At 43.8% G+C, this 144,179-nt stretch overlaps 1 protein-coding gene and 1 long non-coding RNA gene across 4 annotated transcripts; one reads left to right on the top strand and one right to left on the bottom strand.

Annotated features, from left to right (window-relative positions):
- Positions 1 to 40,477: 40,477 nt before the first annotated feature.
- Positions 40,478 to 105,575, bottom strand: LOC130360699 (uncharacterized). Of its 3 annotated transcripts, none has more exons than XR_008890767.1 (3): positions 105,313 to 105,575; positions 84,163 to 84,296; positions 40,478 to 41,066 (listed from the first exon to the last, which is right to left on the bottom strand). It is a non-coding gene; the product is annotated as an uncharacterized LOC130360699 (long non-coding RNA). The 3 variants fall into 3 exon arrangements; XR_008890768.1 differs by having other exon boundaries at positions 105,397 to 105,575; XR_008890769.1 differs by lacking the exon at positions 40,478 to 41,066 and adding an exon at positions 77,674 to 78,205.
- Positions 105,576 to 134,331: 28,756 nt separating this feature from the next.
- TENT5A (terminal nucleotidyltransferase 5A) lies at positions 134,332 to 143,495 on the top strand. Its single transcript, XM_056565958.1, has 2 exons — positions 134,332 to 135,167; positions 139,020 to 143,495. The coding sequence occupies exons 1-2, from the start codon at positions 134,754 to 134,756 to the stop codon at positions 139,797 to 139,799; spliced, it is 1,194 nt and encodes a 397-aa protein (XP_056421933.1). The 5' UTR covers positions 134,332 to 134,753; the 3' UTR covers positions 139,800 to 143,495.
- The last annotated feature ends 684 nt before the right edge of the window (positions 143,496 to 144,179 follow it).

The following is a 144,179-nucleotide window of genomic DNA, read 5'->3' as shown; positions in this document are numbered from 1 at the left end:
ACATGAGCTTGAATTTTGGGAATTAAAAGGGGTTATCTAGAAAAAGAAAAACAGAGCTGATTTCTTCCAAACAATGCCCCGTCTATTGTACGAGGTATTGCGGCTTAGTTCCATTGAAGTGAATGGTGGCAAGTTATTATACCATACACAACCTGAGGACAGATGTGGTGGTGTTTTTGAAATACATTAGCTCTGTTTTTCTATTCCTGGATAACCCCCTTAAATTTATAGTTAAAAAAGCTTGCATCTCCACTCAAAATACTCAGAATCTTAGAGCTATTACTAACATTATTTGTACATATTAACCTTTACTCCTTACTGATGATAAACTGAAGCAAATTCTGAGAGCAGTTTGTGAATTCATATCCAGAAAAGCTAACGCTCTAGGTAACAAATTATCTCCAAATATTGTGGACAAATGCTGCACATATTGGTTGCACACCCTGGGTTCATACATGTGCAGTAAAGAGAGATGCTGCTCACGCAAATATATAACTAAGGCACATGTCTTTACATTAGTTTATTCAGACAAGGTTTATGTCATAGTCATTTACAAACTGATGTGACACATATTGTTTTGTGATTTATTTGCAAATAACAATATGTTGGAAGTTCTATAAAAAGTTTTGATATTAATAATCCTTAATACGCAAATCACCTAGGCAACTAGAGTCTCTAGGCATTTTGTTCATATACAATCAGGGAATGCTGACTCCTTATTACACCTTAGACTAAGGTCTTAACTTACCCCTCCCCATAGAGAAAACATGAAGATTTGGTTGGTCCAATGTTTGTTCAGCTGAACGTTATTAAACGTATATGGTCACAATTAGAATTATTGCAATAAAAAAGGTTACGAAACAATTAAGGAGAGGAGACTGATGTAGTACAATAAGAAATAGGGAAGTATTTTGACTCCTTGTATTGGACACAAGGTTTCCAATTTTTAAACTGAATTTCCGCACATTTATTGAAAATGTGTTTCTGTCTCTTGCTTTGTAATCTCACATATACTGCTGTTGCCATACATTTACCATACATACTATGTTCACCTGCCATCGGTCGACAAACTAGGTTATGCCACAAAAAGGTGCCTAAGGACAGCAGAAAATACTGTTGATTAGCATTTGTGGCCAAAACCTCTAGCGTTGGGCCAGCTTTACTGTAATCCTATCTTTTTTCCAAACATCAAGAGAACATCTCAGCACTGCTCCTTTGCCTCAGTAAGATGCTTATTGGAGTTATGCAGTTAATAAACACTCCTCTGTCCACAGTCCCAGATCCAGATAGAGGCTCAAAGTGCTACTATGTTATTAATGATAATGATAAATAAATCAGAGTAGAAGATAAAAGAACGGAGCACTGACCAGTCAATCTTCATATGAAGGACATCTTTATTCCACTTTTGGAGACAGCATACAGGGGTGTGAAGAGGTGCATCGGGGAGGGGGGGGTCTGTGTGTGCTTTGAAAAATAGACTGTATTGTGCTAACTGCGCTTCGTCAGGCTCCTACCTGGGGGGCCTGACGAAGCACAGTAAGTGGTATACAGTCTGTTGCCCGAAGCACTCTCACTGTTGCATCTGTTCGCTCCCCTGTATGCTGTGTCCGAAAGTGGAATATAGATGTCCTTCTTATGAAGATTGACTGGTCAGTGTTTTGTTCTTTTTTCTTTTACTGTGATATAACTATCTTTTTTCCCACCTAATTTTATGATCTAACAGGGAAAGACTTTATCTTCCTCTTTGTATTAAGCGAGAGGAGTGGCGGCTACCTTAGCTTCTATGTTTTCTATGTTCTATGTAAGCAAAAGGCTCATCAGGGCACCAAAGTGGGAATAATAAAAGTACAGGCAACTTATAAATTAAATAATAAATAACAGCTCTCTACTTCTCTTTTTGGCACTAAGCACCCACTAACTTGTGGTTATTTTTCATTTTCAAGTTACCGGTAGGCCATTTTCTAAAATATAGTCTTCAGTTAGCTTTAATGCATAGCAAATGTAAAAGTTACGTTTTTGTACAGTCATACGGCTCTGTGAGACTCAGAAATGCAGAACACAAATAAACATACACCTCATGTATTCATTTGTGACCTTTAGACTAAGTTCCCACTTTTTTTTTACACCTAAAAAATACCAGCAAAATGCCAGCAAAACTGCCACAGCTTTTTCTTGAGTTTTGGCAGTTTTTCTGGTGTTTTTTCAGGTGAGTGGAAACAGCCAATTTTAGCCCCTTGTGGCAGTACCACTCCATGGGTCGGATGCTGAGCGCCTGGTCATCAGAGTGTAAGGAGCTGTGGAATGATGTATAGGATCTCTACTCACCTCCCAAGGCCTTATAGTATACAGGGGTGCATAGTCTACATGTGTATACTATACAGGAACTGGGAATCCTGTCACGAGACTGACAGGACACCCTGCTCCTATAGCCCCATTGGGCGGTATACAGTATGTACAGCTATCTATAGATAGCAGTATATAATGTATACTGAAGAGGAGATCCACTTACCTCCCTCGCTCCCTGTCCCTGCCAGGTCTGAGTAGCTCTGCCTCCTAGTGATGACGTCAACAGGGGGGGAGCTACAGACAGGAGGCACAGGAGGTGGCGCTACAGAGAGGAGTGGTAAGTGTGAGGCTCTGTTCACATTGTTTGTTTTGTATAATGTAAACAGTCCCTTCTGCCAGTGTTTTCCCAGTGAGGGAGACTCCAGGCGTTGCTAAACTACAATTTACAGCATGCCCAGACAGCAAAAGGCTGTCTGGGTATGCTGGGAGTTGAAATTTAGCAATTTTTTGTGTTTCTTTTTTCTTCTCGTTTCAGATACGTGTATGCAGAATATTACTGCGGATTCAGTGGACTACCGCGGATAAGCTGGATTTTTTTTCCGTTTAAGAAAATGGTTAACGAGGGCTAGAGGGGAGTGTTTTTTAAACAAAATAATTTTTCCAATGTGTTGTGTTTTTTTGTTTTTTTTATAGAATTTTCAGGCTTAGTAGTGGAAGCCGTCTTATTGATGGAATCCGTTACTAAGCCAGGGCTCAGCATTAGCACCAAATACTGCTAGCCCTGACCCCCAAATATTACCCCAGTACCCACCACCACATGGGGTACCGTAAAGAGCCGGTACCAACAGGCCTGGAGCATCAAAAATGGAGCTCCTGGGCCTAGGTGGTAACAGGCTGGCGTTATTTAGGCTGGGGAGGGCCAGTAACAATGTTCCTCGCCCACCCTGGCAACGTCAGGCTGCTGCTTTGTTGGTATCTAGGGGAACCCTATGCATTTTATTTATTTATGAAAGTACAGGCATAGGGTTCCCCCTATTTTTATTCTCAGCAAGATACCAACGAAGCAGCAACAGCCTGACAATACCTGGGTGGGCGAGGACCATTGTTACTAGCCCTCCTCAGCCTAAATAACGCCAGCCTGTTACCGTCTAGGCCCAGAAGCACCATTTTTGACGCTCTGGGCATGTTGGTACCAGCTCTTCCCGGTACCCCTGTGGCGGTGGGTACTGGGGTAATAATTGGGGGTTAGTGGTAGCTGTTTTTGGGGCTAATGCTAAGCCCGGCTTAGTAATGGACTCCATCAATAAGACGGCTTCCACTACTAAGCCTGAAAATTTTATTTAAAAAGAAAAACATGACACATTGGAAAAACTATTTTGCTTAACAATGGGTTAGGACATTGCACCCATAGTGCAATGTCTACCCAAACAGAGAGCCTCCAATTGTTGCAAAACTAAAACTCCCAGCATGCCCAGTTTAGTTTAGCAACAGCTGGAGTCTCCCTCTCTGGGAAGACACTGGCAGAAGGGTCTGTTCACATTATACAAAACGTACAATGTGAACAGAGCCTCACACTTACCACTCTGCCTGCCGTATGTAGCTCCACCCCTAATGACATCATTACTAGGGGCGGAGCAGCACTGACTCAGCAGTGACAGAAGGGAGGGAGGTAAGTGGACCTCTTTTTCTGTATACACTGTATACAGCTATCTACAGTCACGGCCGTAACTGTTGGCACCCTTAAAATTTTTCAATAAAATTATGTATTTCTCACAGAAAAGGATTGCCGTAACACATGTTTTGCTATACACATGTTTATTCCCTTTTGTGTGTATTGGAACTAAACCAAAAAAGGGAGGAAAAAAAAGCTAATTGGACATAATGTCACACCAAACTCCATAAATGGGCTGGACAAAATTATTGGCACCCTTAACTTAATATTTGGTTGCACACCCTGAAGGCAGTCACTGAAGGCAGTCACTTCCTATAACCATCAATAAGCTTCTTACAACTCTCAGCCGGATTGTTGAACCACTCTTCCTTTGCAAACTGCTCCAGGTCTCTCTTATTGGAAGGGCGCCAATAATGCTCCAGGCCTCTCTCATTGGAAGATCTCTCCACAGGTGTTCAATGGGATTTACATCTGGACTCATTGCTGCCACTTCAGAACTCTCCAGCACTTTGTTGCCATCCATTTCTGGGTGCTTTTTGAAGTATGTTTGGGGTCATTGTCCTGCTGGAAGACCCAAGATCTCAGACTCAAACCTAGCTTTCTGACACTGTGCTGTACAGTGCGAGCCAAAATTCATTGGTAATCCTCAGATTTCAAGATGCCTTGCACACATTCAAGGCACCCAGTGCCAGAGGCAGCAAAACAACCCCAAGACATCATTGAACCTCCACCATATTTCACTGTAGGTACTGTGTTCTTTTCTTTGTAGGCCTCATTCCATTTTCGGTAAACAGTAGAATGATGTGCTTTACCAAAAAGCTCTATCTTGATCTCATCTGTCTACAAGACGTTTTCCTAGAAGGATTTTGTCTTACTCAAGTTGATTTTGGCAAAATGTAGTCTTGCTTTTTAATGTCTCCATGTCCGCAGTGGGGTCCTCCTGGGTCCCCTGCCATTGAGTTTAATTTCATTTAAATGTCAACAGATTGTTTAGGCTGACACTGATGCTCCCTGAGCCTGCAGGACAGCTTGAATATCTTTGGAACTTGTTTGGGGCTGCTTATCCACCATCCGGACTATCCTGCATTGACACCTTTCATAAATTTTTCTCTTCTCTCCACGCCCAAGGAGACTAGCTACAGTGCCATGGGTTGCAAACTTCTTGATAATGGACAAAGGCAAATATAGATCTCTGGAGATGGACTTGTAACCTTGAGATTGTTAATATTTTTTTCACAATTTTGGTTCTCAAGTCCTCTGACAGTTGTCTTCTCCTCTTTCTGTTTTCCATGCTTAGTGTGGCACACACAGACACACAGTGAACTTCTCTCCTTTTTATCTGCTTTCAGATTTTTATATTGTCCCAGGTGAGTTTACAGGAACATCACATGCTTGAAACAATCTTATTTTTCCACAATTTTGAAAGGGTGCCAATTATTTCCAGCCCATTTTTGGAGTTTGTGTGACATTATGTCCAATTAGCTTTTTTTCTTCTTTTTTTTTTTGGTTTAGTTCCAATACACACAAAGGGAATAAACGTGTGTATAGCAAAACATGTGTTACTGCAATCCTTTTCTAGAAACATTTCAGGGGTGTGCACATTTACGGCCATGACTGTATAGATAGCTGTATATAGTGTACTGTATACCGCCCAAAGGGTTAACCTACACTGTCCAGCAGTGTAAGTTAACTATTTCCTTGCTGGGCTGGGGCATAGCGCACAGCTCAGCAGGGGGTTAAGTGAGCCAGTAATGTGTATACTGTATACACATTGCAGGCTCACTGTAAGTTCTTGCTGGGCAGTAGATATACAACGTATATCTACTGCTCAGCATAAGCTGTTCTCCCGGCTCTGTAGCCGTGGCACAGCTGAACTCCCAATCTATGCAGGGACATTTTCCAGCACTGCATGCTGCGTTGGAAAATGCTGTATGGCTGAGGAGGGAAGTAGGCATGCTATGCATCACTCCTGCTCTCTGAGGCTGCTGAAACTATGGCATTTTTGCTTAAAAACACCAGTCTCAGCTTTGCTGCCATTTGGAAAAACTGACAGATTGCAGAAAAACGCCAGGGTCAGGGAAAAAAATGCCAAACCCAAAAACACAAAGTGGGTTTGGTGTTTTGCATTTCCTCACTCCCTGCTAACATCTGGGTGCAGTGTTTTTCCCATGGAAAAATGCCATGTGGCTGTTTGGGCGTTTTTTGGGGCAAAACGCCCCCAAAAAAACAAGTGGAAACAGCCTTAAGCAAGGTTTCCACACAGATGTTTTCTGGCGTTTTTTGGGAAAACTGCAGTTTTTCAACCAAAGTCAGAAGTGGATCCAGTAGGAAGGAGATGTATAAATATTTCCTTTATATTTCCTATTCCTTTTGAATACACCTCTGACTTTGGCTCAAAAACTTCAGTGACATTTCTTCAAAAAACGCCAGAAATAAACCTGTGTGGAAACCTAGCCTTATGCAGTTTTATTAACAGTGACACCTTATGAATTTGTAATTTAATTGAGTTATATGACCTCCACTGTATACAGCAAAAATACATAAATATATTCCCAGGGCTGTAATAACTACAGTTTGATATACCAAGCTATGTTCCCGTTATTCCAAGCTACGTTTTTGAAGCAATAATCCCAGTACATAAAAAGAAAAATATAAATTCAGTTCCAACAATATGCCTCAGCCTACAAATAATCAGAATTATTTTGTTTTGTTCATTCATTCATTCATTCATTAATCTATAAATACAACTTAAAGGTTCTGTCTATTAATTTTTTTCAATATATCCACATGTAAAACTATCCTAAATTGCCTGGGGGTCTGTTTGCCTACACTTGATTACCAGCCAAAAGTAATGCAATTGATTCAAGTGAATGGCCAACAGTGTGGAAGGTCGCTTATCCAAGTCAACAAGACAGCTTTTTGTCATACACCATGGCAATATTTCTTTGTAGGCACTGCAGTAAATAAAGGACAACCTTCATATTCAACAAATTCAGGCTGGTGGTTACCGGATGGCTGTGGATCACTTTGGTTTGCAAAACCTTTTTTCTGGAACATGGAAATGTTAACTAGTGCCACCATCTAGTGCCTTCCTGTTAAAGTCTTCTTATCTAATCATTGAGGAAAACAATGCTATGTTCCTATGACTCTATACAGAACTGACCCATAATAGTCTGTTGGTTGGCATTGTATTAGGGAACCATACAACACAGATCTGTTCTGCGGCAAAATATAGTCAAGCCAAAGGAAACAGTCACCATTTCATGAATATATATATATATATATATATATATATATATATATATATATATATATATATATATATATATATATATTTACGATGAATCAGTTCTACTTACACCTTATAAGAATTAGCTATGGTAGAGAAAAAGCAAATGTAGAAAATGTGAACAACGCAAGCCAACAGCAAAAATGCCATTCCCTAATGTCATCTGCCTATTTTAAAGTGAATGTATGACCTAGATTTGTAACCTGATTAGCTACTGAAACATGTTTTTTTCTAATATGTTTCTATTTTCTGATTGTAAATTTATTTTTATTTTGTACATTATTATAAAAGAAGCCATCTTGCTTGAGCTGTTACCAGCATTTGGATATATGCTTTATAGAAAGCTCCATGGACAAACACAATGTTGTGGAGAAGACCCAATTCACTTGTATGGAGGGCACTGCTGAAAAGTGATCTGTAGAGAAAAGGAAGGGCCTCTTGTTGCATTGGAGTTAAGTGTAAATTTAGGTGAAAAAAGTATGTGTGGCCATCACGCCCCCTCCCATGGACATGCATTAAGGGGGCATGGCATGGCATCACCAGGATGCATGGTGTGTTAAGGCCCAGGTAACCAGATGTCAGATGTTGGGAAGAGGTTAAAGATATGGTCATCATTTCAATGGAAAGAACACATTTTACTGTGCGTGAAAATAACTTAAGGAATTTATATAAGGGCTATTTCCAATCACAAATGTCAAAGCACAACTGGAAGCTAGCAAAAGGTTCAATAGCATGCCAGAAATGACTATTGTTATATGTGATAATAGTGCTAGGTAAATACGGCAAATGTTGGCCAAACCACGTTTTGTACCACATGTCTTCAATAAAATAGTAATAATACTGGCAAATTATTACCTCTTATCACAGAATAAACCTGATGTCTGGCTCTGCCTGTTTAGAAAGGGCGTTAAGCAAACTAAATAGCAAAAGGTTACTTTTCTTGTCAGACACAGTTATTCCATTGTATTCCATGAATGAAGGATTTTAAATTGATTATTAGCAATATTAAACCACGTCACAATAAATTATCACAGAGAAAAGTAAATGTTAAATATTGGGCCATAATTATATGAACAGTAGATATGGGGGGGGGGGGGGGGCAACAATTCTGGAGGCATATGTACTATAGTTATAGAGAATTTGGCAACCATTTCAATTATGTTTTCCTTGTGCCTGATACAGTGGGGCTGATTTCTGGGCTTCAGCTATTCTGAATTGTGATAGATCTCCTGTTATCTTATACACTGGAGTCACCTTTCACTGTACTGCTGTCTGTGATGATAAGGAGGACACTGCTGGAAAGTGATCTGTAAAGAACAGGAAGTTCAGCTTAGGCCCCTTTCACACTGCAGTTGCTCCCCATCAAGAACGGCCGTTAAAGTCTCTCTTTTTGTGTGACTTTAACGGCTAATCTCGTGATGGGGCACAACGAGCAACAAGGGGTCCTGATGGCTCCCATTTACCATTATGGAGGCCGCCAGGGAGCCATCAGGACCCCTTGTTGCTCGTTGTGCCCCATTACGAGATTAGCGTTAAAGTCACACAAAAGCAGAGACTTTAACGCCGCCCGTTCTCTCGATGGGGCCAGCCTAACTGCAGTGTGAAAGGAGGCCTTATTATTAGGCTTCAATGTACTATAGAGACAAAAAGACAAGAGGAGCACGATCCTAGTGAAATACCATTAAAAATTCAGGCAATGTTGGCGATAATATTATGCTCACCGGAATGTGTTATGCTTAGAGCATAACATCTATAACAGCTCATCAGATAACGGGTCAGCAGCCTTGGAGCACCCTATCCTCCAGGGGAGTCGGCAGACAGAGATAAAACATGGTAGCAAAAAAAAAAAAAAAGAAGGAATTTCTCCAAAAATAAAAGGTTTTCTTTATTTCATTAAGGTAGATATATAAGATTAAAAAGCACTTTCAATGCGTTTCTAGCTCGGACCGAGCTCTTTATCAACACGTGCATCTTGCACGTGCACGTCTTGATAAAGAGCTCGGTCCGAGCTAGAAACGCGTTGAAAGTGCGTTATTATTAGGTTTAGTGGCCAGACTCAAAACTGCAAGATTTCAGGAGTATCTGATGACACATTCCCTTTAAGGTAGGGTCACACACAACGTATCCACAGCGTATTTGATGCTGTGGATGCGCTGACGGAAGTCACAGAGCGAGTGCAATAATAGATCCTACACCTGTCTGGTTTAATACATTAACTAGCCTCAAGTGTAATCTGGGTTCTGTTTAGGAACGCTGTTTCCAAATGCATCTAGAATCTCACTGCTTATTAACCCCTTTCCTAACTCTTCCTCCTCACCTTCTAAGGCCCATAACTTTTCTATTTTTTCACTGAAAAAGTTGTATTAGGGCTTATTTTTTGTGGGGCAAGTTGTAGTTTTCTTTGCACACTTTATTTTATCATATATTGTATTATGAAGCCAGTTCTTTGTAATTATTTGCAAAATGGGAAAAAAATGGAATTGTGCAAATTCCTGGGGCAATATTTTTTTCAGAGATCACAATATGGTAAAGCTAACATGCTTACCGTATATACTCGAGTATAAGCCGAGTTTTTCAGCACGATTTTTCGTGCTGAAAACACCCCCCTCGGCTTATACTCGAGTGAACTCCCCCACCCGCAGTGGTCTTCAACCTGCGGACTTCCAGAGGTTTCAAAACTACAACTCCCAGCAAGCCAGGGCAGCCATTGGCTGTCCGGGCTTGCTGGGAGTTGTAGTTTTGAAACCTCCGGAGGTCCGCAGGTTGAAGACCACTGCGGCCTTCAACATCATCCAGCCCCCTCTCACCCCCTTTAGTTCTGAGTACTCACCTCCGCTCGGCGCTGGTCCGGTCCTGCAGGGCTGTCCGGTGAGGAGGTCGTCCGGTGGGATAGTGGTTCCGGGCTGCTATCTTCACCGGGGAGGCCTCTTCTAAGCGCTTCGGGCCCGGCCTCAGAATAGTCACGTTGCCTTGACAACGACGCAGATGCGTCGTTGTCAAGGCAACGGCTCTATTCCGGGCCGGAAGCGCGGAGAAGAGGCGCCCCCGGTGAAGATAGCAGCCCGGACCACCTCCTCACCGGACCACCTCCTTACCGGACAGCCCTGCAGGACCGGACCAGCGCTGAGCGGAGGTGAGTACTCAGAACTAAAGGGGGTGAGAGGGGGCTGGATGATGTTGAAGGCCGCAGTGGTCTTCAACCTGCGGACCTCCGGAGGTTTCAAAACTACAACTCCCAGCAAGCCCGGACAGCCGATGGCTGCCCGGGCTTGCTGGGAGTTGTAGTTTTGAAACCTCTGGAGGTCCGCATGTTGAAGGCCGCAGTGGTCTTCAACCTGCGGACCTCCGGAGGTTTCAAAACTACAACTCCCAGCAAGCCCGGACAGCCGATGGCTGCCCGGGCTTGCTGGGAGTTGTAGTTTTGAAACCTCTGGAGGTCCGCAGGTTGAAGACCACTGAGGGCGAATGATGAGAAGAGGATGATGAAGGGGGGGGGTGTGGGGATGATGAAGGGGGGTGGGGATGATGAAGGGGGGGGGTGGGATGATTACAAGGGGATGATGAAGGGGGGATGTGTGGGATGATAAGGGGATGTGTGGGATGATGACAAGGGGATGATGAAGGGGGGATGTGTGGGATGATGACAAGGGGATGATGAAGGGGGGATGTGTGGGATAAGGGGATGTGTGGGATGATGACAAGGGGATGATGAAGGAGGGATGTGTGGGATAAGGGGATGTGTGGGATGATGACAAGGGGATGATGAAGGGGGGATGTGTGGGATGATGACAAGGGGATGATGAAGGGGGGATGTGTGGGATGATAAGGGGATGTGTGGGATGATGACAAGGGGATGATGAAGGGGGGATGTGTGGGATGATAAGGGGATGTGTGGGATGATGACAAGGGGATGATGAAGGGGGGATGTGTGGGATGATGACAAGGGGATGATGAAGGGGGGATGTGTGGGATAAGGGGATGTGTGGGATGATGACAAGGGGATGATGAAGGGGGGATGTGTGGGATAAGGGGATGTGTGGGATGATGACAAGGGGATGATGAAGGGGGGATGTGTGGGATGATGACAAGGGGATGATGAAGGGGGGATGTGTGGGATGATGACAAGGGGATGATGAAGGGGGGATGTGTGGGATGATAAGGGGATGTGTGGGATGATGACAAGGGGATGTGTGGGATGATGACAAGGGGATGATGAGGATGTTAATGACGGGTCTGGATGATGACAGGGGGGGATGAGGTATTTCCCACCCTAGGCTTATACTCGAGTCAATAACTTTTCCTGGGATTTTGGGTTGAAATTAGGGGTCTCGGCTTATACTCGGGTCGGCTTATACTCGAGTATATACGGTAATTAATTTAATGACTCAGTACCATTCCATTTATACCAATTTTTCATTTTTTTTTGCACCATGAGCTCAAGTATTTTTTGTTTTGACAATTTTTTAAATCAATATTTTGGATGTAATATGACCAAAAATCAACAAATTTGGCATCTGGATTTTCTTTGCATTTACACAGTATAGTGTGCAACAACACAGTGCTGTCTCTCTGAGAGTTGAGGAGAAGGAAGTGTGTTGCAAAGTGATTGTATCATCTGCGCTCCAGCCAGACACGCTGGCCGTGAACGTTCTCTTGTCACGTCCCCGCTACTGGCCGGGCTTGGATACGCATCGCGGGATGCGCCCGCATGGGAATCCCAGCCCGTCACTCACCTCCCCGGTCTTCCTGTCTTTGCAGACCTGGCGTGCATGCCCCCGCCTCCTAGAGCGTGCGCGCCGGAGTTCTTACATTTAAATGGCCAGTACTCATTTAATTAAGTGTCTACATCTGAACCCTGTCTTTAAGTACTTGCTCCTCCCTTGTATCCCTGATGGATCTTTGTTGCCTTGTGCCCTAGTGAAAGCATACTGTGTTTCTGATATCCGTGTTCCTTATCCTTATTCCGTTACCTGACCCTGCACCTGTGCCACCTGTCCAGATCTACTGCTACATTGACCTCGTCTTGCCTGTTTCCTTTTGTGCCACGCCACATCCCAGCAACCTGTGTGGATGAGTCGTGCCAGGAGTAGCGACCTGGGTGCTGCCTGCCGCAGCAAGACCATCCTGCTTTTCGTCAGGCTCTGGTGAAAACCAGTGACACCTTAGACTCCGCTCCCTGGCACAGCTCACGTCTTCATCCACACAGGCCCAGAGGATACACCACCTGCCGTGACCCTAACAGTGATGTGTAGTCTACACCCAGCAAAGTATAAATGACAGTCCTTATGTGTGCTAACAACTACTGGACTTCCTGCCTGTAGGAAAAGCTGAGAGAAACAGGGTATGTGCTCACCAAAGATTACACTTGTACATTACAAACTTATATAATTTTAGCATGTGCAGCTATATGCCTGGAGTTCTCCTTTAAAGGGGTACTCCGGTGAAAACTCTTTTTTTTTAATCAACTGGTGCCAGAAAGTTAAACAGATTTCTAAATTACTTATATTAAAAAATCTTAATCCTTACAGTGTTTATCAACTGCTGTATGCTGCACAGGAAGTTCTTTTCTCTTCAAATTTATTTTCAGTCTGACCACAGTGCTCTCTGCTGACACTCTTTTTTTATTATAAAAGTACAAAACTTTACAAAACATAAAACAAGTTCATTTCACTGTAACAAAATTAACAAAACTGAACATAAAAACAAACTATCCGTCTCAAAATAACAACTTAAACCTTCCTAACCGGCCAGCCCAGATAAACCAAAAATAAATGAATAAATAAATCATTACCTACTATAGTCCAACACACACACACACACACATACCTAATGAACATAAATAAAGCTTTCCACGCTGGGATCAAAAACTAAAAATATCCAAACTAGGAAACATAACCACACTGCTCCTCCCCCCAATAACAAAACAAAAATATGGCTAGCTGCCGTAACAAAAATAATCCAACTTGGATAACAAAATATACACATATATATGTGTATATATATATATATATGTATATATATATATATATATGTATGTATATATATATATATATATATATATATATATATATATATATACAAATACACTTTTTTTTTTTTCCTTTTTTTTTCTTTTTTTTTTCTATACATATATATATATATATATATATATATATATATATATACATACATACATACATACATACATATACACACACACACACACACACACATATATATATGTATACACATACACATACATACACATATACACATACATACACATATACATACACACACACACATATATATACATATATATATATATATATATATATATATATATATATATATATACACACACACACCCTTTTTTTTTTTTTTTATATGTTTTTTTTTAACCTCCCCTACCCCCACCACACACACACATACATATACCCACAAACAAAAACTAATCCACACTGGGACACAAACATAAATATAGTGTACTCTTAACACTATACTATAATAACTGAAAACTGGTCCGACTGCCTTTCTCTCCCAAATAATTATGACATTGTACAAATAAAAAAAAAAAAAAATAAATGTAAAATAAAATAAAAAATATTACAAAAAAAAAAAAAATAAGGTGTATACATAAAACTATAGAGATTATACATAACAAACAACTCAATAACACAGAAAAACAACCTATACTAAACTATCCCATCACCCACCACCCCCTCTGGACATGGGTCAGAGTCCATAGGTCACAGTTTTTGTCCACAACTGACCCATACCATACCCCCAAAATAGTACCCACTGCAACAGTCCAGTCCTGGGTACAGACCACCACCACCCCCCGAAAAACCCCCACCCAACCTAAAATACACCCCTACCCACCTAATGTAAACAGAACAATATATATACAAAACAATATTTACATACTCTACAACAAGCAATATTAACAGTACAATACACCAAAACCACAAGGCTCAAGTTTGGTTGCCTGCAAGCCCTTTACAATCTTTTCCATAGAAAACAAAACAAAAGGCTAAGGTGACATGCATAGCCCCCCACCAGGAAGAAGGATGGCAATCCTGATAAAATTAAATTTAAATTCCTCTCCCTATCAACCTCTAACCCTATCACTATCCCTTCATGAAACTGTATATATCTTAGGGTGAGTATAGGGTCACTATCCCTGGCCAAAATAAGGTACTTCACCTTAAGGGCCTAGTACCTAGGGCACATCAAAAGAAAAACCTCTCCATAGGAGAGAAGCCCTACTGGTACCAAGACTGCCATACTCCAAAGACCTGATCTTCCCAATGTCATCGGTGATATTCCTACAGACCTCCACCTCGGAGAGGATTTTCTGTTGGGTCGACACTAAACACCGTGCACTCCACGTGTAGTACCTAACCACTAAGCTAACTAAGAATAAAGTGCCCCGGTCTCGGCCACCCAGGGACCTGAATGCCCCATAAGCCCACTCCGGATAGGTAAGGCCGGCAAGTTGACTCCAGCCGATGGAAGCGCCCACCCGGTTGTAAACCCCTATATTAAAAGGACAATGAAGCAGGAAGTGGTCCATGCTTTCCAGCGTGTCCCCGCACTCTTCTCGGGGACATCCCCGGTCATCAGAGTTCCTACACTTCAGGTTGTCCCTTACATATAGCTTTCCCTGAAAGCAGCGCCAGGCCAAGTCCCAAAACTTCTGGGGGATCCTTTTCATGTTCAAAAGATACAACCCCACCCTCAGATCCCGACCTGGGCAGTCCCTGAGCGCCAGAGGCTTCTGAAAGTGGGTCAACAGAACCCGTTTGTCAAGGAACTGCCTTGACTGGGTCCTGATCTCCCACACTCCCAGACCCCACCGACGTATCGCCTTCAGAGTCGGGGTAGCGTAAGCCGGAAGATATCCATGGGGCGTACGGAGGTCCTTCACTTGCCCTCCTGTCTCCCATTCCTGGAAGAAAGGCCGAAACCATTCCCTGCAGGAGAGTACCCACGGAGGAGCCCTCTCTGAACAGAGGTTTGCGATGTTGGCTTTCAAGAAGGTGTTCGTAAAGAACACCACAGGGTTTACCATAGATAAACCCCCTAGTCTCCTCGTGCGGTACGTAACCTCCCTCTTGACTAGGTTCATCCTGTTCCCCCATAACAGTTGGAAAAACAGGCTGTAGATCCTAGTATAGTAAGCCTCTGGCAAGATACATACGCTGCCCAGATAGATAAACAAGGGGAGCAGGTACGATTTGATCAGGTGTACCCTTTCCCTGAGGGTCATAGACCAACCCTTCCACTGGTTCACCTTCTGAGTGGCATCCTGGAGCTTACCATCCCAGTTTTTGGTGGGATAATCATCCTGGCCGAATGTGATGCCTAAGACTTTTGCTGATTCTTGGGGCCCTGGAAGGGTGTCCGGGAGATCAAACGTGGGATCCCCCCCTCCCAGCCAGAGACTCTCACACTTATCCCGGTTGATCTTAGACCCGGATGCCTCCGAGTAGCGTTCCACCTCCGACATCACCACATCGACCTCCTCTCTCGAGGAGACGAAAATAGTGACATCATCAGCGTACGCCACCACTCTCTGGGTGACATCCAGCTCCGCCAGACTCATCCCGACTCCCGCCAACGGCCCACAATCTACCCTCCGGACGAAGGGATCGATTGCGAACACGTATAAAAGCGGGCTCAAAGGACAACCCTGACGGACTCCGGACCCCACCTCAAAAGAGCGGCCAGACCACCCGTTCACAAGCGGGAAACTCTCTGCCCCTGCATACAAGATCTTAAGCCAATTAACAAAAGTAGTTGGTAAGCCATATCTCAGGAGGACGGACCAGAGGTACTCGTGGTTCACCCGATCAAATGCTTTGGCCTGATCCAAGGACAGCAAGTACCCCTTCCAGAGACCTGCACTACTCCGCTCCACTGCCTCCCTGACACTAAGGACAGCACTTAAGGTGCTTCGGCCTGGAACAGAGCAGTGCTGAGCCTCCGAAAGGAGCCGGGGTGCAAACTTCACCAGCCGATTAAACAATATCTTGGCCAGAAGCTTCCTGTCCGTATTGAGAAGAGCTATGGGCCTCCAATTCTCAACACGGCTAGGATCTTTACCCTTTGACAGAAGAATCAGGGCTGACCTCCTCATTGACTTCGGCAGAGTGCCCGAGGAGAGACACTCATTAAATACCTCAGTCAAGAGGGGAGCTAAAGACTCCTTAAAGGTCCTGTACCACTCAGATGTTAAGCCATCCGGGCCTGGCGACTTCTTGGGGGCGAGCCCCTCGATCGCCAGTCTCACTTCCTCTTCCCCTATTTCTTCTGCCAAAACATCAAGAGAGGGGTCTACCCCTGGCTCAGGAATGGTTTCAGTCAGGAAAACCGACATCCTGTCTCGATCTAGATCCTTCCTCCCCAAGAGGTGCGAGTAGAAGGATCTGACGACCTCCGGCCGCCATACAGGGTGATTAAATTAGACGGCCACACCCTTTACTTTTTCTTTCCCTTCTTTTTAGCCCCCTCATCCCCCGAAGAAGATGAGAGGGCAGGACCACTCTTAGTTCTTTTTTTTTTATTCAGTTTTGTCCATTTGATCCCCATCTACGTCCGGCCCCGGTCTAGCCCTGCCCTCCAAGGAAGGAGCCTCAATAGGACAGGGCCCAGTTCCCCCTGGAGGCTCCTTCTTCCTAGGCACCTGGCCCTCACCCTCCCCCTTCAAGGAGGGGGAGGAGATGGTATCGAGGACGAGGTACCGGTTTGACAGGTCAATCAGAGGGGGGGCAATCAGGCTTCCGTTTTGGACCTGGCCCGTAGTACAGGGAACAGAGGGCTCTGACCTCTTCTTTCTCCCTTTTCTTTTGCCCTTGTCTTTCTTTTTAGGCCTCTCTCCACTCTCCTCATCCACACTTTCATAGTGGGAGGAATCGGAAGTGTCGGCCATATTGCCCTCCTCTTTGCGCAGCATCCTGACCTCCTCATCCAGCACGTCCTCCTCCTGGGCTTCAGCGGTTACAGGGCCAGCTTCAGGAGCAGGGGCCGGAGCTACCCCCGCCACCTGGGCACTCTCCAGCTCCCTACTCCTCCTCCGATTTTCCTCCCGTCTTAGTTTGGCGGGGCCCTTTTTCCTCCTCACTAGCCCTGTTGCGCCCCCATCCCTGCCCGTGCCCTCCCCAGCCGAGGCAACTTCACAGCTCTCCTCAGCCGGAGCGGCCGCTGCACGGGCGAAGGCGCTAGGACAACGGCTGAAAGGGTGCCCGAGGACACCACACAGGTGGCACCGGATCTGCCTACAGGATGCGGCCAGATGACCCACCCCACCACACAAAGCGCAGACCTGCACAGTACAGGCTGCGCTAAAGTGGGTGGGGCTGCCACACCTGTGACAGACCTTAGGCTGCCCCTGGTAGAAGACCTGGATCCTATCACGTCCAAGGAAGGCGGCTGACGGAATGTGGGCAACTGTACTCCCTGAACGCTTGAGTTTGACGGAAAACGTCCAGGCCCCGGACCAGATCCCGTGCTCATCAAAGTTTTTCTTGGGCATGTCCGTCACATCCCCATACCGTCCGAGCCAGGTCATGATGTCATAACAAGAAAGCGACTCGTTACGGGTCAAAATGGTCACTTTCTTGACAGAGTTCTGACGGGAAATCGCCTTTACGGCGAAATCCCGCCAGCCGGGCTCGTTCTTCGCCACTTCGTAGTTCGACCAGAAGAGTTCAAGACCCTCCGGCCGAACGAAACTGACGTCAAACTCAGACGAACCATAGGGGTGAATCAGGGCAAAGATGTCGCTCGCCCTGAATTCCATCTGAAGGAGGAGCTCAACCACTTTTGCGCGAGGTGGGCACGCATCCTCCCCCCTCCAAATCAGACGGACCACATTCCTACGGTTATTGTCCTGCCCGGATGTCGGGAGGGACCAGACCACCTCCCCATTCCTCTCTCGAAAAGCCCCCAAACCGTGCCTCTCTATCCAGAAAGACAGGTCGACCTCACCCCTTCCCTCTACCTGGATCGACCTGTCACCCCTGCGTAGAGCCTCCAGGAGGCGCTGTTGCAAGAGGCCTCCAGAGCCGGACGGAGACGGGGACCCCCCTGAACCCCCGGCAGCGACATTGGCATAGCTCCTAGGAGCAGTCACTACCGGGGGGGCAGCCGGACCAGACCCAGAACCAAACCCAGAACCACTAATAACACCATTCACACCACTCCTCTCATCATCTTTCTTCCCATTCATATCACTACTACTCCCACCATCATTCACTCCACTGACTCTCCCACATACACTCCTCTCATCCACAACACTTCCACACTCAGCATTCTCACATCCAGCACTCTTATCCTGACTAACATTTTCTGGGCTGGCTGGGACTTGTAGTGTTGCAGGTTTTATTACACTCTTTTTTTCTGGCTTAGCTGCCGGGGTCGATGCTGATAGTTCCTGCTCCATAGCTGAAGTCACTTCCGGAGTCTGGGGCTGCCCCTCCGGGCGCACCCCAGCTCCTCCCACAGTGCCAGCACCTACTTTTCCCAACCACACGGGTTCTGTGGATGATGCCGGCGCCCGGACACTCCCCCCCCCCTCACAGAGGAGTGCCCCGCAGCGCCCACAGAATACACAGTACTCGGAGGACCGCCCCCCGAGCACACAGACCTACCACTCTCCTCCACCGGCACCCGGACACTCCCCCCCCCTCACAGGGGAGTGCCCCGCAGTGCCAGTAATGCCCATAGCACTCGGGGAACCGCCCCCCGAGCACACGGCAGCATAGCTTGCCTCGCCACTGCCCACCATCAGCCCATCCTGCCCCTCCCTACCGGCAAGATGGGTGGGCTTCACATCTATTGCGCCCTCTGCCTTTTCTGACGCCATGCTGTACCCCCCATGCTGGCTCCGTTCCACCACAGAAACGGGGTCTGGCAGTCTGGGGGGCCCAGCAGCCTGAACCAGCTTTGCAGCTGGCCCAGACTGCTGGAAGGGAACAAACACATATTGTACTGTTTCCTGAATCTTTTGTTTCTTAGCTTTTCGCTTCACCACCACATCCTCACACTGATCTTCTCCAAAGGTAAAATTCTGGAGGTGGGCTGGGGACTCCTGCATTATGATCGCCCTCAACAATCCCCCAGCCTCACTTTCCACATCCTCCTCACTATCGCTTGCTGGTAGTGCCACCTGTGCTGGCTCAATGTAGCTGTCCTGTGTTTTGGTGTCATAGGGAGTAGCCACAGGAACAGCATCCATCTCCACAACTTGTGCACTTTCTTCCACCTTCTCCTCCTCCTTTACAGCTTCACCACCTTCCTCGCTATCTTCACCGCCACTACTCTCCCCAACATCCACCTCCACCTTACCTGGGGATTTCGTGGCGGCAAACCGGCTGTCGTTCTCAAGCTTTTCCTTAAAGAGACCGCTCCCCTCCAAGATCTCTGCTCTCCTCTCCTCCAGCTGCACAATCTCAGCTTTCAGTGCTGCGATCTTTTTCCTTAACTCTGGCCTGTTCTTTTTTGGTGCAGTGTTCACCAGATTCTGAGCGCCTCGCAGATCTTCTCTGGCCAACTTCAGATCCTTGCCGCACCGATCATACTCAGCAAACCTCGCGGCCAGGCGGGAGCAGTAGTTGGCACTGGACTCCTTGGGCCCTCGCTCTACCCACAACTCCACACTTCTCCTCCTCTCCTTTTGTCCACCAGATCTCTGGCTGGTACCTGTTGCCGGGGGAGCAGAGCCTGCATTGCTGCAGACTCTGCCAGATCTTCTACCCCGGGCCGGAATGGCTGTTGCTGTTTGCTCTCCACCCCCCGCCAGCCTTGAAGAACGGGAGGTGGAGGCCAGGGACGCCATGCAGGGAGGCTCTCCCGAGGAGGCTGCCACACTCCTGGGGAGGCTGATGAAACACCTGCTCTGGTCTGCTGGAAGTCTCTGGAGCACACAAAGAGACACACCCGAATGAGCTGCACACCAAACTGCTCAGGACTACAGGAAGTGCTCTCTGCTGACACCTCTGTCTATGTCAGGAACTGTCCAGAGCAGGAGCAAATCCCAATAGCAAATCTATCCTGCTTTGGACAGTTCTTGACATGGACAGTGGTGTCAGGAGAGAGCACTGTGATCAGGCAGAAAAGAGATTCAAAAAGAAAATAACTTCCTGTGGAGCATACAGCAGCTGATAAGAACTGGAAGGATTAAGATTTTTTTTATAGAGGTAATTTACAAATCCGTTTAACTTACTGACACCAGTTGATTAAAAAAAAAAAATTTTCCACCGGAGTACTCCTTTAACGTTTAAATGCCCCTATCACTATTGATTTTGGCGTTTAAACAGTATAATGACGGAAATCTGAGTGATCTTTGATGTTCATCATAACCAGCATATGTCAGGCATCTGCTGGTTATGGCGTGGACCCGAATCCCCAACCCACGCTGCATTCCCTTTAATACAATGGCCTAAACTCCAAGACAATTAACACAGTATATTTACTCTATTGAATAAAACAATTATTAATTCTTATATGCTAATTGGAAACTAACTGCTAGATTAAAAGGGATTTAAAGGGAGTGTCCACTATAGGCATGCTTTTTTTGTAAGAATAATATACAAATCATGTAGAGCCATGGTGCTGGGGAAACCAGGTATTAAAGGGGTACTCCGGTGGAAAACTTTTTTTTTTTTTTTTAAATTAACTGGTGCCAGAAAGTTAAACAGATTTGTAAATTACTTCAATTAAAAAATCTTAATACTTCCAGTACTTATTAACTGCTGAATACTACAGTGGAAATTCTTTACTTTTTGGAACACAGAACTCTCTGCTGACATCATGACCACAGTGCTCTCTGCTGACATCTCTGTCCATTTTAAGAACTGTCCAGAGTAGGAGAAAATCCCCATAGCAAACATATGCTGTTCTGGTCAGTTCCTAAAATGGACAGTGATGTCAGTAGAGAGCACTGTGGTCATGATGTCAGCAGGGAGCACTGTGTTCCAAAAAGAAAAGAATTTCCTCTGTAGTATTCAGCAGCTAATAAATACTGGAAGGATTAAGATTTTTTTAATAGAAGTAATTTACAAATCTGTTTAACTTTCTGGCACCAGTTGATTTAAAAAAAATACCCCTTTAATTATAAATATTTATAAAGGTAATTTCATTTGGCTGGAGTACTCCTTTAATGTTTAAATGCCCCTATCGCTATTGATTGTGGCGTTTAAACAGTACAATGACAGAAATTGGAGCTATCTTTGATGTTCATCATAACCGGCATATGTCATGTATTTGCTGGTTATGACGTGGACCCGACTTCCGAACCCAAGCCATATTCAGAAGCTTAGAAATGCGCCTATAACCAACGCCATTGTTATGTTTTGCAACAATTTGGTTAGATTAAAGGGGTTGTCCACTAAAAGGTAATTTTAGGACATGGAAGACAGTAATGGACATGTTGCAGACCTCTATGCCTGGCCTGAATAAGCAGATATAACCACTGCGGACAATCCTTTTCAGATAGCTAAACTCACCAATACTGTTTTCATCCAAAAGCTGGTTTATTCTGTACATCAAACAACAGGAATACAGCAGCATTAATGGATTTCAGTATTATGCGGTCAAAAGATGATGCTTTCTTTAGCTTAGCATGTGTGGTAGCTTGGGGGGTGTAGGGAATGGGGAGTGTAGCTGTGCAGGTAATAAAGGGTGTTTGTTAACCCTTTCTATTCATGACGCCAGGGTGAGGGCTCCTCAATAAAGCTTTTCCTACCGCCGCCCTTCCCAGGAACGATAGGGAGGTAGATGATGCTGAGTCTAAGTAGATCGTAATAAGGGATTGTCCACAACCGGAAAGCTTCTGTAAACAGTGTTAACTTTACTGAAGATTTTCTGTACACTTCAACAACATAACAGTCTCTCATAAAGACAGCTTCCTTTTGGAGATTGACAATGGTTGGGACTTTAGCTTTAAGAGTCTCTAGACTATTGTGCTGCTTCACTTGATTTGGAGAATTCGTTGCGGTCCAGTAGTCAGGCTAGTATTAGCAGGAATTAGTATAAGACTCACGATTTTTGGTTCTGCTGAGGCTGTAGGTTTTGAAGCCTAGCGTGTCGTTGAAAGTTGCGTAGCACACCTTCCTGTTAGTCCGGCATCCACGGGAGCAGCAACCCAAGAGAGCGATAATTGGATGCAGCTCCCTTACATGGGCAGGGGCTGGACTAAAGCTAATTGGTCCATACGGATGTATATCACCATTACAGAGATTTGTGGGTAACACGTGACCCAAGAACCTCCTAAGGTCCTGCAACATACCATAGAGGTTACTAGCTTGGTCACATGACCGAAGGTCCTGCGACGCTGAACAAGGTAAGTACTATACATTCCTATACATTACTATACAATTATCGATACAATTACTAATATATAAATTTATGAACAGGAAAGTTAGAATTAAGGAGAAGCGACTAGGGGTTGTCCCACCTGAGGAACCCTACCTGAATGTAGTTACTCTGACTTTGGGGAACTCTACACTAGGTACTGGATGCAAAACGGTACCGGGACACCAGAATACATGGCAGCCATGATACAGGAAGTGATGCACTAAGCAGGGGTGTGGTTACATACAAAGGAAATGAGTCATAGCTTTCAGGAGAGAGAAACATGTGCATTACCAAAAAAGGCCACGAGGTGGCAGCAAATAACTAACCATAGAAAAATCCATAGGAAATGGATCAAATAATAAACTATGTAAATTCCATCTACAATAATGAGAATATTAACTGTGTAACAGCATAAGCGCAGTCACAGGACAAGTGATGCATTACACAGTTCCCATTAAAATCAATAAGCGGTTCATGGACAGCTATTGGTCTGGTTGTTAGATGGAGGTTTTTTTTTTTTTAACCAGAAACCCCTGTGTATGTTAAAGGGGAACTCCAGTGGAAACAAGTGGAAAACTAATGTTTTCAAATCAACTGGTGCCAGACAGTTAAACTGATTTGTAAATGACTTCTATTAAAAAAATCTAAACCCTTCCTGTACTTAACAGCTGCTGGATACTACAGAGAAGCAGCTCTTTCCAGTTTGACAACAGTGCTCTCTGCTGACACCTGTCCGTGTCAGGAACTGTCCAGATTAGAAGCATATATACCCATATAAATCCTCTCCTGCTTTGGACAGAGGTGTCAGCAGTAGTGTTGCTCGCGAATATTCGCAATTCAAATTTTATTTGTGAATATCGCATATTCGCGAATATAGCACTATATATTCTACATTACATTTTTTTCTTTCACAGGACACATTACAGTGATCATCCCTCTCTGCTTCCAGCTTGTGTGGTCTATAGAAGGCTCTAATACTACTGTGTGAGACCGCCGGGCGAATATTCGCATATGCGAATATTCGCGAATATTGATTCCTCCCTTCTGCTGCTTCTATCAAGTTACACTGGCATACTTGCTATAAAGTTCATAAATTTTCACATATGCAAATTTTCACATATGCGCATTTTCGCATATGCGAAAAAAGGCAAATATTATGAATATGCGAATTTAGCAAATATATGACGAATATTCGTCCAGATATTCGGGAAATATCGCAAATTCGAATATGGCCTTTGCCGCTCAACACTAGTCAGCAGAGAGCAGGCTGGAAAGGACTTCACACATTTCTCTGTAGTACATCTGTAGTATACAGAAGCTGATAAGTGCTGGAAGGGTTAAGATTTTTAAATAGAAGTCATTTACAGCTGATTTAAAAAAAAATTTCCCCACTAGAGTTCCCCTTTAATTCTGTTAGAATTCAGTAAACTCTTGCTGTCCGAGAATTGATTATTAATGCACCGACTAGCCGAACATCTGTTCCGACGTTTTCATGAGCTGAAAGGCTAGATATTATGTAACCCTAGCACTAAGTCACTGAATATACTCCATAAACTTCTGCATCCACAGTTTCTCTGGGCAGCGACAGATTTTGCCACTTATTTTCTCAAACATAAATTTTCAACATTTTAGACAATAAGTTCAACGTGAAGATGAAAGGAAGAAAATGGGAGCAATTATTCACCAAGGCCAAGTCCTATTTTACTGCTTCACTTCCTCATATCTTATCAGTAAACAATTCTATTAAAGACCACGCATGTCTGAAACGGGAAATAATAAGCACAGGGTGACATTTTACTACACATAATACTTTCTGGGATCATAGATAACTGCGACATTTACCTGCACTTAGTTGCAGAGGGGGTACGAACTCCTCCATGAATCTTTCCCAAAAGCTCTTACTCTGGTATCAAGACATTGATTAGACAGTTAAATCCTACTCCTGGGTCTTAAAGATTTTTTTTCTGAAGACCGGAGGAGCACATTCTTTTTATCTCTGCATGTTAAAAGCATTTTCAAGAATGAACTTTCCCCTTGTATGTCATTTAGGAAATAGTGCTTTTTTTTTTTTTAATTGTGTATTCTGCTGTGTATTCTTTTGCTCTCAATCAAACTCACTTGACCATTGGTGTCCAAACTGTGGACTTTAAGTTGTTGCAAAAGTACAACTCCCAGCATGCCCGGACAGCCGTTGGCTGTCCGGGCATGCTGGGAGTTGTACTTTTGCAACATCTGGAGGTCCATGGTTTGGAGACCACTGTGCTAGACAGATAGACATATTATTCTTTTTCACTCCTCTGTCAGAAAGGAGCACCTGATCGAGGCACATTTATGCTGAAATGATGGTCTCTCCACTGCCGTGTTATGACCTTCAGAGGCTTTGAAATCGCATGTAACCAACGTCATTGTTATGTTTTGCAACGATCTGTCAGTGCATGCTGGGAGTTGTAGTTTTGCAACAGCTGGAGGCACTCAGGTCGGGAAACACTAAGTTAGAAAACAGACAGTGTTTCCCAACCAGTGTGCCTCCAGTTGTTGCAAAGCTACAGCTCCCGGCATGCCCGGACAGCCGAAGAGCATGTTGGGAGTTGTAGTTATGCAACATCTTGAGGAGAACAGTTAAAAGACCACTGTGTAGTGGTTTCCAAACTGTGGCCCTCCAGATCTGGCAAAACGTCAACTCCAAGCATGCCCAGACTGCCCAGGCATGCTGGGAGTTGCAGTTTGGCAACATCTGAAGGGCCAGATGTTACAGAACTACAACGCCCAGCAGGCCTGACTGTCTAGGCTTACTTTGAATTGAAGTTTTGCAACATCTGTAGGGCCACAATTTGGACACCACTGTACAGTCGTCTCCAAACTGTGCCCCTCCAGATGTTGCAGAACTACAACTCCCAGCATGCCAAGACTGTCCAGGCATGCTGGGAGTTGTAGTTCTGCAACATCTGAAGGGCCAGATGTTACAGGACTACAACTCCCAGCATACCTGGACTGTCTGGGCATGCTGGGAGTTGTAGTTTTGAAACTCCTAGAAGGCAACAGTGAAGATCACTTTACAGCGATCTTCACTGTTGCCTCCGTCTCCACCGCCGCTTGCTGCCTCTGGTCCTTTCACTCCGCATCCGCGGCAGGTAATCCCCACACTACACGTGTCCCCTCAGTCACCGCTGCCACTGACATCTTTCCCTGCTGCCATCTTCCTTGCTTCCCCCCCATGCTCTGCCCGGACGGCATCTCAACTTTTATCCCCCCGCCCTGCCATTGGCCAGTCAGTCTTGACATACCAATCGCAGGGGATACGAGGAGGTGACCCCTATCCTTCAGTGTGACTGTTGCTGTCTCTGACAGCAGCGATCACCCCTATTTTCTGGGTGATTGGGTCACCAGAGACCCGATCAGCCTGGAAAATCCGTGATTTGCCAGTCAGAATTGACCGGCAAATCACGGCGATCGCTATAGCACTATATTTCGCATATTTAGGCGATGTCCTTGGATGGCTGCTGATAGATATCAGCAGTCATCCCATTCTGATCACCGCCTCTTGCGCGGCGGTGAACGGAAACACCAAGGGTGTACAGGTACACCCTTGGTCCTTAAGTACCAGGGAGCAACAGGATAAAGGAGTCAATTAAAAGTACATTTTTAGGTTGTTTTTCTTCAGTGATAGCCTTATGACATTCCCTACTTTTTCTCCCCTACTATCACTATGTTCCCTCCACTCTCATTTAGAAGTGCCCCCCTATGCTCTTTGCATTTTTGACATTAAGAGATTGGTTGGTGACATGACTGGACCACTGTGTAAATAAAGCACTTTCTGTCTTTTGCCTCAACCCCTTTCCTCATAGATAGTAAGCTCATGTGAGCAGGAACTTCACTGTCTTGTTTGAATAATTACTGTATTTTTTTTTTTATGGACCATGGTTTCTCCCCCCCAAAAAATTGTTGTTCCGCAATAAAAACTCTGAATGTACAGAAGTACAGATCCCAGTAATAAGCAACACTTCTCTCCCTGGACCTAAAATCTGAAAATGCAAAGACAACAAGGTCTGAACAAGACCTTGGGGACTATGACCTAGATCCAAATTTCCATTCTATTTCCAGTTATAACACTTTTTTTTTCTGCATTCCTCTTTACTATCATGTTTTGTATGTAACACTGCTGTTCTTGTTCATACATACAACACATACAACAACTGTCACATGTGCACAGTGTGAACCTGCTTTCATCTGTGAAGAGCACAGGGCGCCAGTGGCGAATTTGCCAATCTTGGTGTTCTCTGGCAAATGCCAAACGTCCTGCATGGTGTTGGGCTGTAAGCACAACCCCCACCTGTGGACATCGGGCCCTCATACCACCCTCATGGAGTCTGTTTCTGACCATTTAAGTGGACACATACACATTTGTGGCCTGCTGGAGGTCATTTTGCAGGGCTTTGGCAGTGCTCCTCCTGCTCCTCCATGCGGAGGTAGCGGTCCTGCTGCTGGGTTGTTGCCCTCCTATGGCCTCCTCCACGTCTCCTTACGTACTGGCCTGTCTCCTGGTAGCACCTCCATGCTCTGGACACCAAGCTGACAGACACAGCAAACCTTCTTGCCCAAACAAGTAACTTGTGTGGGTTGTAGACCCCGTCTCATGCTACCACTAGAGTAAAAGCACCGCCAGCATTCCAAAGGGACCAAAACATCAGCCAGAAAGCATAGGAACTGATAAGTGGTCTATGGTCACCACCTGCAGAACCACTCCTTTATTCAGGTTGTCTTGCTAATTGCCTATAATTTCCACCTGTTGTCTGTTCCATTTGCACAACAGCATGTGAAATTTATTGTCAATCAGTGTGGCTTTCTGAGTGGACAATGTGATTTCACAGAAGTGTGATTGACTTGAAGTTACATTGTGTTGTTTAAGTGTTCCCTTTATTTTTTTGAGCAGTGTATTATTAGAACCATGTCCTGTGGTCCGATGAGATCAAGATAAACGTATTTGGTTTAGATGTTTTCAAGAATGTGTATGGGGGCAACCAGGTGATGAGTTCAAAGACAAGTGTGTCTTGCCTACAGTCAAGCATGGCGGTGGGAGTGTCATGGTCTGGGGCTGCATGTCACTGGGGAGCTACAGTTCATAGAGGGAACTATGAATGCCAACATGTACTGTGACATCCTAAAGCAGAGCATGATGCCCTACCTTCGGAGACTGTGCCACAGGACAGTATTCCAACAACTCTCAAACTCACATCCAAGAAGCCCCCTGCCTTGCTAAAGAAGCTGATGTCTCCAGACCTAACATCTATTGAGCATTTCAGGGCATAATCCAATGAAAGGTGGGGGGCATAAGGCCTCTAACATCCACCAGCTCTGTGATGTCATCATTGAGGAGTGGAAGAGGACTTCAGTGGCAACCTGTGAAGCTCTGGTGAACTCCATGTCCAAGAGGCTTAAGGCAGTGCTGGAAAATAATGGTGGCCGCACAAAATATTAACACATTGGATCCAATGTGCTTGGGATGTACTCATTTTTGTTGCCAAAGTTTAGACATTATTGACTGTGTATTGAGTTATTTTGTGGGGAAACAACATAAAACATTGTTATACAGGCTGTGTACTCACTACTTTACATTGTAGCAGTGGGTGATTTTTTCAGTGTTGTCACAGGAAAAGATAGAATATTAGAATAGAATACTTGCACATCCCCAGGCTGCGTTACTTTTAGGAATGCACAGACTCCATCCATGATGGGAGTTGTAGTCCAGGGGTTGAGGTGCAGATCGCAGCAGGTAATTCTCCAGAGACCCACTGCAATCCGCATTTATTAAGTTAACAAGCCGGCAGCACATGCGACTCTACTGTGCTCCCTGCTGGCTCCTGTATCCAGCTGTCATCATTCATAATCCCCGCCGAGGGGAGCTCTGATTGGTGAATAGCTACTCACCAATCAGAGCTCCGGTCTCTCGCAGGCAGGGATTATGAATTATGACAGCGTATACAGTATTCCCTGTCTGGAGCCGGAGGGGAGCACAGTGGAGCCGCATGTGCCGCCGTTTTGTTAACTTGATAAATGCGGATTGCATTGGGTCTCAGTAGAATGACCTGCTGTGATCTGCACCTCAGCCCCTAAACTATAACTCCCATCATGGACAGAGTATTTCCATGATGGGAGTAGTAGTAACTGTCCAAAAAGTGTCCCACAGCCGGGGGATGTGCAAGTGCCATTCCTCAGCGCTGCACTACTACTACTACTCCCATCATGGGACAGACTCTGTCCCATGATGGGAGTAGTAGTCCAAATGCAGAGGGACAGATCGAAAGGGGGTCTTACTCCTGAGACCCCCTGTGACCTTTACTGCTCCGCCCCCTTGTGATGACATCATTAGGGGGTGGAGCTACACAGTCCAGGCCTGCCTGTTCTCATAATGCGTTTTGCATAATTTGAACAGAGCCTTTCTGGCAGTGTGTTCCCAAACAGGGAGACTACAGCTGTTGCTTAACTACAGCTCCCATGATGGGAGTTATAATTTAGCAACAATTGGAGGAACGCTGCATTATGTGCGCTCTCCCTAGGGGAGAGAGCAAAAAATGGACCAACCCATATTTTTTGTTTTTCTTTTCTTCTCATTTCAGATACATGAATGTGGCGGATTATGTCAGATTCAGTGGACTGCGACGATGACCAGTATTTTTTTAATTTCAATAAAATGGTTAACGAGGGTTGTGGGGGAGTGTTTTTTTTTTATAAAAACTTTTTTTCAATGTGCCGTGTTTTTTTAAATAAATTTTCAGGCTTAGTAGTGGAAGCCGTCTTGTAGATAGAATCCATTACTAAGCCGGGGCTTAGCGTTAGCCCCCAAATCAGCTAAAAACCACAGGGGTGTCGGGAAGAGCTGGTACCAACTGGCCCGAAGTGTCAAAAATGTCACTCCTGGGCATAGGCGGTAACAGGCTGGTGTTATTTAGGCTGGGGAGGGCAAGTAACAATGGTCCTTGCCCACCCTGGTAGCGTTAGGCTGTTGCAGCTTGGTTGGTATCTGGCTGATGCTGAAAATAGGGGGAATCCTATAAATAAAAAATGTGTGTGGTGCCCCCTATTTTCAGCATCAGCCAGATACCAACCAAGCAGCAACAGCCTGACGTTACCAGGGTGAGCGAGGACCATTGTAACTGGCCCTCCCCAGCCTAAATAACCCCATCCTGTTACCACCTAGGCCCAGGAGCGCCATTCTTGACGCTCCAGGCTTGTTGGTACTGGTTCTTCGGGAACCCCTGTGGCGGTGGGTAACAGGGTAATAATTGGAGGTTAGAGCTAACTGATTTGGGGGTAACGCTAAGCCCCGGTTTAGTAATGGATTCTGTTTACAAGACGGCTTCCACTACTAAGCCTGAAAATCTAATTATTAAAAACATAGTGCTCTCTGCTGACATCATGACCACAATGCTCTCTGCTGACACCTCTGTCCATTTTAGAAACTGTCCAGAGCAGCATATGTTTTCTATGGGGATTTTCTCCTTCTCTGTACAGTTCTTAAAATGGACAGAGGTGTCAGCAGAGAGCACTGTGGTCATGATGTCAGCAGAAAGCTCTGTGTTCCAAAAAGAAAATAATTTCCTCTGTAGTATTCAGCAGCTAATAAGTACTGGAAGGATTAAGATTTTTTAATTTAAACTTTTTATTTTATTTTTTGCAGAAATCCATGCACACACTTTTTTTGATATATGGAACCGATTTTCTGGTGTAGAAATTGTGGTAACAAACATGTCACAGGGGAACTTACCCTTAAAGGGTATTCCACCCCTAGATATGTTATCCCTTATCCAAAGGATAGGGGATAACATGTCTGATCGTGGGGGGGGGGGGGGGGGGGTGTGTGCCAGTGGCCGGGCCCGCGGATCTCCTGGGGCCTGGGGCGTCCGTGATCGTGACACCACGCCATGACTCCTCTATTCCTATGTATTTGAGGGGTGTGACGGCTGGTAGGGGATTGGGGATTACATGTCTAGGGGCAGAGTACTCCTTTAAAGCATTTATTCTTAAAGGCAGAAGAAAAATTTGGTCAGTTCTCCCAAAATTATTGCTACAATAGCAGCTTGTGCAGAATTCCCTTAAAGTGTACCTGTCGTATAATGTAGATTTGTCATATACATTGGTTAACAAAAGTGTATATTTTTATCCCTGCAGCTACTGCCTGTGTGTCTCTGTAAAGAGACCAAATACAGGAAGTGTGGGTGGACAAGCAGGGCTCTGTGCAGTGAGGACAAGCAGGGCTCTGTGCAATGAGGACAAGCAGGGCTCCGTGTACTGAGGACAAGCAGGGCTCTACACTGAGGACAAGTGGGCTCTGTACACTGAGGACAAGGTGGGCTCTGTACATTGAGGACAAGCAGGGCTCTGTAAAGTGAGGACAAGCAGGGCTCTGTACACTGAGGACAAGCAGGGTTCTGTACACTGAGGACAAGCAGGGCTCTGTGCAGTGAGGACAAGCAGGGCTCCTTACACTGAGGACAAGCAGGGCTCTGTACACTGAGGACAAGCAGGGCTCTGTGCAGTGAGGACAAGCAGGGCTCTGTACACTGAGGACAAGCAGGGCTCTGTACACTGAGGACAAGTAGGGCTCTGTGCAATGAGGACAAGCAGGGCTCCATGTACTGAGGACAAACAGGGCTCTACACTGAGGACAAGTGGGCTCTGTATACTGAGGACAAGAAGGGCTCTGTACACTGAGGACAAGCAGGGCTCTGTACATTGAGGACAAGCAGGGCTCTGTGCAGTGAGGACAAGCAGGGCTCTGTGCAATGAGGACAAGCAGGGCTCCGTGTTCTGAGGACAAGCAGGGCTCTACACTGAGGACAAGTGGGCTCTGTACACTGAGGACAAGAAGGGCTCTGTACACTGAGGACAAAAAGGGCACTGTACATTGATGACAAGCAGGGCTCTGTAAAGTGAGGACAAGCAGGGCTCTGTACACTGAGGACAAGCAGGGCTCTGTACACTGAGGACAAGCAGGGCTCTGTGCAGTGAGGACAAGTAGGGCTCTGTACACTGAGGACAAGCAGGGCTCTGTACACTGAGGACAAGCAGGGCTCTGTACACTGAGGACAAGCAGGGCTCCATACCCTTAGGACAAGCAGGACTCTCTGCAGTGAGGACAAGCAGGGCTCTGTACACCGAGGACAAGCAGGGCTCTATACACTGAGGACAAGCAGGGATCTGTACACTGAGGACAAGCAGGGCTCTGTACACTGAGGACAAGAAGGGCTCTGTACACTGAGGACAAGCAGGGCTCTGTACACTGAGGACAAGCAGGGCTCTGTGCAATGAGGACAAGCAGGGCTCTGTACACAGAGGACAAGCAGGGCTCTGTACACTGAGGACAAGCAGGGCTCTGTACACTGAGGACAAGCAGGGCTCTTTACACTGAGGACAAGAAGGGCTCTGTACACTGAGGACAAGCAGGGCTCTGTACACTGAGGACAAGCAGGGCTCTGTGCAGTGAGGACAAGCAGGGCTCTGTACACTGAGGACAAGCAGGGCTTTGTACACTGAGGACAAGCAGGGCTCTGTACACTGAGGACAAGCTGACCCTGGCTCACACAGAAGGATTATTGACAAGCCAGGAGCCTGGACAGAGCCCTGCTTGTCCCGCCCACACTTCCTGTATTTGGTCTCCGCACAGAGAGACACAGGCAATAATTGCAGGAACAGCATTTTTTCACCCAAAAAGATACTTTTTTTTTACATGTTTACATATCCATCTTTTAATCAATGTATATTACAAATACGCATAAAATGGTATTATCTACATAATAGAAAAAGTTTTGGCAAACAACAGGTACACTTTCAATTTATGTGTACTTATGTACTCAGATTACTCATATAATATAATGAGAAATATCATGAGAAAATGACATATTGTTTAAATCAACTTTTATTATTAAACATATAGTTTTAAGAATTTTTGTGATTTTTTTTTCAAATTTTCCCTTTTGCTATATATAATTAATAAAATAAGCCTGAAATCTTGCAGTTTTCAGTCTGGCCATAGGCCTATAAGTAAACTAAGACTTCCTGTTCTGTCCGTGATGAAAGAGGGAGGCCACTGGAAAGTGATCAGTACAGAATCACAATGAAAGGTGACGCCAGTATATAGATGAGACAATAGTAGCTCAGCCTTTCCTTCCCTATAGAATAACCTCTACATAGGTCTAAAGGTCACAGAGGATGCTTACAGACGTGCCCCATACAAGAATAGAGTCTATGTCCATGTTGCTTGTTGTAAAGCATATCACTAAATGCTGTTAAAGACATCCCAGGCAAGATGGCAGCCCCTATAATAATGTACTAAAAATAAAATGAAAAAAGTCAAGAATTTGTTTCAGTATCTGGTTTTCATAAGGAAAAAATCTAGACTACACATTCAAGTTAGTTTAAGATGTTGTTGGAGTCATGTTAAGGAGCCAATGTCTTAGGATGCATTTCTTTATTACTAGTATTGCATGGTATATGCCTTTTGAGGTCATTTTTCTGACTAAAGGGGTTAATGATAAAAAAAGAAAAACTATGGAGTTAGGACAATGTCATGACCCCATGCATCCCTTAAAGATTTCAACTTCTCTCCACGTGTTTTGTTTTTGTTGGGAAATGTCTAAAAGCCATAAAAAAAGATCAGCTTTGGATAATGTGCATTTTGGGCAATTTTACAAATAGTGCACCAGAGTGTCTTTGTTTGAAAGATTGAAGACATAGGTGGCCTCATGCAAAATACAGATATGCATCTCTCTCCCCAATGTTCATAAGTGTTTGTCTGAGTAACTATAAACCTGTCCAACCCGAATCTTACAATTCATCACTTTTATGAAGACTGCCCCAGTGCTTGAAAAGAATGTTTTGCTACATGTTCTTGTGAGTATTCTTTAAGTGCACTGCATACGTTAGATAGTGAGTCATATCTCTTCTTTATTAATAATAAAAAGACGCCCTCCAAATCCAGCAGAGTAATACAAGCGCTGAGACCGGGATAAAAGCAAGGATTCTTTACTCCCACAATGCAATGCGTTTCGCGGAAGTTCCGCTTCTTCAGGCATCATGCCTGAAGTAGCGGAACTTCCGCAAAAGGCGTTGCATTGTGGGAATAAAGAATCCTTGCTTTTATCCTGGTCTCAGCGCTTGTATTACTCTGCTGGATTTGGAGGGCGTCTTTTTATTACTTGTATTTTCTTGACGTGGAGTGGCTGCAGAGACCTCATACCATTACGCTGTAATCCATGGTTGTACTTGGAAGGAGTGCAACCGCCTCTGGTAAGCGCAAATTCATACCTTGCGTTTTTGATCCTGCCCAAAGATATCACACTACGGAGCGCATCCTGTTGTCTTTTTATCTTCATATCTCTTCTTTGACACCATTCATTAGTCAGAACTACTTGTAAATCTGGGATAATTGTAGTATTGTTGAGAGTCTATTTGACTTGTTTAATATTCAATTCTGTACACACTTTGTGGGAGATTTATCAAAACCGGTTTAGAGAAAAGTTGACAGGTGCCCATAGCAACCAATCAGATCACTTCTTTTATTTTTTGAGAAGGGCCTCTAAAAAAAATTCTCATTTCCTTAGTTGAAGAAGAAATCCATAGGTCATGTATTTATTGTCTTCCAATAAGTTTAAGGGGAGATTTATCTAAACCTGCCCAGAGGAAAAGTTGCTGAGTAGCCCATAGCAATCAATCAGATCACTTCTTTCATTTTTGAAAAGGCCTGTGAAAAATTAAAGAAGCAATCCGATTGGTTGCTATGGGCAACTAAGCAACTTTTGCTCTGGACAAATTGATAAATCTCCCCCATAGTGTATCAGTATGCTTAGTTTTACACCATGTGGTAGGTCTCTATATTTTGTGAGAAGTATTGAGGCACAAAGTCAAAGTTGAGTTTTTTCTGCAACTGGTGCTGTGGTGGTTGTCACAGTGCAGCATCACACTAGGTTTAAAATAAGGACCCTATAGAGGTGACCATATAATGGAACATGGTCTTCTACATTTTGATCAAAGTAGTTTATTAACCTCAGGTTCATATGACAAAAAAAATTATAATATTATCCTACTGTATACATAGAAATAGATCACTACTTGATGTGTGTAGCATGTTTTTTTCCCTCGCTCCTTTTAGAGACAAATTGTATTGCAGCATAATCATAGTAACACAACAAACAAGATTTTGTTTTATATACTGTAATAGTTTTCTTAAAAGTATTGATTTTGTTATTTTATATTAATCGAAGGAAAAAACACGTATCTTTAATCATTTCTGGACCATACCAATTTCTCTTCTTAAAGAGTACCTGTCACCAAACTAAACTTTTAATATATTGTTCCTTATGTAATTATACGACACTTTGCTATTTACTTGCTGTCAAAATTCTCAACCTTTCTATGTTTTTAATGTGCGTGCGAGGCATGGTGAGGCACAGCTCTCGCAGGCTTTAGTGATGTGACACCTGCTGGGGAACGCCAACTTTCTTCTGCCAGGAGCTCACACAATGTGAGCAAGGGGAAAGGTATGATACAGAGCTTTTTAAAGCTCAGAATTTTTTTTTAAGGGCAGGAGGTGTGTTAGGAGTAGTTAGGGAATATCATCTAAGTTAGATTAGAAAATATGATTTGATGACTTTGCAAGGTGTTTCGGGAACATACTTGCAGAGTCAATTATGGAAAAACTGAATGTTAAACATTGGAAGTACTTAAATAAGTGGAGATTTTTCAAGTGAAACTACTGTCGACAGGATGGGAACTAAATTATTGATAGTTAACCACTTAAAGACACAGTGCATCTTGTCCTAAAATACACAGTCAGTTTTATTTTTGCATTTTGTTTTTTTCCTCCTCGCCTTATAAGAGCCATAACTCTTTTTTATTTTCACCCAAAGTCCAATATGAGGGCTTGTATGACCAATTGTACTTTTTAATAACAGCAATCATTTTACCATAAAATATATGGCAAAATCAAAAAAATATTATTTGCCTAGGGAAATTTAAAAGAAAACCCACAGTTTTGCAATGGTTTTGTTTTCTCGTTGTACACTCAAGGGTAAAAATGACTTGTTTTCTTTATTTTGTGGTTCAATACAATTAAAATGATACCCATGTTTACATGTTTTTCTATTATTGTACTGCTTTTAACCTCATAAGGACGCAGGGCGTATCTGTAGGCCCTGCGCCCGCTCCCGGTATAAAACCGGGTCGGCCCTGGTGGCTAATATTAGCCAGGACCCTTGGCTAATAGTGTGCGGCACCAATGGTTGTTCCATGCGCTATTAACCCTTTAGACGCGGCGTTCAAAGTTGATTGCTGCTTCTAAAATGAAAGTAAAAGCTCAGTCAGGCTGATCGGGACATCACAGTGAAATCGCAATGTCCCGATCAGCTAGAACGCGAGCGGAGGTCCCCTCACCTGCCTCCGTCGCGTCCGATCGGCGATTGATTGCTCCAAGCCTGAAATCCAGGCTAGAACAATCGACCACCGATTACACTGATCTTTGTTCTGTCAATGCACGGCAATGATCTGTGTATGAGATCGGTATGTGCAGTGAAATAGCCACTAGGGGGTCTATAACACTGCAAAAAAAGCTAAAGGGGTATTCAGGGCAAAAACATTTTATCCCCTATCCAAAGTATAGGGGATAAGATGTCTGATCACGGGGGGCCCGCTGCTGGGACCCCCCGCATTCTCCCTGCAGCACCTGCATTCTATGCGGGAGCTGCGTCTCCAGTTTCGGAAACCTTCAAGTTTCCGGGACTGGGGACGTGATGTCACGCCATGCCCCCTCCATTCATGTCTATGGGAAGGGGCGTGATGGCCGTCACGCCCCCTCCCATAGAGATGGCCGTCATGCCCCCTCCCATAGACATGAATGGAGGGGGCATGGCGTGACGTCACGTCCCCAGTCCCGGAAACCCGGAGGTTTTCGAAACATGAGACGCTGCTCCCGCAAAGAATGCGGGTGCTGCAGGGAGATCGCGGGGGTCCCAGCGGTGGGCCCCCCGTGATCAGACATCTTATCCCCTATCCAAAGGATAGGGGATAAAAATTTTTGCCCAGAATACCCCTTTAATAAAGATCTAACACCTTCCCAAATAAAAGTAAGAATCCCCCCCCCATTTTCCCATTTAAAAAAACTACTGTGTAAATAAAAATAAACATATGTGGTATCGCCGCGTGCGTAAATGTCCAAACTATAAAAATATATCATTAATTAAACGGCGTACATGCAAACCGCCCGGTACGTGGAAAAAGAAAAAAGTTATAGGGGTCAGAAGATGACAATTTTAAACGTATACATTTTCCTGCATGTAGTTATAATTTTTTCCAGAAGTGTGACAAAATCAAACCTATATAAGTAGGGTATCATTTTAACCGTATGGACCTACAGAATAATGATAAGGTCTAATTTTTACCGAAAAATGTACTGTGTAGAAACGGAAGCCCCGAAAAGTTACAAAATTGCATTTTTTCTTCAATTTTGTCGCACAATGAATTTTTCCGCTTCGCCGTGGAATTTTAGGTGCAAAATTATAAGTGTTATGATTTTTAGAAGGTGATGAGAAAAAAATGAAAATGCAAAAATGGAAAAAACATGCGTCCTCAAGGGGGTTAAAAAAAGTTCAACTTTTTTTTATTTTATTTTATTTTTTTTACCAATTAAGTATGTTTAAAATTTCCCTAATCGATCCCCTATAAGTTTCTAATTTTTCATTATATGCTGCTGTATGAGGGCTAATTGTTTGCACTGTAATTAGTTTGTTTTTGTTTTTTTGCACCATTTTTGCTTATTTGTGGCTTTATAATCACTTTTTATGAATTTTCTTTGGAATGTGATGTGACCAAAAAGCAGCGATTTTCAAAAAAAAATATTTTCTTACATTTAAGCCATTCACCTTATGGCATCATTAACATTATATTTTGACAATTTGAACATTAATTAAACACAAATACAATATATGTATATTAATTCATTATTTAACACTTTTTGGGGTAAAATAGGAAAAAGGGGCAATTAATTTATCATTCATCATTCATTTTACACTTTTTATGTTCCCAAAGGGGACTATTTATAGCAATCATTAGAATGCTAATGCTGTTAAGTGTTATGCATAGACAATGATCAGTATTACTGGTGATCTACTTCTTTGGTTTGCTAGAAGGCCAGAGGCATGCAAGGAGACCTCTGTCTGCCATGTTGTCAGATCTGAACCCAGCAAAACACGGCATCTGAGGGGTTAATGGCAGGCATCAGCACGATTGCTAATGTCAGCCATTACTGGCAGATCCCTGGCTGCAGACAGCAGCTGGGACTTGCCATGTAGAAGCAACGCAGCTCCGGTGCTCGCTTCATGTACAGGACGTAAATGTACATCAGTGCATCAGGAAGAATATTTACATCCACTGTTGTTATGGGGTTAAAAAGTTTGTGCTTTAAAATTATTACCATTTCTTCATTTAGCATAACATCATTCAGTTTATTTACTTTGGCACTGATGTCTCAATTTAATGGAATTCACAATGATAAGGCCAATGTGATGCTTACCCGTAAAGGGGTACTCCCGTGGAAAACTTTTTCTTTTAAATCATCTGGTGACAGAAAGTGAAACAGATTTGTAAATTACTTCTATTAAAAAATCGTAATCTTCCCAGTACTTATTAGCTGCTGAATACTACAGAGGAAATGGTTTTCTTTTTGGAACACAGAGCTCTCTGCTGACATCATGACCATAGTGCTCTCTGCTGACATCTCTGTCCATTTTAAGAACTGTCCAGAGTAGGAGAAAATCCCCATAGCAAACATATGCTGCTCAGTTCCTAAAGTGGACAGAGATGTCAGCAGAGAGCACTGTGGTCATGATGTCAGCAGAGAGCTCTGTGTTCCAAAAAGAAAACCATTTCCTCTGTAGTATACAGGCCCTAAAAAGTACTGGAAAGATTACAATTTTTTAATAGAAGTAATTAAAAAATCTGTTTAACTTTCTGGCACCAGTTGATTTTAAAAAATAAGTTTTCCACGGGAGTACCCCTTTAAAGTAAAACTAGGTTTTTATAATACTATGGCCACATTTTACTTATTTTACAATGTATGAACCCAGCCATTAATTCAGCCAATAATTAATTGTAGCCGAGTATCGATAAACCAAAATAAATACAGAGTCATGAAATATTTGCAGAAAAGTGATGTGAAATGAGGGGTTTTCTGCAGGCAATGCCAAGTATAATTCTATATAAGATAACAGGAAAGTTTGCACATTTATAATGTAATGACAAATAATCATAACAGAAGATGCCTGTCAAAATGAATTCCAGAAGTTGTAATAATGCACATTATCATTTCACCGCTGTGAACAGAAGGCATCGAGAACAGCTGCCATCATCCAAAACAACAGATGACAGTCGCGGTGCATGAGGAATATGTAATTTCGAAGACAGTTATGACACCTATTTGCTGTTTCTGATACTTTTTAGTGCTTAAAAAAGGTTGCAATTTTTTTTATACATTTGTTGGACATAATGGCAAACATGTCTTATAACCTATAATACATACCGTATTTTTCGCCCTATAGGAGGCACCGGCATATAAGACGCACCCAATTTTAAAGGTGCAAAATCTAGAAAAAAAAGATTCTGCACCCAACAATGATCTTCAACCTGCGGACCTCCAGATGTTGCAAAACTACAACTCCCAGCATGCCCGGACAGCCGTTGACTGTCCGGGGATGCTGGGAGTTGTAGTTTTGCAACATCTGGAGGTCCCCAGGTTGAAGACCACTAGTATAGGAGGTAGTACTCACCTGTCCCCGCCGCTCTGGACCCGTCACCGCTGCCCTGGATGTCGCTCCATTGCTGTCGCCGCGTCCCCGGGGTGTCTCCGACGCTCCGGACGTCTTCTTCCCCGGGATCCACGCTCTCCGTCGCCGTCATCACGTCGCTGTCATCACGTCGCTGTCATCACGTCGCTATGCACGCCGCTCCTATTGGATGACGGGACGGCGTGTGTGACGATGTGATGACGTCGAAGGAGAGCGCCGGCCATGCAGGGGATCGCGGCACGGAGCAGACACAGAGGAGGCAGGTAAGATCCCTCCCGGTGTCCTGTAAGCTGTTCGGGATACCGCGATTTCACCGCGGCGGTCCTGAACAGCCCGACTGAGCAGCCGGGTTAGGCTGGGTCCACACTACGTTTTGTCCCATACGGGAGCGCATACGGCAGGAGGGAGCTAAAACCTCGCGCTCCCGTATGTGACCGTATGCGCTCCCGTATGTCATTCACTTCAATGAGCCGACCGGAGTGAAACGTTCGGTCCGGTCGGCTCATTTTTGCGCCGTATGCGCTTTTACAACCGGACCTAAAACCGTGGTTGACCACGGTTTTAGGTCCGGTTGTAAAAGCGCATACGGCGCAAAAATGAGCCGACCGGACCGAACGTTTCACTCCGGTCGGCTCATTGAAGTGAATGACATACGGGAGCGCATACGGTCACATACGGGAGCGCGAGGTTTTAGCTCCCTCCTGCCGTATGCGCTCCCGTATGGGACAAAACGTAGTGTGGACCCAGCCTTAGTGTAACTTTGGCTTCAGACGCGGCGGTCAGCTTTGATTGCCGCGTCTGAAGGGTTAATACAGGGCATCAACGCGATCGGTGATGTCCTGTATTAGCCGCGGGTCCCGGCCATTGATGGCCACAGGGACCGACCCTATAGGTGAGTGTATTCGCCATATAAGACGCACCAACCTTTCCCCCCCAGTTTTGGGGAAGAAAAAGTGCGTCTTATACGGCGTAAAATACTGTATATATATATATATATATATATATATATATATATATATATATATATATATATATTTATATTTAAAATCTTCCATGCAAACATTTAGGGCAATCCAATAAATTGTGTCTACTTTTTAAATGCACATAGAATATCTTTTCAGATAGAAAGACAGTAGTAGTTAATTTTCCCTACTGAACACATACTAGTTAAAGCTCTTCTGTGCTTTGTAGTTGCTAATCCTCCTAGTATATAATTTTAAAGAAAACCTGGTTTTAGTTACATCACACTTGCCTAAAATAAGCTTTAAGTATCATTCCTCTGATTTCTCTGCTTTCTCTGAACTTTTTGTCATGGGAAAGAGTAATCATGTCGTCCACACAAAGTATAGAAGAAGTAACATAATTGGATTTAAACACAGACTTTGAAGGGTTTGAGGAACAAAACAACATTATGTTAGGTCAAAGGAACATAATACTTTATGAAACTTGAACTTGTGGCATTGTCTATCCTGAACAAAGTGAGATGGAAGTGGCTGAATCACTGTCGCTGCAATTCTCATAACCCCAGTCTAGATGGACTGTAGACTCCGTGATGTGATACTTATTCTTGTCTCCAGACAATCTGTAAATCACAGTCTTCAACGTGCAGACTAGAAAATATTTTGGCCCAGTTGCTCTGCAGAGTCCTAAACTGCACAAAATAAAAACAATGGTTTCAATAAAAAGTATGTTATAAAAAACAAAATCAATGGGGGACGTATTCAAAAACGACTCTAATTTCTGTTCCACCAATATCAATCGCAACATTTTTTCTTGTGCTTCTTTGAAAAAAAATGAGTTAGTTTCCTCGCCAAAATTGGCCGAATTAGGTGCCAAATTGTAAATATCAGAAAATTCTGGTGGGAACCAGCTAATCTCACATAATATTCCATAATTACACTACTAGTGCCCAGACAAGTGATAACTGTGTAGATGAAACATATCTGAAGGCAAAGGCACGAGGAAAATGGATACATATATCAGTATTGATAAAGGGGTTAATGGCGGACATCAGCGTGATCACTGATGTCCAGCATTACCCGCAGTCTATGAATTGAGTGCAGCACCATTGCTCTGTCCATAGTTTGTAAACATGTTGCCATGTACGTCGCTGTGCGGCAATTACCAGGACACAGAGAATTACATGAATGTTAAATGTGAGTGATGGTGCAATGACTACAACCAATAATACAACCTAGCCTGCAATTTTAATTGAAACAACCATTCTGTTGCAACCCTATAAAGAAAAAAGTAGTCTAGGTCAGAGCTTAACCTGTTAACAACAAAAGACGTGTATTGACATCCTTGCGCCGCGCCATACCAGTTCCTGTACTGATTCCTGTAGCTGAGGGCTTCCGTTAATAGCCAACATGCGGCCGGCTATTAATCCTTTAGATTGCCGCTGTCAAAGCTGACAGCAGCATCTAAAGGGACATTTAAACAGTCCGTGGTGGTCCAGTGGGATGGATCTTCCACAGCTCGATCGCGGGGGAATGATCCACTGGTGAGGTAGCCGGAGAGCTTACCTCTCCTCCTGTGCTTCTGTGGCTCTGTAATTGATAGAGCCTTGCAGGACCAGGCTTTATCAATTGAGCACAGAGCACACAGATCAATGTTATAGTGGTCAGAAAATGGCAATTAAAAAAAAGGTTTTCTAAAAAGTTTCGAATTTTTTAAATGAGTAATATTCTCTCTGAAAATGGAGTGTGTGCTACAGATGAAAAGTGCTCAATTAATTTCTATAGGAGACCCGGAGAGACCTGAGTGCTTTACTCGGGCATCTCCAGCACTCCCTTAGAAATCAATGGAGCATTTTTTTTTCTCGTCAGACTACCCCTTTAAGATGTTTCTAAACAAAAATAAACAGTGTTTCCTGAACCAGCACCACCATTGTCCAAAGGTTGTGTCTAGAATTGCATTCACATACGAAACACATATTTCTATATGAATTAAATCTATAAGAAGGTAGGCAAGGTAGGTTTGACTATAGAGGCAGGATATGGCAGGTATGAACTTTATGTTATGTAAAGAATAGTTGTCACAATTCAGGTTTTACATATTGTTGCTATTACAGCAAAATTGTTATTAAAATGTAAGATATTTGTAATAGCTATTGGTGATATCAATAAACATATTAGCACATTGGTGGGACCAGTGCAAAATACTTCATAACTAATGTGTGATTTTATTACCACATGACCTATACGGGAAAGGTGGGGGTGTGACATCTTAGTGACATCTTGACAGGTCTTCCGTGATGCCTGCCAATAAGGTAATGGGAGCATAAGACAAATATTGTTGCTGGGAGAAAATGACATGCAGTCTTAACCCCTTAACGACACAGCCCTTTTTCACCTTAAGGACTGAGCTCTTTTTCGCAATTCTGACCACCGTCGCTTTATGAATTAATAACGCTAAAACGCTTTTACCAAATATTCTGATTCTGAGATTGTTTTTTCGTGACATATTCTACTTTATTTTGGTGGTAAATTTTCGGCGCTACTTGCATCCTTTTTTGGTGAAAAATCCCAAAATGTCATGAAAATTTTGAAAATGTAGCATTTTTCTAACTTTGAAGCTCTCTACTGGTAAGGAAAATGGATATTCACAATACATTTTATTTTTATTCACAAATACAATATGTCCACTTTATGTTGCCACCATAAAATGGACATATTTTTGCTTTTTGAAAAAATTAGAGGGCTTCAAAGTAGAGCAGCAATTTTCAAAAAATTCATGAAAATTGCTAAATCTGAAAGGACAGATGTTACTGAACTACAACTCCCAGTATGCCTGGGCAGTCCAGGCATGCTGAGAGTTGTAGTTTGGCAACATCTGGAGGGCTACCGTTTGGGCACCACTGTAACAGTGGTCTCCAAACTGTGACCCTCCAGATGTAGCAAAACTACAACTCCCAGCATGCCCAGACAGTCTTTGGCTGTCTGGGCATGCTGGCAGTTGCAGTTTGGCCTTCCTAGTGGTTGCCACAGTAAAGATCATTTTACTTTCACTTTCAATCCCCTCCCCCCCCCAACCGACGATTCCCTACCCGAGCCAGGATCCAGCAGTCTCCAGCGAAGATCCCGGGTCCCCAGGCATCTTTACCTGCAGGTACGGCCTCCATCTTCTTCCCATGATCCCCTCGACATCCAGGGCGGGCAGAATGGGGGGTTGCCATGGCAACCCCCTGTCCTGCGCTGCCATTGGTCAGAACTCCGTTCTGCTAATGGCAGGGGATAGGAGGAGATCGCAGCTCTGCTCTGACCTCACTCCTATCCCTTAGGCTGATCGGGGCTGTCACTGAAAACTCGGATCAGCCCTATTTTCCGGGTGATCGGGTCACCAGAAACCCGATCAGCCCGGAATTGGTTAAAATCGCATGTCTGAATTGACATGCAATTTTCTCCGATCGCCGACATGGGGGGGGGGGCTCTCAGGACCCCCCCTGGGCGATGTGCCGGGATGCCTGCTGAATGAGTTCAGCAGGCATCCCGATCTGGTCCCCAACCGGCTAGCGGCGGGGACCAGAATTCCCACGGGCGTATCCATACGCCCTCAGTCCTTAAGTCCTTGTGTCCTGAACAGGTTAAGACGTGTGTCACTTACAAAGAATGTAGAAATGTCGAATGAGTAGTCGTAGCCTAGAAAACACACATTTTCCTTATCCTGCTGCTTTTTTAGGATAGATGACCTGACTGGCCGTAACGGTTTTTTGTGTGGATCTCACTGGCCTGGGACATAGTGACCTTGTACTGTACATTATGTTTTTCTTTCTTCCAAGTATAATATGTTCTTTCCTTGCATATGTAATCTCTGAATAAAACACTGCTATTTATGCTCTTATGTCATTATGACTAATATTCTGTGAAAATACAAACAGATCAAATGTTAATTTTTGGTCATAATCTGGAGAAGTGCTACATAAAGGACAATTAAAAGGACAAGTAAAAGGACAATTATTTCCATCGATAACACAGTGTTATGAACAATGTGTCCAAGCTTTCTGACATGCCTTTGTGATTTGAATATTCTTGTATATTAATATTTCCCTGTAATCCCAGGAAAATAAAGAGGTGCATGTTAACATAAAGAGCTAACCATAATATGGATCTTTATATTGTGTTTTTAGTTTAAATAATACCAATAAATAATCCATTCATTTAGCTTTACATTAGCTTCTTAGTATTTCTTTCTAGTGCTTTTTTGTTATATACAGTTTTGTATACCCTGGATAGAAATGTAATTTTAAATGGTTACTACAACAAACTTTGTTCAAGCAAACTTGCAATTCACTTTATTAGAGAAAATGCCTCTTTCTCCACTCATCAGGCTCACTTCCTCCCCTACTTCTACTAAACTCATTATTCACTCTACTTAAATTTCACCTTTAAAGGGGTATTCAAGGCAAAAACATCTTATCCCCTATCGAAAGGATGGGACCCCTGTGATCTCCCTGCAGCAGCCCGCATTCTATGCATAGCTGCGTCTGAAGTTTCGGAAACCTCCGGGTTTCCGAGACGGGGATGTGACGTCACGTCAAGCCCCCTCCATTCATTTCTATTGGAGGGGGCATTGCGGCCATTACACCACCTCCCATAGAAATGAATGGAGGGGGTGTGGCATGATGTCACGTCCCCGTCTCTGAAGCCCGGAGGGTTCCGAAACTTCAGACGCAGCTACGCATTGAATGCAGGCTGCTGCAGGGAGATTGCAATCAGACATCTTATACCCTATACTTTCGATAGGGGATAAGATGTTTTTGCCCGGAATACCCCTTTAAAGGCAAGATGGACTATCACCCCACAGAGAGATCAAAATACATACTGTGCTGCCCATCGAGACCATAGACAGGGGAAAGGGAGTTAGCTGCAGAGTATAACAGAGGCAGAGAGAAAAAGACACACAGCCACAGAAAGGTCTATTAAGTGACCTTGAGCTGGTTAGTGGAGATAAGCTTCCATGCACTGCACACCCATACACTGCACACACATAAAAGGAGATTCTGCTCCTCTATATCTCTACAGTGCACCTTTGAAAGTGGCAGAAGCATAATGGACTTTATACAGCAGTATTGAGCAGTTTAAGCTGTACATCCAGCTGTCAAGATTCGGCTCGCTGGATGTGGATCCTCTGTGTCGGCGAGGGATTGGCGTGGACCGTGTCGGTGGACTGGTTCTAAGATGCTACTGGTATTCACCAGAGCCCGCCGCAAAGCGGGACGGTCTTGCTGCTGCGGTAGCAACCAGGTCGTATCCACCGGCAACGGCTCAACCTCGCTGACTGCAGAGAAGGCGTGGGACAGAAGGACTAGGCAGAGGCAAGGTCAGACGTAGCAGAAGGTTGGGGCAGGCGGCAAGGTTCGTAGTCAAATGGAATAGCAGAAGGTCTGGAACACAGGCTTTGGACAACACTAAACGCTTTCCCTGGCACAAGGCAACAAGATCCGGCAGGGAAGTGCAGGGGAAGTGAGGTAATATAGCCAGGGAGCAGGTGGAAGCTAATTAGGCTGATTGGGCCAGGCACCAATCATTGGTGCACTGGCCCTTTAAATGTCAGAGAGCTGGCGCGCGCGCGCGCCCTAAGGAGCGGAGCCGCGCGCGCCAGGACATGACAGCCGGGGGCCGGGACAGGTGAGTGACTTGGGATGCGATTCGCGAGCGGGCGCGTCCCTCTATGCGAATCGCATCCCCGCCGGCAGTGTCAGTGCAGCGCTCCCGGTCAGCGGGTCTGACTGGGGCACTGCAGAGAGAGAAACGCCGCTAGCGCTCCGGGGAGGAGCAGGGACCCGGAGCGCTCGGCGTAACAGTACCCCCCCCCTAGGTCTCCCCCTTTTTTTGTCCGGCAATTGCTTCACGTGGGATGAGGACACTGGGAGCGATTGTAGGGTTTCCTCATCAAATGCAGGCAGTTCAGCAGGAGTGGGAATGGGGAGGGAGGGCAGAGGGTGAAGCTTGGCACGGGGCAGAGTGTTACCAGGACAGGGGCTATGAGGAGGCTTTGGGGAGACCAGGTGTAGGAGGAGGCACCGAGGCTTGCCTGATTTCTTGCGGCAAGCAGGGCCCCAATTCTTGATCTCACCGGTGATCCAGTCAAGGGTGGGAGAATGATGCTGGAGCCATGGCAGACCAAGGAGGACTTCCTATGAACGCCACCTTAGACCGTTCTGTGGGAAATTGGTCCGACAACATCTCCATATGTAGGGAACATTGAGACAGAAAGCCACGGCAGAGTCTAGAGTCCCCATCAAATTTGTCCAGCAGGGACAAGCGGAGGCTAGGAGCGGCCAGTCGCTGCGGAGGAGGTGCAGGAGCTGGCGGAAGAGATGGTTGCTGTTGTAGTAGTGGCAGAAGTTGCTGTAACGTGGCGGTCAACTGCGACAGCTGCTGTCCTTGTTGGGAAATCTGCTGCGATTGCTGAGCGACCACCGTGGACAGGTCAGCGAGACTCGGCAGCGGCACCTCAGCAGGATCCATGGCCGGATCTACTGTCACGATCCGGCTCGTTGGATGTGGATACTCTGTGTCAGTGAGGGATTGGCGTGGACCGTGTCGGTGGACCGGTTCTAAGATGCTACTGGTATTTACCAGAGCCCGCCGCAAAGCGAGATGGTCTTGCTGCGGTGGTAGCAACCAGGTCGTATCCACCGGCAACGGCTCAACCTCGCTGACTGCTGAGAAGGCGTGGGACAGAAGGACTAGGCAGAGGCAAGGTCAGACGTAGCAGTAGGTCGGGGCAGGCGGCAAGGTTCATAGTCAAATGGAATAGCAGAAGGTCTGGAACACAGGCTTTGGACAACACTAAACGCTTTCACTGGCACAAGGCAACAAGATCCGGCAGGGAAGTGCAGGGGAAGTGAGGTAATATAGCCAGGGAGCAGGTGGAAGCTAATTAGGCTGATTGGGCCAGGCACCAATCATTGGTGCACTGGCCCTTTAAATCTTAGAGAGCTGGCGCGCGTGCGCCCTAAGGAGCGGAGCCGCGAGCGCCAGGACATGACAGCCGGGGGCCGGGACAGGTGAGTGACTTGGAATGCGATTCGCGAGCGGGCGCGTCCCGCTATGCGAATCGCATCCCCGCCGGCAGTGTCAGTGCAGCGCTCCCGGTCAGCGGGTCTGCCGGGGCGCTGCAGAGAGAGAAATGCCGCGAGCGCTCCGGGGAGGAGCAGGGACCCGGAGCGCTCGGCGTAACACCAGCCTTACAGAAAGAGTTGAAGGGCTATTCTAGCTTCATCAAAAATTTGCCCATGGTCAGGCATCCCTGGCGGATCAGCTCCAGTGACATCTCTGTACACTGTGAACTAGACGCTGTAGCCAGTCACTGGTTGGATGCGCTTCCTGTAACATTTGACTGCTGATGCTAGAACAGATCTGCTGGAAAATAAGGAAGCAGTGGCAGTGATGTAATCATATCAACAGCTGGGGAGAAACATGGCGGCAGGAAGTGAATTAAGCTCTGCCCCCCTCCAACCTCGGGAGCCACGCCAGGTGAGCCCAGCGAGAGCCGGACTACAGGAGAGAGATTACCCCCTTAGGATCTTTACCCCATGATGCAAGCCCAGACACAGTGAGCCCTGAGCAGCAGACCCCTGAGAAGTAACCCTGAACCTCAGCACTCACCTTGCCGGGTGGGAGAGGAGGTGGAGAGGACGGGAGAGTCTCGCTGAGCAGTCTAGGTCAGGTGCAGGCAGAGTGCACTTCCGGAGATGGCGAGTGCTTCCCTGTCCCTGTGAAGGCATCTGAAGTGGGAAGATCCTGGAGTGCAGAGAGAGGAGGGATGTGACACGCAGTACAGAGATCTGGAGGTCACGTGGGGGCCATAAAGGGAACGCCAGCGTGCATGGACAGCACAGACAGCACGCACAGATAGCCGGAGCCGGCCGTGGAGGAGAGCAGGGGTGAACAGCAAACTCTCTACAGCAATAATTACTCCCACCGTGGTGACAGCACGGTAGAGAGGAGAAGCGGTGACCTGGGGGACAACAACCTACAAGATGAGTGAGACCGCTCTTTGCTTGTGGTATTAAAGCTTACCCGTACCCGTCTTTTTTTATATATTACTCAGTACCTAATCCTGACATGTGCATCTAATTTTTATATGTCTAGCATCTTTATTTTTTTTATTACACTAAATTTAATTTAGCTCACTAGTCTGAATTCCTCTCAAAGTTAGGGGGCGTGGCCTCAGTGTGCAGGTCTCCGCCCCCTCCCTCAGCATTAAGGCCATTCAGCCGTAATGATTGTAATTCGTAAATCCAGCGGAGCTTGCAGCGCTTCAATAGAGCGTTGTGGTCTCCACCTTTTTAAGAACAGGGACATGATCGATTAACACAAAGCGTAAGTCTCGCTCAGTTTGGCCTTTCTCAGCAAAATGACTGGATACGGGTAAATCCATCCGCTTTTTGTGGATGGTGTACTTATGCTGATTTTAACGGGTACAGAAGTTCAGAGTTGTCTCACCTACATAAAGTAATATTTATACACTGCTCAAAAAAATAAAGGGAACACTTAAACACCACAATGTAACTCCAAGTCAATCACACTTCTGTGAAATCACACTGTCCACTCAGGAAGCTACACTGATTGACAATTAATTTCACATGCTGTTGTGCAAATGGAACAGACCACAGGTGGAAATTATAGGCAATCAGTAAGATACCCCCAATAAAGTAGTGGTTCTGCCGGTGGTGACCACAGACCCCTTCTCAGTTCCTATGCTTCCTGGCTGATGTTTTGGTCATTTTTGAATGCTGGCGGTGCTTTCACTCTAGTGGTGGCATGAGACGGAGTCTACAACCCACACAAGTGGCTCAGGTAGTGCAGCTCATCCAGGATGGCACATCAATGCGAGCTGTGGCAAGAAGGTTTGCTGTGTCTGTGAGCATAGTGTTCAGAGCATGGAGGCACTACCATGAGACAGGCCAGTACATCAGGAGATGTGGAGGAGGCATAGGAGGGCAACAACCCAGCAGCAGGACCGCTACCTCCGCCTTTTTGCAAGGAGGAACAGGAGGAGCACAGCCAGAGCCCTGCAAAATGACCTCCAGCAGGCCACAAATGTGCATGTGTCCACTCAAACGGGCAGAGACAGACTGAATGAGGGTGGTATGAGGGCCCGACGTCCACAGGTGGGGGTTTTGCTTACAGCCCAACACCATGCAAGACATTTGGCATTTTGCCAGAGAACACCAATATTGTCAAATTCGCCACTGGCGCCCTGTGCTCTTCACCGATGAAAGCAGGTTCACACTGTGCACATGTGACAGATGTGATAGAGTCTGGAAACGCTGTGGAGAACGTTCTGCTGCCTGCAACATTCTCCAGCATGACCAGTTTGGCGGTTGATCAGTAATGGTGTAGGGTGGCACTTCTTTGGAGGGCCCCACAGCCTTCCATGTACTTGCCAGAGGTAGCCTGACTGCCATTAGGTACCGAGATGAGATCCTCAGACCCCTTGTGAGACCATATGCTGGTGCGGTTGGCCCTGGGTTCCTCCTAATGCAAGATAATGCTAGACCTCATGTGGCTGAAGTGTGTCAGCAGTTCCTGCAAGAAGAAGGCATTGATGCTATGGACTGGCTCGCCCGTTCCCTAGACATGAATCCGTTTGAGCACATCTTGTGCATCATGTCTCGCTCCATCCACCAATGCCACGTTGCACCACAGACTGTTCAGCCAACTCAGGCGCATGCCCAGGCGTTGTAGGGAGGTCATACGGGCACATTGAGGCCACACACACTACTGAGTCTCATTTTGACTTGTTTTACATTACATCAAAGTTGGATCAGTCTGTAGTGTGGTTTTCAACTTTGACTTTGAGTGTGACTCCATATCCAGACCTCCATGGGTTGATAAATTTGATTTCCATTGATAATTTTTGTGTGATTTTGTTGTCAGCACATTCAACTATGTAAAGACGAAAGTATGTCATATGATTAGTTCATTCATTCAGATCTAGATGTGTTATCTTATTGTTCCCTTTATTTTTTTGAGCAGTGTATATATATATATATATATATATATATATATATATATATATATATATATAGATTAGTTAGGAGTAGCCTTATTAGTCCAGTGATGCAAAAAGCAAAATCATCGGTAGTTGCAGTATCTTGTAATATCTTTTTTATTGGACTAACAAGATTTTGTAGAGACAAGCTTTCGGGATTCCTCCCTTTATCAAGTCTTAAGCATTTCTCAGAGAAATGCTTACGACTTGATAAAGGGAGTAATCCCGAAAGCTTGTCTCTACAAAATCTTGTAAGTCCAATAAAAAAGGTATTACAAGATACTGCAACTGCCGATGATTTTGCTATATATATATATATATATATATATATATATATATATATATAGATGTGTCCATTTCTTATGTTTCTAATATAAATGCATTCTATAGGTAAAAGCAATAATACACTCTGGCATTGGGTCTATTTTATTACAAGCATAAAGATCATGAAGAAAAAGAAAAGATATCTGTATGTCAGAAAGGCTAAGTGTTGGAATTAGTAAGGTCTAGATGTCACAGATAGTTAAGCTGACCTACAATGGACATCTGACATTTTGGTAACTTGTCTCAAGGGCTTGTATGTCTGAATGTAAAACGGAATAGTTCTCAACCATATGTTCGACCAGCAGGAGTAACTGTAAGATGCTACATGAATGACGGAGTTATTTATTACAAGAAGACTTACTGAAGTGCTCTTATGTTTTGTTACATTTATTTTTAGTACAAGCACAGAATGTGGTCTTTAACCCTTTATTTCCGCATGTTTTGTGAATTTTGATAACTCCCCTCTATGTGGCAAAACTTCAACCCCATCTAACACATTCAGCTCTGCTAAAGGCACAAGGGCAGAGTAAATGTCCTGTATTTATTTGGGAATATTTCGAAGATACGTTCAATTTCGACTGGTAATGAGACTCACGTGTTCCTTATTGATGGTAAGTTTTTATGGTCCATCTATTGTGAGCACATAATCAGCTGGAAATGTATAGTGAGTCAGGAGCCTTAAACACCATTAAGATTAAAGGAAATCATTATGAATGTTGACACATCATTATAATAACATCCTTATAAGAAAAATGAACAACATGGACTATAAACAAAAAGGGTAAAAAAAAAAAAAAAAAAAAGAGAACTGTCATTGATATAATTGACAACAGAGTTATTCATTTTACCAGAGTTATGTGGAGACAAAAAATTGGACAACCGATGGCGCTGCTTTGTGTCATTACCAATGGTAATACAGGTACATGTATTAATGCAGATTGCTCACAAACCTGAGGATGTTGGGCTCAGAGCTCAACATCTATATTTGCATATGATAGCAAATTCCTTTGTGGGGATGCCACCAGACCTGGTTCCACCTGTAGAAGGGTGGCTGGATTGCACTTGCGTTACCGCTGAACTGGTCCAGACAGGAGGAGAAAAACCCCAGGTTGGTTGTGAGGCGCACACTGCTGGTAGTAGGAAACCACGGGCACTGTGGATTCAAGGGTTAAGATTTTATTGTACAATAAACAATGCGATTTAAAAGCGTGCTGCTCTCTTTATTAAGTCTATAGAGACTTGATAAAGAGAGCGGTACGCTCTCAAAACGCGTCGTCTATTGTAAAATAAAATAATCTTAACCCTTAAATCCACGGTGTCCATGGCTTCCTACTACTAGCAGTGCACACCCCGCAACCAACCTGGGGTTCTTCTCCTCCCGTCTGGACCAGTTCAGTGGTAACATAAATTCATTTTACCAGAGCTCATAAAGATATGAAAGCTGAGCTGTGATTGGACACATCCCTCCATCAGATTGAGAAATGTGAGCCATTGGGTTTTCAAGTTGCTTTCAAAAGTCTGGATGGTGGGCAGATGTCTGATTTGTTGGAGTAGTGAGTTCCAGAGTATGGAGGGAGTGCTCCAGCCAAATTTTGGTGATGGTTGCGTGATGAGCAATCTTATGATGTTTGGAGATTGTGTGGGAGATCAGCTTAGAGAGGTTTGGGCAGACAGATTGTGGACAGCCTTGTGTCAGGATAGACCAGGGATGACAGGGAGAGTGAGCCCTAAACTGACCCTAAAACCACTCTCCCTGCCTACTTGCCATCCATCCAAATGATGGATTGACAACTGGGCACCGGTCCCTTCCTGCGCTAAAGTGCAGAGGAGTCAAAACACATATACATGGTTGGTCACAGGCCAGAAACAGAAAACTGCTTGACAACCAGATACACCAAACAGGATACACATACTAACAGGGCAGAATATAAACAGGCAAACTGATCAGGAACATAGGACACTGTTCACACTGGACACAGATAACTAACAAACAGATTAGGTCCAGAACACAAGACTGGGAAACGGATGAGTCAGAATAGACTCCAAGAACAAAATATTAATAAACTTAATCCCGCAGATAAACTCCAGTAGACAAAGGAATAAACATTACCCCAGAGTCCCCTACACAAAGGTAAAAGAGATATATTGCTAAAGAGGAATAAATGCAATACCCCAGAACCACCAGAAGACACAGAAATGTCTTGATACTAGAACGCAATGGAGCACAGAGATGTCTTGTACTAATTCTCAATTAACCAAAGTCCCCATGGACAGGGAACAGATACACAGAAAACGGATACAAGAGAAAACAGTGTGAACAGCTACTAAGCAGAAAGGACATACCAATCCTAAAACCTGACTAATCAAACACTGATTACAATCTACTATGAAGATGCTACATACCATGGCTAAAACCAAGAACATACAAAGTGAATGATAAAGCAAAAATAGTAGATTTGATGGAGATGTCCCACCGGTGTGAGGCTGGTGGGGATGGGTGCTGCATGGAGTGGGCAGGTGTTCTGGGGCTGGTTCTGAGGAATCAGCTCAACGGCTGCCCTGATGTGACCTGTTTCCTCCGGGTCTCGCCATGAGGTAGAGGGGTGTAGAGCCGAGGTACTTCTGTGCCTCGGGGAGTGGTGACCCTGAGGTGCCGAGACTCACCTTTGGCACTCACCCTTGGTATCCTGGCCTTCTGGCTAGGATCCGGGAAATTTTTATAGATCCGGCTGGATGATCGGGCAGTATATCTGCACTTATCCACTTATTTATCTACCAGCAACCCCCCCCCCCCACCACCACCATCATCTACCAGCAACCCCCCCCCCCCATTCCCCCTACTCCTGTTTGGTAATAGCATGAGCTTATGGATGATGGGGGTGCTTCTTCTGGGGGGGGGGAGCATTAGGCAGGCAGCAGTTTCCCCACATTAGGAAGGAAGCGGTTTCCCCACATTAGGTAGTATCAGGTTCCCCACATTAGGTAGAAGCAGGTTCCCCACATTAGGTAGTAGCAGGTTCCCCACATTAGGTAGTAGCAGGTTCCCCACATTAGGTAGTAGCAGGCTCCCCACATTAGGTAGTAGCAGGTTCCCCACATTAGGTAGTAGCAGATTCCCCACATTAGGTAGTAGCAGGTTCCCCACATTAGATAGTAGCAGGCTCCCCACATTAGGTAGTAGCAGGTTCCCCACATTAGGTAGTAGCAGGCTCCCCACATTAGGTAGTAGCAGGTTCCCCACATTAGGTAGTGGCAGGCTCCCCACATTAGGTAATAGCAGGCTCCCCACATTAGGTAGAAGCAGGTTCCCCACATTAGGTAGTAGCAGGCTCCCCACATTAGGTAGTAGCAGGCTCCCCACATTAGGTAGTAGCAGGTTCCCCACATTAGGTAGTAGCAGGCTCCCCACATTAGGTAGTAGCAGGTTCCCCACATTAGGTAGTAGCAGGTTCCCCACATTAGGTAGTAGCAGGTTTCCCACATTAGGTAGTAGCAGGCTCCCCCCATTAGGTAGTAACAGTTTCCCCACATTAGGTAGTAGCAGGTTCCACACATTAGGTAGTAGCAGGTTCCCCACATTAGGTAGTAGAAGACTCCCCACATTAGGTAGCATTGTTGTCGTCGTCCCCCTCCCCACATATATACACACACAGAGACACACAAACGCACACACAAAAACACACACAGACAGACACATACATACACACATAGACACACACACATATAGACACACACACATATAGACACACTTACCTATCCTGCGCTGCGCTTCTCCTCTCTGGCGGCGGCCTGACGAGTGACATCACTGATGTCCTGCGCGGGTCTGTGGAGGGAAGTCACATGCGCGACGTCCCTCATCAGACTCGGGCTAGCCAACCGGAGACCGGGAGGAGGAGGGCGGGGTGAGTGAAGTCTTCCAGGCATTTAGCACTGCTCGCCTGAAGCAGGGTTAAATGCCCGAAGAAGTTACCTGCCCGGCGCCCGGAACTGCATGTCCCGGGCGTCGGGCTATACAAATTTCACATACCGCAAACTTTCGTTCCGCGGGCCGGGAGTTTGAGGCTTGATTGTCGCGGGTGCCGGTCGGTCTGTGCGGGCCGCCGGGCCTATTTTAACGCAGGAGCCTGGAGCTGCCACTCCATCTGCCCCTACATTAATCCGGCCCTGCCAGTTGTAGTATAGAAATATAATGTAGTTTTACAGAGCACCTATTCAAATAAATGAATGACCATGAATTACATGGGTGGGTGGAAATTTCTGATGCCCACATGCTCTACTAGGGCTCATAGATTATGATTTGTTTAGTTGTGACAATTTCATTAAAATACAATTTATCACTCAATTAAGTAAACTTTTGTTTAGCACTAAATAATATCCTTTTTCTTGTGCGTTTTGAAATACAGAAGCTTAAAACTTTTCTTCCTCTTTTGTTCAATGCTTTTTGTTCTTATAAACTGGTCAAACCAATAAATGGTTATCACACTGCCACAGACTATGTAACTGTAAACTGTTACCAGATAGAGATCACTAGATTTCCTCTCACAGTATTGAAACTGATGATAAATACTGATGCAAAATTCAAAGTGGGTTTACTATTGATGCTGCCCTTTAAACCAGTAAATGACAAAGAAATCCTAAAGAAAAAGCAATAGTAAAAATGAAAACCCTGAAATTAGCACTTTAAATGGGCACAGTCAGATACAAAAAAATTTAAATGGGCACAGTCAGATACAACAAAATTTGATATGTTGTAAAGCATGCAAAACCAATGGGTTTTGCAATTGCTTTCATTAGAACATTTTCAGTATTTCATACTGAAAAAGACAGTACTGACCCCCGCCCGCCTGCTTGGACACATACTAGTCCTGCTGTGTCCATGCATCATCACCTATGTCATGGACACACTTCCTTGATTGACAGCTGTGAGCGCAGGGCTCACAGCTGGAGGAAAAATCCTCCCACCGTCAGCTTGTGTCCCGCTACTGTCAGTGAGGACAAGCTGGGAGTTGTAGTTTTGCTAATTCTAGGGGAGATGTGAGCAGACATCATACTGAGGGAGGAGGCGGAGACCTGCACAGTGAGGCCACGCCTCTCCCTTTGAGAGGAATTCATACTAGTGAGCTAAATTAAAAGTGCAATAAAAAAAAATAAAGGTGCTAGACACATAAAAATTTATTTTATGTACATGGTCAGGATTTGGTACTGAGTTATATATTAAAAAAAAATTTTTGTTGGATATGACGGGAACGCTTTAAGTATGAAAATCCAATAAATTGTATTTTTCACAAAAAAAAAACATTCCTTTAAAGGTTTTGACTATTTGCTGACTAAAATCATGGAACAATATGCAGATTTTGAAACTGTTGTACTCGCAATCCTCTGTTTTTCTTTAAACTACTGACAGAATCACCACGCCCTATCCACATCTTTCTCCTGTGCTTTTTGCACTGGCCCTGGAGCCCTTGGCGACTCTCCTTCAATTTTATCCAAATGTAAAGGGGGGGTCACAGTGGGATCATCATCCGATTATCAGGTGAATCTTTTCTCAGATTTCTCTGGACTGCGATTCAACAGCTCCAAATCTGAAGTGCTCTTCTGCAGGGTCCCTTCTGTAACTCAGAATTTGACCTCCACTTTGGCTTCCAGAAACCTAGGGACAATGTTCCATACTTAAAGGTCCACATTACCCATACTTTTTCTTCTCTTTATTCTGCCAATTATACTCGTGCAAGTCTTGGGATCTCCCCTATATTCAATGGAAAGGGTGCGTTCATGCAGTTAAGACGGTGGTGTTATGATTCAAAAAAGGATACAAAAAAACATTAATAAAAGATATATAAAGTGATAAAAGATTAATTCTGCATTGTAACATTATTTTTGTCCCTAGTATGGAGATGCACAGCCAAGTTCCATCAGGTCCAGTATGCACAGAAAAAAAACACCTTCAAATATATAACATTATCATTTTATTGTGTAAGTCCTTACGAACGCCGCAACACCTATTGTGTATAGGTTTTGGGTTTTGTTTTTTTGGTGATAATTCATGGCTTTATAGGGAAAGGGACATTTATTTTATTTTTTTACACTTTATTTATTTATTGAAAAAACTTTTATTTTTATACTTTTCCATTTTTTACTGTTATACTATGCTGCAGTACATCTGCATTGCAACACAGCATAACTGTCCGTATTACACTGATATCCAGCCTCTCAGGCTGCTGTACTAAGCAGAACGGAGGCCATCAGCTGGCCCCCTGCTGCCATGGCAACCAATGGGACCCTGCAATCACATTGCAGGGTCGCTGTTGGGGAACAGGGGGAGCACCCTCGATTTGTTAATCCCATAGATGCTGTGATTAGTACTGATCACTGCATCTATGGGGTGAATGCTGGTGAGATCAGCGCAATCCCCATCTCAGCGCTGTGGAAGCTATATAGGAGAACGCTAGGACATATGCATATGTCCAGTTGGGTTAACATGTCAACAGCTGGGATGTATGCCTACGTCCTGTGGCAGAAAAGGGTTAAATAACCATCCTGGTACAGTGTAGATTTACAAGAACCAAATCAAATCACATCAATGTATAAGTGACTTACAGTCATGACTCTGAACAGACTGACATTTCCATCCATGCAATTCATGGTTTGGTCAGGGCTAAGAATGATTTGCTGTTTTCAGAACATTTCTCTTTATCAGATCACATTTTAGGCAGTTATAGACATAAGATAGTTATCATTGAGACAACTTTCAGCCCCACAGCCCTAAATAACATACAAATGCAACCCTGCTGGATGTGCATGTTAATTTATCAGGACAGTAATTAACAGATAGTTGATGGCTGGAACTGCTTACCTTACAGAAAAACAATAGAAACAGGGAAGAAAATAAAAACTCAATGTACAAATATATTAGAGGACATTTATCATGGTGTTTAGAGCCTTTTTTCTGCTTACTCCTGGCAAACAAAAATGAGCACATGCATCCAAGCATCTAAGAGTACGCATAGGGCCTCATTTACTTAGGCTTTTCCGAGTAGATTTTGTGTCGTGGGCCAGAATTTCTGACAAAAAATCCAAAAAAATCCTACTAACTCTACTCAGAAAACCCTACAAAGGGGCCCCCCCCCCTCAAAAAAATAAAATAAAAAAATACTATATTATGAAAAGAAAACTGCAAATTTACTAATGTTTCCACAGAAAATGTGGTGGATTTGAGCTCTGGAAAACCCGACAGCTCAGAGCAGGTGAAAAAAAAAATGTAGGGAAAATCGCCAAATACAAGATACTGTTGTAAATACCATGGAAAAATACCTGTCGGAAAGAAAAACCCACAGAGAAAACTCCACTCCCTTCTTTGTAAACAAGGCCCATAAAATTGCAAACAGCCTTACCTAAGCGACTTTTAGTTTTCACTTTGCAGTGGTCACAAACTTATAATGTACAAATGTCGCATGTAGGCAAAGAAAAGAAAAAGTCTCAAACCCCTTCAAAAAGTTGCAAGTCAACTCCAGATCTCACCAAGGACAAAAATGATAAATGTCCCCACATCTTTGCAAAACATTAAAGGGGTACTCTGCCTCTAGAGATCTTATTCCCTATCCAAAGGATAGGGGATAAGATGTCTGATCACGGGGGTCCCGCTGCTGGAGACCCCCGTGATCTTGGCTGCATCACCCCAGAAATCCGGTGCACAGAGCGAACTTCACTCCATGCTGGATGACTGGCGATGCAGGGTGGAGGTTTGTGATGTCACGGCCACGCCCCTCAATGTAAGTCTATGGGAGGTGGCTTGTCGGCCATCACAACCCTTCCATATATAGGGTGGGCCATTTATATGGATACACCTTAATAAAATGGGAATGGTTGGTGATATTAACTTACTGTTTGTGGCACATTAGTATATGTGAGGGGGGAAACTTTTCAAGATGGGTGGTGACCATAACGGCCATTTTGAAGTCAGCCAATTTGAATCCAACTTTAGTTTTTTCAATAGGAAGAGGGTCATGTGACACATCAAACTTATTGGGAATATCACATTGAAAAAACAAAAGTTGGATTCAAAATGGCTAACTTCAAAATGGCCGCCATGGTCACCACCCATCTTGAAAAGTTTCTCCCCTCACATATACTAATGTGCCACAAACATGAAGTTAATATCACCAACCATTCCTATTGTATTAAGGTGTATCCATATAAATGGCCCACCCTGTACTTGCATTGAGGGGGCGTGGCTGAGACATCACGAGCGGGGCGCAGCTGTGACATCAAAAGCCTCCAGTGCTCCAGCGTTGCACCCGACGCTCTAAATGAACGCCAGGTGCAGCAGAGAGATCGTGGGGGTCCCCAGCAGCAGGACCCTCGCAATCAGACATCTTATCCCCTATCTTTTGGATAGGGGATAAGATGTCTAGGGGGGCATTACCCCTTTAATCTTTCTAATATACTTCATAAGAAAATGTTATTTCCTTTTTATAGAAATCATGGCTTATAAAATTATGGCTTTATCCAAGATGAAGCACAGGCATGGACAAAGTCAAGTAAGGGTGGGCTAGTAGGACAGGAGTGAGCACAGAGAAGTCCTATCAGACAGGAGAGAGTACAGAGGAGTACTAGCAGACAGGAGAGAGCACAGAGGAGTGCTATGAGACAGGAGAGAGCACAGAGGAGTATTATCAGACAGGAGAGAGCACAGAGAAGTCCTATCAGACAGGAGAGAGCACAGAGGAGTACTATCAGACAGGAGAGAGCACAGAGGAGTACTATCAGACAGGAGAGAGCACAGAGAAGTCCTTTCAGAGAGGAGAGAGTACAGAGGAGTACTAGCAGACAGAAGAGAGAGCACAGAGGAGTCCTATCAGACAGGACAGAGCACAGAGGAGTACTATCAGACAGGAGAGAGCACAGAGGAGTACTATCAGACAGGAGAGAGCACAGAGAAGTCCTATCAGACAGGAGAGAGCACAGAGGAGTACTAGCAGACAGGAGAGAGCACAGAGGAGTCCTATCAGACAGGAGAGAGTACAGAGGAGTACTAGCCCACTCTTACTTACTGGACTGTGTCCATACCTGTGCTTCAGCCTTGACAAAGCCATGATTTTATAAGCCATGATTTCTATAAAAAGAAAATACAATTTTCTTATGAAATATATTAGAATGGTTAATTTTTTACCAACATGTACAACATATAAAAGGTTTTTGTATCTGACAGTACCCATTTAAACATACGGGAGATTTCGTTTTCACTTTCATGGGGTACCACAGAAGATGAATATTGGTCATGTTCCTTTCAATAAATAATTGGCTCAATCAGGTCTTTTATTCCAATATATATATATATATATATATATATATATATATATATATATATATATATATATACAGTTTCCTTTCATTTGATTCTATTTTTCATCATGTAAAGTAAGTCCTGCTTTCACCACCCACACAGAGTAAGATTCAACTTTCTGTATGCAAACTCACAGGCTTTTCCTGTTACTTCTAGCAGCATTTAAACACCTTATAAATAAAAGTACTGAATTTGATTATGAAAAAAAAAATTATATATTGCCCAGTTAAGTGTCTTCACCTAGAGTAACAGAATCTGAAAGAGCAGCTTAAAAGCTGTCATGTCTAACATAATACTGTATGAATAGAAACAATATATACTCGCTGTTCGGCCAAAGTATTTCTCTAACTAAAACATCTTTAAGAACAGATGTTTAATGACCTGATAAAGAATAGTAATGTGACATTTATTGTATCTCAGTTATTGTATTTAGAGTTCAGAGTTGTCTTTGAACATTACTGTAGAATGTATAACTAGATGTGATCTGAATGTATAAATAACACTGTGATTACTTCCATTACCTATCTTGACTTTCATTTAGTGCTGCATTCGGAATTCTGCTGGGATCTACAAGCATTTTTTGTGGTACAGACCTCCCGACAAACACAGTCCTGAGAAGATAGCTAAGATCCTGCAAAAAAATCTGCACATACACATACTGGAAATCTAAGGGCTCTAATACACAGCCCCTCGCTCTCTGTAAAGGAACCCCAATTTCATAGAACAGTGCTCATTTACTGGTGCCCATTGGAGGCACCAAGCTATTCTATGGGGAGTTGTGCAGCTGATGAATGAGGGTTTTTAAGAAGGGAAAACCAAGCTGTTTGGTCGATAATCGCTCAGTGTAAGATGGACCTTACACAATACCTGGTGTAAAAATTACACCTCCAAAACTACCAGGAGGTCTGTTAGGTAATGAACCAACATGAGGATGCTGGAAAATGTAAAGTCTGAGCTTAGAAAACTCCTTAGAATCATGATTGCAGCTCTGGTGGGTCTATAAAATATAAATGTGACTTAAAGTGGTACTCTGCCCCTAGACATCTTATCCCCTATTCAAAGGATAGGGGATGAGATGTCTGATCGTGGGGGTCCCGCCGCTGGGGACCACGCGATCTCCCTGCTGCACCCAGCATTCATTTAGAGCGTCGGGTGCAGCGCCAGAGTGCCGAGGCTTGTGACATCATGGCCCCGCCCACGCACGGGACATCATGGTCACGCCCCCTCAATGCAATTCTATGGGTGGGGGCGTGATGCTCAAGAGCAGGGCTTGATTGTGACATCACAAGCCTCCGCCCCACATCGCCAGTCATCTGGCACGGAGCGAAGTTCGCTCTATGCACCCACTGCTGGGGACCCCTGCGATCAGACATCTTATCTCCTATCCTTTGGATAGGGGATAAGATGTCTAGAGGCAGAGTACCCCTTTAAGTACAGTGCAAATATATTAATAGTAAAATGTATTAATAGTCACTGAACATGTAATGTAGATTGTATCTAGAGGTAATAAAATTATAACTAACAGTTCATATACCTATATTTATACAAGGCACATAATCAGTTCTTTAGGTTGAGATAACTTTAAAGGGATTGTCTGGCCAAAACCCTTCTTTTTAAAATCTGTTCATGGAAGTTGTAGGTTAAAAAAGAACCCTCTCTTACCTTGCTCTTTCCATTGCGGTAATCAGTATAATGGAGCAGTCGGCGCTTCCGGACCCAGAGGCACATTCCTCATACGTGTGCTCCCACCAATATGACAGATCTCCTGTCCCCACTCTCCGATTCCTCTGGGTTTGAAAGCGTCAGACAGCAGAGCTCCTTTATACCGATGGCAACAATAGATAGAAGAAGGTAAGAGAGGGTTCTTTCATAACCTGAGCAGATTTTTTAAATTACTTTAAAGGGAATTAATTTTTATTGTGTTTTGCCTCATTATTGTCCTTTGATTTAGCCAGACAAAATGAAATCTAACCCAATCACAACCAGGTCACCAGGAAAAGCAGAAACATACTGTAGAATATTTTGTTACTTTGAAATGTATAACTTCACAGGAATTTATCACAGTAACTGCAGGAATCACTTCCTAAGTTTAAAAGGAATACAGTCAATTTCTGAAATGAGCGCAGGGTACAAGCTGTAAGTGCAGAAGACGTCAAAAACGGCTAAGAAGAGGTCCTACTTATACAGACATAAGAGAGCTCAAGGCTCAATGTGACATGAGTAGATTGTGACTAATGGAAGAGCGTAGGCAGATACAGCTAATATTGGAGCTCTGTGGCAAGGTATAATTCAAATAAAGTTATGAGAAATGGAATGAACAAACATTAAATGAGGCTCTTCCAAGGTTGACCTTAACAACATGAAGCACAAGTTAGCACTTCCAGCACAGGCGCTGTATAAAAATAATTTCTTTTCAATTCCAAATCTAATACACATATTTAGATTAAAGACAAATTCCAGTTATCACATCATGTTATATATTGAAGACCTCACTGCAGGATGTGTAATGTGTACTAGCGTGGTTACAATGGTTGCAAACAACACAGTTACCAGCTATGTCCTTCACAGCCAATTTATTTTATTGCTCCAGAGTCTGTAATGTAAAAGGAAGCAACTTTACAAACAATTTTCATAAAAATTGCCTTTTTTTTTATCAACAGTTCCAGTGCAGATCATAGAAATAGACCGTATGTTCATAAAGTCATACACCTACCAAATGTATGCTATGAAAAAGTAGAAGACAAATGGAAGAAAGTGACTACAGGATCAGATTTGGCTACAAACGTGCAATACTCATTTTATGTATTATTTTAGCTAGACCCATGATAGACTCATTTCTGGCTGCCATATAAAATTTTTGCCATGATGAATAGAGCTCAATTACACTGTTCTACAAATTTTCTATGTTTTGGGGGTTTCAGAAATGAAATGTGCCATTTCCTAATGAATTTTGCATTCTGAATTCAAATATAATAATGACATTTGTTTGTGTGCTCTAGTTTTCATGCAACAGACATTTTACATTTTCCAACTACAGGTAATAGGCAAATAACACTGTTCTACAGGTAAAAAGTTGCGAGCATGAAAACAGCTGTTCTTACATAATTTTGGGGTACTAAAAATAACATAAAAAAAATGTATATTGGCTTTAGTTTCCATGATATAAGCAACAAACTAATGAAGTAAGGTTTATAAAATGCATGATGCAACTTACACCATAGAATACATAGTCAGTATTCGTAACCAATTTAAAAACGCCAAGCATACCAAGATGAAGCAATATTAGCTAATATTACATCACCAAATTCTATAAAAGTCACAGTATCTGTTGCTTGGCGAGTTTAGGGTGGGTTCACACTGTGTTTACTTACTACGGGAACCGGATCCAGCTGGTGGGAGTGAAAACTGTCCGGTCCCGCATCCCAGCTGATCCCCTTCTCATTCATCTGAATTAGCCAACCGGAGTCACATAGTGGCCCCGTATCTGGTTTTCGGACCAGACTGAAAACCACGACATACCAAGGTTTTCAGTCCGGTCCGAAAACTAAATACAGGGCAAAAATGAGCCAAAAGAATGAGAATTGGGCCGGGGGTTCCCATAGTTAGTAAACGCAGTGTGAACCCACCCTAAACTCGACAAGCAACAGATACTGTGACTTTTATAGAATTTGGTGACGTAATATTAGCTAATATATATTGATTATCTGGGCTGAGTTCTGATGAAGAAATTGTAGGCCGAAAATAGAAGGAGGCGGGGTTTTGTGGAAGTGGGCATGACTTGCAAGCTGGACCAATGCACAAAAAGGGTAGAACATAAAAGGGTGTGGCTTAAAATGTGGGTGTGGCTTTGCTAGGTGGAATGTGGCATGCGGGAGGGGTATGACCGGACTGACGCACTCACCAGCAGATGCATGGCAGAGCTTGGAGTAAGATACTGGAAGTCCTACATACTTGTATGGGACTTAAGACAAAAACGCCATCCTTCTTGTAAGGAGGGTTAATTTAACTATCATATAATTTTATTTGACATAAAAGTAACAGGTGTACTAAGTTTTATCAAAATATCTCCAGCCATTTGGAAGTTATGCTGGAACATACATTTCCCATAGACTTGCAAAAAACTCTGACCCACACAAATAGGGGTGGGTTAGGATTAAATGGGTATTCCGGGCAAAAACATTTTATCCCCTATCCAAAGGGTTAACCTTATACCACGAAAAAGATCCGAAGTGATCAAGGGTTGACATCAGGGAAGTGTAGTGAGCACCTGGATCACTCATAAAGACAAGGATGTCATCTGTGTAAAGAGTTAACTTAACCTCCCTAAGCCTGACAAAAATGCCTTTATATAAATCTGAGTCCTCCAAGTATCTCGCCAGGGGTTCCAGTGCCAAATTAAATAACACAGGGGACACCCCTGTCTTGTTCCATTAAACAGAGGGAAGGGGGGGGGGGAGCAGCAAGATAGCTGATGTGTGAACCCGTGCAAGTGGGGAGGGGTATAAACCACCCAAGAAAGTATGAAAACTCCCAGTGACTGCCACCCTGTCCAGCACCATCCTGAGCCAGTCCCATCTAATGTTGTCAAAAGCCTTTTTGGCATCAAGAGCCATTAGCAGTGGCTGTTCCCCTGGCTCAGAACGATGCTGCACTCTATCCAGAACAGTTAACACTTTACGTATGTTCGCAACCGCAGGATGGTTATGAACAAATCCCACCTAAGAAGGGCCAACTGACTCAAACGGTCAGCTAAAATTTTTTACATTAGTTTAAGGTCTTGGTTAATTATTGAAATAGGGCGATAAGATTAAGGGAGAAGGGGATCTTTGCCAGGTTTGAGTAGGAGTTTAATGGTGGCCGTATTAGAGTGAAGAGGCACAGAGCACACATGTAATGATTAAAGTAAGACGTCAGTGGGGGAACAACCTGGTCCACCAAAACCTTATAGAATTCCCTGGAAAAGCCATCAGGGCCAGGGGCTTTAGCAGTATAGAGATGTTTCATGGTCTGACGGATCTCCTCTGCAGTAAAGTACGCATTCAGAGCATCCTGCTGCTTCAAAGTCAATGTGGGTAATAAAAGTGACCCCAAAAATGCCCTACCAGAAGCCATGTCTACAGGAGAGGTGGAATATCAAGATTGATTGTAGGGTATGTGGGGACCAACGGAGGTATCACGTAAACCTGAGAAGTTTTGAGGAGGTCTGCGACCCTTGGCCAGGCAAGCAAGAAGGCATATAGATTTATTTCCAAAACGGAATAGTTTGGCTTTAAATCTAGAAAAAGATGCCAGACACTTTCGTTCCGACCATAGGTCGTAAGTAGTTTTTGCCACCTTCCAAGCCTGGCATGCTGCCGCAGATGGATTAGAGAAGTAAGAAGTGTAAGTTTACTGTAGCGCTTTACTAGCCTCTTGAAAATGGTGGAGGGACTTCTTCTTTACTGTGGACATGTAGGCAATTAGACGGCTGTGAAACACAGACTTTGCCGATTCCCAATACAAACGAGCATTAGATATATGTGTGGCATTGTCCCATGAGAACTCCATCCACCAGGGATTCAATAAAGTTATCATCCTTAGACATGTAAGCAGGAAAGCGCCACTGAAAGTCTGCCCCCTTAGGGAAAGTATCCAAGAGCGTGATTGAGATAAAGGAGTGTTCTGAGATCACCATGGTGTGAATGTCGGAGTCAGGAAGACGTGGCAATAAATCAGAGGACACCAGAAAATAATCTATCCGTGACCATGAGGAATGACTATGGGAAAAATGAGTAAACTCCCTTCTGTCTGGGTACATCGACCCCCAAGGGTCACTAAGGCCAGAAGAGTTAAGAAACTGAGAGAAGATTTTGTCACTAGGTTGCCCAGGAAACCTCCCTACCTTTCCTATCCTCCGCAGTCACCACCACCGCATTCATGTCCCCCCCCCCCCTACAATTTTAAAGAGAACCGGGTCACTTAAGATCATAGTGGACATGGACTGAAAATACTGTTTGTTATCCCCATTCGGAGCATAGCAATTGTAAATACTATACTCATGGCCTTCAACACGCAGTAGAATTTTAACCCACCTCCCGTTAGCATCCACTTCCTTAGACAGCACCTCGCCCCCAAAAGTTCTGTTAGGAAGAATCAGGATACCCACCTTACCACCCACCAATGGGGCCCCTATTACATCCCCAACCCAAAGTTTAGACATACGGACCAGATCCTCGGAGGCCAGGTGGGTTTCTTGCAGAAGGACAATATCTAGATGGAGACGCTTCAAATGATGTAAGATCTGTATTATCTTATTGGGGGAGCGGAGGCCCTTCCAGGAGATGATATGCATGGCTGAAAAGAAAGAGAAGAAGAGAAAGAGGGAAGAAGGGAGAGAGAAAAAAAAAACCCTCACGCACACGCAAATCAAACATGCACACTACTCAATTGGGAGACCAAGATGTCCGCTAGGGGGAAGGGAAACGACAAGGCCCAAGCAGAAACCAGGAGCCGTGAGGACAAATACAAGGACAAAACAAAAACAGGACTAACAAAAAGACAAAGGACACACAAGCACTCAGAGAGCGCCTTCACACAGTGTTACTGACGTCACTTTTTTCTATCAAGCCCGGTACAGGTACCCCTTGGCTAACTATAATAGAAGATAATAAGGGAAAATGTAACTCAATTAAACAAGAAACAAAACATTACCCCTGAAGAAACTGGGAAGACATCCAGACAGAAATGCCAGTGAACAGTGAGCAGACAGTCGGCAGCAGCAACCAAATAACGTTCATATCAATATTAAGGGCCACAGTGGTGACCCACTAGCAGGGGCCAGCAGAAGAAACATTCATGTCTCAACCAGCCCATCAAACAAACAGGTATTATAACCCCCCTGTGGCTAATATGGAGAACAGTGTCCAATAGTTCGCCCCAGATCATCTAAATAATTTTGGAGCATAACAAGGCAACAGTGAACACGGCACCCCGTATAGTCCATCAAAGGCACTAACATAGAATCGTGGATGGGTAAGAACAAAAAACAGGGTCCAAGAAACAAGAGAACAATTGGCACAGCTTAATTCTGATCCTCTGGACTGCTGTAGCTCTGTAGCGGCTAATTCATGGGAAGCTGGTGGTGCTCAGACTCACAGAGAAAAAAACATTGAACATGCAGGTAGAGAAAAGAAGCAGTCGGCAATTCACCAATCTTCTGTTCAGCAAAGTTCTTTATTGCCCATATTCACAACCAAGGTTGCCCAGGGGGAAGACGGAGATGGATACACAGGGGGGTACCACAGAGAGGCGACAACGCTGTTTCGCACTACATAGTGCTTCAACTGGCCTGCCTCTGAACCGGAACTTCTCACCTTATATACAGGTGAGTAATCATGCTCACCTATCACCTTCCCTTCACCATGTGACGATAAAAAACAGGAGGAGGGTTTTTTTTTCCACATGATTATTAACACTTAGATGACCTGTCTAGATACAGTTAAAAACAAACGGAGACATCAACCTTATCATTAAGGCCCAAAACTCCCAGTGCATCGGTCGACAAGATCCAATGTGTTTCCCTTCTCAGGAGATTCTTGTCAGCTGCAATTCCTGGTCTGGCCGGGACTTTTTCTAGACCTGGGAACCTTAAAGTTTCTGGGCTTCCCCCGTGTGAGTCTATTACATGGGAAATAAATCTAGGAGCTCCTTTCTTAGTCCTCAAGGAATAAAAGTGCTCTCTGATTCTGGTGCACAGTTGCCTGATAGTTTTACCTATGTAATAGTACCCACACGGGCAGAAGATAACATATACAACATTTTTTGTTTTACAGGTGATAAGTTCATTAACAGTATGAAACACTGGACCTATTCTAAATGATTTTTTTGCATAGATTATATTTGCAAAACTTGCAATTTTTACACTGAAAATTACCAGTGGGGGTGTGGTCACTTAGCCAATCACTTTTCTTGTTGCTTTTTGCCTTCTCTGTATTTTCTTTGATAGCATCTCCTATGGTTCTACTTTTTCTGTATGATATTAAAGGTTTATTAATTGCTATATGTTTAATATCTTCATCCGATTCAAGCATATACCAGTTTTTCCTTATTGTTCTTTCTATTATTTTATTAACTGGGGTATTCTGAAATGTAAATGTGAATCTTCTTTTAGAACCATCTTCTGACTGTTTTTTTGTTTTATTACTACCTAGTAATTCAGTTTTTGTTCCCTTTTCTGCTATTTCCCTTCCCTTTTTAATTAGACTTTTTGGGTAATTTCTTTCCAGTAATCTTGACTCTAACTCAGCTTGTTTTTGAAATGTATTATTATAGACATCTTTTTCTTTTTAAACGTAAGAACTGTCCATATGGAATTCCATTTTTTACTGCTGTTGTATGAGAGCTGTGATAATGAAGGATAGTATTTCGTGCAACTTCTTTCCTATACCCTTCGGATATTAATTTACCATTCTCAATTTTTCTGTACTTCCAGAAAATCTAGCTCTGTACCTCCATATTGTTGTCTAAACGCCATGTTATATCCTACTACGCTGTAGAAAACACTGAAGAAGTGCCATCTTCATGGTAAATGCGCAAGGCAGGGTACTGAAGTTGGAATTTGACCTTGCGGTGAAATAGTTCGGTGCACACCCCGCTGAAAGCCCTGCGTCACTTGGCAACTGGTGCGGAGAAGTCCTTAAAAAGTAAAACCTGACAGTCCCTGAGGATGAGAGGAGCATTGCATCTCCGAAAGGCCCGCATCAAGGTCCGGCGGTAATTGAAGTCTAGCAGCTTAAAAATGACCTGGCGTTGGTATCACGGAGTCCAGGATCTGGCCCGAGCCTATGCGCCCTCTCCACCCTTCAACAGTAATCCAGGCCCAGGGTGTCAGGTAATTCCATTTCACAAATACGCTGAAGATCAATTGCTTTCACCTGTTCCGAGAGCCCAACAATTCGTAAGTTATTCCGCCTGGACCTGTTCTCCAGGTCATCCAGTTTAGCCCACAAGTCCACATTTTCCTGTTGAAGAGCAGTTTGAGCGGCAGAGAGATCAACATGACCCCTTTCAAGGGATTTAACATAATTTTGGATTATAACAACTGTAGCGTTAGTTTGCCCCAAATCAGCCCGCAACTTATCAAAGGACGCCTGCAGAATCGCCTCCAAGGACTGTTGTATATCAGGTACTATGCGTGCCATCACCTCCGCTGCCAGAGATTTGAAATCAAAAAGAGGGGAAGTGGCTGAGAGGGCATGAGGTTCATCTGTATATGCAGGCACACTTGGGAGCTGGCTGACAAGTAAGGCACCAGTAGCACCAGCAGGCAGGGTAAGGCATGAGGGCTTGGAGGAAGAGGAGGCAGGAAGGTCCCCTGGGTTATCCACCACAGCAGTAAACCTGCAGGGGGGAGCAGATTAGGGGGCTTCAGGACCCGTAGGTGTAAAGATTCCCAGCAGGGTGAGGGAATTCAGGGGTAGCTGTACTCCCTCCAGGCGCCACACTGTTTGTGGGAGGCTGGGGGAGAGAGGAGATCACAGGCTGCGCTGTACGCTGTTGCTGCCTGTGAGCAGTGCCGCTGCCATCTTGCACACAGCCTCGGGGAGCGCTCTGTGCGGAGTGGAAGATTTGTGACTGCTCCACAGAAGATACCGCTCAATACAAAAGCAGGGTAGCTGCTCGCAGGTCCAGGGGTTGCTGAGCCTCCAGGGGATTCACTTGCCGGTCAGCGAGCGAGTGATGAGTAGCCGGGAGGTGTGGGAGCTCGCTTAGCTGCGACCGTGTTTGGCAGCGCCGGAACCGGAAGTCTAAAACTCCCCCAAGTTTCATGTTAATATCTTTAGCCATTTGAAAGTGATGCTGGAACATACACATACATACACACATTGGGGGAGAGTTATCAAAACCTATGCAAAGGAAAATTTGCCCAGTTGCCCATAGCAACCAATCAGATTGCTTTTTTCATTTTGCAGAGGCCTTGTTAAACATTAAAGAAGCAAGCTGATTGGTCGCTATAGGCAACTGGCAACTTTTCCTCTGGACAGGTTTTGATAAATTCCCCCAATTGAGTTTTTTATATATATATATATATATATATATATATATATATATATATATAGATAATAAATTTTGGCCTAATGTTACCATATTCATTGACTCTTGTGCTTAGGTTGTGTGAAGCCTATGATACCATGCAAATGTGTTGGAAATACCAAATAACATATAGCAATATAGCTGATGTAAATGCTCTCACAAATAGCATATTCTCATACATGATATAATTTTGCATGTAACATTCAGACATTTTTTTTACATTATCCTTATCTTGTAAAAAGTGTGCTGATTTAAACTTTTGTAACTGCAATATATTTCACAAGGGCAGCAGCTTCCTTTCTGTGCAAAATGCATTCTAGTTTCATTTCTCCTTCTGTGCTATATAGGGGAGTGGCTGCTGGGAGAACTTTATTGCTCTGTTTTCAGAGATGATTTTAATGGGATCGGTCTTGAAGACAGACACATTTTGTAATGACAGGATTGCAAGCTGGTATTGCAAAATTAGTTCCTGATGAAGTACCTTGCATTGTAAAGGACAGGTCATATTGTCATGTAAAGGTAATGTGTGTAACATACAATAGATACAAAACGAATTGTGATCCAAACATATATAAAAGTGTGGTGGCCCATTACAGGATTTTCACCCCTGTACCCTTGCTGCCCTGTCAGGCAGACTCCATTCTATGACCCCTGACCCCCCCACTGTGCTTGTGTCTTATGTATCACCTTAAGTGCCCATGTTATCCAATGCAATGTATATAATTAGTTCTATTCCTTTAGTACTTAGTTCCTAAGTACTGCTGTCATGTGATTGTAACCAAGGAAGGTACCAGTGACAATGTGACCTACAGGTTGAACTATGGGACCCCTCCTGAGTCTCCCCCATATAAGCCCTGGAAGGATCTAGCTCGCACTCTTATGCTCTTCTCTACTGAGTGCAGCAAGGTCAAGTCTGGAGAGAGTGTCTGGTGTCCTAAAGAGGCCAAAAGTCTACCACGCAGCCACAGATCCACAAGTCCACTACCTCCCAGGTCTAGGTGCCTAGCACGGGATCCAGCAGTATACCAGTGTAGAGGTAAAACCACACCCTGGCGTCACGAACACAAGGGGTTTACACCACCTGCCCCTAGGGTCATTCCATCTGCCCTCATCACACCCTCACCACAACTTTTGGTGTACTACGAACAGGATACGGGTGTGCACCTTATGCAAAAAAGTACCCCCCCCCCCCCAGTCTGAACTGTGTCCAGTATTGCCAAAAATTTGCACGCAGATGCGAACAAAAACTGTGCCAGAAAATGTACGGGACTTCGTTAGTGAAAAGTCTTTATTCCGAAGCGCTTGAGAAATAGAGGGGGAGGTGAAGAAAACACTGTTATTTGCCATTGTAAATTGTCCAAGAACTGTGCCGACCATGTGTAAAATCAGGACCGAAGTTATGCTACGTAACAAAGTATTGCCTGTACCTGAAAGGGTTAAAGATGTTCCAGAGAAGCGCACGAAAATGTCCCGCGCTGGTCAACGTCCCACCCCTGGGTGTGGAAACCATGTTGCTGTATCGAATCCAAAGTGGAACTGTAAAGATCTGCCCCTTGTTGCTGGGGGAGCAGAAGTCAGTGCTGCACCACTGACGCACTTCTGGCCGGCGGCCATTTTCCCGAAGTCCTGTATAAAAGACACAGTGCCACTGAAACTCTTCAGTTTGCTGGAAGTCTGTGAGGTGAGCAACATGGCGGAGCAGGCAAGCACGAGGTTGAAGAGTCCCAAGTTGGCACCGGAGGCCCGGAAAGTCGCTCCGGTAGTGGCGCACATATTTCAAGAGCTGGCAGATGGTTTACAAAGAATTTCCATCATTTCCGAGGAGGCCTATCTTAAAGTCTCACTGCCTGAGGACGATGGAGACTGGCCAGCAACCCCGGCAGAAGGTACAAACCATTGTTGAGAATAAACGAGCTGATAAAAGGGACTATCTCCCCACACCATTACACTCTCTTGAAAGGGAGATTGTAGAATACACTCCAGTTCAAAGAGTGAGAAGAGAGTGGGCGGCAGCAGTGACCCGTTTGAAGAACCCAACGCAGATTCCCTTTGCATATTTTCCCTCAGACGACTGGGACGCAGATCCCTCCGGTTTACTATCCCCTAAATTTCAAGACTCATCTCCAGAGGAAGAAGAAATCTACTTGCCAAGTCATGGCACCAAAGTACCTGAACAAGTCATCTGTGGATGTGCCCAGGCCTACTCCTGTGTCTGAGGAGGTTTGGCCTAACCAGCAGGCACCAACTAAAGTGCCTTGGCCTACTCCTGCTGAGGAGGAGGTTTGGCCGGCCCAACAGGCACCAACATCTGTCCCCCCCAGTGGCGCAAGCTGCTGCTGTGCAAATGGTGGTTATCATCAGCCCCACCATTACTGAGTCTACTCTGTCCAGGGTAAATTGGAACACTCGAGTTAGTCCTTTGGAGGGGGCACAGTCCCATGGTCATCATTATATGTCCCAGCCTAGGAAGTAGGCGAGGCTGAGATGGAAAATTCCCAGGCTGAAGAATGTACTACACAGAGAAACATAGCCTCACATTCACCATTTGTATTTTGATCTACTTGCTTCTCAGCATAATTTAAAAACCAACAGGTTGTTAGTATACATTTTGATCAAAAAGTACAAGCCCACTCGCCACGTCAAGGCCACCTAGTGAGAGTGGGTCCCTAACCTAACACTGGCATAGCGCCGGGCGGCGACCACTACCTCCGAGACACCATGCCCACAGGGTGAACGACACATTGGCTAGGCAGCCCCACTGCTGCCCGACCAAGTGGGGCTGCCTGGCCACTGAGTCACGCCCCCCGTGGGCTTGGTGTCTCGGAGGCAGTGGTCGCTGCCCAGTGCTACGCCAGTGTTAGGTTAGGGACCCACTCTGACTATGTGGCCATCTTCTAGAGGAGCGTCGCCAGTGAGGCGCAGCAGCAAGACACCAAGACCCTTGAGGCCCTGTATATTAGAATGTTGGACCACCCACGAGAGGGAAAGCCACCCCTGGAAAGGTGTAGAGCTACAGTTGTGAAGTTTGGTTTGATAAAGTTTGGCACCCTCACGGACTGTCGCCATGGTGGAACCATTCTTGTGAATAGAAGAGCTGGTAAAAGGGACTCCCCACACCATTACATTCTCTTGAAAGGGAGATTGTAGAATACTAGACATGTGAAATTCGTTTTGGACGTAATTAGTTTTTATCCGAATTGTTCATATTTTGTACATTCGGATTGATACGAATGTATGAAATATTTACATCCGAATGAATCCTAAATCAGAACAAAACGAATTGTACATGCCTACGAAATTAAAACAAAATTCGTATTCATTTAGAAGCAAGGGACCATTATCGGGAGCGGGTGCACGGAAAAGAAGAGACCCGTGGAGATCAGAACATTAAGACAGGTAAGATAATGTATAATTTTATGTGATTCATTTATACATGATGTAATGTTGAATGAATGAATAAATGAATGAATGAATGAATGCTGCATGAATGATTGATGTGTTTGATCGATGTGTTTGTCGGGGGATTTATGTATAACATATCATGTCACTTGCGTTAAGACAGTGTTTCTGTTACTGTTACCAGGGTGCCTCCAGCTGTTGCAAAATTACAACAGCCACCCAGCATGCCCTGACAGCAAAAGGCTGTCTGGGCATGCTGGGAGTTGCAGTTTTGCAACAGCTGAAGGCCCCCTGGTTTGTTGGCAATCATGCGCTAACCTATATTTCTGTTCTTTCATTTTTAAATTTCCCTCTCTCTTTTCTGAACTGGGTCAGTTTGTGAATGAAATGCATAGTAATTGCCGTGGGAAAAATTTTTTTATTGATAAAACCGCAGACTTAATTGGATATTTGCCGTTTAGAACGTTTGGACCCTCAAAATACAAATGGTGGATGTGCGGCTATTGTAATGCTTTGTCTGTGGGATGGTGTGGCCCAGAACCAGGGGCTTGGTGGGGCTGCCTGGCCACTGGGTCATGCCACTGGTGGGCTTGGTGTCTCGAAGGCAGTGGTCGCCGCCCAGCACTACGCCAGTGTCAGGTTAGGGACCCACTCTGACTAGGTGGCCTTAAAGGGGTACTCCGGTGGAAAACTTTTTTTTTTAATCAACTGGTGCCAAAAAGTTTTAATCAACTGGTGCCAAGAAGTTGTAAATTACTTCTATTAAAATATATCAGCTGCTGAATACTACAGAGGAAATTCTTTTCTTTTTGGAACTCAGTGCTCTCTGCTGACATCATGACCACAGTGCTCTCTGCTGACATCTCTGTCCATTTTAAGGACTGTCCAGAGTAGGACAGAGATCTCAGCAGAGAGCACTGTTGTCATGATGTCAGTAGAGAGCACTGTGTTCCAAAAAGAAAATAATTTCCTATGTAGTATTCAGCAGCTAATAAGTACTGAAAGGATTAAGATTTTTTAATAGATAATAATTTTAAATACCCTTCAAGACACGTAACAAGGGGTACAGTAAGACTTAACACCCCACAGGTGTTTGACGACTTTTCGTTGAAGTGTGAGGTGTAAATAAAAAATAAAAAAAATTCCACTAAAATGCTGTTTTTTCCCCCAAATGCCGGGAGCAACAGCTGGAGGCTCTGTTTTGGAAATGCATTTTTATTGGGCGGGGGGGGGGGGGGGGGGGAAGAGGTAATTGTGTAAGGGTGTATATGTAGTGTTTTACTTCTTTGTGGTAGTGTAGTGTTTTTAGGGTACATTCACATAGTTGGGGGTTTACAGTGAGTTTCCCGCTGGGAGTTTGAGTTGCGGTGGAAAATTTGTTGCAGCTCAAACTTGCATTGGGAAACTAGCTGAAAACGCCGGCCCATGTGAATTTACCCACTACCCCAACTCTAAACATGAACTGACAGACTGTGCATGCTGGGAGTTGCAGTTTTGCTACAGCTGGAGGCACACTGGTGGGAAAACACTGAATTATGTAACAGACTAACTCAGTGTTTACCAACCAGTGTGCCTCCAGCTATTGCAAAACTACAACTCCCCACATGTATTGACAGACACTTGTTGCTGGGCATGCTGGTAGTTTTGCAAGATCTGGAGGGCCACAGTTTAGAGACCGCTGCACAGTGATTTCCAAACTGTAGCCCTCCAGATCTTGCAAAACTACAAATCCCAGCATGTCCAGACAGCAAATGGCTGTCTGGGAATGCTGGGAGTTGTAGTTTTGCAACATCTGTAAGACTACAGTTTGGAGACCACTGTGTAGTAGTTTCTAAACCATTGTCCTCCAGATCTTGAAAAACTACAACTCCCAGCATGCCCAGGCAGGCATTGGCTGTATGGGCATACTGGGAGTTGTAGTTTGGCAACATCTGGAGGACCACAGTTTAGAAACCACCACACAGTGGTCTCCAAACTGTGGTCCTCCAGATGCTGAAAAACTACAACTCCCAGCATGCCTGGACTGTCTGGATATGCTGGGAGTTGTAGTTTTGCAACTTGTAAGGGGAGGGCACGCTCGTGGACGCTGCCGCTGGACCTCTGGACACCCGCTGCCCCTGCACACCCGATCACTGATCGGGTTAATCAAATGGGGTGTCGGGAGTTGGGCAGGAGTGGTCTCCCACAGGACACCCCTAAACTTTAACTAATTAACCCGATCAGCGCTGCGGGAGAGAGCATTTAATGAACACCGTAAATATATGGCAGAATGCGCAAAGGTATCGCGTCATCCACCATATATGTAGGGCGTTCTGCGTGAAGGGGTTAATCAACTGGTGCCAAAAGTTTAACAGATTTGTAAATTGCTTCTATTTAAAAATCTTAATCCTTCCAGTACTTGTCAGCTGCTATATGATCCACAGGAAGACCTTTTCTTTTTGAATTTATTTTCTGTCTGACCACAGTGCTCTCCGCTGACACCTCTGTCCATTTCAGGAATTGTCTGGAGCAGGATAGGTTTGTTATGGGGATTTGCTCCTACTCTGGACAGTTCCTAAAATGGACAGAGGTGTCAGCAGAGAGCACTGTGGTCAGACAGAAAGGAAATTCAAAAAGAAAAGAACATACAGCAGCTGATAAGTACTGGATGGATTAAGATTTTTTACCGAAGTAATTTACAAATCTGTTTAACTTTCTGGCACCAGTTGATTAAAAAAAAAAAAAGTATTCCAGGGGAGTACCCCTTTAAGGGGGTGGGTATAATTTAATATTGGACTAATTTGGGGCCCATTCAGGTACAACAATTTTTGGGATCAGTTTATGTGCTCTCGCTTGCAGTATACTTGCTGTGATGTGTCATAACAAAAGCAGAGGACGACAGCTATAGGTGCTCCTTTCTTCATATGAAGTGAATCATTGCAGTAAACTCTTCTTGGCCTTTACTGAACTTCATTAGAAAATGTTATTGTAAGTTACAGAATTAAGATAGATCATGGACACAACTATATTTAAATGTTGGGCAGTCATATCACTTCAGTGCAAATGCTGGAAAATATAACTCGTTGTATGTTTGATCACTAGACAGGGAGACAGGTACATGACCTGCTCTGCCTGCAGCTGATTTTGCTAAGAGAATTACTCATAGTTGGTTGTTTCTCCACCCTTCAATAACTCCTTTAATAAATGTAAAACTAGAACAATACAAGCGAATAAACGCTTAACGTAATATCAATGCACTAATAGTAGATTCAGATACCAGAAGCCAGATACCTTTGACAGTAGCTTATATCCTAGCTGAGCAAAGGAAGAAGTTGAAATTTAAAGGGGTACTCCGGTGGAAAACATTTTTTTTTTTTTAAATCAACTGATGCCAGAAAGTTAAACAGATTTGTAAATTACTTCTATTAAAAAATCTTTACCCTTCCAGTACTTATTAGCGGCTGTATGCTTTGAATTTCTTTTTTGTCATGTGCACAGTGCTCTCTGCTGACACCTGATGCCCGTATCAGGAAGTGACCAGAGCACGAGAAAATCCCCATAGCAAACCTATGCTGCTCTGGACAGTTCCTGACACGGACAAAGGTGTCAGCAGAGAGCACTGAGGACAAAACAAAAAAGAAATTCAAAAAGAAAAGAATTTCATCTGTAGCATACAGCTGCTAGAAAGTACTGGAAGGGTAAAGATTTTTTAATAGAAGTAATTAACAAATCTGTCTAACTTTCTGGCATCAGTTTATTTAAAAAAAAAAAAAAAAAAAAGTTTTCCACCGGTGTACCCCTTTAAAGGAGAACTCCAGTCAAAATGAAAGGGGTTATCCATCATAAGGTGGTTTTTGTACGTACCAGACATTAATGGACATGCTTAGGAAGGATCTGTGCTTGTCTTAGGGCTAAATGGCTATGTTGTGAGATTACCATAATACAGTGGCTAGCTTTTTATGAACTGGTATTTCCTGTTTGAATTTTCTTTTTTTGAATACATATCCCATAATTCCATTTTCCTCCCTCCCACACATCAGCCACCCCACCCATTGAAACATAAATGAGCTGCATCCATTCAAAGACCTGTGGTTTTCAATCAGGGTGCCTACAGCTGTTGCATTGGTTGCAGATTGATCCCTCCACCCATTGAAGCAGACAGGCTCCCTGTCATCAGCTGACTAGTGAGCCAGGTCTCAGCCGCATTGCAACCTGGGAATAATCAGAGACAACAGTCATTTTGAATGCTGTTAAAAATAAATATTGGGGTGAAAATCACAGAAGAATTGTAAGAAAACCGTCACACACAGGTACAGACACTATATTATGACCTACACTAACTTTACAGCCCCTGTAGCATAGTCAAATAAAAAAAAATCCTGGAATACCCATTTAACTTATCCCCTATCCACAGGATAAGGAATAGGAAGCTGATCGGGGGCCTGACTGCTGATCTCCAGAACGGGACCCCGATTTGATCAGTAAGGTGCGTGAGAGCACCAATGATTCCCAAGTGCTGTACACAGGTCTAGTCGGCACTCCTGTAGAAATTAATGGAGCGTGTCTTGTCCACCGCACGCGCGCCTCACTGAGAGCCGAGTCCAATTCCGGAGATCGCGGTGGAGGAGGGTGGGGATCCATATATGCAAAGAATTGGCAAGCATATTCTAAAGAGTAGGAGACATAAAGACAATCTTGTTAATATAATTTGGTATGGAATATATTCTAAGTCTTCTATAAGGCTTTTTTTATTACTCCTGTTATTTTTAATCCATTTTCATGTTACCTAGCTCTTATGATTTTTGGCAGCAATTTGCAAAAGCTTATTAACTTATGACCTTAAAGCAATTTAGTCACAAGATTTCCTTTGTCCAGCCATGTTACCTTGTTAGTTTACCTAGTAATGTAGAAATCATCATCATTACTTTGTACACACACTTAGCAACTGCTGCTAAAGGAGAAAAATGTCAAGAAGGAGCTATAATTTGAAATCGAACTCTAATGTTCTTTTATAACATTCACACGGCCACCTTTGCATCTTCACTGCTTATTCAAGAGATCTTTTCTTACTGATGACCTTATTTTTTTCTACATTTACCGTATATACTTGAGTATAAGCCGATCCGAATATAAGCCAAGGCCCCTAATTTAACCCCAAAACCCCAGGAAAAGTTATTGACTCGACTATAAGCCTAGGGTGGGAAATACATCATCCCCCCATGTAATTATCCAGACCCCCGTCATCATCCCACCCCCCCTTCATCATCACCGCCTGTCAATCCCTTCATCAGTGGTCTTCAACCTGCGGACATCCAGATGTTGCAAAACAACAACTCCCAGCATGCTGGGTGTTGTAGTTTTGAAACCTCTGGAGGTCCACAGGTTGAAGACCACTGCAGCCTTCATCATCATCCAGCCCCCCACCCCCTTTTGTTTTGTACTCACCTACCCTCGGCAGGAAGTTAGGATGAGCTGGTCCGGGCCATCTCTGCTGCAGGGACCGTCCGGTGGGGAGGATTAGACGTTGCGGGCTGTCCATTTTCACCGGGGGGGCCTCTTCTCCGTGCTTCGGGCCTGCCCGGGACTAGTGACGTTGCCTTGACGACGACGCACAGGGACGTTGCGCATGAACGTCCCTGTGCGTCGTCGTCAAGGCAACGTCACTACTCCAGGGCCGGAACGACAGCCCGCAATGACTAACCATCCCCACCGGACGGTCCCAGCAGCATAGATGGTCCGGACCAGCTCACCCTAACTTCCCGCCGATGGGGAGGTGATTACCAACCAAAAGGGGGGAGGGCTGGATGATGACGAAGGCCGCAGTGATCTTCAACCTGCGGACCTCCAGAGGTTTCAAAACTACAACACCCAGCATGCCCGACAGCTGATGGGTGTCCAGGCATGCTGGGAGTTGTAGTTTTGCAACATCTGGAGGTCCGCGGGTTAAAGAGCACTGATGAAGGGATATACTCGAGTATAAGCCGAGGGGGCGTTTTCAGCACGAAAAATCGTGCTGAAAAACTCGGCTTATACTCGAGTATATACGGTAATGCCCAGAAAAAACTAATGAAGCAGCTTCTTTCCAGTAATCGTTTTTAGCTAAAGAATAGTTTGTCTGTGTTATCTTATCACTGGCAATAGGACATCTTACAGTTTACATATTAGAAAACACAACAAAAAGGTCAGAGGTGCAATAGGTAAACAGTCATTGTAACCAATATGTCTAATATACTGTACCAGCAGAATTGACTTTCATCTTTCTGTTTGCCATAAATGCTCCCATGGACAAAGGTTACCCTGTACTGATAACATCACTTCTCTGCATATTTGCAAATAAAAGTGATTTCAAGTTATCACTTGCATTGTTCTACAATTTAAAGATACAAAGAAAATGTATCTTAATAGTGCTGTAGGTCCTTTCATCACTCAAGGGTTTAATGGCCGACTGATAGTGTACTCAGACTCAGTCAAGGGGTTTACTGGAACCAGCAGGAGACAACCTTATCTGAAGAAATAACCTGTTATGGTCTGTGTATACAATGATTACAACAGTTCGTTCTATGGCATATTCTCCTGTGGACAAACACACAGGGCTACTCGGCAGCAGCCCTTTGTGTGCAGTGAAGTTTGGAGGTGGGTTTGCTCGTATTGGCAGATTTCCCCCTGCCAGTCATGAGCTGACACACAGAGCTACCTGGCCGCTACAGGGAGTTCACTCTGTAGTCACTCTGTGACTACTGGCAGCACATCTGCAGTGTCAAATATGCTGCGGATGCACTGTGTGTGTGTGACCCTATCCTTAGCCAATAGTTCCAGTACATTTATATGTCACCCCTGTCTGCTCCTGCCCTAAATCATGCTAATGTTTTTGCTAAAAACACAAGTTTTCTATTTTTTTTTTTTTTTTTTGTATAATATGAGCCCTGACAAAACTGTATGGATCCTGTTATTATTTACTGTTGTGCTTTAATAGACTTATCCATAAAATTAAGTAAATCAATTATTGCCTGTATATTATTATTTCTTCTATGTATGCATCAAAGGCATTATAAGACACTGGCAGTCTGTCACTATCTAAGCCAGTGTTTCCCAATCAGTGTGCTACTGCTGGGATACACTGGGATACACTGATCTAAGAGAAACTTAAAGAAGCATTGTGTTAAGCCGAATCTGAAATGACTCAATAATAATATTATATTATTATTATATTATACCACTTGGAACACTTTTACAACTTGGAACACCTTTTGTGTCCCTTTACTACACAAAGTAACATCATTTGTTAGGCTGAAAAGACAAGTCTATCTATTTTAGCCTAATTCACTTTAATGGGCTAAATGTAATCATCTAGTGATCATGGTCTACTGCTTTAGATAAACATATACCCGCAGGAAATGGCCCAAATATAGTCAGTAGTTAACAATGTTCAGACCATTAAAGTGACAGTACACTGCAGTATAGGACAGAATCCCTTTTTTGACAGGATGCCGAAATATATTAGTCACATATGAAAAAATCAGATTGTAAATGCCCCCTCAAGACTAAAAATTCCTTCTCAATTTCAGTTACATAAAAATAAATCCCTGGTTCAACAACTCATCTTCAGAAATCTAGTAACTATAACTTGTAATATTTGTATGCTCCTGAAATGCATTCTGGTCTTTTTCGAAATATTTATTGAGTTCATCAAGACAACTTACTCTGGCACATAGTTCCATAGTGTCACTGCTTTTACTGTAAAGAACCTGAGGATGAGGGTTGTACTCACTAATGGAAGATACTGTATATATACAGTGTATGCGACACACATGAGCAGGGCCGGCCCTAGACATTGTGCTGCCTGGGTCCAAGAGTGAAATGCTGCACCCCTCCCCCACCAAAAATTTAAAAAAATGTATACAGTTTTTGTTCACAATACTGTAAATCTGTCATACTATGTTTATTCTATGGGTCAGTATGATTCCAGTGATACCAAACTTGGATAATTTTTGATTAAGTTTCATGAAAAAAGAAAAAAATATATTTTTACACCTACAGAGCTATGTTAGGGTTTATTTTTTGTGCCATGAGCTGAAGTTTTTAACAATTTTGCATATCTATGACTTTTTGATCAGTCTCTATTTTTTATTTGTTGGGGGACGTGATGTGACCAAAAATCCTCAATTTTAGTGTTTGGAATTTTTTTTGCATTTATAACATTCACGGTGCATGATCAGGAATGCCATAATTTAATAATTTGGACAATTACGTATGCAGTGATACCAAATATGTTTTTTTTTTTACAGTATTTTATTTGAAAAATGGGAAAAGGGGGGTGATTTTAACTTTTATGGGGAGGGGGGTTATGTTTTTTAACACATTTTTGCCCCCCCCCCCCCCCCCCAGGGGCCTACCATAAGCCATCAGTAGACAGCCTACATAGGTCAAGGTAATGGTATTACATTACATTGATCTATGTTTTCGGAGCTCGATTGCTAAGGGCTGCCTTAGGCAGCCTTAAGCAATCTCCGATCCAAGGATGGGTAAGTCCCTGTTCTTCCCTAGCAACCCATATGCAGCCCATGAATACATTGTGATCTGATAGCAGTGGGCATCTGCTCATAATGATGTTGGTCCATGACATATTCCCCTCACTCGAACCATGGTGTTACCGGTACATCATGGGTTGGGAAGGGGTTAAAAATCTTTTCCGGGCGGCAATTTGCCACCCGTTTGAAGGTGCCGCAGGGCCCATTGTGCTGGCCCTGCACATGGAATGGATGCCATGTGACTAGTGTGGGGATCCTTAAGGTATATCCCTGATGGCAGTATCACCTAGAGTTGCCCACAGATACACAGTAGTTAGTTAGAAATGCAGGTAAACAGCAATACAACACAGTGGCAGGCATAGAGGTTACATGCATAGAGATTATATAACATGTGTATACAGGTGACAGAAAGCAGGTAATGGCACCATAAATGAGCAAAGGCTAGTGACCACTCAATAGAAACTGATTTTATTTAACTAGCTTCCATGTTGTTCAGGGGTTGTGACCGATGCCCATGGCCAATGCGGTGCAGGCGTGCAGGAGTGTGCCCAACCTACATGTTCTTGTAAATATTTGGTCATGTATGCCACTACTTATACCAAGTGACAACTTAATGCATTATGCATTGACACTAAAGAGAATATATTATACTGCCGTGTCATTTGGTATAGGTCCCATTTTTATTGTGTATCCTCTGAAGGTGTAGGTGTATTGATACTATTAATTATTTATCCTGTTGTATTATCCTAGAGGAATCACTATATTCAGGCGCCTGACACAAGTGATTACCACTACTGCCAAAGCCATGTGGATAATATGAACATCATATAATATTTATGCTAATATATATATATATATATATATATATATATATATATATCTCGTTTTTTTGTGGATAAGTTGTGTTGTTGTGCAGGAACATGCTTTAAAAACACCATGCATCTGAAGAAGAGAGAACCCTAGTAAAGCTAGGAGGTAATGCATTAAAGAGTCATTGCCACTTGTTAGATCTCCTTTAAGGATTAACCAGACAGTAGAATAAGAGGAGGAAATATATGCTGTTTGCACAGTTAAGTAAAAAATAGGATGTAAGATGAGAGCTTTGTTAGAATCTCTGTTTTTTCCTCTGCGGTTATGATCCTGGTTGACATTTATGTAATAGATTATAACTTAAGCTAATATTGGGTTTATGGATTCAGTCTTGGAGTATATCCACGATAGGTTTACATAAAAATCTGGATTAGAAATATTAGTTATGTGTTGGGTTACATAAATGTTTTACCTATTCTTTTTGCTTTTGAACTCTGGATAATAGTTTAGGATCATACAGACCTATACAGACAAAATCAGTCTTCAGTAAACGAATGAATAAATGAATAAAATCTAAAACAATTCTGACTGCTTTTGTTTCCAAAGTCCCTTGCTAAGACTTAAGTAAAAACGTAGTTTTCCTTTAAAGGGGTACTCCGGTGGAAAACTTTTTTTTTAAAATCAACTGGTGCCAGAAAGTTAAACACATTTGTAAATGACATATATTAAAAAAAATCTTAATCCTTCCAGTACTTATTAGCTGCTGAATACTACCGAGGAAATTATTTTCTTTTTGAAACACATAGCTCTTTGCTGAAACATGAGCACAGTGCTCTCTGCTGACATCTCTGTCCATTTTAAGAACTGTCCAGAGTAGGAAAAAATCCCCATAGCAAACATATGTTGCTCTGGACAGTTGCAAAAATGGACAGAGATGTCAGCAGAGAGCACTGTGCTCGTCATGTCAGCAGAGAGCACTGTGTTCCAAAAAGAAAATAATTTTCTTTGTAGTATTCAGCAGCTAATAAGTACTGGAAGGATTAAGATTTTTTAATAGAAGTAAGTAACAAATCAGTTTAACTTTCTGGCACCAGTTGATTTAAAATAAAATTAAAAGTTTTCTACCGGAGTACCCCTTTACAGAAGTACTTTTTTTGCCCATTTCATGCACACTCATTATCACTAGTCATACAGCAACATTTGTTTCATTCTAGCACAGCTGCATCTATGCATATCATTACTTTTATTTGGTCATGTGAATATCACTATGACCCTCTAAAACTTACAGTTTTATGTGTCGATAGGAAGTCAGTCCTGGGTCAGCTGACTTACTGTGCACTACAGGATGTCATCATCACCTATTAGACTGCTCCTGTTACTCACAGATTCCTCTTCTCCCAGCTCTGGATTCATCACACACCTATGTGAAAAGGAAGCATGCATATATCAGAGAACAGCATTAGTTTACAGAAAAAACCCGACGTTTTTGTCCTGCATCTATATGTTGCTCCAAGGAGAATTTCATTAAAGAATCCTGTTTTTACTGCACCATAAGTTTGAGCTACTTTCTTAGATGCAGAATTTATCGAGGTCTCAAGACGCTGCCAATCTCTCCGCACATAGGTGTAAGAGTACAGAGGATGTGTGATCTGTGATTTCTTTGTTTCAGGATATTTGGTCCGAATATAAGGTCCAGATGAGGACAGGATTTAAGGATGGGATATTAGGTCAGTATATGAGGACGGTACCCCTGGTGTCCTGCTCTGGTCCCCAGCTGTGATCCTCTTCCTGTCAGAAATTGTGGTGCTTGTGGCCAAAGTGGCATGGGGGCTCAGTGTGTCATAGTGCCACTCAGCCAATCACTGTTGGAGGCGGGACATCACCACGGCCAGTGATTGGCTGAGCTACAGCCAATAAATTTGTCTCTGTTTTGGGGGGATTTTTAAGTGCTGCACCATTTTTCTTCTATTATGAATATACTGTGATTGGGTCTGGGATGCTGGCACCATCTATACTGGGCTCTTCTACTCTCTGGTCATTGGAAGTTCAACATAGCACTTCATGGCGAAGTTGCTCTTCATAAAGATTGACTAGAAGATTAGCAAGACCCTGAGACTGAGTTACAGCATGGTGGGCAAAACCATACAATGGTTTCACAGGACAGGTTCCACTCAGAACAGGCCTCGCCATTGTTGACAAAAGAAGTTGAGTGCACGTGCTCAGCATCATATCCAAAGGTTGACTTTGGAAAAAAGACTTATGAGTGCTGCCACCATTGCTGCAGAGGTTAAAAGGGTGGGAGGTGAGCCTGTCAGTGCTTAGACCATAGGCTGTACACTGCATCAAATTGTTCTGCATGGCTCATGGCTGTCATCACAGAAAAAAGCCTCTTTTAATGATAATGCACAAGTAAGCCTGAACACAGTTTACTGAAGACAAGCAAACTGGGGACATGCATTAATGGAACCATGTCCTGTGGTTCAATGAGACCAAGATAAACTTATTTGGTTCTGATGGTGTCAAGCGTGTGTGGCGGCAACCAGGTGAGGAGTACAAAGACAAGTGTGTCTTGCCTACAGTTAAGCATGGTGTAGGAAGTGTCATGTTCTGGGGCTGCATGAGTGCTGCTAAGGAGCTACAGTTCATTGAGGAAACCATGAATGCCAACATGCACTGTTTCATGAGGCAGAACATTATCCCCTACCTTCTGAGACTGAGCAGCAGGGCAGTATTCCAACATGATTTTACGTGTACGCCATTGACCATGTGATTTAATTAACTATACATTTTATAGTTCGGACATTTACGCACGTCGCGATACCACATATGTTTCTATTCATTTTTATTTACATAGTTTTTTTATGGGAAAAGGGGGGTGACTCAGACTTTTATTAGGGAAGGGGTTAAATCACATTTAGGGAACTATAACATTGCACACACTGTTTTCCTACACTGATCACTGCTATGCAATCACATAGCATTGATCAGTATTACCGCCGCTCAAGCACGGAGCAGTCATTCAGCGACTGGACAACAAGGAGGCAGGTTGGGACCCCCCCTCGTGTCCGTACAGCTGATCGGGACAGCGCGGTTTCACCACAGTGGTCCCGATCAGCCCAACTGAGCAGCCAGGAAGGTTTCACTTTCATTTCAGATGTGGCGGTCAACTTTGCTCGACGCGTCTGAAGGGTTAATACTGGGCATCACCGCGATCGGTGATGTCTGTTATTAGACGCGGGTCCCGTCCATTGTTGCCAGCTGGGACCGACCCAATATGATGAGGGTTCACCGAATGACTCCGAGTTATATCGTGGAAGCAGGCGCAGGACATAGATATACGTCCTGCGTCGTTAAGTGGTTAAGCGTATAGACCTATAGTTTCCTGGGTCACTTATGACCCCTTTGTGACTTTTGGCATGACATTTGCTATGTGCCAGTCCTGTGGAACAAACCCTGTCATTCTATCTTTGCAGATGACACCAAGCTTTGTAGCACAGTACAGTCTATAGAGGATGTGCATAAGTTACAAGATGACTTGGATAGACTAAGTGTCTGGGCATCCACTTGGCAAATGAGGTTCAATGTGGATAAATGTAAAGTTATGCATCTGGGTACTAATAACCTGCATGCATCGTATGTCTTAGGGGGGATTAAACTGGCAGAGTCACTGGTAGAGAAGGATCTGGGTGTACTTGTAGATCACAGACTACAGAATAGCATGCAATGTCAGGCTGCTGCTTCCAAAGCCGGCAGGATATTGTCATGTATAAAAAGAGGCATGGACTCAAGGGACAGGGACATAATACTCCCACTTTATAAAGCATTGGTATGGCCTCACCTGGAATATGCTGTTCAGTTTTGGTTGCTTGTTCATAAAAGGGACACTGCGGAGTTGGAAAGGGTGCTGAGACACGCGACTAAACTAATATGGGGCATGGAACATCTTAGCTATGAGGAGCGATTAAAGGAGTTACAATTGTTTAGTCTTGAGAAGAGACATTTAAGGGGGGATATGATAAACGTATATAAGTATATAAATGGGCCATACAAAAAATATGGAGAAAAACTGTTCCAGGTTAAACCCCCCCAAAGGACGAGGGGGGCACTCCCTCCGTCTGGAGAAGAAAAGGTTTAGTCTAAGGGGGCGACACGCCTTCTTTACCGTGAGAACTGTTAACTTATGGAACAGTCTACCTCAGGAAGTGCTCACAGCAGGAAAAATTAACAGCTTTAAAACAGGATTAGATACATTCCTGGAACAAAATAACATTAATGCTTATGCAGAATTATAAAACTACATCCCTTTCCCTTATCCCCTTACACCCTTCACTTCAATTCCCTGGTTGGACTTGATGGACGTATGTCTTTTTTCAACCATACTAACTATGTAACGAATCCTTATATATCAGGTTCAATGGTATGTCTTTCACCCTTATTTTCAGCCAAAATTGGCTTAAGGCAGGATTATTTGTCTAAGCAAACTCTCCTCCTCTTATTTGCATGGCCATTTCTGAACAGACTTGCTCCCAGTTCTCCATCTGCACTTGGATTCAGCTCTCTACCTCCACCCCCAGTACCTAGTTTAAACACTCCTACAATCTTGTAGCTATCTTTTACCAAGCACAGCTGCACCCTCTACATTTAGGAGCTGCCTGTCTCTACTGTAGAGTCTGTAAACAACAGAGAAGTTGGCCCTTTTTTCCATGAACCCAAACTCCTCTTTCTTATACCAATTTCTGAGCCACTTGTCAACCTACCAAATATCTTACTACTTCTCCGGTGTGGCACATGGTACAGGTTGTATCTTAGAAAATACTACCTTAGAGATCCTAGCCTTATGCTTATTATTGCCTAAGTCCCTGAAACCATTTTAAGGACCCTCCACTGACCTTAAATTTAACTTAAAATGTCATCAGTCCAAATGTGCACCATGACCTCTGGGTTGTCACCAGCCCCTCCCAATAATGTAAATTAAACCCGCAATATGTCAAACTAGAGAGCCAGGTAGACAACATAATGATCCCAGTCTTTGCAACATCACAACGATCCCTTCATATTTGCATCCCCCACTATCAGCATCTTTCAGGCCTGCTCTGAACTCTTATTCCCCACCTTACTGGAGAACACATCCCCCTGGTTGTCAGAGGCAGTGTCTTGCTGCAGCATTGCTAGCCCTAAACTAACATCGCTTTCATCTACTAACCTGGCAAACTGGTTGGGGTGTGCCAGATCAGGATTAACCTATCTGCTATCTTTCCCCTACCCCGGCTAACTGTCACCCAGCTAGTTGTCTCACTATCATGCTCCACATACCACTATCCTCCCCCACATCTGCCATAGCGAGTACTTTCTCAATGAGCAGCAGGCTCCTTTCCATGTTGTCAATGGATCTCAATATTGCCAATTGCTCCTATAGATCTGGGCTTCCAAATGAGCAACGTGCACAGGAGAATGAACCCTTGAATGGCTGTACATGGGCTGCATACATTGCACAGTATATAAATTGGACATGACATCACTGTAGTGACGCCCCACGGGCGGATTCACTGTGCCACAAATGACAGCCAGCCAGGCAGGCAGAATGGGGAAAACCTGACACTAGAAATAGCGCCAGACACAGCAATGCTGATAATGGTGTTTATTTACAAAGTGCATTCAGAGTCCAATAAACAGGCAAGGTTTAGGAACCAGGTACAGCAGACAGATCAGGCAGAGACCTAGCAATGCAGACTAACTAAAGCAGAATGCACAATCTTGCTGAGGCCCAGAACAACAGGTGTGGCCTCTTTAAATGGGGATTGCCTACCATGATTGGAAGGGGAACCACTAGGGAGCGCATGCCAGCCCTATAAAACAAAGCCAGTGCACACGCACGGCCCCTAGTGGACAGAACAGCAAGACACACATCATACCAGGCAATACAAAAGGAACATGGCACCCAGAATGTCGCACAATGCTGGTAAGACCCTGGGCACATGGTACACTGGTGGTTGCCAAAAAGCAGCGTTACAACTGTCAATCATGGAGCCCATTTTTACTAAAAGGAATAGCAAAGATAGCTTAAAACAGTGATTAATATACAACACACAAAAGGGGACAAACAGTAAATAATTACAATTGACTCTAATCTCCCTGAATTTTATGTCCAATACACAAGACAAAAACACTTGCATGGTCCCATACTCACTTTCTTTGTTTGCTTTTTAAAGTCTCTCCTGCAGTACTGTTGCAAGTAAATGCTTTGTTTGCAAAAGGGCCATATATTATTATGATTTATTTTAATCTTAAGGAAACATTAGTTTTGGCTGTGGTATGCTGGCATTCTGTGACATTTGGAGTTATGCCCCAAAGAAAACCATCACAAGCTCATTCTTATGCATTCTACCTGCTGGGTCAGTTTAACCAATAGTGCCATAAGAGGACTGGAGGCTGTTTAGACAACAACTGTGATATTATTTTATATTAAGAGGTCTTTCAAATTGCTAAATTGACATCATACACTTCATCAAGATTCACTTAGTTGACTGAAAATGTTACATTTATTTACATTTAATATGTGTTATGCAAACTAATCCAATAAAGAAATGTTCTGTTTGATTTCCCTCTAAGCTCTGCTGCTGAAAAACAATATACAGTAGGATATGAATAGGTCATTATTGCCATATGTGGATGCTTGGAGAGCCGCCAGCATCTTCAAGACTAATCATTTTGGGTTGCAACATTACTTGGTAAAACACTATAGTCATTTAATGGCTAATGTTTAACCTTCCTTCACACAATAAGGCACAAAAGGGCACTTCCTGATTGATCTACCCATCCCGGTGTTCCTAAATCTGAGTTGGTCTCCTATACTAATCGACTAAAAACTTTTCTAAAAAACAAAGATGCAGGAGAAATTATCTAAGTACACCAGCTCTTTGAACAGTTATAAAGTCCAGAGCAAGGCTAAGTTCACAAGACAGAATTTTTGCATAGAATTCTGCATCAAAATTCTGCAGAAATGAATTGCCCATTCACTTCAATGAAATTGCTGCAGTGGGAATTCTGCAGCATAAATTTTGCTGAGTGAATGGGACAGCAGAATCCTATTGAAGTGCATTGGCTATAAATTCATGCAGAATTTTCATGTGGATTTCCATGCAGAAATTATGACATGTAAACATAGGCTAATAATAGAATTTAAGAATATGTGGATCCTTCTTTAGGTGTACCTGTCTCTACTTTCACACATTTCTTGAGCTCTGTTTTTAATAAAATATGTAATTTACCATATTAAAAAATATAAAGTATAAAACGTAAATTTTTTTCTATTGAAAGGTTTCTCCTTCATACTAAAAGTCATAACCAGACATGGACTACTTCAGCCGAGCATGACTACCATTAAGCAAGTCTTTCAGGCTACATTTATTGATTAAAAATATCAAAATAGATGGACAGCTCACAACAAAAATTCCCAGTCCTCAAATATCTCAGCCAAAAAAGGTTGTACAATGGATGTTTGGAAGGATGCATACATTTTATTATAAATAACTTTTACACATAAAATTTCTCACCAGGCCCGTGTGATATAACATAAAATAACATAAAAATATATACTTGATAATAAATGGACAATCTATAAAAAGGGAAACCTGTAAGATACAAGAAAAATGTCCAGTGTGTATGGAAGGACACTTCTGAATAAATATATATAACTGCAATAGTGATTGACCGCAATTCAATAGCAGTTTGTATTCAATAATGCGGTATCTGAATAACTGATGGTACTATGTACCGCTCCTTGAATAATCGCCGTCCACCACTCTGTAAAGGCTCCACTGATGTATGTAAAAATTGCCGGAATACAGTAAATAATATTGCGACTATGCCGGAACAGTACACAGCCAAGGTGCTCCAGACTGGGCGCATGTAGATGGTAAGCTGTTTCTGCTGTGGCCGGCAGCTGCAGAGCTCCGGTGATTTTGAAGCGCTGGAGACACACGGTGGTATGCAAATTAGTACCTGGCAGGGTACACAGATGGAAGCACACACAGTGGTATGCGGTAGTATATGAAATAGTACTTGGCAGGGTACACAGATGGAGGCAGCTGGAGGCAGCTGGAGTAGTACCTGGCAGGGTATAAGGTAGGGTACTCAGATGGAGGCAGCTGGAATAGTACCTGGCAGGGTACACAGATGGAGGTAGTTGGAACAGTGTGGCGGCAGGAGCGGCAGAATTTTCAATCTAATAGCGGTCAGATAGTAATCCAAGTAAAGTTCCTAAATAAAAAGTCCTGCCTTAGCACCTTGTTGAGACAGGGTAGGTAGGCCAAATGAGTTTTGGGGCATGGACAAGTGTATACTAGTCCCTCCCCATCTTTCCAAACATCCATTGTACAACCTTTTTTGGCTGAGGTATTTGAGGACTGGGAACTCTACATTTATTGATTACATATCCTCAGAATAGGTTAATAAGTTATCACCTCACTGATCAGCTGTTTGGGGACCTGCGGCACCCACATACACAGAGCTTAGAGCCAAAGGCGCTTAACTGGATTAGAGCTGAACTGTAGTAACCGAGCATGACAAATACACAGTGTACAGAGACATGTCTGTAAATGAAGGCACCGCGTCTTTGGCAAACAGCAGATCGACATTGTGCCAGGGGTCAAAACCCCACCCATTTTGTATTGATCATCTATCTTGAGGATGATAACTGTTTCTCAGCAGTGTATATTAAACTATAAAGTCCTAGCAAAGAATATGAGTGGCATTCACCTAATTGCATAAAGTTTATTAGCAACAACCAGGAAATACAGGCACAAAACAAGACAAAGGACCGTTTCACGCTTGGTCTGATGTCACTGCTAACTCATCCCCTTATATACTCAAAACTTTATTTGTATAAAACACATAAACCCCTTAAAACTTTTAAAAACCAAAAGTGAATTATCACTACACAAAAGTAAATAAGCTAATTTATGTTAGTTTTTTAAAAACGGTTTTGAGGGGTTAAAGGAGTTCTAAGCTAAAACTTTTAACTCCCGCTGTGCCTGGGCTGTAAAACTATACATAATAAACTTTCACTTACCTGCCTACAATCCCCTGTTGTACCGATATCGCCGTCCCGTTCCGCGGGTCGGTGACTTCACTCTGCGCTCAGCCTATCAGCGGCCGCAGCAATGTAACATCACGGCCGCTGATAGGCTGAGCGCAGAGTGAAGTCACCGACCCGCAGGAAGAGGAAGTTGACAGGTACCGGAGCACGGGCGGCGATATCGGAACAACAGGGGATCGTAGGCAGGTAAGTGAAAGTTTATTATGTATAGTTTTATAGCCCGGGCACAGCGGGGGTTAAACGTTTTAGCTTAGAGAACTGCTTTAATGTGTTTTATACAAATTTTGTGTATTTAAAGGGATGGGTTAGCAATGAAGTCAGAGGCCAAGAGGACAGTAGCACAAAACAGTCCAATTGCCTTGTTTTATACCCTGATTGTTGCTAAAAATCATAACACAGTTAAGTGAGTGTCACTGGTATTCTTTTCTTGGACTTTATATATTGCAATGCCTGTATTCTGTGTGAGTGTAGCACCACATTGCAAGTTATGTCTGGATGACCTCTATGCGGGAAGCGGCAGGTGTAGTCCTGTACAGAGTTTTTGGCTGGGAACAGTGCCGAAACTTCTTCTTTGTTGCTGTGTTGTATTAGGTTATGTGACAGGTCAATGAGCTATAGTGTCTATAGGATAGTTATTTGCATTGTCGGATTATGTTGTAACGAATCATGCACACTGCTAAGCTTGTGTGATGACACCCGCCTGAGGTGTAGGCACCAAGGTAAAGAACAGGGAAATATTAAGGAGGGACTTATACTTTTTATTGGCTTTAGCTTCAAAACTACATCAAACACGGCAGTGGCAGTTTTCCAGATGTGCTGCATGTGATACGACCCTAAAAGCTACAATTTAAATATCATTTTTATGTTAGATATACTGTGTTCATAATCACTATAGGCATAAATAAAACATGTAATATAAGATAGATGTTAATGAAATAATAGGGGGAACTATTGGTAGCCCTAAAAAGATGTCTTGAAACTTTGTTGTCGACCATGAACAATCCTGAGATTTAAGTTATAGAAAGCAAATTTTACTGGTTATCATACAGATATAGGGGCCAGATATGATCTGATACCATTAATGGTGCACATAGATCACTCAAGTATGAAAGAAGGGGTAAACAAAACTTACTGAACTTACTGTAGTTGAGTACACCTTTTCTAAATATTGTAAAAATAAAAAAAAATTGAGCATAACAAAACAATATGTGAAACAGAAAGAGAAGCGGTGTTACGCCGAGCGCTCCGGGTCCCCGTTCCTCCCCGGAGCGCTCGCCTCATCCTCGTTGCTGCAGCGCCCCGGTCAGATCCACTGACCGGGTGCGCTGCGGTACCGCCTCCAGCCGGGATGCGATTCGCGATGCGGGTGGCGCCCGCTCGCGATGCGCACCCCGGTCCCCGTACCTGACTCGCTCTCCGTCGGTCCTGTCCCGGCGCGCGCGGCCCCGCTCCCTAGGGCGCGCGCGCGCCGGGTCTCTGCGATTTAAAGGGCCAGTGCACCAATGATGGTGCCTGGCCCAATCTTCCCAATTACCTTGATTAGTTTCCACCTGTGCACTCCCTACTTATACCTCACTTCCCCTGCACTCCCTTGCCGGATCTTGTTGCACTTGTGCCTAGTGAAAGCGTTCCCTTGTTTGTTCCTAGCCCGTGTTCCAGACCTCCTGCCGTTGCCCCTGACTACGATCCTTGCTGCCTGCCCCGACCTTCTGCTACGTCCGACCTTGCTTCTGTCTACTCCCTTGTACCACGCCTATCTTCAGCAGTCAGAGAGGTGAGCCGTTGCTAGTGGATACGACCTGGTCACTACCGCCGCAGCAAGACCATCCCGCTTTGCGGCGGGCTCTGGTGAAAACCAGTAGTGACTTAGAACCGGTCCACTAGCACGGTCCACGCCATCCCTCTCTGGCACAGCGGATCCACCTCCTGCCAGCCGGCATCGTGACAAGCGGCTATACAGTGGAAGAAGGATTAAGAGGGGAAATTCTGATGAATCGTGAGATACTATAAAGCAGAAGAAAAAGGCAGCAAGTTTGTGAGTCACTCTGAGACAATAGTAGTGTCAATCTGCCTTTTACATTATAAAAACACAACATTCCTTTGAGTTATCTGACAGCTTAAACCCTAAGAAAAATGCAATGTTTACTGAGAAGGTTTTTCTCTTGAGAAACAATTCCTAGAGGTTCATCACAAAGGAATTTGACAAGATAAATAAAATTTAACAAGAAAAAGGTATCATGATCCCAATATAAGAAAACCTGTGCACCCACCACACTTTGTTGGAAAACCTGGGCTCCAAAACATAGACTTCAAGATTTTAAGACCAGCCAAGGCACTCCAACTCCATACATTAATTGTACACCTGTGTTTTTAGATACAATTACAATTACTGCATCCCTTAAAGGGGTACTCCGCAGAAAAAAACATCTTATCCCCCTATCCAAAGGGCCAACAGCAGCGGCGTCCGGAACATGGAAGCTTGGAGATTCCGTGTTTGTGACATCATGCCACGCCCCCTCCATTCATGTCTATGGGAGGGGGCATGACGGCTAGTACATAGCCCTCATGCCTCCTCCCATAGACATAAATAGAGGGGGCATGGCGGCTGTAGTTACTAGTCATCCAGCATGGAGAGGAGTTCTCTCCATGCATGGATGACTGGGGTGCCGTGTCAGAGATTACGGGGGTTCCCAGTAGCGGAACCCCTGCGTTCGGACATCTTATCCCCTATCCTTTGTATAGGGGATAAGATGTTTTTCGGCAGAGTACCCCTTTAGGCAACTTTACCATGATCTTTAACAGTATCCATTAGTTCAAAACAGCCACCATGCCTAAACTTTTAACCTAGTCTTAACAACATGCTCATAGGAGTTTTTACGTTGTCTTTGTTACAGTCAGAACTTTGGCTGGACTTTAGAATTTCCAGAAAAAAATCACATTGTTTAAAAATCTTTTGTAAACACCAGGTTTGCACCAAGGTGTCTAAATGGGTAGCTAACTGCTCACATATAGATTTGAATAACCTGGCCCTTATCGCTGTACCCCATGTCTTCCCTATGTCTTTTACTCTATAAGTAATGTTTTTAAAAGATAATTCCTCGTTAAAGGGGTACCCCAGCGAACTGAAACGTATCCCCAATCCACAGGACTCTCAGCAGACGACCACCGTACCCTTCCATCCCGATCAGACACTTATTCCACACAGTTTAAAATAAGACTTATTGTTTAATGAAATCTATAAAATGTATTAATTGCAGAGTATGCTGATACTCATGCCGCGTAAGAGTACACCAGAAAAAGAGGGCATACCCTGGTTAAATGTATAAGATTATATTTAATTTATCAAGGGAGGGTTGGGTAGGTCGTGACGAACCCACGACGTGGAGGAATGGAACAGCCACGGGTTCTTAAGGGTACACCCGCTCCCACCCACAAATACAGGCTTATAAATTAGCCTTCTCACTTGTGGTTGGTGCTCATGCAAATCAATGTACCTAACCCATCTAAAATACAGAAACCACATTTGCCATATAACCGTATCCCCTATCTAATAAGGCAGCCAAAGTGATGCCATGTCCTGCCGCGAAGGAGTACACCTGAAAAGAGGCCAAAACTCAGATATCAGAACAAAAACGCTTACCGTATATGCCGGCATATAAGACGACTGGGCGTATAAGACGACCCCCAACTTTTACAGTTAAAATATAGAGTTTGGGATATACTTACCGTATAAGACTACCCCTCCTACCGCTATGTACAGTACCTTATAGTTCCCCCACATTAGGTCGGCAGCATGTTCCCCCACATTAGGTCGGCAGCATGTTCCCCCACATTAGGTCGGCAGCATGTTCCCCCACATTAGGTCGGCAGCTCCCCCACATTAGGTCGGCAGCTCCCCCACATTAGGTCGGCAGCTCCCCCACATTAGGTTGGCAGCTCCCCCACATTAGGTCGGCAGCTCCCCCACATTAGGTCGACAGTTCCCCCACATTAGGTTGGCAGCTCCCCCCCCACATTAGGTTGGCAGCCCCCCCCCACATTAGGTTGGCAGCTCCCCCCCCCACATTAGGTCGTCAGCTCCCCCCCCCACATTAGGTCGGCAGCTCCCCCCCCCACATTAGGTCGGCAGCTCCCCCCCCCCACAATAGTAGGCAGCTCCCCCCACAGACATACAACTTCCAGCCATATAGAGTGTAAGGGTGGAGGCTGTATGTCTGTGTACTGCCCCCCACAGTGTTCCGGTCACCGCTCCTCCGGCCTGGGGTCACAATCTACTGCTGTGGCCTATGGACCATAGCAGCAGTCCCGGGACCGGAGGAGCGGTGATCAGAACACTGTAGATGACGCGCCGCCGGTCACTCACCAGGCCCCGGCCGCGCTGGTCCTCCTCCGGTCCTCCTGCGCCTCTATGGTTATACGCGCGGGACGTCACTGACAACCATAGAGCGGTGGAGAAGCGCAGAAGGACCGGAGGAAGACCGCAGGAGGACTGGAGGAGGACGCGCGGCGGGCGGGGAATGGTAAGTGACCTGCGGTCATCCTTATGTCCCGAAAAGATTTTTCGGGACACGGGGATGTCCAGCATAGGAATACTTACGATTATCGTGCCGGCTCCTGTGTGCGGCTGCAGGCGGGGGCCGGCCAGAGCATGTAAAAGCTAATTCATGAATACTAAAAACCAGGGTGCCTCCAGCTGTTGTGAAACTACAACTACCAGCATGCCCGGACAGCCTTTGCCGGTCCGGGCATGCTGGGAGTTGTAGTTTCACAACAGCTGGAGGTACCCTGGATTTTCAGTATACAGTTATTAGTTTGTACATGCTCTGGCCGGCCCCCGCCTGCAGCCGCACACAGGAGCCGGCACGATAATCGTAAGTATTCCTATGCCGGACCCCAATACCCGGCGTATAAGATGACCCCCGACTTTTCAGAAGAAAATTCGGGGTTTAAAAGTCGTCTTATACGCCGGGATATACGGTAACTTAACATGTACCATTACAAATGACTGGAAAGCAATAGATCTTTCCACAATAAGACTTGGCATACATCACAAGTATGTACTGGAGTTCCAGTTTCCTGATTATGTGAGCAGGAACACCGTGACTAGATGCTGAGGCTGCCCCACCAATCCATAATGAATGACTGGAGAGACCTGTGGGGTCATCACCTAAGAATTTGACTAATACACGTAAGTATTTGACAAAGAAACTGTTGTGAGTGCAATACCATCAAACAATAGTAACAGACAATCCAGACAAGACCCTGCTTGTGCTGCTGATAACCCCCCACCAGACACCACTAGTGTTGAGCGGCATAGGCCATATTCGAATTCGCGAATATTCGCGAATATATGGACGAATATTCCTCATATATCCGCGAATATTCGCATATTCGTTATATTCTCGTTTTATTTTCGCGTGCGCGGAAATACGCGCACGCGAAAATTAACATATGCGAAAATTCGCATATGCGAATTTTCGCATATGCGAATTTTCGCACGCCAGTCTCACACAGTAGTATTACAGCCTTCTTTACACCACACAAGCTGTAAGCAGAGAGGGATGATCACTGTGATGTGTACTGTGAAGAAAAAAAAACAAAAAAAAAACGAATATTCGTAATTACGAATATACAGCGCTATATTCGCGAAATTCGCGAATTCGCGAATATGCGATATTCGTGAATAATATTCGAATTGCGATTATTCGCGAGCAACACTAGACACCACTGATGAAAAAATGGGAAATAACGTTTCCCTACTACTTGTCGGGGTAAAAGATGTTTTAGTGTGATTCAAACTTAACACATAGTGAATAGATTCCCAGCCAAGCTTCAAAACTGCACTTTGCTCATCTTATAGGTGAACTCACCTGGTCTTAACCCCTTAAGGACATAGCATTTTTCTGTTTTTGCACTTTTTTCCTCCTTACTTTTTAAAAATAACAAACCTTTCAATTTTCCACCTAAAAATCCATATTATGGCTTATTTTTTTGCGCTACCAATTCTACTTTGCAGTGACATTAGTCATTTTACCCAAAAATCCATGGCGAAAAGGAAAAAAATATAAAAAATATAAGTGTGCGACAAAATTGAAGAAAGACTGCCATTTTGTAAATTTGAGGGCTTCCGTTTCTACACAGTGCATTTTTCAGTAACAATGACACCTCATCTTTATTCTGTAGGTCCATACGGTTAAAATGATACCCTACTTGTATAGGTTTGATTTTGTCGTACTTCTGGAAAAAATCATAACTACATGCAGGAAAATGTATACGTTTAAAAATGTCATCTTCTGAACCCTATAACTTTTTTATTTTGTTTTGATTTGACTTTTTGCTCTCTTTTTATTAATTCTTTTATGGTATAAAAGTGACCATAAATATGCTATTTTAGACTTTGATATTTTTTTTTACGTGTACACCATTGACCGTGTGGTTTAATTATATTTTTATAGATCAGACATTTACACACGCGGCAATACCACATATGTTTATATTTATTTTTATTTACATAGTTTTTTTTTATGGGAAAAGGGGGGTGATTCTGATTTTTATTAGGATTTTAACGCTTTCTTTTCATTGTTATAGCCCCCATAGGAGGCTATAACATTGCACATACTAATTTCCTACACTGATCACTGCCAGGCAATAGCCTGGCATTGATCAGTGTTATCATGGCTCGACTACTTCTGCCTGGATCTCAGGCACGGAGCAATCATTCGGCGATTGGACAGCGAGGAGGCAGGTAGGGAACCTCCTGCTGTCCTGCAAGCTGTTCGGGACACTGCAATTTCACCGCGGCGGTCTCGAACAGCACCACTGAGCTAACTGGCAATTTTTACTTTGATTTTAGCACTGATGGGTTAATACCGGGCATCACCGCGATCGGTGATGTCCAGTATTAGCCGCGGGCCTAGCTGTTCATGGCCACCGGGACCCACGCGATATGACAAGGGGTCAGCGCGTGACCCTGCGTTATATTGCGGGAGCCTGCGCAGGACATATGCATATGTCCTGTTGCAGGAAGGGGTTAAGGACCCACAGTAACCGAGGAAAAGGGCCGCTTTCAAGGTCAGACTGTTGTTGCCAAAAGGAGATCTAACAAGAACATTGGACAACTGTCTACACAAATCTCCTGACAAAGTTTGCCTAGTGGGACACTTGCAGACCTGAGCATGAAGATAGATACCCTCGGAATGCGACAAAACCAGAAAATATTGTATACCTACAAAGTAATCTTTATAGTATTAAAGGCTAGTCAAAGTGAAGAGTGGCAAAACCCGATAAAAGCTAATAGGAAAGAGATGGAATATGGGTCAAGTTGTAATCATAACCGACCTGTAATGGACCTGTAGATATGACAGACCTAGCCGAGAACAGAGCAACATATCCTGTAATCATGACCATGAGACCCAACCAATATATATATAATAACATTATCGTCAGCCTGAAGCCGTGTCCCATTGTAATCATAATTGACCTGTGGACGTGACAGGCCTAGCCGAAAACGAAGCCACATATCCAGCAATTATGACCATATATATATATATATATATATATATATATATATATAACAATATCACCGTCAACCTGAAGCCGTGAGAAAGGAAGGAAGGCGCCTCATGTGCGGGATCAGTAGATCTTGCAGGTGGGGGTAGGGGAAGGTGATTCCCAAGCCGCTTACCAAAGTTGGTTGTGCGCCCACACACAACAAGGTTAGGAGCAGAAGAGATATGAAGGCAGGTCCACTGCAGCCCTCCTGGATAGGTGTGGAATCAAAGGCGAATGACCAGGGAGTCAGGAGTTTGTCTGGCGCAGAGAGGAACCATCAGACAGCCAAGTAAAATCAATGGATTTATTAGATGCAACGCGTTTCGCTGCGCATGCGCAGCTTCATCAGGCATCAAATTTGATCATTTGATGCCTGATGAACCTGAAGCCGTGTCCGGTTGTAACCGTGCTTGTCTTGTGGACATGACCGCCTAGGCGAAAATTAAGCCACATATCCAGCAATTATGACCATGAGACTAAACCAATATATATAACTAATATTATCGTCATCAACCTGAAGAAATGTCTGGTTGTAACCGTGATTGGCCTATGGATGTGATGGCCTAGCCGAAAATGAAGCCACTTATCCAGCAATCATGACCATGAAACTCAACCAATATACAAAACGAATAATGTCATCGTCAATCTGAAGCCGTGACAGTTTGTAACTGTAATTGACCTGTGGACGTGACAGGCCTAGCTGAAAAAGAAGCTGCATATCCAGCAACCATGACCATAAGACTCAACCAATATATATATCTAATAATATCGTCGTTAACCTGAAGCCGTGACAGTTTCTAACTGTAATTTACCTGTGGACGTGACAAGCCTAGCTGAAAAAGAAGCCACATATTCAGCAACCATGACCATAAGACTCAACCAATATATATATATATATATATATATAACTAATAATATCGTCATCAACCTGAAGCCATGACAGATTGTAATGATTGACCTGCGGACGTGATCTTCAGTCTCAAGTCGACAGAAAACCAAGCTATTTCCCTCTATGCACAACCCCAATGCTAAGTAAGCATGCTGACCCACCAAATAAAACACTAAAACGTGTACTCAGACTAAATGCTATAGCGTTTCCAGATTATAACGCTAGAAATGGATGCATGGAATAATACTAACATACACACCAGATGTTCAACGTATGCACAGAACAAAAGTTATATCCATGCGCAGACTGACACAACGCCATGAGACGTATGCACAGCGTCAAAGATATGAATGTGTAGTACAAACACCATGAAATGTAAGCACAGTAAAACACCATGAAACGTATGTACCGTATGAAGATATGAATGTGTGCCAAATATGGACGCTATGACCATATGCATAGCATAAACTCCTTGAAGCATATGCAGAGCAAGACAATATAAATGTGTGCCCAGCATAACTGCCAAAACCATATGCACAGCACAAACACCATGACCGCATGCCCAAACAAGCATCATGACCGTATGTACAGACCAAACTATATGAGCGTATGGCTAGAACAAACTATGTGAGAGTATGAGCATATGCACAGAACAAACTATATGAGCGTATGACCAGAGCAAACAGTATGAATGTATACCCGGGACAAATATGACTGTATGCACAGAACAACTTTATCAGCATATGCACTGAACTACTCTATAAGCGTATGTGCAGAACAAACTATCTGAGCAAATGAGCATATGCGCAAAACTAATTACGTCAGCGTATGCACAAAACAAATTATATGAGCATATGCCCAGAACAAAATTCATGAGCTTATGGCCAAACAAACCACAGCGGGTCTGACCGGGGCGCTGCAGAGAGAGGAACGCCGCGAGCGCTCCGGGGAGGAGCAGGGACCCGGAGCGCTCGGCATAACAGTACCCCCCCCCCTTAGGTCTCCCCCTTTTTTTGTCCGGTAATTGCTTCACGTGGGACGAGGACACTGGGAGCGATTGTAGGGTTTCCTCATCAAAGGCAGGCAGTTCAGAAGGAGTGGGAATGGGGAGGGAGGGCAGAGGGTGAAGCTTGGCACGGGGCAGAGTGTTACCAGGATGGGGGCTATAAGGAGGCAAAGCATAGCCCTGATAGGCCTTGGGGAGACCAGGTGTAGGAGGAGGCACAGAGGCTTGCCTGACGGGACTGGGAGCAGACATGAGGCATTTCTTGCGGCAAGCAGGGCCCCAATTCTTGATCTCCCCGGTGGTCCAGTCAAGGGTGGGAGAATGATGCTGGAGCCATGGCAGACCGAGGAGGACTTCAGAGGTGCAGTTGGGAAGGACGAAAAATTCAATCTTTTCGTGATGGGGTCCAATGCACATTAAGAGGGGTTCTGTGCGGTAACGCACAGTACAGTCCAACTTCTCTCCGTTGACCGAAGAAATGTAGAGCGGCTTGACGCGACGGGTCACTGGGATGCAGAACTTATTCACCAAAGAGTCCAGAATAAAATTTCCAGAAGCACCAGAGTCCAAGCAGGCCACAGCTGAGAAGGAGGAGTTGGCAGAAGGAGATGGTTGCTGCTGTAGCAGTGGCAGAAGTTGCTGTAACGTGGCGGTCAACTGAGACAGCTGCTGTCCTTGTTGGGCAATTTGCTGCGATTGCTGGGCGACCACCGTGGGAAGGTCAGCGAGACACCTCAGCGGGATCCATGGCCGGATCTACTGTTAGGATTCGGCTAGCTGGATGTGGATCCTCTGTGTCAGCAAGGGATTGGCGTGGACCGTGTCGGTGGACCGGTTCTAGGGATGCTACTGTTTTTCACCAGAGCCCGCCGCAAAGCGGGATGGTCTTGCTGCGGCGGTAGCAACCAGGTCGTATCCACCTGCAAGGGCTCAACCTCGCTGACTGCTGAGAAGGTGTGGGACAGAAGGACTAGGCAGAGGCAAGGTCAGACGTAGCAGAAGGCCGGGGTAGGCGGCAAGGTTCGTAGTCAATGAGGATAGCAGGAGATCTGGAACACAGGATTTGGACAACACTAAATGCTTTCACTGGCACAAGGCAACAAGATCCGGCCAGGAAGTGCAGGGGAAGTGAGGTAAGATGGACAGGGAGCAGGTGGAAGCTAATTAGGCTGATTGGGCCAGGCACCAATCATTGGTGCACTGGCCCTTTAAATCTTAGAGAGCTGGCGCGCGCGCCCTAAGGAGCGGAGCCGCGTGAGCCAGGACATGACAGCCGGGGGCCGGGACAGGTGAGTGACTTGGGATGCGATTCGCGAGCGGGCGCGTCGCGCTATGCGAATCGCATCCCCGCCGGCAGTGTCAGTGCAGCGCTCCCGGTCAGCGGGTCTGACCGGGGCGCTGCAGAGAGAGGAACGCCGCGAGCGCTCCGGGGAGGAGCAGGGACCCGGAGCGCTCGGCGTAACACATATGTACAGAACAAACTAAATGAGCTTATGCGCAAAACAACTATATGAGCGTATGCTCAGAATAAACTATAGGCGTGTATGCACAGAACAACTATATGAGCGTAAGCACAGAACAGCACAGAACAACTATGAGCGTAAGCAGAGAACAACTATATGAGCATAAGCACAGAACAACTATGAGTGTATGCACAGAACAACTATATGAGCGTATTCTCAGAATAAACTACTCTGTGTATGCATATGAGCACAGAACAACTATGAGTGTAAACACAGAACAACTATATTAGCGTATGCAGAGAACTACTAAATGAGCGTATGCTCAAAATAAACTATATGCATGTATGCACAGAACAACTATATGAGCGTAAGCACAGAACAGCACAGAACAACTATGAGCGTTAAAAAGAGAACAACTATATGAGCGTAAGCGCAGAACAACTATATGAGCGTATGCAAAGAACAACTATATGAGCGTCTACGCAGAACAGCTATACATCATTTTTTTGTTTTGTTTTATGAGCATATGTACAGCATAAATACTACCAGCGTACGTACAACATAAATGTTACAAGCGTATGTATAATATAAATGCTACGAGCGTATGTACAGTATAATTGTTAGGAGGGTATGTACAGTATAAATGCTAGGGTCCTATGTACAGTATAAATTCTAGAGCGTATGTACAGTAGAAAAGCAACAAGTGTATGTACAGTACAAATGCTACCGGCGCACATACAGCACCAACGCTACAAACTTACAAACTCTGCGAGTGCACGCCCAGCAAAAAAACGCAAGACACGCCTTACCTGTAAGCAGGAGGGCCATGTCGTATGCCCAGAACAAACTAAGAGCATATGTCCACAATAACTATATGACTGTGCATGAACACACTATATGAACATTTTCAAAGAATCAACTATATGGCCGTATGCCCAGAACATTTACAGGAGCGTGTGTACAGAACAGACGATATGATCGCATGCCTGAAATAAACAATATGATCGCATGCACTGAATAAACAATATGATTGCATGCACCGAATAAATGATATGACCGTATGCACAGAAATACATGACAGTATGCAACTATGTGAGCATATGGCCATTTTTTTTGTGCTAAGGGAACAAGCTGTGGATAACTTAATATGGAAACCAATAGATCAAGAGACCACCAGTGACTGTCACTTCAGTTTCCCATAGTACAAAAAGTGTTTGGTTACTACATAAATAGGAAGGCATAAACTTAAAGTGTACCGCATATATATGGCTGGTGTGAAAAATAGACTAACAATACCCAGCAGTGAGTTGTATACGTGCCCCCCTTGCATGAGGAAGCGGGCCGGGAGTCGAAGCCAAACACCGCTAAACTGAAAGGCAAACAACCCCCCCACGACAGTTAAAGATGAGTGCTGTGTGGACGAACAGGATACAAACCGGCATGTATAGCCCCAAAATGCACTCCTACCCGGTCATAGCATAATCCACGTCGACTGCTGGAACGAAGCAGCAGCCTCCCGCATACCCGGAGTCTGCTCCGTAGCAGAGACGGGCCTGGAGGCACCGCTGGCCAGCACCATACTCACCACCCCTCGTGACACCGGACTTCCTGTCAGCTGATGCCAGACACGTGACAAACCCACGGCGTGGATGACTGGAACAGCCACGGGTTCTTAAAGGTACACCCGCCCCTCCCACAAATATAGGCAAATAAATTAGCCTTCTCAAACATATATATATATATATATATAAAAAAAATAGAAGCAGCACACCACAGGTAGAGTTCAAAAGAATGGTGAATTTATTCCATAATGTGATTTATTCACATCATGGAATAAATTCACCATTCTTTTGAACTCTACCTGTGGTGTGCTGCTTCTATATTTTTGCATACATTGAGGAACCAGTGGACCGAGGTTCAGAATATGCGGGCACCCCAATTTCTTTTTTTCTTGACATTTTTGGAGGTGCTGTTCTTATTGGATATTTATATATATATATATATATATATATATATATATATATATGTGTTAAGGGTAATATTATTAGCCTTTATTTGTGGGAGGGGCGACATGCCTATAAGAAGCCTCACCTTCAGTGGGGCTGCATGTCGGGATATCCTTGATGCTAAGCTAGCATCTGAAGCTTCTTAGGGTAAGTAGTTGGTGTTTAGGATACACGACCACGCTATGTAGCACTGACCACAAATGAATAAATAATATATATATATATATATATATATATATATATATATACTGTATATGTTAATATAAGGCTACTTTGCTATTAAACAGATAAAATATGCCACTCATTATAAACATTTATTGAAAAAGATAATATGAAAGAAACACTGTAGTTAATCTTTGGCACGTTAAAGGGGTACTCCAGGGAAGTTAAGAAAAATTTAAATGCCCCAAAGCCACCACAATACCTGTTCTTTGTCCCCTGTAGTTATTCATGTGGTATTGGCAGCTCCTGTGGCAATTGTTGTCTCCTAAATACTTTTTTTCCTTACCTGCGAGAGAAAAAGTGGAGGGATTTTCCCACAGCAACCAGCTAACAAGCTGAGGTAAAGTGAAAGCCGAGCTGTGATTGGCTGCATATGGGGAAATCTCCCCACTTTTTCTCTCACACAGTCCGATAAATCTGGGCTACTGTACAAGTCTTTTCTTTTATGCCGCCTCCTGCTATGAATTTTTCTGTGTTCTGAATGGCAGCATATTCAAAAGAAAAACAGCAGCTATGTGCTCAGTTGTGACTAGGAATCTTTCCTCTCACAAGCTCCTCACACAGGTAGGAGAGGGGTGGCTGTACAGCCAGAGCTCTAGCCCAATCAGAAATCAGACATAGATCAGGTGGTGTTGTCTTGATGGGAGGGGCTGCTCTCTCTGAGGAGACAATGTGGATCTAAAAAATGAATTTTTCTCACACTTCCTGCAAGTAAGTGACAGCTGAAAGAGGAAAATTGTTGTATATAGCTAATGAATGATATTTAGACAAATACATAGGTTGGTGAGAGGGAAAGAATGGGCTATGGATTTAGTTCCCCGGAGTACCTCTTTAATGTTTGTCAAACACGGCCTAGTCTGTCACTGGTCAGCTAAACTGATAGTTTTTTTTTTAAGCTTTACCAGATGAATTACTGTTCAGTTTTTATGAACTTTAGTCTAATGTGAGCGAGTACCATCCAACATGACAAAGCTGGATTGGCAAAGTGTAAAACCCAGGCAGAGAACCTCTTGAAAATGTATATGCAAATGAAAGGGCCACTTGAACATTTTTATTAATAAAGTTTTTCTAATGATTTTTTATGTTGTACTTTAAGGCCTAATCCATGGTACCATGTTGTTCCTGTAGCTCATTGTAATGCATTGATAAAATGTTATTTTTCATGAAGTCATTTGTTGAAATCATTTATGTCATTTTAGCTCTCTTGAACTGCATAAAAAGCAATTAACATATTTAACATTGCAATGGCCCTTCAAGCACCATTACTCGATACTCCAAAGTACACTATTACTGACAATAAAAAATGTTTCCGGGTATAACATAATTTATGTAGGAACTCAGGAGAAATAATTGGTAGATTTATTTTTGTACCTTACTTTTATTTTAAAGGCAAACTGTCATCAGTTTGCTTTTCGTAAGCTAAAAGGCTTCCTTCATCAGGGATTCAGGGTTCTGACAGAACTCTACATCCCTGATGAAGGAAGTCATTTAGCTTACGAAAACTCCTACTTCATTGTTAGAAGCCTGATGTTATAGTCACTTTATGTACTATGTCATAGATAAACACTTGCATAAAACATCTATTTCAGTCATTTTTTCATGTCCCTAATTCCCAAATAGCGCTGATTATATAAAACATATGTACATGTATTTCCTTATTATATGGTCTACAGGGATCCATATAGTAATTAGTAGCAATTTGGGTTAATTTCCATCCCCCCTTTTAAGCGTGATTGTGGAGTCTATTCTGGGGTCCAATCACAGCTCAGCTTTTATATTTTAAGCTCTTGTAAACTGAAAGCTGAGCTCTGATTGGTTTCTTATGGGAAAAAACAGACAATTTGAGGCTGATTGATAAATCAGGGCCATTGTGTACTGCTTCCCAGCCTATGCTGATGATGTTCATTAGGGATGAGCGAATCGAATCTGACGAATCCAAATTTGTTACGAATTTCCAGAAAAATTCAATTTGCAAGGAAATTCGATCGCGTGACTCGCTTCATTAAACTCCATTTAGTGCGGTCCAGGCTCCAGGGCATCTAAAATGGCAGATTCACATGTGAGAACATGGGGCAAGGAATCCTGGAAAGGTGAGAACAAGGGTCGGCAGGATGACCCTGAATCACATGCAGCATGCAGCCTATCAGCAGCCAGCCACCCCTGTGATGTGCCTATATAATCGGGAGCCATCTTGCAGCCAGTCACATCAGCGTTCTATTACAGAGAGAAAGGGACAGAGAGCAGTGTGTTGCACAGAAAAGCATTTTTACAGATACGAATCATTTCAAGCCCAAATCCAGTCTAAAAAAACACTGATAGGGAAGGGAGAAAGATTGAGAGAGAAAGTGAAATTGCGGGTGTATTACAGCAGCGATTCACCTCAAGCCCAAATCCAGCCTAAAAGCATTGACAGGGAAGAGAGTGAGATTGAGAGAGAGTGTGCAATTTTGGGTGTATTACAGCGGTGATTCACCTCAAGTCCAAATCCAGCCTAGAAGCACTTACAGGGAAGGGAGTGAGATTGAGAGAGAAAGTGCAATTTTGGGTGTATTACAGCAGTGATTCACCTCAAGCCCAAATCCAGCCTAGAAGCACTGACAGGGAAGGGAGTGAGAGCTGCCACATCCAGACGCTCTGTTGCATTGATTCTAATAGCAATGTCTGTAATCTGCATGTCATACTGAAAAATAGTATTATTTCACACTCCCTATGCGTGTTACGACAAGGCAAAGTGTTCTACACCCCTATTAAGGCTCTCTGTGGCCCAGAAATAGCCGTTTTTAATAGCGATTCGCCACAAATAAATTCAGACTGAAACAAATTTTTGGGGAAAATTCAGCAAATCGACCGAATTAAATTTTTCAAAAATTCTCTCATCTCTAATGTTCATGATCACTGATTGCTAGTAAAGTTATTTTCAATAAAAAAGCTGTGTAGCTATAATTGGTAGCAGACACTAACTTACCGTATATACTCGAGTATAAGCCGAGTTTTTCAGCACGATTTTTCGTGCTGAAAACACCCCCCTCGGCTTATACTCGAGTGAACTCTCGACCCGCAGTGGTCTTCAACCTGCGGACCTCCAGAGGTTTCAAAACTACAACTCCCAGCAAGCCCGGGCAGCCATCGGCTGTCCGGGCTTGCTGGGAGTTGTAGTTTTGAAACCTCCGGAGGGCCGCAGGTTGAAGACCACTGCGGCCTTCGACATCATTCAGCCCCCTCTCACCCCCTTTAGTTCTGTACAGTACTCGCCTCCGCTCGGCGCTGGTCCGGTGCTGCAGGACTGTCCGGAGAGGAGGTGGTCCGGTGGGATAGTGGTTCCGGGCTACTATCTTCACCGGGGAGGCCTCTACTAAGCGCTTCGGGCCCGGCCCCAGAATAGTCACGTTGCCTTGACAACGACACAGAGGTACGTTCATTGCCAACGTACTTCTGCGTCATTGTCAAGGCAACGCCTCTATTCCGGGCCCGCAGCGCGGAGAAGAGGCGCCCTCGGTGAAGATAGCAGCCCGGAACCACTATCCCACCGGACGACCTACTCACCGGACAGCCCTGCAGCACCGGACCAGCGCCGAGCGGAGGTGAGTACTGTACAGAACTAAAGGGGGGTGAGAGGGGGCTGGATGATGTCGAAGGCCGCAGTGGTCTTCAACCTGCGGACCTCCGGAGGTTTCAAAACTACAACTCCCAGCAAGCCCGGACAGCCGATGGCTGCCCGGGCTTGCTGGGAGTTGTAGTTTTGAAACCTCTGGAGGTCCGCAGGTTGAAGACCACTGAGGGCGGATGATGAGAAGAGGATGATGAAGGGGGGGTGTGGGATGATGACAAGAGGATGATGAAGGGGGGGTGTGGGATGATGAAGGGGGGTGGGGATGATGACAAGGGGATGATGAAGGGGGTGTGTGGGATGATTACAAGGGGATGATGAAGGGGGGTGGGGATGATGACAAGGGGATGATGAAGGGGGGGTGGGGATGATGACAAGGGGATGATGAAGGGGGGATGTGTGGGATGATGACAAGGGGATGATGACAGGTGATGATGATGAGGGTCTGGATGATGACAGGCGGTGATGATGATGAGGATGTTAATGACGGGTCTGGATGATGACAGGGGAGGGATGATGTATTTCCCACCCTAGGCTTATACTCGAGTCAATAACTTTTCCTGGGATTTTGGGTTGAAATTAGGGGTCTCGGCTTATACTCGGGTCGGCTTATACTCGAGTATATACGGTAAGTTAAACTAGGAAGCTAAATTCCTATATAGGAATTGGACACCCATGAAAATATTGGTGGAGATTTATCAAAACCTGTCCAGAGGAAAAGTTGCTTAGTTGCCTATATCAACCAATCAGATCGCTTCTTTCATTTTTAGAGGCCTTTTCACTAATGAAAGAAGCTACTTTTCCTCTAGTGGTTACAACACAGTGTAACTCTTGTTGAAGACACAGAGCCCAACAGTATAGAAATATGGTTATCTTTTGTATCTAGGTACTTGAGCTCTGCAGCATAACGCCTCTGTACTGCACACGCAGCCAGCCAAAGGAGGCATGAAGTCAAATCTCACTTCTAGCAAGAGAGATACAACAGCAGAGGATAGGCTGCTGCATATGAGCCTCAGCATAGGGGTGGAAGTGCTTCCTATAAAGATTAAAGACGGATGGGGGTTCCGGGAACGCCGCCTATGCACCAAGCTCACAATTAGCATATCAAGAAAAATATGAATATCGACAGAACAAAGGCAAATATCGGGGAATGGTAAGTACCAATTTCATCAGTGTCACCCACACTTCAAGCTTATGAAAATTACCTTTAAGTCTTATCTAGCATTTTTGGGAAACAAGGCCACTCATTTGCCTATTGGTAAATATGTTTGTGGGTTTACAATAGGCCTGCACAAATAAGAAACTTTCACCCAGGTTATTGGTTCTTGTTGCCACAGTAGAAAATAAGTTTTTGGTTAAATAGCAAGGCCCCTTTGAAATTATGGAAAAAGTTGGTGACGTGAACCTGGTCAAGCCATGAAAGGATCAAGAGGTGTTGTTAGCAGACAACACTGTGCGCAAAGTAAAGGGTGTCACTAGGATACCTGAGGTAAAAATTGCAGACAATTTGTCAGGGTCACAGTTCCAAGAGGAAAAGGAATTTGTTCAGATATAAGGTAGAACTAACTTGGTCAAACATGACTTCTCATAACAGAACCAGAGGTCAAAGTTAACCAAAAGCCTTACAGGGCACAGAGGCCAGATATAAGGCAATTGCAAATGAGCTACAAATGATGTTAGAACTGAAGGTTATAGATGAGTCTCAAAGCAAGTCCTATAGCCCTAATCCCAAAACCTGAAGGCCCTTACGGTCTTTTAACGACTTAAGGAAACTGAATGTTGTGTCAAAGATTGATGTTTATCCAATGCCTAGAGTGGACAAGCTAATAGACAAGCTAGGTAATTCCAGATATTTCACTACCTTAGATCTTATTAAAAGGTTACTGGCAAGTGCCATTGACAGATGAAGCCAAAAAGAAAACTGTCCCTTATAGACATTTTTAATATGTGGTCCTTCCATTTGGTTTGCATTGGGCCCCAGCCACATTCTAGTGGTTGATGGACATGATTTTAAGACCCCATAGAAAATATGCAGCTGCATATCTGGATGATGTTATCATACATAGTCCAGAGTCTGGACAAAGTTCAAGCAGTTCTGAATTCAATTAGGGAAGCTGATTTCAATGAAGTTCAAGTTTCAAAGAGTTTGTTGTACAAACAGACGCCTCTGATGTAGGTGTTGGGGCTGCATTGTCGCAGATAAGGGGTAGGGAAGATAATTCCAGATAATTAAGATAATCTTGGTTGCTGGGACTACGCCTCTGTGGTGCTGGGTGTGGTTTAGCTTGCTGAACCTATTAGGATCCTCCTGCTAGGAGGACAGGGATATATAAGGAAGCCTCTCTCATTCATGCTTTGCCTGTGAAAGTTCTTGCAACTGAAACAAATCTTATCTGTACTATTATTGTCTTATCTGGTTCTGTGATCTTTTGGCTTGGCTTTTGACTCCTCTTTTGCTCTCTTTTTTTGTACTGCGTACCCTCCTGACTTCGAATCGGTGTGCTTAGGTTGATTTCTGTTAATTTTGTGTGCCTCCAGCTGTTTTCCAACATCCTACTGTATTGAATTTTATTGTTTTGACTTTTGACTGTCCCTGCACATATCTTAGGAAGGGACGGTCTTTGTGGTTGTGGACGTGGGCAAGATTGGGGTTGCACTCTATCCCTGCCCAACGTGACAACTCCATTGTAGAAAACAAGTGCTTAGCAATGAAATGAGGTACTATCTAGTTTGGAGAACATTAAAACTTGTAACAAACCAGGCCCCTCTTAAATGGATGTGTCAGTAAAAAACTTACTTATCAATGAATTTCCCTGCTCCACTTACTGTAGCTACTCCAGGTTTTTGGGATGATTGCGACTCATTCACGTGCAATGCTCAGATTGGTTATAAAAGAGCAGGCAGCTCACAAGGAAATGGCTCTCTTCTCATGAGGGAAAACTGTGCTGTGAGTAAGGAAACTTATATTTGTCTGGGAGTTGTGCAATAGGCTCAGCTCTGAATAGTTAGTGGCCTTGTGTATAGTTAGGGGCCCGATAGCCTAGGTTTTCTTTTGTACAGTTTATTTACGTGCTTCAGAAGAGAAATAAAACTGGTTGCGGCCAGTTGTACCATTTTTGATGGATTGAGCTGTATTTGTTTTCCAAAAGTGCAGGAGTCAGCGATCCTGTGAGCTAATCTCTTTACACACGGCATATACTCTACATATTTTGAAAGCTTGCTGTATAACATATTTTTCTTTTACTCTATTCATTCAAAGGTATTAAAACATTTTTTTTGTTTCTCATATTGAGTGTACCAAGCTTTTTTTTTTGTTTTATTATCACTGTGATGTTATCAAACCTATGTCACCACTAACAGGGTCTGCCCATCATATGCTCCTGCCATTTCTCCTGAGGACTTTGTTCACACACTTGTTCAGTCTACAGCAATCTGCGCAGTCCAAAGGTTCTTCTGATTTTATATAAGTAAAGCTTAATATAAATGAAAATATTTACTACTTTCTAATAATATGTGGGTTTTAACCCTGAGCAAATGTTTGTTCATTGGCTGATTGAATCTTTTATGCAGCCAATAAAATCATTGTTCCCTGTCATCTGCTCAGCAGCACAATGATGGGGGTGAATCTCCTCCCCTGTGAGCTGCAGGACCTAGGAATTTTTAATAGTAAACTCAAAACACATTCCCCACAGTGCATTAAACACCACTTTCTGTATGGTGGTGCGTGGACCAGCTAGTGCGGCACTCCTTAGGAGTCATGAGAGTCCCTACCGTCTCCTTACTGTGTGCGGGGCTGGCTGCACTCCGCGCGCATACTATTGGCGTTTGCATGGTGGTGACGTTCTGCTAGCCCGTTCTATGCGCGTCCTGCTTTTCACTTAGAAGCTGCTGTGTATAGCGCGCGCGTCTCTGTGCCGACTTCCCTGCTCGAGGGGCGGGGGTTGCAATCCTGTGATTGCATTCTTACAGATTTATATGAATATTTTTTCTACTATTAGCTGCTTTGTGACTAATATTTAACCTAGTCTGCTGGACATACTTTTTATTATCTGTTTTGATTTTTTTCTTAGAAGTTTTACTGTAACTTCCTGGGGGTTGGGGCTTGGCCTCCTTATTTAAGGCAGGCTTTCCTTCCACTCTTTTCCACTGCAGCTACAGGTTTGCCTTGCTGTATCTTTCTGTGCATTGCCTTGCTGTTAAGCCTGTGCATTCTGCCCTGTGGTGTGTTACTCTTCTCCCCCCCCCCCCCTTCCCCCTTCCTAAAAAGATCTAGAGAATCCAGTGGGGCTACACGCAAGTCTTTGGAGAAAACCAGGAATCTTTCTTGTAGGAAGTGTAATATTCCTCTTCCTGATGACAGCGACTTTACCACTTGTGGAGCATGTCGCCCACCACCTTCACTACCTTCTTCGGGTGAACCCAATATCAGAGACATGTATGTCTGGGTGAAAGATTTCGTCACTGGATCACTTAAAGATCTTAAAGATTGTCTTAGTACACCCAAGAAACGCTCACGCTATAGTCATCCCTCCCCTGCTCCTATGGAGGTGGATAGTCGTGATGATAAGGATTCTTCCTCAAGTTCCTCTGAAAAATGAAGAGATGGTGGATGTCTCCAAATACTATTTTCCACAGGAAAAATCTCTGAAATTGATCAGATTTGTGCAGGCTGAGAGCCAGCCAACTCCTAAGTCCGATGTTCCTTCCACGTTTAAAGGGCTTAGAGCCTTTCAGATGGATGACCGGAAAAAGCTCTGGTTATTTCTAAGAGATATAAGATTGTTACGTTATGAGCTCCGGCCGCACACGCTGGCCATGAGCGTATGGTCCCCTTACCTGCTGTAGCCCCAGTCCGTCATTCTCCGGGTGTTTCTCCTGCCTCCGCCTCTGCTTCTCTGCTCCGCAGCACGTGTTCTCGCCCCCTAGGGGGTGCACCGGAGCTTTAAGATTTAAAGGGCCTGTACACTCATTAGTGTAATCCACCTGTGGCTCATTTATAAATTCCTGCACCCTCCTCAGTTTCCTGCCGGATCTTTGTTGGCTTGAGCCTGAGAGAAAGCATTCCTGTTATTGCCTTGTCGTGTATCTGATCTCTTGCTTTGTGACTCGACCTTGCTCCTCTGCCGCCTACCTACTGACCTCCTGCTATGTCTAGACTACGCTACTGTGCCACCTGCCCTGACCTTCTGCTATCCAGACTACGAGCTGCCTTATCCCTCCTGTGTCCTCGCATCTCCTCAGCCGCCTGTGTGGTCAAGCAGTGCCAGGGGTAGCGACCTGGGTGTTGCCTGCAGCAGCAAGTCCATCCCGCTTTGTGGCGGGCTCTGGTGAAAACCAGCGGCACTTTAAACACCTTTTCCTGTCTTCAGAAACGTGAGTGTTATAAAGATGATGTTTCCCATTGAAGATTCTCAGTACAGACCTTCGGCTAATCCACCTAGGGTAGATATGGCAATCACCAAAATGTCTAAGCGCACTATTATTCTCTAAGAAGATGGCTCTAATATCCGTGATCCTATGGATCGTTGGTTGGAGGTGGCTTTTAAGCGAACCTATCTTTTTGGCTCTAGCCAGAGCTCTGTAGCCATTGCTTCCAGTAATGTGGAAGTGGCTGAATAACCTACAAGAGGACATTAGTTCCGGGGTTCCTAGAGAAGATCTTCTGACTTCCTTTGGAAAAATCCATTTGGCAGTGGATTTCCTATGTGATGCTTCTTCACAGCAGCTAAAGTTTGGCGCCAAGACCATGGCCCTATCTATAGTGGTCAGAAGGGTGCTTTGGCTGCGACCCTGGCCAGGTGACAACTCCTCCAAATTCCAACTTTGCAATATAAATTTTTTAGCAGGCAAGCTATTTGGCCCTTAACTGAATTTTTTACCAGGCAAGCTATTTGGCCCTTAACTGGACATTCTTTTTATTCTGTAGGTCCATACAATTAAAATGAAAGCCTACTTTTATAGGTTTGATTTTGTCGTACTTCTGAAAAAAAATCATAACTACATGCAGGAAAATGTATAAGTTTAAAATTGTCATATTCTGACCCCTATAACTTTTTTATTTTTCCACATATGGGGCAGTATGAGGGCTCATTTTTTGTGCCGTGATCTGAGGTTTTTAGCGGTACGATTTTTATTTTGATCAAACTTGTTAATCGCTTTTTACTCATTTTTCATGATATAAAAAGTTACCAAAAATACACTACAGAATTTTTTTGCGCGTACACCATTGACTGTGTGATTTAATTAATGATATATTTTTATAATTCGGACATTTCCGCATGCGGTGATACCACATATGTTTATTTTTATTTACACTGTTTGTTTGTTTTTTAAATGGGAAAAGGGGGGTGATTCAAACTTTTATTAGGGGAGGTGTTAAATGATCTTTGTTCACTTTTTTTTCACTTTTTTTTGCAGTGTTATAGCTCCCATAGGGGGCTATAACACTGCACACACTGATCTTTTGCATTGATCACTGGTTTCTCATAGGAAACCAGTGATCAATGATTCTGCCGCTTGACTGCTCATGCCTGGATCCCAGGCACTGAGCAGTCATTCAGCGATCAGACATTAGGAGGAAAGGTAGGAGACCCTCCATGTGTCTAACAGCTGTTCGGGATGCCGCGATTTCGCCGCGGACATCCCGAACAGCCCCCTGAGCTAACCGGCAGTGATTTATTTTCACTTTAGACGCGGCGTTTAACTTTGAACGCCACGTCTAAAGGGTTAATAGCGTGCAGCATCGCGATCAGTGCTGCGCGCTATTAGCCACGGGTCCCGGCCGTTGTTAGAGGCCGGGCCCGACCCGCTATGACGCGTGGCCCCGCATTATAGAAAGAGAAAGGACTCAGGACATACCGGTACGTCCTTGATCCTTAAGGGGTTAAAGAATCGGGAAATCAGAGTATACAATGAATCAAATTACCATAAAGATCTTTGTAGCGGTTGCAAGTGAGTTTTGTTCAGAGAGCATTGCCATGACTGGATACATACTTAAAGTACTTAATGTATTTAAAAAAGTATTCTAAAATGTTTCATTTATAGAATTTATATATTAAATATGCACATACCGTTGAGCTGAATATACAATGCCTGGTAAAAAAAAAATGACAGACTTAGAGGATGTTCACAAGTTTTTTGCTTCACGTCATTAAACATCACAGATTCATCAATGTTAAGAAGAATTATGGAACTGTCTTAAATTAAAATTTTTAGTTCTAAAACAAATCCTGCCACAGGTCTAATAATGCAACTTAGACTACAGCTATGGGACTTAACTAAAAGAAAACATGGCCCCACCAAAATAGATGTGTACTGAAACAATGAAAGATATAAAAAATATAATATATTTATATATAATATATAGGTACATGCTTGGTAAATAGAAAATGCATAGTAAAATAAATGAAAATTGGGGATAAACAGAAGTTTGTGACAGAATGAAATTGGATTTACAGTCATGGCCGTAAATGTTGGCACCCCTGAAATTTTTCAAGTAAATGAAGTATTTCTCACAGAAAAGGATTGCAGTAACACATGTTTTGCTATACACATGTTTATTCCCTTTGTGTGTATTGGAACTAAACCAAAAAAGGGAGGAAAAAAAGCAAATTGTACATGATGTGACACCAAACTTCAAAAATGGGCTGGACAAAATTATTGGTGCCCTTTCTAAATTGTGGAAAAGTAATATTGTTACAAGCATGTGATGCTCCTTTAAACTCACCTGGGGTAAGTAACAGGTGTGGGCAATATAAAAATCCCACCTGAAAGCAGATAAAAAGGAGAGAAGTTCACCTAGTCTTTGCATTGTGTGTTTGTGTGTGCCACACTAAGCATGGGCAACAGAAAGAGGAGAAGAAAACTGTCTGAGGACTTGAGAACAAAAATTGTGGAAAAAAAACAATCTCAAGGTTACAAGTCCATCTCCAGAGATCTAGATTTGCCTTTGTCCACAGTGCGCAACATTATCAAGAAGTTTGCAACCCATGGCACTGTAGCTAATCTCCCTGGGTGTGGACGGAAGAGAAAAATTGATGAAAGGTGTCAACGCAGGATAGTCCGGATCATGGATAAGCAGCTCCAAACAAGTTCCAAAGATATTCAAGCTGTCCTGCAGGCTCAGGGAGTATCAGTGTCAGCGCGAACTGTCTGTCGACATTTAAATGAAATGATATGCTATGGCAGGAGACCCAGGAGGACCCCACTGCTGACACAGAGACATAAAAAAGCAAGACTACATTTTGCCAAAATTAACTTGAGTAAGCCAAAATCCTACTGGGAAAACATCTTGTGGACAGATGAGACCAAGATAGAGCTTTTTGGTGAATCACATCATTCTACTGTTTACCGAAATGGAAAGAGGCCTACAAAGAAAAGAACACAGTAACTACAGTGAAATATGGTGGAGGTTCAATGATGTTTTGGGGTTGTTTTGCTGCCTCTGGCACTGGGTGCCTTGAATGTGTGCAAGGCATCATGAAAATTGAGGATTACCAACGGATTTTGGGTCGCACTGTACAGCCCAGTGTCAGAAAGCATGGTTTGCATCCGAGATCTTGGGTCTTCCAGCAGGAAAATTACCCCAAACATAAGTCAAAAAGCACCCAGAAAGGGATGGCAACAAAGCACTGGAGAGTTCTGAAGTGGCCAGCAATGAGCACAGATCTAAATCTCATTGAACACTTGTGGAGAGATCTTAAAATTGCTGTTGGGAAAAGGGGCCCTTCCAATAAGAGAGACCTGGAGCAGTTTGCAAAGGAAGATTAGTCCAACATTCTGGCTGAGAGGTGTAAGAAGCTTATTGATGATTATAGGAAGTGACTGATTTCAGTTATTTTTTCCAAAGGGTGTACAACGAAATATTAAGTTAAGGGTACCAATAATTTTGTCCGGCCCATTTTGGGAGTTTGGTTGAACGTTATATCCAATTTGCTTTTTTTCCTCCCTTTTTTGATTTAGTTCCAATACACACAAAGGGAATAAATATGTGTATGGCAAAACATGTGTTACTGCAATCCTTTTCTGTGAGAAATACTTCATTTCAGGGGTGCCAACATATACGGCCATGACTGTATATAGAAAAGACCAATGAAAACCAGCAGTAAAAGCTGAACAGAAGAAAACAAGGTTGCAGTATGCTAAAAGATCATGGAGAGTGGAGGATTGGATAGAAGTAATATTCAGCGATGAATCGCCAATCTGTATGAAGAGATGATGCTGGAACGTTTATCATGAATATACCCAAAAATCACACAGCATTGGCTGAAACGCACACCATGCATTTTATCCATTTTAATGCCGCTCTTTTGATAACATATCCTATAGCAAAGGCTAAGGGAAAAAAAACTCCAAAAATGCCACTAACACCACCCTTCATCCCTAAAAAAAAAAAACCGGGTACACTTTTTAAAATTTTAAACAACGCAGGACCGTTCAATGAATGGTAATGCTGCTAACTAAACAAATGCATATGTCTGTGACTATATTCAATAGTCAATGGAAGGTAAAGTCACAATTTAAACCGTAAGTCACAGAGTTGTTTACTTCACAGTAAACATTGCACAGTTAGGTATGGGTGGTCAGGGGTGGTGTGGAATGGCACAATTTTGTGCTACTTTTCAAAAGTTTAAATAATGATAATGGATAATAATTCACCACCAAAACATATGCTGGTGAAACCATGTCCACTTTGTACACTAAACACGCCCTCTGCCCAAGGGGATAACCATAGGGGGTACAGAGGTAGCAGTCGCACCAGGAAGGTACATCAGCCCCATAATAGACCAGTAATATAAATGGCACATGGAACAATGTTGCAGATTTTACATTGGGGCCCAGAAGCTACTAGTTATGCCTCAGACAAGTCGCATAATCAATATGTGAAATGCAGATTCTAGATCTACACTGCCCACTTGCACTATATTTACAGGCGCACATGCGTTAGTAAATGTCCCTCACTGTGTCTGTTTTTCTGTAATGTACGTAATAGCCCATTTTCTTTCAATTCCTCCCCCCCTCCCCAAATAATTTTTTTTTTTTTTTTGCCATGTCATAAATTTTATGGTAAAATGAAAGGTGATTACAAAGATTGCATAAGAAAAAAAAACCCTTAGGCTAAGTTTCCACTTGGGTTTTTTTCTGGCAGTTTTTGGAAAACTGCCACTGCAGTTTTTGAGCCACAACCAGAAGTGTATTCAAAAGGAATAGGACATATGTATATAGAAATGACTTACACTTCTCCTCCTTTATGGATCCACTTCTGACTTTGGATCAAAAACTGCAGTGGCAGTTTTACAAAAACTTCCAGAAAAAAACAAACAAGTGGAGATTTAGCCTTATAATGGTCTGTGGATGGAAAAATAAAAAAATCTCTTAAAAGGCAAGGTGCTAAAAACTAAAATGCAAAAATGTTAATTGTCTGTATCCTCAAGGCTAAAACCCACTGTGTCTTTAAAGGGGTACTCCACCCCTAGACTTCTTACCCAGAGTACTTTAGGGGCAGAGTACCCCTTTAAAGGAGTACTCTGGTGCAGAGTATTCCTGCTCCGTCCTGCCCGGGCTGCAAAAAAAAATGAAAATGAACTATCTGTCACCATCCTGGGTTCCCGCGGAACGCCACTACAGCTGATCGGTCCTCCGGTCCAACCTCTTCATACTTCTGGGTGTAACGAAGCGTCACATAGCGCTCAGCCTATCGCTGGCCGAGGCACAACATTGCAGCGGCCGGTGATAGGCTGAGCGCCATGTGACGCTTCGTTACACCCGGAAGTATGAAGAGGATGGACCGGAGGACCGATCAGCTGTAGTGGCGCTCCGCGGGAACCCAGGAAGGTGAGAGATGGTTAATTTTCTATTTTTTTGCAGCCCGGGCAGGACAGAGCAGGAATACTCTGCACCAGAGTACTCCTTTAAGGGGTTAAAGTAGCATCTGGCCATAGCATTTGTGGACCTAAAAGAAGCAAATTAATGTTGCACATAAGTCGCTTTTATCACACTATTTGCAATGTTTATGTAATGTAATGAAAGAAAAGTTGAGATGGTTTTAAGATAAAATTACTTGATTTTCCTGCAAAAGGTGACTATAATGACAGTCCTATGAACTTTATGCTTAAAGCGAAAGAGAATTTCAGAATCAGAATATGTACAGTTTTGCAGCCAATGTTTGCATTGCTTCAGTGCATCTAAAAAGCCCAAAATGAAGCAACATTGCACATAGTCTTAACAATAGTTTTCGTGTACACAGCTTTATGCAGACCTTTGTGTCTCTATTTTTACATATAGCAAACAAATCCTTTGTGTATTATAAGCCTCCAGTCATATGTTAGACCTAAACACCCACACTAAGTGTCACAAAAAGAAGAAAGTCTAGATATACACTCAAGCTAGCATAATTCTCCTACCTGGCAGTGTGATATTTAGATAAGGGTTGGTTGGGGGCTAATTTTATTGGGCATTAGGTGGGAGAAGGGATAAGGTGCCCCTTTCACTAAACCCCATATTCTACTGACCCTACCTCTTGGGGTCCCCAACCATATTCTACTGACCCTACCCAGGGTGGCCCCAACCATGATGATAGACCCTAACTTGGGATGAATGGATGAAATGATAAACCAAAGTAGGGAAAAAAAAGAAAATAAGAAAAGAAAAATAGCACAAACAAGGACCTGGAAAGGACAGCGGGCCACCTCACATGCTGGGCCCCTGTGCAGCTGAACCGGCTGCACAGACAATATGTCCGCAGCTGGGTATAACCCTGATGGTGGGGATACCTATAAAAAGCAGAAGATCTCATCTGGAGAGCAATTGGGATGTGCAGGACATCCTGTGTCCACATCTGTTGCCTTTTATGGCAGAGCTTCCCAAAAAATGTTTATTGCATTATATTGCTCGCCAACATGTAGCAAGGGTTTCCCAGGAATGTCTCTGCCAGAGTGCAGCACTTCCTTAGGCTACCCGGTTGCCAGACGTATCGCCAACTGAGCACTTATGAGACCAGCTTTGGGCAATTTACGCGAGTGCAGAATCTATAGGCCCAGCTGCAACATATGTGGGAAAATGTGCCGCAGGATGCCAAACAAAAAACTGTATGCCTCCATGCCAAGCCGTATTTCATCTTGTATCCAGGCTAGAAGTGGCCCAATATGGTACTATAGCCTCCTTTCAATTGTACTGTTGTCCTAAACAAATCTATTCTCTTGCTCTAATGTGGTAATCACTTTCATAAATATAATCATCACATTCAAGCATATAAATTGTTATTCAATTCCAACAACTCTTTCCTTGGTGAAATATTTGTCAATGAGTGTACATGCCATCTAAAGCTGGTTTTCCAAACATGATCATGAGTACAATTGTAGAGACAAAAAGCACTCTACAGATCTTTATTTACCCATGAGAGGTTTCATCTCAGTAAACAGAGCTTCTCTCAGATTTGAGTCAAATCCAACCTATGAAATAAAGCCCTTGAATTACCTTCTAAATCTTTGGAGTGTTGAAGTCTCTATAACTGGATACTGTGTTGAACTTCATGATCAGTCTTAGTGAGGTGCACCCTTCCCTGTTGGTATTTACATTTCTACTTTCCTTCTTTGATATCATTGAGTAAATTGTCCTTAATGGTCTATGCAGTCACCAGATATGAATCCAATACAGCATCTTCGCATTGTGATGTAAAAGTGGAGTTGGAGGCTCAATGAACAACCATGTGATTCTATCCTGTCAACAATAACTGACCATCTAAGGGTTTCACACCACAGTATTCACACCACGTTTCAGCCAGATGGCAGAAGGACGGGGAAATTTCAAAACCGGCCACGGCCATATCCCAGATGGACCCACGCTGCATCTCATCCATTAAAATGCACCAACCGGAGTCAGATAGTGACTCCGGTTGGCTTATATTTGCACCATATCCGGTTTTGTGGCCAGACTGAAAACCGTGGTATACAGACACTTTAAGGCAGTGTTTCCAAACCTTTTCCAGACTACGGAAGCCGGTGAGTTGCCTAGCAACATCTGGAGGGCTACAGTGTGAGACCACTATACAGTAGTCTCTAAACTGTAGCCCTCCAGATGTTGCAAAACTACCACTCCCAGCATGCCCAGACAGCTGTTTGCTGTTTGGGCACGCTGGGATTTGTAGTTTTGCAATAGCTGGAGGGCTACAGTTTGGAGATCACTGTGCAGTGATCTCTAAACTGTGGCCCTCTAGATCTTGCAAAACTACAACTCCCAGCATGCCCACACAGCAGTTTGCGGTCTGGGCATGCTGGGATTTGTAGTTTTGCAACATCTGGAGGGCCACAGTTTGGAGATCACTGAGCAGTGGTCTTTAAACTGTGCCCCTTCAGATCTTGCAAAACTACAACTCCCAGCATGCCCACACAGCAAACAGCTGTCTCGGCATGCTGGGAGTTGTAGTTGTGTACCTCCAGCTGTTGCATAACTACATCTCCCAGCATGCCCTTCGTCGATCAGTACATGCTGGGAGTTGTAGTTTTGCAACAGCTGAAGGCACACTGGTTGGAAAAAACTGAATTAGGTAATAGAACCTAACTGAAGGTTTTCCAACAAGTGTGCCTCCAGCTGTTGCAAAACTACAACTCCCAGGATGCAGGGTCTGTCAGTGCATGCTGGGAGTTGTAGTTTTGCAACAGCTGGAGGTTTGTCCTCCATGTGAATGTACAGGGTACATTCACACGGGCGGGATTACAGTTAGTTGACTGCTTCAAGTTTGAGCTGCAGCTAATTTTCGGCCGCAGCGCAAACATCTAGCGGGAAACTCACTGTAAACCCCGCCCGTGTGAATGTACCCTAAAAACACGACACTACACTAACAGATAATAAAGGGTAAAACACTACATACTACCCCCTTACACTGCCCCCCCCCCAATAAAAATGAAAACTTATCATATGGCAGTGTTTCCAAAATGGAGCCTCCAGCTGTTGCAAAACAACAACTCCCAGCATTTCCGGACAGCCTCCGACTGCCCAGGCATGCTGGGAGTTGTAGTTCTGTAACATCTGGCACTTTAGATGTTGCAGAACTACAGCTCCCAGCATGCCTGGACAGTCTCAGCATGCTGGGAGTTGTAGTTTTGCAACATCTGGAAGGGCACTGTCTGGAGACCACTATACAGTGGTGTCCAAACTGTAGCCCTCCAGATGTCAATTCAAAGCATGCTAGGAGTTGTAGTTCGGCAACACCTAGCCCTCCAGATGTTGCCGATTTACAACTCCCAGCATGCCTGGGCATGCTTGGAGTTGAAGTTTTGAAACATATGGAGGGCTACAGTTTGGAGACCACTACACAGTGGTCTTCAAACTGTTCTCCTCCAGTTATTGCATAACTACAACTCCCAACATGCCCTTTGGCTGTCTGGGCATGCTGGTAGTTGTAGTTTTGCAACAACTGGAGGCACACTGGTTGGGAAACATTGTCTGTTTCCTAACTTTCCTAACTCTAACCTAGTGTTCCTCAACCCATGTGCCCCCTGCTTTTGCAAAACTATAACTCCCAGCATGCACTGACAGACCATGCATGCTGGGAGTTGTAGTTTTGCAACAGCTGGAGGCACATGGGTTGGGAAACTCTGAGTTAGGAAACAGACAGTGGTACGGAAACACTGCAGTAGTCTGTTACCTAACTCTGTGTTTTCCGGACCCAACCAGTGTGCCTCTAGCTGTTGCATAATTACAATTCCCAGTCTGTCAGTGCATGCTGGGAGTTGTAGCTTCCCCCCCCCCCACACACACACAGGGTGGGGCTTTACAGCAAGTTTCCCGCTTCAAGTTCGAGATGCAGCAAATTTTCCGCTGCAGAGGGAAACTCACTGTAAACCCCTGCTTGCGTGAATGTACCCTAAAAACACTACACTACACTAACCCTAAATAAAGAGTAAAACACTACATATACACACACCCTTACACTGTTGCCCCCCCCCCCCAATAAAAATTTAAATCGTCTTGTACGTCAGTTTTTCCAAAATGGAACCTCCAGATGTTGCAAAATAACAACTCCCAGTATTGCCGAACAGCCATTGACTGTCCAGGCATTTTGGGAGCTTTGCAACAGCTGGAGGCACTCTGTTTGGGGAAAACTGACGTACAGTATTTTTGGTGGAGGAGGCAAGTATAACGCTTGCATCCGGTTCCACCCCTATGAAAATCCCTATTTTAGGCCTCAAATGAGCATGGCGCTCTCTCACTTCAGAGCCCTGTCGTATTTCAAGGCAACAGTTTAGGGCAACAGATGGGGTATTTCCGTACTCAGGAGAAATTGTGCTACATATTTTTGGTGGCTTTTTCTCCTTTTACCCCTTATGAAAAGGTAAAGTTGGGGTCCACACCAGCAAGTTAGCGTAAAAATTTGGAATTTTTTACACTAACATGCTGGTGTTGCCCCATACTTTTCATTTTCATAAGAGGTAAAAGGAAAAAAGACCCCCATATTTTGTAACGCAATTTCTCCAGAGTACGGAAATATCCCATATGTGGACATAAAATGCTCTGTGGGTGCACAACAAGGCTAAGGAGTGAGAGTACACTATGTACATTTGAGGCCTAAACTGGTGATTTGCACCGGGGTGGCTGCTGGTTACAGTGGTTCTGACATAAACGCAAAAAAAAAAAAAATACCCACATGTGACCCCATTTCGGAAGCTAGACCCCTCACGGAATGTAACAAGGTGTATAGTGAGCCTTAACACCTCACAGGTGACTGACAGATTTTTGGAACAGTGGTCCATAAAAATGAAAAATTTGCAAAGATCTGTCAAACGCCAGTGGGGTGTAAATGCTCACTATACCCCTTGTGACATTCTGTGAGGGGTGTAGTTTGTGAAATAGGGTCACAAGTGGGGGGGGGGGTTCACTGTTATGGCACCATGGGGGGCTTTGTAAACGCACATGGCCCCCGACTTCTATTTCAACCAAATACTCTCTCAAAAATACTCTCTCAAAAATTACATGGGATTACAAATTTTGGGGGACATTTTCACCTATTACCCCTTGGGGTAACATCAGCATTTTAGTAAAAAAAAAAATAATTTCAGTTTCACATCCAACTTCAACACAAAGTCGTCAAACACCTGTGGGGTGTTAAGGATCACTGTACCCCTTGTTACATTCCTTGAGAGGTGTAGTTTCCCAAATAGTTTGCCATATGGGATGTTTTTCACTGTTCTGGCACTATAAGGGCTTCCTAAATGAGACATGCCCCCCAAAAACCATTTGAGCAAAATTCACTTTCCAAAAGCCCATTGTCACTCCTTCCCTTCTGAGCCCTCTCTAGTGCACCCACAGAGCACTTTACATCCACATATGAGGCATTTCCTTACTCAAGAGAAATGGGGTTTCAAATTTTGGAGGACATTTTTACCTATTACCCCTTGGGAAAATGAAAAATTTGGGGTAACATCAGCATTTTGTTTTTCATTTTCACGTCCAACTTTATTGAAAATTTGTCAAACACCTCTGGGGTGTTAAGGCTCACTGTACCACTTGTTACATTCCTTGAGGGTTGTAGTTTCCCATATTTCCCATGTAGGGTGTTTTTCGTTGTTCTGGGACCATGGGGGCTTCCTAAATGCGACATGCCCCGCAAAAACCATTTCAGCAAAAGTCGCTCTCCAAAATCTCATTGTCGCTCCTTCCCTTCTGAGCCCCTAGTGAAGTACACATATGAAGTATTTCCTTACTCGAGAGAAATTGGGTTACATATTTTGGGGTGATTTTTCTCCTTTTACCCCTTGTAAAAATTAAAAATATGGGTCTACCAGAACATGTTAGTGTAAAAAAATGAAGATTTTGAATTTGAGCCTCTACTTTGCTGCTATGCTTTGCTGAAACACCTAAAGGTTTAACAAACTTTGCGAATGTCATTTTGAATATGTTTAGGGGTGCAGTTTTCAAAATGGGGTCCATTATGGGGTATTTCTAACATAAAGACCCTCATATTCACTTCAAAACTGAACTGGTCCCTGAAAAATTCAGATTTTGAAATGTATTTGAAAAATTGGAAAATTGCTGCTATACTTCTAATGCCCTCTAATGCCTTCAAAAAGTAAAAACATGTCAACTTTATGATGCAAACATAAAATAGACATATTGTATATGTGAATCAATATATAGTTTATTTGGAATGTTTATTTTCCTTCCAAGCAGAGAGCTTCAAATTTATAAAAATGCAAAATTTTCTAATTTTTCATGAAATTTTGGAATTTTTCACCAAGGAATGATGCAAGTATCGACGAAAATTTACCACTAACATAAAGTAGAATATGTCACTAAAAAACATTCTCGGAATCAAATTCATAAGTACAAGTATCCCAGAGTTATTAATGCTTAAAATGACAATGGTCAGAATTGCAAAAAATGCTCTGGTCCTTAGGGTCAAAATGGGCACAGTCCCCATAGAGGACTTTTATATGCAATCATTAGATTGCATTCACTGAATAATGCTATGCCTATAGCATTGCATTATACAGTGTCATCGGCGATCCACCGACATAGCCTGGCTAAGCCAGGCTACATCAGTGAATCCTAGAACGGCGGCAGGAGGCAGGTAAGGGGACCCTTCTCTGCTGTTTTAGCTCATCTCATGGGTTCCGTGAGCCCCTCTGAGTTACTGGATATTTAATGTTTCACTTTAGAAGCTGTGATCCGCATTGATCACAGCATCTAAAGGGTTAATGACTGGCAGCGGCGGGATCACCGCTGCCTGTCTTTGAATAGTAACTCTCATTAACTTGATAAATGTTATAATCCTCCCAGTTCACTGTCCCCATCATGATAAACCACCCCCCTGCCTTTATTTTTATTATTTGTTAGTTTTCTAGCTTGATATTGCTCTGAATTTTCTGCTCAGTCTCAGTCAGATTCACAGACTGGGAAGGGGCGTTCCCCAGCAGGCGTGACATAATCTGAAGCCATACAGGGGAGAACTTCCTCCCTTACTCTGCAAGCAACTGCAAATGGCAGTTAAGTGTAACAGGAGCTATAATTGGATAGGCTTGACCCCCCCCCCCCCCCCCCAGCACTCCAGACTGCATTTCCTGTGTTTGGAATTCTGGCAATCCAGCTGGAGTACAAAGTCTGTGCATGAGATGTGCTCTGGACAATTAGCGAGACACCTAGTGGCAGCTTTTTTAAATACAAATCAAACATAGAAAACTTTTTTTTTTTTTAAATCACGTATATTAGAATGATTTTTTATTTAACATAAGGAGTACAATAGCAAAAATTTGTTTTAATGAGAGTGCCCATTTAACAGTGAGTGTCCGGCTACTCACTGTTCTGAAGCGAGGGTAGCTCCTGCTCTCCTATCAAAGCCGCTTAACCCCTTAAGGACGTAGTCCATTTGGGCCTTAAGGACGCAGAAAATTTTTTTTTTACGTTTTCATTTTTTCCTCCTCGCCTTCAAAAAATCATAACTCTTTTATATTTTCATCCACAGACTAGTATGAGGGCTTGTTTTTTGCACGACCAGTTGTCCGTTGTAATGCCATCACTCACTTTACCATAAAATGTATGGCGCAACCAAAAAAATACTATTTGTGTGGGGAAATTAAAAAGAAAACCGCAATTTTGCTAATTTTGGAAGGTTTAGTTTTCACGCCGTACAATTTATGGTAAAAGTGACATGTGTTTTTTATTCTTTGGGTCAATACGATTAAAATGATACCATACTTTGATAACATACTTTTCTATTACTGTTGCTCTTAAAAAAAATCACTAACTTTTTAACCAAATTAGTACGTTTAAGATCCCCCTATTTTGAAGACCTATAACTTTTTCATTTTTCCGTATAAGCGGTGATATGAGGGCTCATTTTTTGCCCCGTGATCTGTACTTTTTATTGATACCATATTTGCTTATATAAAACTTTTAATACATTTTTTATTAATTTTTTTGGGAATAAAATGTTATAAAAAAGCAGCTATTTTGGAGTTTTTTTTTACGTTCACCCCGTTCACCGTACGGTGTCATTAACATTTTATTTTAATAGTTCAGATATTTATGCACGCGGCGATACCAAATATGTATATAAAATATTTTTTTAACACTTTTTGGGGGTGAAATAGGGAAAATGGGGCAATTTACGTTTTTATTGGGGGAGGGGGTTTTTCAAATTTTTTTTTACTTTATTTTTTTTTAAACTTTTTTTACTTTTATTTTTACACTTTAATAGTCCCCATAGGGGACTATTTAAAGCAATCACTCGATTACTAATCCTGTTCAGTGCTATGTATAGGACATAGCACTGATCAGGGTTATCGGTGATCTTCTGCTCTGGTCTGCGGGAAGGCAGATCAGAGCAGAAGATGCCGGGAAGGCAGCGGAGGCAGGTGAGGGGACCTCCGGCTGCCGTGCTGGATGAACGGATCGCCGCGGCAGCGCTGCGGGCAATCCGATCATCCAATTAAGTGATCGCGATGCTGCAGATGCCGTGATCGGTATTGATCACGGCATCTGAGGGGTTAATGGCGGACATCCGCGGGATCGCGGATGTCTGCCATTACCGGCGGGTCCCTGGCTGCGATCAACAGCCGGGACCTGCTACACATGATCCGGGTATCGCTCTGATGCCCGCGGTTATGCTTAGGACGTAAATGTACATCCTGGTGCGTTAAGTACCGCATCACCAGGATGTACATTTACGTCCTTCGTCGTTAAGGGGTTAAGGACTCAGGGCGTACAGTTCTGCCAATGGTCCTTAAGTACCAGAACGCAAGGGCATACCTGTATGCCCTGAGTCTTTAACAGGTTAAAATAAACTGTGGTGTGTAGTCTAAAATCACCTTGGTTCAAGTGGCTCTCCAGCTGTTGCAAAGTTACAACTCCCATCCTGACTGCAATGCTTCAAGTATTATGGGAGTTGTAGTTTTGCAACAACTGGAGAGCCACATACTGGGGTACAGATTCACCTGTCAGGCAGAATACACAATATCAGTGGCCTAAGTGACGTCTTCTGTTGTTTTTTCCCTTCTTCTTCATCTGGTCCAGACCATGTGACTTCTTCCAGCTACATCATCCTCTGCAGAGTCTGAAACTCAGACATCATTAGTTCCTCACTTTGTCAGCAGATCCACATCCTCTGTATGACAACAATAATCATTATAACGCTGCCAGACACTATGCCCCCTAAACATAATACTGCCAGACACTGTTCCTTTTGTTTGGCAGAATCCCACCCCTGTACTGTCCTCCCCAGATCCCTAAGTCCCCGTCCCCCCCCGAGACCCATATTTCCCTCATCCTAAGGGCTCCTTCACACTGTAGACATTCAGATGGCAGAATGCCTGCTTGCAGCAAGCGCCGCCAAAGCCATTGGCGGTAGGACCGCACGGACGTGTGCAATCTCTATAGATGGCAATGCAGTCTGTCAGAATTTCACCAAAAAACAAAAATGTTCATTCTTTGAATGGACATCCATTCCAACAATGCATTTCTCTGCGGCAGCTCTGCTGTGTGAACAGGGAAGCAGAATCCCATTAAAAACAATTGGACTCTACTGCAAGTGGATTTCCGCAGGCTCGATGTCCTTAATGTGGATAGGCAAGACCACCCTGAAGATAGTCTCTTCCTGTAGATAGGACAGCCCTGAAGGTAGTTTGTCCCCTGTAAGTAGGACTCCCTGTGAGTGGTATGCCATCATATGTAGGGCCCCCATAATGTAGTTTGCCCCCCCTTTAGGTAAACCCCCCCTTAGGGTATGTTCACATGAGCAGACCTACAGTGTATTTTACGTTGCAGATCCGCCGTTGAAGGACTGCTGCATGGTGGCTTTACATGTGCCTGCTCGGAGCGGCATTACGCCGCAGGACATGAATTTTAGCAAAACATCAGGTAACCACTTAAAGAAATAAAAGCTGAGCTCTGATTGTTTTTATTAGAAAATTAATCTGGTACACAATGCACGTTGAATAAAATTTTACAGCAAACACAATACATATGGGCTATTGTGTACTGTTTTAGGTACCAGTGTGAAAGAAAAGTATACAGTTGTTGAGTTAGCATGTATTCAAAGGCAGACATCCAAAGAAATAAATGGAATGAGTGGATTGCATTACATGAAAAGTTTCACGATTGGGCAGGGAAGGAGTGCACACTATTTTCGCCCACTCCCCTATCCCTGTCTACTTATGTACCCGCCCTAGGCGACGGGTCCATCATAGGGGTGACAGTCCCTCCCTAGACAAGTGAGGGACATAACTGTCAAAATAATAGAATACAATAATACAGACTCAGGTCAAAGAACAGTAGGGAACAGACAGACTAACAAAACTAACTCACTCAAAACAAAATCAATGTCCACTATCCTTGTCAAAAGCCAGGAGTTGTCAGAGTACAAAATCACTAATACCAGAGAAGTGTCGGAGAGCAGAGCCAAATGGTCAAAATGCCAGATATCACAGAAACAGTAGAAAGCTAGCTAGGAGTACAAACTGAGCTCTTTAGCAGGCAAAGACTGGGAGTAAACTGCCAGCTTAGGCTAGGTTCACACTACGTTTTGTACTTACGGTTCCCGTATACGGCTGGAAGGAGGGGGCGGGGTTTAATCGCGGTGCCCGCACTCAGCTGTATACGGGAACCGTATTTAATGCATGTCTTTGAGCCGACTGGAGTGAACCGCAGCCTCCGGTCGGCTGCATTTTCGGCCGTATGCGGTTTCCCGACCGTAGGCAAAAACGCGGTCTACCACGCTTTTGCCAGCGGTCAGGAAACGGCATACGGCCAAAAACGCAGCCGACCGGAGGCTGCGGTTCACTCCGGTTGGCTCATAGACATGCATTAAATACGGTTCCCGTATACGGCTGAGTGCGGGTGCCGCAATTAAGCCCCGCCCCCCCCTCCTCCCAGCCATATACGGGAACCGTAAGTACAAAACGTAGTGTGAACCTAGCCTTATATGGAGTCAGAACAGGTGCTCCAATCAAGGTCAGCTGACCAGTCCAGACAGCCAAGCGTAACCCAGCAACAAAAAACAACAAAGAACCTGTCAGAACCTTTTAACCCTATAAGTTCTGACAGAAAGATTACTAAAATGATGGTTAGTTTAGAACAAAGACATCTGAGAGGTGACCTAATAAATATATATAAATTATCAAGGGTGAAAACAAAGAATGTATCTATAACAAGGTGACATCCTTTACGTCTAGCGGAAAGAAGGCTTCTACATCATCACAAACGGGTGTTCTTCACGGTAAGAGCTGTGAAGCTATGAAACTGTCTACCACAGGAAAAGGTAATAACATTACAGGTTATGTATACTAGATTTATAGGGACAGAACGTTGATCCAGGGATTTATTCTGTTGCTATATTGGAGTCAGGAAGGTTTGTGCCTTCTCCAGGATTCACACCGCAGGATTATAGTCTGCACTGGATGGGTGTTTTTCAGCCTCACAAACTTTGATACTATGTATGGTACTTTATTGAATCTATAAAAAAAAAAATCTTAAATTGGAGGCTGTTCAACTTACCCTGTCCTTATACTAAGTCATTTTATTAGGGTGTACAACTAGGGTGTAACTTTTATTGGTGATGCTCATCAGCATTTCTGTCCTCGGAAATCCTGAAGGTAACCAAGATAGCTTCCAGATACAGGAGGAGAAATGAAGACAGAAGGTAAGTACTGCTATTTTAAAGCTTTGGGTTTAACCATTTTACTGCCGGAGATGTATGTAATATGTCAAACCTATAAACACCTGCTATGGCTAGAATGTAAAGGCTACAGCTTAGCCTGATACCAGACTCCATATTCTAGGTGCAATATTTAGTTAGCAACACTTGTTTAAAGTCAGGGTGCAGCATGAATGTTTTATGTTTCCCTAAGGGTATGTTCACACATGAAAAGCCGTTCCATTTATCTGAATAGAGTTGTTCTTGTGGCAAGCACATTCATTTCAGCATGACGCATTCAGTTAAATGGGACAGTTAAATACATTTCTGTAACAAATCTGCTGTATGTGGATATATGCTTAGGGATAGGTGGATAGAGGGAGGCTGCAAATGAAATCAGGAAGAAAGGCTGTTCTGGCGAATTTGGAGATGTGAGTGACGTATGAACTGTGCACATCCTGAACTTATATTTGTAGTAGGTTTTGTGTATATAAAGCTGGCCATGCATATGAGAAATGCTTTGGCTGAATTCAGTTTTGGCAGGACCACTAGACCAACTAATGTGTTGGGGGGGGACGCTTACTACTTTCTCCTAAAAATATGTTTGTAGAGAGTGTGTTCTCACTGAGGGAATGGTGGTGGTTATATGCAACTACCGGATTCTTTTGTTCTTGAAGGGGTATTCTGGGTTTATACATCTAGCAGATGAGATGTATGATCGCAGGGGTCCCGCCTCTGGCGATCTCGGTACAGCCCCTGGCATTCTGTGCGGGTGCTGCTTCGGGGACGTGATGTCATGGTCACGCCCCCTAGTGATGTCATGCCACGCCACCTCCATTCATGTCTATGAGAGGGGGAGTGACGACCTCCCATAGGCATGAATGGTGGCGTGACATATCTAGGGGGCGTGACCGTGATGTCACGTCCCCGTCTCGGAAGCAGCGCCCGTCACAGGATGCTGGGGGCTGCACCATGATTGCGGGGGTCGCCAGCTGTGGGAGCCCTGTGATCATACATCTTATCCCCTATCCTTTGGATGGTGGTCATGGTTATATGCAACTACTGAATCCTTTTATTCTTGGAGGGGGGCACCACAAGAGGAGTCTTTAGGCAGCGTATCTCACCTTTCTCCTATGTGAAGAAAAACGACCACAAGAGGACATAGTTTTAAATGAGTTCTTGTATAGTTTTAATTGGTTCTTATCTGCCGACACATTCTAGGTGTCTACTGGAGCTGAACAAGTGTTTGGCTGACAGCTATCTATTTAATACATCTAGCTTTAGTATGAACGTGCATGTAAACATGGGTATAAGTGACGTATAATCTGGGTAAATCTTTTTATTCATAGTAGGTTTTGTGCACCTAAGATTTTGCTTGCATCAGAATTGCAGCCCAGACCATGAATTGTTACGCATTTTTACAAAACAGAATGTTTTCATGATAAATAGCCTTAACGGTAAAATGCTGGACACAATACCTGAGGCCGGGTTCATTCCAATTACGGGCGTTGAATGGAGAGAAAAAAATACGCCAGGTCCATTTCACCCCCCCCCTCCCCCCGCTCAATTCCTGCAAAATGATGGACCCAATTCAAAGACAATGGGAACGACCAGTCGGGTACCGTTGTTTGTCACTGGAACGGACTGTGACCAATGTGAACAGGGCCTTGGCTAAATTCAGAAAATACATGGGAGGTTATGATTTTTATTGTATACTTCAGATTTTATGAGTCGGTCCTGCTAGTGAAGGGGTTAAAGGGTTACTGAAGCCAAAATGAACTTATCTCCTGGTCCGGTTGCAGGGACCACCAGAATGGGAACCCGTTTCACTCAGTGGAACATGCTTTATTTTTTCTTCATTTTTATAGGAGCGCTGATGATGCCTGAGTGTCTTTTTGGCGCTTCCATAGAAATCAATGGAGAATGTGCCGTCTACCACACATGCTCCTCACCTAGAACTGGGTCCCGTTCCAGGTATCACAGGGGGTCCCCACAATCAGCTGTGGATAGGGGATACATTCATTTTGGCTGCAGTACCCCTTTAAGGGGGGGGGGATTAACAGCACAATGGCTGTATCTTCTGAATGATGTGTGCAGACCTCATAGCCTAGTAATCGGTGTTTACCTGTCATGACAGATAAGGATCCTCAGCCCCCACAGGCTCCAGCCATGGCCCCCCAGCAGTCCCCAGGTACGGGGTGTGTCGACCCCCTCCATGTATCTCTATAGGAGAGGCGGAGATTCAGCGTTCGGGTATCTCTGGCTCTACCATAAAGATACATGGAGGGGGCATGTCGTGCTTCGTGCGGGGGTCGACACACTCTGGGTGCCGAGCAGGATCTGAACGGTCAGACCCCCGCGATCACAACTCCTTTAGGGCCACAGATAGTAATGAGTCATGGCTGAGGCCACTTTTTGACGCCTCTTTCAGTCACACATGAGGTGTCCTGTGTGTACAATGGGAGGTATAAGTAAATGCAGGCTGTGGAGTTCTGCCCACGTCTCTCCCATCACTAGATAAACCAGTGTTTTCCAGTCAGGGTGCCTCCAGCTGTTGCAAAACTACAACTGTCCGAGCATGCTGGGAGTTGTAGTTTTCAACAGCTGTAGGCTCACAGAGATAACAAGTCCCAGGAGCTGCTCCGTGTGTGAGGAGAGGGGCCGCTCATTCATTCTCAGCCCGGCTGTCATTCACTCCCCTCCTCCTCTTCGGTTGTGCGGTGACAGGCGGCCAGCGGGCGGCGCTGTTGTCCCGCAGCTGCACCCCAGGCACGGAGCTAGAACTCATTTTCTTTCTGGCTTCTGTGACAAGGTGGCGACTGTTCATCCATAATGTATTATGTGTGGGAGATAAGTGACTGTCTCATGTAACCGTACAGCACTACTCCTAGGGTGCCTGGCGCACTACGCGCCGGTCTATGTGCCCCCTCAGCGGCTGAGCATCCCTCATTCAGGGAGACCCTGGCCACGCCCCCTCTCGGCTGTTGACGTCAGAAGAATGTATTGGCGTCATCGGCAGCTGATTGGCCGCCGTCTTGTGTCTGTCAGGGCTCGCAGCTGTCGGTGTGAACGGAGCCACTAATGTCCCCTCAGTGCCCCCCCAGTAATTGGCCTCATTACCCGTCTGGAGAGAATAGACTGCCCTCATTATAAGCTTAGGCTTGTGCTCCATGACGCAGGCTGTCCGGGTCACCAAGCCGGGCACCCTGTATGGTGTATAAGGAGCGCTGCCCGGACACATCGCTATGCTAATAGAGGGGCGTGTCTGGGAGGACCAGTGAGTGCAGGCGCCGCCACAGCGATACCTCATATATAAAGTAGTGAGGGGGAGAGCGCCGCACACTCATTGCGGATTACTAGCCCGAGCGGACCGGCCTGTGTGTACTGTACTGGATCGCTCCGAGCTGGCAGCATGGCAGAAGAGGAAGGCGGCGTGTGCCCGGGCTGCGACAGCACTAACTGCAACGTCCTCAGCTGGGAGCAAGTGCAGCGCCTGGACGCCATCCTCACCGAGACCATCCCCATCCACGGACGGGGAAACTTCCCCACTCTGGAGATGAAGCCGCGGCAGATCGTGAAGGTGGTGCGGTACCGCCTGGAGGAGAACAACATCAACGTGCGGGACGTGCGGCTGAACGGCTCTGCGGCCAGTCACATCCTGCATGAGGACAGCGGGCTGGGCTACAAGGACCTGGACCTCATCTTCTGCGTGGACCTGAAGGGGGAGGCCGAGTTCCAGACCGTCAAGGATGTGGTGCTGGACTGTCTGCTCGACTTCCTACCCGAAGGGGTTAACAAGGAGAAGATCACCCCGCTCACCCTCAAGGTAAACGAGGGCTACGGACAGGTGTCTTCAGCCCCCCCCAACCTGATGGGGCTACACATATACATGGGTGATCATAGCTGCTACTTGTAGTGCTACACATATACATGGGTGATCATAGCTGCTACTTGTAGTGCTACACATATACATGGGTGATCATAGCTGCTACTTGTAGTGCTACACATGTATATGGGTGATCACAGCTGCTACTTGTAGTGCTACACATATACATGGGTGATCACAGCTGCTACTTGTAGTGCTACACATGTACATGGGTGATCGTAGCTGCTACTTGTAGTGCTACACATATATATACATGGGTGATCAGAGCTGCTACTTGTAGTGCTACACATGTACATGGGTGATCACAGCTGCTACTTGTAGTGCTACACATATACATGGGTGATCATAGCTGCTACTTGTAGTGCTACACATATATATACATGGGTGATCACAGCTGCTACTTGTAGTGCTACACGTATACATGGGTGATCACAGCTTCTACTTGTAGTGCTACACATATATATACATGGGTGATCATAGCTGCTACTTGTAGTGCTACACGGGTGATCACAGCTGCTACTTGTAGTGCTACACATATATATACATGGGTGATCATAGCTGCTACTTGTAGTGCTACACATATACATGGGTGATCATAGCTGCTACTTGTAGTGCTACACATATATATACATGGGTGATCATAGCTGCTCCTTGTAGTGCTACACATATATATGGGTGATCACAGCTGCTACTTGTAGTGCTACACATGTACATGGGTGATCACAGCTTCTACTTGTAGTGCTACACATATATATATACATGGGTGATCGTAGCTGTTACTTGTAGTGCTATATATATACATGGGTGATCGTAGCTGTTACTTGTAGTGCTACACATGTACATGGGTGATCATAGCTGCTACTTGTAGTGCTACACATACATGGGTGATCGTAGCTGCTACTTGTAGTGCTACACATATACATGGGTGATCGTAGCTGCTACTTGTAGTGCTACACATATATATACATGGGTGATCACAGCTGCTACTTGTAGTGCTACACGTATACATGGGTGATCACAGCTTCTACTTGTAGTGCTACACATATATATACATGGGTGATCATAGCTGCTACTTGTAGTGCTACACGGGTGATCACAGCTGCTACTTGTAGTGCTACACATATATATACATGGGTGATCACAGCTTCTACTTGTAGTGCTACACATATACATGGGTGATCGTAGCTGCTACTTGTAGTGCTACACATATATATGGGTGATCGTAGCTGCTACTTGTAGTGCTACACATATATATACATGGGTGATCAGAGCTGCTACTTGTAGTGCTACACATATATATATATATACATGGGTGATCAGAGCTGCTACTTGTAGTGCTACACATATATATACATGGGTGATCAGAGCTGCTACTTGTAGTGCTACACGGGTGATCACAGCTGCTACTTGTAGTGCTACACATATATATGGGTGATCGTAGCTGCTACTTGTAGTGCTACACATATATATATACATGGGTGATCAGAGCTGCTACTTGTAGTGCTACACATATATATACATGGGTGATCAGAGCTGCTACTTGTAGTGCTACACATATATATACATGGGTGATCAGAGCTGCTACTTGTAGTGCTACACGGGTGATCACAGCTGCTACTTGTAGTGCTACACGTATACATGGGTGATCGTAGCTGCTACTTGTAGTGCTACACATATATATACATGGGTGATCAGAGCTGCTACTTGTAGTGCTACACATATATATACATGGGTGATCAGAGCTGCTACTTGTAGTGCTACACATATATATACATGGGTGATCAGAGCTGCTACTTGTAGTGCTACACATATATATACATGGGTGATCAGAGCTGCTACTTGTAGTGCTACACATATACATGGGTGATCACAGCTGCTACTTGTAGTGCTACACATAAATATACACGGGTGATCACAGCTGCTACTTGTAGTGCTACACTTATACACAGGTGATCACAGCTGCTACTTGTAGTGCTATATATATACATGGGTGATCACAGCTTCTACTTGTAGTGCTACACGTATACATGGGTGATCATAGCTGCTACTTGTAGTGCTACACGGGTGATCACAGCTGCTACTTGTAGTGCTACACATATACATGGGTGATCACAGCTGCTACTTGTAGTGCTACACATATACATGGGTGATCACAGCTGCTACTTGTAGTGCTACACATATACACGGGTGATCACAGCTGCTACTTGTAGTGCTACACATATACTAGACTAGTAGAGGACACCCTCTAGAGCAGTGTTTCCCCAACCAGGATGCCTCCAGGTGTTGCAAAACTACAACTCCCAGCCAACGGCTGTCCGGGCATGCTGGGAGTTGTAGTTTAGCAACACCTGGAGGCATCCTGGTTGGGGAAACACTGCTCTAGATACTCATAGCTGCTACCTGTAGTTTTGCACATATATTAGACTAGCAGAGGACACCTTATGGGTGATCAAAACACCTGCTTGTTGTTCTTCAGGTATATTAGAGTAGTAGAGGGGCACTCTATGGGTGCTTATAGCTGCTATCTGTAGTACTTTACACATACTATACTAGTAGATGGCCGCACTGAGGTCTTATAGCTGCTTTTAGTAGTACTACACACTACTGGTAGAATGACAGTCTATAGGTGCTTATAGCTGCTACCATGCACATACCATACTGGTAGACACCCTATAGGTGCTTATAGCTTCTACTACACCATACTGGTAGACACCCTATAGGTAATTATAGCTTCTACTATACCATACTGGTAGACACCCTATAGGTAATTATAGCTTCTACTACACCATACTGGTAGACACCCTATAGGTGCTTATAGCTGCTACTATACCATACTGGTAGACAGCCTATAGGTGCTTATAGATGCTACTATACAATACTGGTAGACACCCTATAGGTGATTTTAGCTGCTACTACACCATACTGGTAGACACCCTATAGGTGCTTATAGCTGCTACTATACCATACTGGTAGACACCCTATAGGTACTTATAGCTGCTACTATATCATACTATTAGACACCCTATAGGTGATTTTAGCTGCTACTACACCATACTGGTAGACACCCTATAGGTACTTATAGCTGCTACTATATCATACTAGTAGACACCCTATAGGTGCTTATAGCTGCTACTACACCATACTAGTAGACACCCTATAGGTGCTTATAGCTGCTACTACACCATACTGGTAGACACCCTATAGGTGATTTTAGCTGCTACTACACCATACTGGTAGACACCCTATAGGTGCTTATAGCTGCTACTACACCATACTAGTAGACACCCTATAGGTGCTTATAGCTGCTACTACACCATACTGGTAGACACCCTATAGGTGATTATAGCTGCCACTATACAATACTGGTAGACAGCCTATTGGTGATTATAGCTTCTATATGTACAACTGCATATGTGATATTCCAGTAGAGGGAAACCCTATGAGTGTTTCTAGCTGATACATGTAGTACTACACGCATACTATTTTAGTGGAGGGACACTGTGTGGGTGCTTCTAGCTCTCTTTTGTACTGCGCACAGATTGTACTGTTACAGAGAAGGTTCTGCAGTCTTCGCCAGTCAACCTGATTCACAAATATCTCTTGTTCTTGGCTCCCTGTCAAATATGTCCCTGTGCTCTGATGCTCCTCCATCACTGCGACTCTTATCGCCGCCCCTTTCCCTGGTTCTTTCTTTTTTTTTTTTTGTCAGCTGGGGCTCAAGACCAAGGGGTTGTCCACTTGTCACCGGGTATTGATATTGACTTGTTCTTGTGTTTGTCTTTCCCATTCCAGGAAGCTTATGTACAGAAAATGGTGAAAGTGTGCAACGATTCGGACAAATGGAGCCTGATCTCCCTCTCCAATAACCATGGCAAGAATGTGGAGTTGAAGTTTATGGATTCCTTGAGGAGGCAGTTTGAGTTCAGTGTCGATTCCTTTCAGATTAAGCTGGATTCTCTTTTGTTATTTTATGAGTGCTCAGAGAACCCAATGACTGAAACTTTCCATCCAACTATTATTGGGGAGAGTGTGTATGGGGATTTCCAGGAAGCTTTTGATCACCTTTGTCACAAGATCATTGCCACCAGAAACCCTGAGGAGATCCGTGGAGGTGGCCTTTTAAAGTACTGCAACCTTTTGGTAAGGGGCTTCAGGGCAGCTTCAGAGTCCGAGATGAAGTCCCTGCAGAGGTACATGTGCTCTAGATTTTTCATTGACTTTTCAGACATTGGAGAGCAGCAAAGGAAGCTGGAGTCTTACCTGCAGAACCACTTTGTAGGTTTAGAAGACCGCAAGTATGACTATCTCATGACTCTACATGGTGTGGTCAATGAAAGCACAGTATGTCTCATGGGACACGAAAGAAGGCAGACTCTGAGCCTTATCACCATGCTCGCCATCCGAGTGCTGGCTGAACAGAACATTATTCCCAACGTAGCCAACGTAACATGTTACTACCAGCCAGCCCCCTATGTAGCAGATGCCAACTTCAGCAATTACTATATTGCCCAGGTGCAGCCTGTTTTCACATGCCAGCAGCATACCTACTCCACTTGGCTACCCTGTAACTAGGACTGCCTGAGGAGGACGCTCCATCTCCATATTAAGCAGGGGCATACCCAGTTATGTAATAAGGTGTGAGTTTGACAACGATGGTCTGCTCTAGGTTCATATCTTTGTGAAGCTTGTGGTTCATATAGAATTCATGAGAGCACAACCAGGATGATAAGCTCCTAATAAATTGGGTGCAGCCCCAGAGCACAAAGCAACCTGTCGTTTAAAGCTAGCGTCGCCTCCTGTAGTATGGGAAAGGAGACCTGCTTAATGTAAGTACAGGTTGGCAGTCCTGCTCACTTTACATTTGATAGAAAGAGGTTGGTTAGTCAAAAGGAATTTGCAAAAAGGAGTAAATGCTCTTTAACATGTCCTTCTGAATTTCAATATCTGTAGCAACGTGTGAAGGAAGATGCTAGACTAAGCATTTGGTGATCTCGAGTCACGTAGAATGTATAACCTGCCTGCTCGCATAAAATGCTTTCTTGGACATGGTGAACTGCAGTAGGGTGGTACAGTACTTGCAACTGTAAGATAAGCCTATTTCCAGATATCTGCACCAATCACATTGTACAAATGTGACAGTGCTTAGAGAGATAGTAGCAAATGTAACGCTTGAGGACCAAAGATTTCTTAAAGATACATACCCAAAACAGGAGGAGGAGAGGAGATGTTATTTGTGTACCTGTTTATTTACTGTATCAAAGTGCCTGTTTCCAACATATCTTTGTGAGTAAACCGCACATTTTCGTTTATCAGGGATTTGAAAATTTAAAACAAAAAAGGAGTTAAAAAAAAAATTTCTAATCTAAATCCTGAACTTGTGATGAACAGTGCAGTACATGTCATATTTTTCCTTGGCAGACACTTGTAGAAGATTTATTTGTGAACTCTTTGCATAGTCTCGCAGTGAGTGAGACGGATTGAACTGTAGATACATGTAGCACTTAGAGAATGTTCCATGAAGATCTGAGTGTTGGCCAGATTCTCGGTAGAAAAGCCTTCCAATGAGGTTTCAGCTCAGACCTGGAAATTCTGTGAAATTAACCCTTCTGACAATGTCTTGTCTTTAATCATTCCCCTTTAAGAAAGCCTAGAGCGTGGAGGTGTTGGCAGATAAAGATCAGTCAGTGGAGTATTCTAGAATTCATTCGAAACTTAATGGCGATCCAATAAAGTCCTCAGTGGATCTCCAGTCTGCTCCATCTGTTTGGATCAATGCATTGCTGCATAATAGAACACTAGAGGTATTTAATGTGAAAACTAGCTGAATTGCACGGCTCTTGTAGCTCAGTCTTTGTCTGTATCATAACTTTGCTGTTATTTCAGAGTTTACAATGTTGGTACTGTAACGCATACTCAGTGTCTCTGAATGAAGCAGCTTTTCCATTTACTCTGTATTTTGCAGGCAGACCCTATATCTAATGTTAACCCTCCAGGAGCCAGGGTTCCACACATTATTTTGTATAGCAATACAACATTCATCTCAGCAGGGTACAGCAGACAGCAGGACACTGTGATAAGTAACGTATGGCAGCCCTGGACAGCCCCTTGTTTACTACTAGTTGTGATTTATCTTTTGGGCCTGCCGTTGCTCTTACAGTCTGTTGCCGCCATCTGATGTGCACAGACATGACTGATAGATTCAGTATCTGGATTCATTTATTGTTTCCCAGCTCCTGGAGCTTACTAAATCATTGCTAAAGTAGAACTATGCACTTTTGCCTGGCCTTTTGTTCCTCAGATGCAGGGTCTTCTTTGTAAATCACTGCAAGTATGGCCATTTGGACGCCATCATATCCATATGTTGCTGGCTTTTGTTAGTGACATATTTACTTGCCTGTTGCAGAAGTGAGGTGTTTTCTAGTTATTGGCATGAGATATCAGAAATTTGTGTATTTTGCATGTCTGATAGAACTCTTGTGCCAAATAAGACCCTTTAATCCTGGTAGCAGTGTGTTGACAGCTTAGTAACCTGTACAGATCACTATTGACACTGTGCAGAAAAGTCCTATTTAACCTCAGCAGCAGCAAAGTCTTTGAGCTGAAGTGCCGTCGGGTCTGGCAGTTTAGTGGTTAAGTCTGACTCTGGCCCCCAAGGCTTCTTTTGAGGCTATTTGCTGGGATTGAAATCCTGTCATTGTTCAGAGTTCTGGAAATTGCTAGATCGAATATCTGTCTCCCTTTTTCCCCCTTCATATCCAGTCTTTAAATGCTGTTTTAGCAGGAATCTGATTTGTTTACTGTAGCACCATTCCTGTGAATTTAGCAGGATCTGTTAAAGCTATTGCACTGCCACTCTGTTTACACGGACATTTCTGGCCTTTTCTGTGACTGCTCCTGTCTGTTTTCTGTTTGGTAGATGGAGAGCCCTCCGTGATTGATAGTGAAGCGAGGGGCGCCATTCCTAGGATGCAGACAGTAAATCAGAATTGAGATGTGCGTGTCTAAATCAAACAGTATCCATAGATAGATTCACAGGTCAGGAAGGGGATGGCTGGGGAAATAGGATCAGCTGGTGACGGGGTATAGCCACAACTATTTGCATTGCACAAATAGCTCATCTCTTAGTGTTAGGTGTGGAAATACATCTAGTTCTAGCACAAGCACCACTATAGGATATCCCCCGGTAGAATGCAATCTTTACACCACGTTTATTATTATTCTACATTTGACATTTCACTTAGTTCGGACATTTTTGGATTTTACGCTTGGCTGCAGCTGGTCTCCTTTCCAGCAGCCAGGACACAGATGTACTTGTTCTACCCATAGTTTATTTAGGCTTTAATGCACATTTTATTCATCATGGTTCCCAACCCCATTTTCTGCAGTATTTCTGTACAGCCTTTTCTTGTAGCAATCAGTGGAAATGACTTGTCTGTCATCCAATATGTTGCAATTGGAGAATTTGCAGGCGAGACAAAGCCCCCTTTGAAATCCTTGACTCCTTAAACACCAGCCATTGGACAGTTTGTATGGCAGACGGATTTATTGCTAATCTTTGTCGAGATAAACCTAATACAAATGTGATGAAACATCAGAACTCTTTCAAGCCAAACCATTGTATTTTGTCGCACAAAAAAAAAATGCACGGGTGTTGTCTAAGGGGAGGGGGGGGGCAGTGTTAACTTTGTACTTTCTTAATATTATTTTGCTTTCCACACTGATGCTTTTACTTTCCGTACATATATTTTATTCAGAGTTTTAAATGATTCATGTAAAATGCTTTGTACATGACTTGTATTCTGTTGTTGGTTGATGACTTTGCCAATTAAAAAGAAAAAAAAAATACAACAGAGAAAATTATAACAAAAAAAAAAAAATTTTCTTGAAATATTTCCTTGTAGACTTTAATGTCTTAGAGATAATTCTGCCAAAGCAGAAATATATTTTACATATCTATAACAATGTGTGGTGGTTTTTTGCAAACTGGGGATTTCAACGTAAAGTAATTGGAGATGTAATATGAGGTTGCATGCGAGCGAAGAAGCTGCAAACTAGAGAATTCTAATAGGAAGTAGCTTGGCTCACTGTGCTCTCAACCTTTCTCTATAGAATATGAACCCTGCCTCTTTGCAGCTGCAGCTTCTGCTCCCCTGGAATACATTGACCGCAAGCTAAGGACAGGCAGAAGAGCCGATGGGATACACGGGCTGCTGGCATTCATAGTTAGAGAAAGGATTGTGAATCTTGTTTACAGCGTCCAATATTTGGATTTGTTTTGTAAATAAAGAAGTTATTTTTTTCTATTTATTTGCGTAGTATGTCTTTGGTCGGAAAGTTCTATGGGATGGTGTCAAGTGGTATTCATGGAATGGCTGAGAATTGTCTGGTATACCAGCTTGTTAGTGGAAGCTCAAAAGTCTCTAATTCTAGTTCCTTTTTTTTTTTTTTTTTTTTTTTTTCAGCCAAATGTGTGCAGTCAGCTAGGAAAAGGCCTAGCGGAAACATGCCAAAAATGCTTGGCTCTGTACCCACTTAGCAATGTAGATAACCTAAAACAACACTTCTATTTTCTAACTAAAGGCAACCATTTCATATTTAGGAGGGTTTTCTTTAACCCACTGACAAGGAGAATGATTTAATTATCTGATGTCAGCCGCAATTCACATTCCAAACTGCTGACAGTGTTAGATAGCTGTTAGGGCAAGGAGACACACAGAGGGAGATTAACACCAGTGCAGAGGAAAAAGTGGAGCAGTTACCGAAAGCAACCAACCAGATTGTCGTTTTTTTTTTTTTAAAAGGTCTCTGAAAAAAAAAAACACACTCTGGTTACTATGGACAACTACACCAATGTCCCCCATTGTACATTTCATATAGCTGTCTGGGACAGCTGGAAGCCGAGCCTTGATCCCAAACCTCACACCACACAGGGGCCTGGATGCATTTTTGGAG

This window comes from Hyla sarda, chromosome 3, assembly GCF_029499605.1.
Source record: "Hyla sarda isolate aHylSar1 chromosome 3, aHylSar1.hap1, whole genome shotgun sequence".
In the NCBI taxonomy this organism is placed as follows: Eukaryota; Metazoa; Chordata; class Amphibia; order Anura; family Hylidae; genus Hyla; species Hyla sarda.
Note: the sequence above shows the minus strand (reverse complement) of the source record. Positions and strands in the feature narration are given on the sequence as shown.

Bases quoted from the DNA above. Each gene is read 5' to 3' on its own strand.
- TENT5A (XM_056565958.1), top strand. From the start codon at position 134,754: ATGGCAGAAGAGGAAGGCGGCGTGTGCCCGGGCTGCGACAGCACTAAC. The intron at 135,168-139,019 runs GTAAACGAGGGC...TTCCCATTCCAG, and splicing joins TCACCCCGCTCACCCTCAAG to GAAGCTTATGTACAGAAAAT.